This window comes from Pelodiscus sinensis, chromosome 12 (genome assembly GCF_049634645.1).
Source record: "Pelodiscus sinensis isolate JC-2024 chromosome 12, ASM4963464v1, whole genome shotgun sequence".
In the NCBI taxonomy this organism is placed as follows: Eukaryota; Metazoa; Chordata; order Testudines; family Trionychidae; genus Pelodiscus; species Pelodiscus sinensis.
In genome coordinates this window covers 19,851,053-19,995,231 of record NC_134722.1, presented here as the reverse complement: position 1 = coordinate 19,995,231, position 144,179 = coordinate 19,851,053, and the positions used below count along the sequence as shown (strand labels likewise).

The window sequence follows — 144,179 nt, the reverse complement described above, 5'->3', positions numbered from 1 at the left end:
TTCTTTCTGTCCAAGGCCCCGCCCCTTCCGGGAGCGCAGAGCTGGCTCCCCACACACACCTTGCTCAGGGGCCTGTGGAGGCTGTCAGATGCCCTGAGGGTGGGCTTATTGTATCTACAAAACCACCTCCACAATAAAGACTAAGGCAGTGCAGAAGTAAGGATGGCAATACTACACCCCCTTAAAATAACCTTGTGACCCTCTGCAAATCCCTTTTGGGTGAGAACTCCACATTTGAGAAATGCCGATCTCCCCTGTGAAATCTGCATCATATAGGGTAAAAGCACACAAGACACCCGATTTCACCAACGATGACCAGACTGTATTGTCCATGATATGTTTTTCATGTTTGTGAATTTGGTAGGACCTTATTTATGAACATTTATTTTACATCAATTCAGACAAATATCAAAGGATAAATCATGCTGAGTTAAATCAGTGTTTGTTAAAACAGAATTTGGTTTAAGGGCCAGATTTGTAAAGGTATCTAAAGATGAAGATTGACATTTAGTAGGAGTTTCCATAGTACCGTGGTACCTAACTTCCATTGAAATGAATGGGAGTTGGGCACATAAATACTTTGAAAAGCTCACTAAATACATATCTGTATATTTAGGTACCTAAATATCTTTGAAAATCTGCACTTAAGTTCTGAAGTCATTTGTTAATTCCTGGCAAATATAGGAAGAGTGAGATAGATAAAAGAATACTAATTTGACAAATAGCAAAGAAACTCCAGAGAAATCCTTGCATTCAACTAAGACACAGTTGTGCAGGTGTAAATGAGGGCAGAATTTGGTCCATTATATCTTTGTGGAGGCATAATAAACCAAATGTTGATTTTCTACTTTATCCACACTGATAATGTATTAACAAAATCCAACATTCAGTACTTCAAGAGTAGATGTCTCAGGCTATTTGCCATGATTTGAATTATTCCCAGTGTACAAAGAAAACACTCACTGCCCACAGATCCCATTTTGAATCCTAAAAAAATTCAAGTCAAAAGAATCAAAGCTTGGAAACAAGCTGACTGTAAGATTACCTGTTTCTTAGAAACTTTGACAGGCTCTTTCAGCACTATCCACGTTACACTCTCATGTAAAGGAGGTGTTGTTAGAGAACCAGGATATGTCCAATAATTTAAACTCCAGGGCAAGAGGCATTTTGGGTTGAAGCTACTGAACTGAGCTTTTGTCCCCTGGAAAGAACAGATACATTATATTTCTTTATTTAATGTGTGTTTAAGGAGATAGATATTTACTGAGAAACAGAAATATCAGATGATAGCTTAAAAGTGCACAAATAATCAGATGACCATTTAACTGTGTTTAAGCACTGCAATATCATGAGAATAGCATTTATCTAGTATCGTGGTGATATTACATGGGCTGTGGTGACCCCAGATCCAAATGCTGGCTTGGGGATTGTATGCCCCTGCTGCCCGTGTTAGCACTGAGCTAGTAAAATAAAAGGTTCCCTTGCAATTTGCGCCCTTTCCCTTGGAGGAAGTTAGGCAGAAAATATCTCCTTTGCATAGTGCCCAGCAGGAGCTGCTAACTGTGCACACTTCATTACCAGCATTTGCTTCTACAGAACTGTGGAATTCCAATGCTAGTTACCCGCCACTTTCTGTGCTTTACAATTCTGCTTGGTGTCTAGAGCAACAATCCATCCAGGCAAAGGTTGCCTCTAAAATCAACTATGCAAATCTAGAACAAAGAGCAGGTCTATCCTGGAGCTACAGGGATGCTAAGCTGGCACTGCATGCAACGCCAATAAAGGTTGCACAACTACTTTCAGGACTGCAGTGGTCCAGAACAGGACACCTGGCTCCATGCATTGTTATGGAGAAACAAACTGGGAGGAGGGGGGACCTGCTCACACCTACTCCACAATCAAGCAACCACAAAACACCAAAATATCCACAAAATTCTGTTCATCCCAGATGCCAGGAGGAGTAAGGACAAAGGCATCTCATCTTGAAGGGCTGTCTTGCCACCTTTAAAAGTAATTACAAGAAATGGCTACAGGGACAATGCTTCCTTTACAAAAGGTGTGGGGAGGAGCAAGTTGTTGTCATGTTCATCCAGCTATGGCCAAGCACATTTTCACAACATCAGAATTCAATAGGCCCTCTCAAACACAGAGGCTGTGTCGACATTGGCAAGCTTTTGCAATATCTTGCTGCCTGTCTACATTGGCCACGAGTATTTGCGTAAGAACACTGACGTTGTAATGTACAAAATCAGTGCTTCTTGTGCAAATATCCCTTAGTGGGAGTGTCAGAGTAAGTCCTCTTGCGCAAGTGTTCTTGTGCATGAGGCCAGTGTAGACAGGTAACATCAATTTCTTGCGCAAGAAAGCCCCGATGGCTAAAATGGCCATCGGAGCTTTCTTGCACAAGAGAGCATCTACACTGGCACAGATGCTATTGTGCAAAAACAAATCTTATGTGCAAAGGCACATGCCAGTATAGACGCTCTCTTGTGCAAATACTTTTAATGGAAAAACTCTTCCGTTAAAAGTATTTGCACAAAATCATGCCAGTGTAGACGCAGCCAGAGGTAAGAATAATATGTTCATTCATTCTGAACTCCTTGTTAGCATAAGGGAATTATATTGAAGTTTAGTGCATGAGAGCCTAGAATTCTATGATACAAGGCAACTAGGGCCATGTCTAGACTGCATCCCTCTGTTGACAGAGGGATGCACATTAGGCAGCTCAACATTGCAAATGAGGCAGGGATTTAAATATCCCATGCCTAATTTGCATAAAAATGGCCACCGCGTTTTGCCGACTCAGCACTTTGTCAGCAAAAAGCTGCAGTCTAGAGGGGGATCTGTCGAGAAAGAAAGCCTTTTTCGACAGATCCTGTAAACCTCCTTGCAGGAGGCATAAGGGATCTGTTGAAAAAAGCTTTCTTTCTTGACAGATCCCTGTCTAGACTGCCACTTTTTGCCGACAAAGTGCTGAGTCGGCAAAATGTAAATTAGGCATGCGCTATTTAAATCTCTGCCTCGTTTGCAATGTCACCCTGCCTAATCTGTATCCCTCTGCCAACAGAGGGATGCAGTCTAGACATACCCTATGAGTGGTAAGAGACAATATATTAGCATGAAGTGCATCTAAATGATCACTTTAACATGTTCTTGTATTACATTACCTACTAATGACGTGTGAATTTGGGGAGGGAGGTTATAGGAGACGGTATTTGCTGCTTTAATTCATTTTTCTTTCACTCAAGCTAGTGCATCAGTTTATACTGTTGAAAAGTCATTCAAGTGAGAGGAAGATAAAAAGATATAAGATCAAAAGGAAAAACAAAACTTACTTTAAATTTTACCATATATAAGGCATCAGTTAGTCTGTTCATACTGGCATGTTCTTCTCCAGTCTAAAAGTGCAATTTATAGAGTTGCATGAGAATATAGATATGATATAGTTAATAATTATGCTTTGAATATATAATAAAGATGTAAAATTTTGTTTAATTAGTTAATTAAACAGTCGATGCAATTTGCATTGACTGTTTGATTAGCTGATAAGGGCGCATCTGCCTTTGAAGTGTAGCAACAATCCCAGGGCTGTTGCTACACTTAAAAGACAAAAGCACTGGAGGAGCACGGGGCCAGCAGGGGACTCAAGCAGTCCCCCCACTGGTCTCATGCTCCATGTGGTGTTTCAAAGCGGTAGCGCCATAGGGAGCCCGGGTTAAATGGGGGAGTCCCACCTGGCCCCGGGCTGCATGCAGCATTTCAAAGCAGCAGCGCCACATGGAGCTCGGAGTCTGGCCCCAGGCTCCAGGTGGCACTGCCACTTTGATGCACTCTTTACTTCCCCCGCTCCCCCGAGCTTTCTGATAGAGGCAGTAAGGGGGGGAAGTGACTAGTCAACTAGCATGTCGACTATTCGTTCACATCTATAATATATATCAGGCCATTTTATGTTCTAGGCATGTTCCCACTAGGTTGAATTGAAATCTGCCTTGAATCACTGCTTCTAATAAAGTAATTTACTTTCATGAAACAGATCTTCTCAACTTTGTGTCTTAGATCTTAAACAGTTGACAGTTTGATTCTTCTGTACACATAAATACATAGAATTATTTTCATGACTCTTACCTCCAAGAAAATACCAACTACCGCCAAGCCATCTGGAGCTACTGCTGCTTCTCCAAATGTTGCATATTTCCTAGCATTCCAATGAACCAAGTGAAGCTATGAAGGGGAATCATAAGTCAGAAGTATGAACAAGCAATATGATGAAGGTCCTCCTGCAGGTTGTATTACACTTAGTAATCAATAATATCAATCAATTTATAACATAATAATACTTTGCTTGAAGAGCAGATTTGTCAGAAACTCTGGGACATACCAACTCAACTAGGAATTTATCAAGTTCCAAAGCAGTACTTTGAGGGGATTAGTTGAACACACCCGCATGCACCCACACTCACACACCACTCTCGGAGTCAACTAAAGCTATGTCTCTTCTTCTTTATATGTAAACTATTATTGGCTGCTAGAGCTATGACTCCAACCCCAAAATTATTTATTAGGAAAGTTGCGTAAAGGACTAGCAAGAATGCGGCCCCCTCATCTACCTACTGTATAAACACAGTAATAAACAGAGCACAAATGTACTGGTTATTTACTTAAAGTGTGTGGTAAGAACTGTCATTACTGGGCATTGATAAACCATCCTTCAGAACTATCACAATGTGTATGTCTAATTAATCAGTTATATCATAAATGCCAACCAGCTTCCAGCTACAGGCCTACAGGAAGCTCAGGTCCATATTGAAGAGTTTGGCCAACATCCAGAAGATAGATTCCAGACACATAATATTGATGGTAAAAATGATACGCCCGAACTATCCTTTCATGGCTGTAATAGATAAAAAGGTTTCAGATAAATATAAGGGCAGTATGGTGGCACATTAACCTTCCTTTTTGACAGCCTCTCTGACAGTCCCGCTCTCAGATCTATCTTCTGGTAGTTCTTCTCTAGGACTAGCTAACCCTCTCCAAACCTCACACATTCCCAGTACTGTACCATATCTGTAGTGAAAGCATATCCTACCTAGGAATGAAAAAGCCCTACCTAAGGGAATGCATAGAGGTAAGAGATGGCTTCCAGACCCCATTGTGGATAGAGAGACATGGCCAACTAGAAACTACATGTAGCCAGCACTTCTATTAGTGAATATAAATAGTAATATATTGCTTGGTTAAATGGATGGGATGGGCCAAGCTGAAAAATTCAGATTTGGATGCAAACTTCCAAATTTTGTTCCAGGTTTGTATCTTGGTTGCAAGCCCTCTCAGAGAATGACAAAGGCCTGGACCACTTTGAGTTCAGCCCAGCCCCAGCTCCAGACCCCTGATGTAACTTTTCATCCACAGTGGCATACTAAAACCAAAAGAATATATGAAAATGAACACTTGAGACATTTATTTATTAACAATTAAGTCATTTTACCAATAGCATGTATATTAAAAATATAACTTTAATTGTGAGTTTCCACTGCAAGCAAAACTCTTCATTTTAGGAATGCATTTCTGGCTTTGTTGTGTGCAAACTCATTTATAATTGAAGAAAAATCTAACGTATGGGCAACATCACTGTTAATGTTAAGCACTGCAAGCCCATTCAAATGCTCTTATCCCATTGTAGTATGATGATAGTTCTTTACTTATTTTAACATGTTGAATGTGTATTCACCTGAAGCCACTGATGCAGGGAGATTGACAAAAATATGTAATTCAATTGTGATATTAGGAAATACAGTCAACAGGCCAAGATCGAATATCTCCTGAAGCAGTTATTTTGGCTTGCAGTCTGATTTAAAGTTGGTGGAATGTATACGTTTCAGGAGGACGATCTTATCACAGAGATCTCTTGAAATTTCATTGTTGTTCCTTTTTTGAAACTGTTCAGCCGCTGAATATAGATCTTCATCACTTAGTTCTCTGAACTCCCAAAGGAATCCAAACAGGATACAAATTTGTCATTGTGACTCAAATCAACGTGCAAGACCAGATATGATGGAGTCAACAATAACAAAAAAAACCATTGACTCAATAGTGCCTTTCTGCATCAGATTGAAATGTTAGGCTGTGATTGGTGGAAAACTCAAATGAAATCTCAATACCTTGTGCTACTGATTTGGACTCAGAAAGGATCATGCCCCGTTGATTATGAATCATTTTAGTATCTTTAAGAAGTCATTTAATGGTATCCCTCTAAACGTCTAATGTAGCACTGCATGCTTCAATTGTAAGATTACTTTTGTGGATCATTTTTAGCAGCTTCATCCAAATGGATGACATTAAAATGCATTCAAATTTGGATGCATATTTATGAATTGACTTAAGCTCAGTGTGAGCCTGTATTGTGAGAGTAAGAGATTCAAGCTCACTTAAAGCCTTTCTCACAGAGTCCAAATGCTGGTCTAACACCATCAATTCATGCTGACCATCTCATTGTTGACATGAAGTGAAGGGTAACAGGCAGATGTTGCTTCAGAATTTCCCACTTTTGAGGTTTGCTACTGAAGAGGTTTTACAATTGCTGGATTGTTCCAAAGTATGTGATTGCTTCCTTGCATGATTCAGCGCAATCAACGCTGAGAAGATTTAGTGTGTAGTTGCCACAGCTGGAGAAAATACAGTTTGGATTTTGCTCAAGAAGGACTGCTTGTACTCTGTTGTACTTCCCTACCATATTGGATCCTTTGTCATCGGCTTGGCCAATTGCAGACCTGAAAATTTAATTTGAAGCCTTCAAGAATTTCTAATACACGAGTGGTGACTTCTTTTCAATTTTTTTCATGAAATTATCAAACAAAATGAATCATTCTTCAATTGAAACCTTTGAATTTCCTTCAATTTTAACATATTGAACAACCAAGATCATCTGTTCTTTATGAGAACAGTCTGGAATTGCATCAATAAATAATAATAATAGGAAAGTACTTCACGTGCCAGATGGATCAGACAGTACTGATGCATTTGAAGTATAACTGTTAAATATGAAACAGGGTACACAGTTCAGAGCCTACTTTTCTGTGCTCCAGCAGAGACAGTCTCTTGTGTAGATCTCTCCATTTGGAAGCGTTTTTGTCAGCAGACAAGTGGGAAAAGCATGATTTTCAGCATCTTTCGGTATATTACTTGGAATCTGAAAACAGCCAACTTTGAGAAACTACTGCATTTGAGCAACTTTGTTCTTATCAAGAAGTCTAAAATAAGGTTCTGATGCCACTGTTGTTACACCTGCTGTGAAGCATCTCTGAGGTCCTCATTTTCTGCCTGCACAGTCTCTAAATCAAACATAGATTCTGCATCTATTGCTATTGTTGGCATTTCTGTGTCTTGATTAATGACCTTCTCATTTTGAGGCAGTGGCATTGAAATGTCATTTGCGGGTACAAAGTTTTCATCATCAGACTGGAAGTGTCACTGTCAGTATGGTCACTGTCTAATAGCTGAGGCGTCTTTTCTACGAGAAATGTGTTATTGGCTTTAAACTCTTAACTGCTGCTTCACTCTTTTGTTTTCACCATATCTTACTTGACCACTTTACAATCTTCACTTCATTTTTGTAAAGGAGTTATTTTAAAAAACAGTAAGGGTATGTCTACACTACCACCCTAGTTCGAACTAGGTTAATGTAGTGATACGAACTTGCAAATGAAGCCCGGGATTTGAATTTCCCGGGCTTCATTTGAATGTTGCCGGGCGCCGCCATTTTTAAATGTCCGCTAGTGTGGACTCCGTGCCCGCGGCTACACGCAGCACGAACTAGATAGTTCGGACTAGGCTTCCTATTCCGAACTATCTGTATGCCTCGTTCCATGGAAGCCTAGTCCAAACTATCTAGTTCGTGCCGCGTGTAACCGCGGGCACGGAGTCCGCACGAGCGGACACTTAAAAATGGTGCGCCCGGCAACATGCAAATGAAGCCCGGGAAATTCAAATCCTGGGCTTCATTTGCAAGTTCGTATCACTACATTAACCACACTAGTTCGAACTAGGGTGGTAGTGTAGACATACCCTCACACACAATAAATTAATTTGCTAAAAGCTATTGGTTATACATAATTTTAATTGTATGTACTTGGCAATTAATATTATATAATAACAGTTTGGGGGTGTTATTTAATACAACCCTAATAGCCTTATTTCAGCGTCTTGAAATTTTGTCTGCTAACATGTTCCCATTATTAAATTCCTCTAATAACTGGTGCATTATTATGAATATGAACATAAGGCTATTCCCAGATTAGATATAAAGTGTATTAAATAACTAGAATTAAAAGTTTATTATCACAAAAAAGCCTTTAATGGTGAATCTAAAACTGGACAAAGAGGTAGCTTACAGCTGAGCACGATACATTTATTGTATAGGAAGACACACAAGAAAAAACAGGAATACGAAAATCTCCTATGGAGGAGATTAGATAAACACATAATTTAAAGGATAAACACACCTTCAGACCAAGCAAAATCACTTTATAGTAACAGAATTAAGCATGACTTTCAAAACCTCTAAACTAAGGCAAATACCATAAACAGTATTTCATCATGTAGAATCACTAATTACAGCAGTGACTCCAGTCTCCAATCACGCAGATGAAAACCCAGATGTGACCAAAAAATTGGTGAAGGCCCAAGGTCCCACAATAATTTAAATCAATTTTTTGCAGGTATATAGAGCTTCTTTTGTTGTCTCTGTTATAACTGCAAGGTGTATAATACATAGAAATGACATGGTAGAAAAATGTCAAAATTTGAGGCTCCTTTGTCTCCTGAGGCCTGGGCCAAATGGCCTTCCTGGCCTTCCCTGTGATAGGCCCTGCTTGGTTGTAATTAAGTGATTATGAAAAAAGTTCTTACCTCAGAAGGAAAAGATTTGCTGTCAACTGTATGCTCTGATCCCTGATTATGCTTCATTCCCCAATGAAAATGGAACTGCTTTAGCCTATAGGGACCTTCAAGGGGTCCACCACTGATCACTGTAAATAGAAGTGCATAAAGAGAATGTAACAGATTAATTTTTTGGTGGTTTTGTTACTGCCTGATTGTAGAAACTTCTTGGCTCAAATAGTAAAGAAACAGCATCTATCAAGAGCCAGAAAGAGGGGGGAGGGGGAAGGAAATCATAGTTTTGATATACACAGAAAAGAAGCCAAAGCCAGCATTAACAATATACAAATAAAGTATTTTGTCTCAGCTCTCAGATTACTAGAATTAATAACATATGACAAATTTATTCCTGATTGAAGTCAATAAAGTTACATTAGAGATGTTTCTGATCCATAATCCAGTTTCATCAAATCTGTTAGAAACTCACAGTATCATCTATGTAAGTAAGAATCTCACATCAGCTCCCCCTGTCCAACTTTAGGCGAAGGTGGGTAAAGGTAAAGAGTTTTTCCTCCAACTTGATATCAGGGATAGCAGAAAGATATATACTAAACAAAGAAACAAAATTTTACAGACAATTACTTATATAAAATCTTACCATATTTCTATTTGGCCTTTGAAAATGTAAATTTGAGGTAAGAAGGCTTAGTAGCTATCCATAAAGCAGCCAAACTATGAATGCTTCCTACTGAAATTCAGAAAGCTGAACTGGTTTTAGTGTTTGGTTTTTTATGTTGGAATTATAAACACTTTTTTACATGTTTTTAAATAATTCTTTGGAATTGTAGTTATTTGGGACTTTGTGGAAGACAGGGAGTAGATCTGTTGAGATAAAGTAGATACAATTTTACACAGCCATAGATCATTTTGCTACACTATGGCTATGTCTACACTACAAAGAAAAGTTGGAAAAAGATGATATGCAAATTGTGGTTTGCAATTTGCGTATCTTTTCCCACTTTGCTTTTGAAAGAGGCTTTTCCAAAAGTTGGTGTGTATACACAGCGCCAAATTTTGGAAAAACCTCCTCTTTCAACACATCCCTTCTTCCTTGTAAAACAAGGTTTACTGGGATGGCAAAAGAGTGCATCTGCTTTTCCAAAAAAATTTTCAGAAAAGCAGATGTGTTCCTTGGACGCGACATAGTTTTTCTGGGATACCACTGGTATCCCAGAAAAGAGCTGCAGTCTAGATGTAGCCTATTTCCTCTTTGGATAATCTTTTTCCTTTCAGCAGAAGTTCTCTATATTCTGTTGTCTGTTAATACCTGAACTTTGTAGGGGAAGTTAATGGTATACCTTGTACTTAACAAAGCAGATTTCATCAGAGGATTTCAAATCACTTTACAGAAGTAGGGAAGGTATACAGGGAAATATTATGAGATTTGGTTAAGGTAAATAGAACATTTTAATATTTTAAAATAATTATTGTAATAAATGAAGCCCATTAATAATAGGCAATGTGGTCTACACTTAACAAATAAAATAAATATTTTAGGGGAATTCTAGTAATTTCCTTGTGTTTGAAAGTGACAGGATACTACGCAATAGAACTGAAAACTAATAATTTAAACTATAAATTAAAAAGTATTATAAAGCACACACGCACAGTATCTGTATTTTTTAACAACATAGTTTTTATAATTTTATTTGTTTCCAAATTATTCATGTTATGGAATTATTTTACTGCTCCTCACATGGAATATTAACTTTCAAACATGCAGTCCAGAATCCCACCACAAGTTCAAATTGGACTTTGTATAGAAAACCAGCCTGTCTATATAAGCACATGCTTATGTCCCATGAAGTTAAATAAACTGAAGCCCAGTTAAACATATTCTTATATGTTTTGCTAAATTGGGGCCTAAACTGGGGATTGTAGGATAGATGAAATTCATTCTCAACCAACCCCAGCTAGTCTGAATCAGTGACCAAAGCTTCTTCATAGCCTCTATACAGACGTTTTGAGTCATTGGATCTATTCAAGTGCAGGTCTAATGGCTTTTCCTCAGGTCCAATAGCCCCCATTAGGCCAGTATACTTGATGGAAAGTCGCTTCACAGAGGCAGAAAGCCCCTTGCCCAGATGCTGCAGTGGTACTCTCACTTTGTGGAGCAATGCAGGCCCTCTAGTGCAAACCCTCTGATCTGGGTGAATTTCACTATTGAATGGAAATTTTTTATTATGTATAATTAAATTAAAATGGATAAACTTAAAAAACAACAAATGGTCTGGTAGCACTTTATAGACTAACAAAACATGTAGATGGTATCATGAGCTTTCCTGGGCACAGCCCAGTTCTTCAGATGTCCGGAGTTTCATACCATTTACATGTTTTGTTATTCTATAAAATGATACCAGACCATTTGTTGTTTTTACAGTTTATCCTGTACAGACTTACTCAGCTACCCCCTGAAGCTTCTAAATTAAAATGGTCCTTGAAGATTATTTTTCCAGATACATTTTACAAAGCCACTTTCCAAGGCAACATACTTAAAAGAATCTTTAAAGAAGCTAATTTTAGGCAAGCTCAGATCCATTGTCTTTATTTAAAACTCAGAAAATACACTGGCAAATTGGTCATTCTTTGAGCTGTTTGCTTGTCCTTTGGTTTTTTTCTTTTAAAAGTTCCAGTAGCTGTAATTTAAACCCACACCTGATAATGCTCTGCCGACCTTATGGGATTACTTCAAAGGCTATAGAGAGTACCTCAGGCCACTGCAGGACACTCATTTCCCAGCAGCCATAACATTTGGATTGGATATCTGACATATCAAATTAAATTGGCCTTAGCAAAAGCACCAAACTGGATGAATGACCATTAGTTGCTGACATCAGTTAAAGTAAAACAAATAAGCTAGCCTATCAGAGACCTCTGTACTTATCAGTTACCAATAGATTTCTGATATTCTGTGCTTCAGCATCGGTGTATAAGTGAATCAGAGCAAAATTCTCAATATTTCCTGCGAAACGAGAACAATCTAATGCAGGGGTGGCCAAAGTGTGACTTGCAAACTGCACATGGCTCTTTTACAGTTAAAATGGGGTGCATGGAGACCTCCAGAACTCCCCCATTCTCCACCTAGCAGTCTGGAGTGGGGGAGCTCAAGACCTCTGCCTTGCAGTAGTGTGGTGCAATAGGGCTTCTGCAGGACAGAAAGGAGGGTCTTGGGGCTTCAGCAGGAGCAAGGTGAACCCCCAGCCCACGCTTAATCAAGCGCCTCCAAGAAGGCTGAAGCCCTGAGCCTCAGCAGGTGCACCCCAGGTCCCAAATATCTGAATATTGTTATATGCAGCTCGAAGAGTCTGTAAGTTTGGCCACCCCAATCTAGTGTTTAACAGCGCCAAAGTTCACGCTCCCTAAAGCTGAAGTGAACGATAGAAGGGAGCTGCAGAATCTGTCTCCTAAGCAGAATTAGCCTGGGAGTCCATATACTTTCTGAAAAAGTCATTGTGTCGTGGGAAATCAACGTAGAAGAATCATGTGCTGATAGGTCTAGGTTATCAGTGGGATAAGCATGTGGTCTCTGTTCAGCAGATGTGACAATCTTTCCATCCCCGGGCAATTCAGAGAAACCACCACAAGCTGAAATGCAGTTTCCTGTCCCCAGATTGAGTTCTTTATTCATCATGTAGGGATGTGGATCTTTTAAGGACACTGCACAGAAACTGAACACCATCTCTCCACTTTTCAAATCCCTAAGACTGTTGTTAAAAAAATGGCAAGCTCAAGAAAATAGTAAAACAAAAGTGGTTCAGATCACATATTCAACCCAGTAATGCCACTGATCTCATTTCAGATTTAAATAGCTGCAAAATTGTGCACTAGCCTTTAATCTTTACTCCAAATACTGAATTTTATCATCTCCCTAGCTAGCCCGTGCAGAAACATAAGACACGAGATCTCAATTCTAAGACAGCATCAGGCTCACCTGTCTTGTCATCAGCATCTTCGAAGTCCACCATGACTGAGTGGCCATTGTTGGAAATAGTAAGAGATGTACACGATTCATATGAGATAATAAGAGGCATCAGACTAGGGTCATAAACTGCTTGTGTGGAGATTATATCGACAGGTGATTGACGATATCCTTGGGCAACAGGATATGACTTGTACCACTCAGAAGGCCCTTTGAAAAAAAGAGGTAAAAAACCACTGTTATTTCTTTTTTGCCACAGCTATAAATGGAACATTGTAGGTTTTCATGAGCCTCAGATCAAGTGCCATTTTCAGTTGCAATCACTTAAATTTGTCATCATAGGAGTTATCTGAAACACTTTTCATTGAATTGTATATGTTTACAGATACTAGCAGCACAGCCTAAATACTGGTGCACAATTAAGCTTTTATGAAAAGCATAAAGAAGGGAAAATAATACAGTCATAGGTACACCCACACATTTCTGCATATTCCCTAGCTTCCTGTAGAAATTAAATGCAATTACAAATAGATTATTCCAGAATAGACTTAGTTGAGAAATCTCTCTTTCTCTCTTTCGCTCTCTTTTGCTCTCTTTCTTTCTCTGTTCATATTTTAAACACATACAGTGTGTATTTAAGCTTTTGTGGCTAGGATAGTGGTAAATACTCAAAATTCAAATTAGATGCAGATGACTCAGAATCTCTCAGCTACTATGTGTTTATTTTTAAACCCATTTCATGACTGCAGTAAACCTTTGAGAGACAGGCATCGTTATTCCACAATGCCCACTAGGCTATTTCTCTACAGTAAGTGAGGAGTACAGGATGATTATCAACATCTGTGGACTTTCTGACCTTAAAGGGGTGGGATTAAATACCAGTTTAATCACACAGCTTGCTGCTCTAGGAGCTGGAATACACTCATGCTGTTTAAGATAACAAGATCATGTCTACATCAAAAAATTATTTATTGCTGCCTTTTACTTTTGTTCCACTTTTGTATTTTACTACAACACACACAGAAATGTAATTCTTCTACTCCTTGTTTGGGAAAAGTTATCATATTGACTTTTAAATACATTAAAAGTAACCCAAGACACTTTTAAATTGTTGCATTCTAATTTTTGAGGAAGAGTGGAAAAATGTTAATTAGTTACAGGTCTAAACTACACCACTTGCCCTAGCCTATGTTGGTAAAAAAAAATCTAATGCAAAATACAATGTCAGTCTTTAGCAGTCCTCATAAACTGCACTAACTTATAAACTATGTATTTTACTTTTCTCAATCTGGGAGCTGATTTTAAAAGAAATTTGGTTTTGAAATTCCATCAAAGCCTATACAATAGAACTGCCCTCTTATAAGCTTTTTAACAATAAAGTAGATACATACAGATACACATATACATACAAATAACATCTCCTGAGGCTATGCATCTTCCACTCTGTGTTTAAGAGTGAAACTTGTCTTGCTGCGGTCATTCATCCACACATGTTCTCTCAAATGATAGAAACATACATATTTTCTGGAGTTTGCATAGTCTCCACATAAGTTTTCTTTATACATACTTTTTGAGGAGTGGGGGGGGGGGGCACAGAAAGAGAAGATTTCTAAATTAAACGTGCTCTTAAACACCAGAAAGAACAGTATGGCTTGTTTAATAAAAAAGAAAAGCCTCCAATGTTTAAATTCTGATCTATGTAATTTCTTGGAATTCAAGGAACATATTATAGCATGAATATCTCATTTTAGTGGGATCAGAATGTCCATTACCAGTCCACTAAATCTCCTTTACATAAATGATTGTTTTTGAGGGAGAAACAAACCCCCTGTTAACTATCATCTTTTTGGGAAGCAGATGGCTAAAATATCGTCCACTCCTGTTTAAGGGAGATGCAGGTTTCTTACATACAGATTATGACAGTGCTGTTGATTATGACTGGAGAGCACCAGGTAAAGTTTGTCATTCTCAGGTATCCATCTTTCAGTGTTAATACTGATAAACTAGTTAACTGCCTGCTGCACATTTGATGTCTGCAGATGATGAAATGCAGGCATTTCTGCAGGGATTAGACAAGGCTATTAAGGAGCTGATGAGGTGGGGAGAGAGAGAGTGATTAGGTTAGGAATGGATGCATGTAACATACCGTCATCCTGTCCGTATCCCCAGCAGTGATGACCAGTCATTATGCAGGCTGCTGTGCTCTGCTTTGCTTTCTGCTCTCTGATCCAATTGCTGCTGCTTACCTGCCTTTATAATGGCTCATTTGCAGGATGGTGTCTACCTCTTAAAGACACAGAGCAGATAAAGCAATTCCTGTGGTAAGAGGGAAGAATGTTTGTTCCTGATGGTCCCAGCTATCCATTCAAATTTCTGCTGCTGCTGCTCATCCCTTTTCCGGTGTCTACTCTGCCCTGGTCAAAGGGAACCACTAGAATTCACAGTGACCCATTTACAAATGATTTCAGTTGGCTAGAAGACAAGCCATTGTCAGGTGGCTAGTGGCATGTGTCCATATCCAGGGTCAAAACTGAGACAAAGTAGTAATATTTTCTCAAGCTCCATCCGCAAACAAAGCCCAACCCACCTGACCCGTCAATGTTAAATACTGCTTACCATGAATTGCAAAAATCTTCTTACTAGCACCTTCCTCCTTTCTTGGGTGCTCTACACAGAATGACATCATCTGGTTGCCATCTTTCTTCTTTTTAATATTTGTTCAACAGTGAAATAGTTAATAATGTTTATACTGAAATTATCATTAAGATTCAGGGTCAACACATACATAAGATGAATGAAAGGAATTTTCCCTTCTCAAAGCTATTGATTTGTGCTGTTTGCAGATTCAGGAAGGCACTGCAATATTGGTTTATCCTCAGTTCACAATTTGTACCTTTTCTTTGTAATCAGGTCTTCTGTGTAAGGAGATTTACATTTTGTAAAAAATACCCAACATGATAGTTTAGTTTCTGGAACAAAAGATGGAAGACGTGAAAAAAAAACCTACCAGGTTTCCAAGTCTCCATAACTTAGTCCAATTCTGCTATACCATAAAGGGGTCAGAGGCAGCCAGTTGGGAAATCCAATTTGTTCATAAACACTGAGGGATCTTTGTGACAAGAGGGACCACTCCTCATCATGTCATGACAAAGAAAGATAGAGTCTCTGCAACAACCTAGTTTTTCCATGGTTTAAATGTATCACCTCAGATATCTCTACTATGCCAAAGAGACTGTACCAAAAGAGACACTTAAATAAAACATTCATTTATCCTTAGCTGGATACATATTCAACCAATAGCAACATATACTGTAGTTACCAATTAAAATCAATGGATCTGCACCTGATTACATCTGCATTGAATCTGTATTGGTGGCTCACATTAACTCAGAATGATTATTGGTAAAAAGCATATTTTGGGGTGGCATGTAGGCATTCTGAGTGATCATGTTTCCAAATCCATAATTTTTGCTAGATTGAGGGTGCTATTTTGTCAAGACTGCATTACACAGATGTAATCAGTGACTTTAATTACAGAAATTGCACACAATAATATAAATGCTCTTACAATGGAATCAAGAAAAAGAGACAAGAAGAAATATAGGAAAATCAATGAAATTATTGGTATGGAATACTTGCATTCTTGGAGTTATTTAGTGTGATTTGGTTTCCTTTTTCTAAACATCTCTATTTAAATAATGAGCTTCATATGAAACTTTTTTGATTGACTGATGTAAACTAATCCATGGTAAACCCACTATACATTGATACAAGCAAGTGTGTCCACATGGGACTTGTGCACTGGTTTAACTATATTCATTTTTACATTGATTTAGCTAAACTAATGTAATATCTGTATTTAAATTACTCAATAGGCTAGGGAGACAGCTCACATTTGGGACATGGGATTTGAAGAGAAATATGGAATCACTTAGTTACAAATAATCAGGAAAGCATGATCAGGGCAAAAGCAGGAAAAGGATCAGCTACTCACTCTGGAATAACTAGGAAAAGGAAGGGGTCTGACATTCAAGGGCCGTAGGGTATGTCTACACTACAGCATTATTTCTAAATATCTTATTTTGAAATAATTAATTCGAAATAAGTTATTTCAAAGTAACGCGTCTACACACAAAATGCATTTCAAAATAACGTTTTGCTATTTCGAAATAGCACATCCACACTGATTGGATGCTGAATCGCATTTAAGGCCGGCCGGAACCAGGTCCAGCAGGGCATCAGGTCAGGAGTTACTTTGTGTGGCTGCTGCCTGAGGCTATCTGAGGCCTGTGCTTAAAGGGACCCCCCCTGGTCAGCCGGTTCTCAGCTTTCCCTGCTTGCTTGCCTACCTCGATGAGGGACAGCAAAGCATTTTGTCTCTGTGTGCTCTGGTTGCCCTCACTCGGGACACCACAGCACTCTGCAACATGGAGCCAGGGCTGCCCCTGGTGCTTCTCGTGGACGTGTTGCTGCGAGTCTGGCTGCACTTTCTGCAGGCTGCCATCCGGGAGGTCCATCAGGGAGCCGTCAGTATCCAGGAGGCCCTGCAGGAAGGCTTCCACCTTGAGAAGCACTAAGAGCCTCCCTGGTCTGCCCTACTGGGGACTTGGGCCTCATTCCTCCCTCACGTCCTTCCACTTACTCCTCCCTAGCCCCCCTTCCTGACATCAAATAAAATACACGTATTTTCATGAACACAAACTCTATTTAACAAAACGGGGGGGGGGGGGGAGAAACTCTGGTGATACTGGGGAAAGGAGGTGGGAGAGGGGAGAAGAAAGGGTTGGAGAGGGGAAGGGGAAACCTGGGAGGAGGAAGCTGGAAGGGGGAAGCAAGGGGAAGACGAGGGAGGGGAGCTCAGGGCTCAGGGTTGGGGGCCTCGCTGGACCAACTTGATTTTCATGCAAACCTGCTCCTGAGTTTGCATGTGGCCTTTGGTGGCCAGGCTGGCAGCTATCCTGCCATAGACAGACGAGTTCCTCTGTCTAGTGTGGAGATCACGGATGTTGGGGGCATCCCCGCAAACCTGAATAAGGTCCATGATCTCCACCCTGGTCAAGGAAGGCACTAGCCTTCTCCAGGCCCTGGCAGGCTCCTGGGAGCTGGCAGACTGTTCCTGGGGAGCAGTGGAGGGCTGGCTGCCAGTGGCTTGCTGGCTCATGTTTTGGGGCCACTGGGTCGGGTCAGTGACTACTGGCTCTGGGCTAGCAGGCTTGGAGCTGGCACAGGCACTGTGGCCAGAGTCAACCTCTTTAAGAGGTCCGGGGAGGTGGGAGGGAGAGTAGTGTTCTTGGTTGAGGCTGGAGTGACCACCAGGATACCCTGGGAAGGCTGGAGGCCCCCTATTTCGATATAAGTGTCTACACAGCACTTATTTCTAAACAGCTATTTCGAATTTGGTGTTATTCCTTGTGGAATGAGGTTTACCAAATTCGAAATAAGTGCTCCGCTATTTTGAATTAATTTTGAAATAGCAGTTTGGCTGTGTAGATGCTAGTAAAGTTATTTCAAAATAACGGCAGTTATTTCGAAATAACTTTGCCGTGTAGACATACCCATAGAGAATAGGCTGGAAATTGTAAAAACTGAAGTCAGAGAGGTGGAACAGAGATAAATATATAGTGTAGCGCCCCCTCTCCACCTGGTTACCTTCTTTTAGAGCCAATCTCCTTTCAGGTTCGGATGGATAGGTCTGGGTTCTTCTGGATCCCACCACCTACTCAATTTTATTCTGATTAATGTACTTGGCGGTGCCTCCACCCCCCTCACCCCTTCCTAGCAGGGTTGCCAGGGCAGCTTGGGAGGAAAATTCTAGCCCAGGATAATCCCCACGTATTCGCCAGATAGTTGGAGACTCCCAGAAAATAACACAAACACATACACTATAATAAACACAATTATATTAAACAGGAGACAATTATAACAGAACAGGGTAAAACATTATTTTTAGGGTCACCGGTGCCCTGCAACTGTGAAGTTAGTGTCCCGTTGGTACGCGTACTTTGTTGGGGCCCTTGATGACTGTTGACCACACAATCCTTCTCTGCAGTGGTTTAACAGTGGGGCTGACTAGGTCCAGTACAGCCCAAAGGACTCACAAATGGGAGAAGGCAGCAAATCCCTCCACAGTTTAATAGGCTGCAGGTAATAAAATCCCCAAACAAATTCCCTGACTTACTAACTAAAAATTGGTGCACTCACACACTCCACGAATGAGCCTCAGGTTGAGAGATGACTCAGTCTCTGCAAAGGGGCTGCTCTCTTCTCACAGGGGTCCTCTTCAAGCAGGAACCAGGCTGCTTTGGTCCCAGAATTTCCCCTCACCGTGAAGGGGTGCAGGGCTCAAGATGCAGACCACACAACTGCACCAAAATTCAAAACTATAGCCTCCCAGGCCAGCCTCCAGACCCACACAGCAGGCAGCAGCCCTGAACTTGCTGCTAGAGCCCCGCTGACCATGCAGTGACTCTCTCACCCAGGGAGCTGGAGAGCCAACTCCGCCTGGCTGGGGAAGCCTCCCAGCAAACTCCACAACTGGGAATCAACAGTGGAGACATAAACCCAGCTGAGGGATCCTGCCTTCAGGTCCCTAGAGGCTAGCTCTCAGGGGGAACCCTGCATGCAGGCCTGGGGCTTACTAGCTCCCACACACTCAGTCCTCCCCTTTTCCTGGCTGGCTCCAGACTCCCCTCAACAATGGTCTGTCCTTCCCCCTGGGAGGGGCATCTCACTCCCTGTGGGTTGCCGGGCAGACTCTGGCCCTGGTAGGGAGGGGGAGCCAAGGCAAACTCAGAGTGCCTCTCCCTGAGCTGCCAGCAGACAAAGCCCCGGGAATCCAAGCAATCTCCTTGGGGGTTACAATAGTAAATCTTGAAAATTCTCCTCTTATATAGAGCACAATGCCACTGAAGTCCATTTTACATTATATGTAATGAATAGTATATATTTCCTCCATGAAAACAAACTTTCATCTCCTCCTATGTATGCATTTACATGTGTATAAGAATTTGGCCCTAAGAAGGGCACACAAGAAACTTTCTTAGAAGAGAGGAAACATGTTCCTTTCAGATGTGGGAAAAGAGATTTGATCATAATTTAAGTTTGGATAGCGGGGAGTCAAGGAAAGTGAAAATGCAGGAATGACTGTAGATGAGAGAACACTATAAAGACAGCTTGAATAGATGTTGTAGAAATAGTATCTAATGCAGCATATATAAACATCCCCAAAAGCCAGATTTGATTCTTTTAGAGACATTGTCTATTCTGATGTCAAGAAATTCTCTTTTAACAGGGAGGAAAGGAGTGTATCTGATTTTCATATTTGAATATGTCTAGTAGATTATTAAATAATTCTGATGACTCAATTTGCCCTGGATTTCAATTGATTCTACCCCAAAAACCCTTTTTTAAAATGTTAAGATGTAGGTAGAAGCCAGATTCTGATCTCACTTAATTTACAAACATATACATCAGGAATAATTGCATCGATGTCAATGAAGTTCCACTGGTTTTAGTGAGGAAAATCAGGTACTAGATATTCAAATTCTAATTTGTATGTGTTGATTTTTAGCTAAAAGAGCAGCTGCCCATCTAAGACACATATTTTCTGTAGGCATGTGGCTACATCCTCAGATCATTTTCTTATGGAATGCTAAACTACAATAAAATATGAGAAATTCATCTACTTCAGTAAAACATGACAGGTGAAAAGGGCATTCAACACAAAATTCTTAACAAATAATCTTTTTAAAATGTCACCCTTCCATTCATTCAACTGACTCCTATTCCTCCTTCAGTGTAAGAGTACATCTACACAGCAGTATTATTTTGGAATAACTGTTGTTATTCCGAAATAACAAAAAGCATGTCTACACTTCAAGACAATATTTCAAAATAATGGCGAGCTGGAGGACTTCTTACTCCAACTGCTGTAACCCTCATTTTACAAGGAGTAAGGGAAGTTAAAGGAAGAGTGATCTTCCTTCAACTTTCTGCTGCGTAGACAGCGCCAAAAGCTGAATTAAGCTATTTCGACTTAAACTCAATTGATGTAGCTCAAGCTGCATAGCTTAATTCGACTTTTGCCCTGCAGTGTAGATGTGCCCATTTGTTTATGTCCTATCTGCTGTGTAGACATGCCTTTGGAGACCATAGCAGTGTTATCCCATGAATAGATCACCATTTTGAACATCATGACACTTCCTCACCCTGCAGCTGCTGTGTGATGTTGGACAAGTCATATGTGCCCCCGTTTCCTCAACCTTAGAAGGGGAATAACCTCCTTTGTAAATTAATCTGACATATTAAAACTGCTGTATAAACACTACGTACCATTGCTAAATAACTCCAAAGGAGACTGGAACTGACTCCATAGGTGCTGAACAGGTCATGTTTTTCAGACTTTTTTTCAAACCCGAATTTTTATGAACGGGCTTCAGACTCCAGACAGATTTTGGTTCAGCTGAGAAAGAATAGCTGGTGCATGCTAATGTGCAACCATACAGAGGAGCCAATGAACACAACTTCAGGGACATAAAAGAAAAAAATATTATTCTATGTAGTGAATGGTTAAGAGGCGCATTGAGTACATACTGTTGAGGTAGATTTGAGATTTTCTTTGTAGCCTAATTTTAACAAGGGTAGTATTTATGTGATTAGGGTGTCAAGTGCCTTTTTTGTTTAATGCGTCTATAGATGTGGTTGGCACATCACTGCATGTTAAGAAAACATGGCAGAAGTACTATCAGTATGTATATAGGCTGTTAGCCATTTAAACCTTTGGCTTCATTAGGTCAAAGCAGATTAAATGTTGAAATACTCACCATTTGAGAACCAGCATGCACCTCAAGTTCCTGAAACAGTATCTGGTTTATCCTGATAGTGCAGTCTCCCCTTACACAGGAATTATTGATGCTGTGAGTTTCTAGACAGTAGTTATCTTAAGTTTATATTTGGATTTTATGTATAAATTAAAAAAAATTGTAACTAGTTGGCATACTTATTATTACAGTACAAGAACTGAACACGGAACTTTAAAATATGTAATAAATTTAAAATAGAAAGTGGTATAGCCAATATCAAGCATTCCAAAATTAAGTCAAATCACCCAAAGAGCATGAGATTGGTTTAAAATACATGAAAATGTAACAGTTGATAAATCCGGGGTCTTTTCGTTTGTCTTATGATGTCCAGTGCTTAGGATTCATATTGTCAAGTTTTTCTCAACCATAAAAGTTAGATGTTTCTTTTAAAATCATTTAAACTTGAGATTCTCATTCAATCATATGATTTCAGGAGTTGGGATATACACTTTTCCACCCAAGATACTATTTTGCACGGCCTGCACAAAGACTTAAACTGGATGTGCCATTATATTCAACATCCAAATGACATCAAAGGCTAAGTATCAAGCACTTAGAGCCTACTCTATTGGACTCATTTAGCACGGAAACTTTAATTGACAGGCTTTTTCCCTTTCTTTCTCCTCCCTCTCTCCCCTCATTTTTTGCTTTATATTTCAAACTCTGTGCCCCTTGCTCCATATTTGTCATCTGAAGAAGTGGGTTGTGCCCACAAAAGTTCATGATACTACAGGCAGTCCCCGGGTTACGTACAAGATAGGGACTGTAGGTTTGTTCTTAAGTTGAATCTGTACGTAAGTCGGAACTGGCTTCCAGATTCAGCCACTGCTGAAACTGACCAGTGGCTGACTACAGGAAGCCCGAGGCAGAGTTGCTCTGCCCCGGGCTTCCTGGAATCAGCCTCTGATCAGTTTCAACAGGCTGAATCTGGACGCCAGTTCCATACAGATTCAACTTAAGAACCCCAGGCGTCCTCAAGTCAGCTGCTGCTGAAACTGATCAGCGGCTGATTCCAGGAAGCCCGAGGCAGAGCAACTCTGCCTTGGGCTTCCTGTAGTCAGCGCTGGTCAGTTTCAGCAGCGGCTGACTTTGGGACGCCTGAGGCAGAGCAGCTGGGATGCTGCTGGGTTGCTCCAGTAGCGCCGCTCCTCGGCGCTACTGGACCAACCCAGCAGCACCCCATCTGCTCTGCCCCAGGTGTCCTGATTCAGCCACTGCTGAAACTGACCAGCAGCGGCTGAATCAGGACGCCTGGGGCAGAGCAGCTGGGGTGCTGCCGGGTTGGTCCAGTAGCGTCCAGATCGGCGCTGCGGGACCAACCGGCAGCGCCCCAGCTGCTCTACCACAGGCATCCGGAGAAAAGCCTGGACTGCTGGGGGGGGGGGGGGGTGGCGTACTAGCTGCGCCCCTCCCCCCCCAGCAGACCAGGGAGATGCGGGCGGCGGACCGAGACGCACCGCGGTCCCGCTGCCTGGGTCCTCCGCGGCTTTGCTCCGCGTCTCCCTGGTCTGCTGGAGACCAGCAGACCAGGGAGACTGGGAGCAAAGCCTCCGAGGACACCGGCAACGGGACAGCCGCGGCGCGTCTGGGCTGTCTGCTGCCCGTGTGCTCCCCGTCAGAGGCAAAGCTCCCCTCAGAGGCTTTGCTCCCCGTCTCCCTGGTCTGCTGGTCTCCAGCAGACCAGGCAGACGGGGAGCAAAGCCTGGGAGCACGCGGGCAGTGGATAGCCCAGACGCGCCGCGGCTGTCCCGCTGCCAGCGTCCTCTGAGGCTTTGCTCCCCATCTCCCTGGTCTGCTGGTCTCCAGCAGACCAGGGAGAAGCGGAGCAAACCCCGTTCGTAACTGCAGATCCGACATAACTGCCTGTATTTATATATTTTTGTTAGTCTCAAAGGTCCTACAGGACCATTGTTTTTTTTTAAAGTTTTTTAACTACAGACTAGCACAGCTACCCCTCTGAGACTTTCCATTCTATCATTCACCATCTATTTATTACAAGCTAACATCTTCCTCTCCCCAATCCCAAATATCACAAGTTGGCAACATTGTTAAAATGGCAAAACCAAACCAAATCAGATCCCTGTCCCAAAAAGCTGATAAATCTTTTGGCACAGTACAACTAATAATAAGCCATGGGCGCATACTGCTGCTGGAAGGCCTCACTGAAGATTTCGGAGGTTTAGAAGAGATTTCAAGGAGGAGAAGGGGCTTGACATATATTAACTAGATAGTCATTCTAATGACTGGGATAAAAGGAAAAGACTAAGAGTAGATGAAAGAGAGAAAGGAAGGGGAAAAGTAGCATAGAAAGAAATCGAAGCCAAGATATGAAGGTTCTATTGGAGTCATGGGACAGTATACATAAAGCAAGTAACGTGTTCAGCATAGTGGTACACTTCTGACCGAGAACTATAAATAAATTGTGTGTGCATGTGTTGAAACAAAGTGTGAAAAAGAAGCTCTTTTGGATTAGAATTTGTAATCAGTTTGGTCACTGAGGATAACAAAGGAACAGTACAAAGACACCAGATAACAAGAATGAAATAAGTCAATATTTGATGTCTGTAAACAGCATATACATGCCCAATATTGTAATAGTCACTGAAGTTTCAATAGAAGGGAAAATTTACAATGACATGGCAAACATAAAGCCTGAGAAACATGAAACTAGCAAAGGATATTGAATAAAAAAAGGAGAAGTACTGTATTTTCTCGCAATAAATTATATATCCAACATACAACTCTAAATCACAATTGCACTGTTGTATATTTTAATTCACTGGCTATTTAACAGCTCCACTGTACATAGTATCCTTGAATTAGACTAAATCTTCCACGTGATACCTTTTATGGGACAACAAATCAGCCAGAATGAACAGGATTTAAATTGCATTTTAGGTACTTTTCGCAAAGAACAGTTCATACCAGTGTAAGAAGGGGCAGTTTGGCCTGCCTATTATGATTTGTATTGGTCCCACAGAGAGACCTTTATAATATGATAGCATTAAAGTCTATGATGGTGTTAAGAGTGATCTCACACTCTATAACTTCAATGTGATAATACTAGGGTATTTTTAGTACCTTGTTTATACTGCATATATTGTACAATACATCTATTGATATAACCTCACTACACTGTCCTAAAAGTGGCTATCAGAAAAAGAACATAATTGGTGTGTCATGTTTTATAAATATGATACAGAAAACCTCGAGCCTGCAGACTTCATGTGTTTTATCAAGGCTAGCTGTTGGCGGCCACCAGATGCTTTATTTACCTAAACACCTGCAGGCACAGCTGCTCGTGGTTCCCAGTGGCTGTGGTTTGCTGTTCCCGGCCAATAGGAACTGCAGGAAACAGCATGGATCAGGCTACCACTTCCAACAGCTCCCATTGGCTGGGAACAGCGAACCATGGCCACTGGGAGCTGTGAACCAATGATCTGTGCCTGCCAACAAACAAACCGTTTGGCAGCCCGCCAGTGGCTAAACCTAGTGAAATGAGTGTGGCTAGTGTGCTGAAGGTTCCTCACCCCTTTAGTAAGGTCTGAGTAGGTGCTGGAATCCAACATGAAACCCTGAGCAGAATCAAGGCATTTGGATGTGAATATAGTGTTCAACAAAAAGAGATCCTGATGTCAGCAAATAATTTATTACATGACAAATAACTCAAAAAGTGAAGTCAACTGTACTTTTCTCATGGCAATTATCTGGGAAAATATGACACTATAAAAGACAGGGCATATGTAAACCCAAAATGCAATAAATTCTCATAATTCCCACTGTTCAAATACAGCAGGTTCATTTGTGGTTTACTAAATATAGATTTTTTTATATATATAAAGAGAATCAATGGCAGAATGGGAATGTTCTGAAAGGAACATGAGACAAAACTTTGCACAGTATATTTGAATATCTTGAATCCAGCAATTTTGGGAAACAGGCTAAGTAGAATTATGGAATTTTCCGGACCATGTGTGTTTGCCATAATTGAAGGGTAAACAAAATCCACCTTTGAGGGAGGGAAAGTGCAGGAGGAGGTGGGGATGCAGAGTCTGGGAGGGATGAAGGGTCTATGACGGGCAAAGGACTGTAGGGTTTGGGCATGGCTCCATGCCCCCCTCTGCTATGGGAGTGTGGGGGAGAGCCTTCAGACAAGAACTATGCTGCCCTGCTGTTCCCCCAGCTGGGAGAGAGGGGGAGAGACAGCACGCAAACGGCTTCCTCCTCTCCCTGCCAGATCAAAATCACATGTGTTCCCAGATCAAGGACACTCAGATTAAGGAGTTTCCAGTGTATTACTGCATTCCAGTCAAAATGAACTCTAACATTATTATTATTTGGGTGTAGAGTCGTTTATGTAGTGAGATCTCTCACTCAGTGAAGAAGAAAAGAATAGGCATCTGGAAAATGCTATGGAAGAGGGGGCATAGGTACAGATACATATAACTTGGCAAACAATCTTACATATAGGGCCTTGCAAATCTGCAGATATTTGCTTTATATCCATAGCAGCTGTGGATATCCACAGAGCATATTTGTGGACCATGGATGGATGAAGATCCAATTTTTATATCTAGATCACGCAAATCTTCGGGTATCCACTTTATATACATGGATGTGAATATTCGCAGGCCATGCTTACATATCAGATGAAAATTCATATGTTGTATTCGCACAGGGTTTTACTTATGGAATTCTCTGAAAAGCAGCTACTCGAGTGGTTGGAGAGTGGTAGAGGTATGCAGAGAGTAATAGCCAATTCTATTATGTGTCTATACAGCCTACTCCCAATTCTGCACCATCTACAGGGTATGTACTCTTAGCGTTTACTGCTGCTCAGACTCCTTTCACTTGAGCTACATTAATAAGTACATTAGGCAGCAGCAGCAGAAGGCTTTTACACAGAATGGGGTGAGTGCAAATGGGGATTACTACCCAGCTCAGGCGTGTGTGGGGCTCCTGCTTCATGTGATGACCCAGGGGAGCTGTTGGGGTACGTCTAGACTACAAGCCTCTTTCGAAAGAGATGGTCTAGACAGCCACATGACTTTCGAAAAAGCGATCTACTTTTTCGAAAGAGAGCACCCAAGCAATCTGGACACTGTCTTTTGAAAAAGCCCTGTTTGCGTTCAAGAATGCCTTTTTTCAAAAGAGCTCTTTTGAAAAAATGCATTCTTCCTCATAAAATGAGGTTTACTGCTCTCAAAAAACCTGCCGCATTCTTTTGATTTAATTTTGAAAGAACACAACAGCAGTCTAGATGCAGGTGAAGTTTTTTCAAAAAAAGCCCACTTTTTTTGTAAAAACCCTGTAGTCTAGACATACCCTTGGTAACAAGTTCTGGGACTGGAGAGGGGTACAAGTGAAACCAGGCTCAGCTCCTTTTTCCTGACTCCTGTAGATGGGTAAACATCCACCAGGGAGGATGACGGAAAACTTGTGGCTTATGCTAGGTCTAGGGGCATTCCAGGAGCAGCTCGGCACGCCCCACACCTTTTGCTGTTGCCACCACTCTCCAAAGATGAGGGAACTCCTGCTTTATGAGGGCTCCCATGGGGCTGGGGAGTGCAGGGAAAGGGCTGAAAAAGGAAGTTCAACTTTCTCCCCCACTTTTGTGTTACAGCTGCTCTGACAGCTCACAGGTGTTCTCAGTGCAATAGCTGCTGCTGCTTGGTGGTAGCCTATCACTGAAAGCTTCAGTAGTTTCGGCAGGCTGCCAAAATCTTTCTGAGTAATGGAAGGGAGAAAGGGAATAGAGATTTTTTAATACAGGCAGTCCCCGACTTACGCGGATCCGACTTATGTCGGATCCGCACTTACGAACGGGGCTTTCTCGCCCCGGAGGTCGAGGTGGCGGATTGCTACCTGCGAGCTCCTGGGCGAGAAAGCCCCATTCGTAAGCTGCTCCGGTGCCCCTGGTCTGCTGGAGACTATCTCCAGCAGACCAGGGGCACCGGGCGGGTTCCCGCGCTTCTGAGGCTTTGCCAGAGCAAAGCCTCAGAAGCGCGGGGAACCGCCGCTGCTGCCGCTTCAGTCCCGGTATCTGTGGTCTGCTGGGGACCGTCCCCAGCAGACCACAGGCACCGGGACTGAAGCCGCAGCAGCGGCGGGGTCCCGCGCCTCTGAGACTTTGCTAGAGCAAAGCCTCAGAGGCGCGGCACCCCGCTGCCGCTGTGGCTCTGCTCCTGTGTCCCTGGTCTGCTGGGGGGGGGGGCTGCAGCTAGTGTGCCCTCCCCCCCCAGCAGACCAGGCTTTTGTTTTGGACCCTGGGGCAGAGCAGCTGGGGCGCTGCCGATTGGTCCTGCAGCGCCGCTCTGGGCACTACTGGACCAACCCGGCAGCACCCCAGCTGCTCTGCCCCAGGCGTCCTGATTCAGCCGCTGCTGGTCAGTTTCAGCAGTGGCTGAATCAGGACGCCTGGGGCAGAGCAGCTGGGGTGCTGCTGGGTTGGTCCAGTAGCGCCGAGGAGCAGTGCTACTGGAGCAACCCAGCAGCACCCCAGCTGCTCTGCCCCAGGAGTCCCCAAGTCAGCCGCTGCTGAAACTGACCAGCGCTGACTACAGGAAGCTCGAGGCAGAGTTGCTCTGCCCCAGGCTTCCTGGAATCAGCCACTGATCAGTTTCAGCAGCAGCTTACTTGGGGAAGCTTGGGGTTCTTAAGTTGAATCTGTATGTAAGTCAGAACTGGCGGTCAGTTTCAGCAGCGGCTGAATCTGGACGCCAGTTCCGACTTACATACAGATTCAACTTAAGAACAAACCTACAGTCCCTATCTTGTACGTAACCCGGGGACTGCCTGTACTGCATTCAATCTCGCCAATAAATCTGAATAGAATTTCATGGGACAGAGGAAGGGCTCTTCTCTACTTGAGTGGACTTCCCCTATCAAATAGCAAAGGTCTGCTGAAAACAATGGAGGTGTGAGACTTTCTTACATAAAAGATCACAATAATGGGAAAGTGTTAGGCAAGCTAAATAAAGGAATTGCTATCAGCTCCCCAAATACTCATCTGTAATCAAGTTATTGCTCTCAGCTGTGCATGAAATATTTATTACTATCCAATTATTACCACAATTTTGATCCTTATCTAGTTTATTACATGGTGTTTATGTCTGTAGGGGTATGTCTACACTACAAAGTTAGTTCGAACTAACGGACGTTAGTTCGAACTAACTTTCCTAGGCGCTATACTAGCGCTCCGTTAGTTCGAACTTGATTCGAACTAGCGGAGCGCTTAGTTCGAACTAGGTAAACCTCATTTTACGAGGACTAACGCCTAGTTCGAACTAGCTAGTTCGAACTAAGGGCTGTGTAGCCCTTTAGTTCGAACTAGTGGGAGGCTAAGGCTTCCCAGGTTTCCCTGGTGGCCACTCTGGCCAACACCAGGGAAACTCTATTGCCCCCCTCCCGGCCCCGGAGCCCTTAAAGGGCCACGGGCTGGCTACTCACTTTGTGCCAGTTGCAAGGCTGCAAGCACCCGTGCCTGCACAGCCTGCACCTGCCACAGGATGAGCCAGCCATCCGAGGGCTCCCAGCCCTCCACTGCTCCCCAGGACCAGCCTGGAGGCTCCCGGGAGCCTGCCTGGGGGCGCAAAAGGCGGGCGCCCGCCTGGTCAAGTGCAGAGATCGTGGACCTCATTGAGGTTTGGGGGGAAGCCTCCAATGTCCACGATCTCCGCACTAGCCACCGGAACGCGGCTGTCTACGGACGCATGGCTGCCAGTCTGGCCGCCAGGGGCCACCAGCGCAGCCGGGAGCAGGTGCGCTGCAAAATTAAGGACTTGCGGCAGTCCTACTCCCGGGCTTGCCTGCCAGGGGCCGACCCGGAGGCCTGCCCCCACTGCCATGCCCTGGACCGCATCCTGGGGCCTCATGCCGTCCCTGCCCCCCGGGACGTGATTGACCCCGGGGCAGAGGGACCGCTCCTGGAGACGGAGGAGGAGGAAGAGGGCTCTGAGAGCCAGGAGCCTGCCGCCAGCCTGCCCAGGACCCGGGACCCCCGAGGCACGCCACAGAGCCGCTCGCCTGCATCGTCAGAGGCCGGGGAGGCGTCCACCTGTGAGTACCCTCGTGTTCCCCTTATGTGTACGGGGGGCTGGGGCGAGAGGGAGCCCCGGGACCGTGCGCCTGGGCCTTGCCCACCACGGAGCAGCAGCTGGGGATCCTGCAGGGGCCCTGGCCTTGCACAGGGGAGCTGGGTTTCACACACCTGGGTCCCTGGGGAAATTGACCGCTGGTCTTCTTGCACCACAGCTGCAGCACCTGGGCCTGCAGGGCGCACCACCCCGCCTGCAGCAGCCGCCCGCGCCCGGGCAAGCAGGACAGCCAGGAACCAGGAGGACTACAAGAGGCGGCACCTCCGGTTCCTGGACCGACAGCTCCGTCTCCAGGACCACTGGGTCCAGGAGGACCTCAGGCTGCGCCAGAGGAGTCTGGAGGCCCTGGAGGAGCAGGGCCGTGCCCTGCGAGGCCACCTCCAGAGCCTGCTGGACCGCTTTCCATTTCCTCCTCCCCCTGCTCCCCCTCTTGCTCCCCCTCTTGCTCCCCCTGCTCCCCCTGCTCCTCCTGCTTCCCCTGCTTCCGCTCCTGCTTCCTCCACTCCCCCTGTCTCCTCTGCCCCCCCCTCCACAACCATTCCCCACCGACGCCCCCGGACCCGCAGTGTGGCGAGACGGGAGAGGCAACCGGACTCCCACCCCTGAGCTTTCCTTTCCCTTCCTCCCTTCCCTCCCCTCCCCTTGCAGCTCCCTCATCCCAGGTTTCCCCCTCCCTTCTCCCACCTTCATTCCTCCCTCCCCCCACCCCAGTTCTGTGAAATAAACAGACATTTATGTTTGAATAACAGGTGTCTTTATTTGACAGTAGGTAGGAAGGGGAAAGGGGAAGGGGGGGGGTAGGGTGGAAGAAGGCCCCGGTGGGGCATGCAGGGAGAGGTCAGTCCTCCTCCTCCTCCACCTGGAAGCTCTCCCGCAGGGCTTCCCGGATCCGGATGGCCCCCCGCTGGGCTTCCCGGACGGCGGCGGTGCGGGGCTGACCGTAGTGTCCAGCCATGCGGTCAGCCTCAGCCATCCAGGCTGGCAGGAAAGCCTCCCCCTTCCGCTCACACAAATTGTGGAGCACACAACATGCCGCCACCACGGGAGGGATGTTGTGCTCGGCCAGGTCCAGACGGGTGAGGAGGCATCGAAAGCGGGCTTTCAGTCGCCCGAAGGCCCCCTCCACCACGATGCGGGCCCTGGTCAGCCTGTTATTGAAGGCCTGGCGGGAAGGATTGAGGTGCCCTGTGTAGGGCTTCATCAGCCACGGCTGCAGTGGGTAGGCGGCATCCCCCACCAGGCAGATGGGCATGTCCACGTCCCCGACCCTGATGTGGCGGTCGGGGAAGAAGGTCCCGGCCTGCAGCAGCTGGCACACGGAGGAGTTCCGGTACACCCGTGCGTCGTGTGCTTTGCCGGACCAGCCCACATTTATGTCCGTGAACTGTCCCCGGTGGTCACACACGGCCTGAAGGATGACGGAGAAGTACCCCTTTCTGTTGACGTACCGGAACGCCTGGTGTTCCGGGGCACAGATGGGGATGTGCGTCCCGTCGATGGCCCCCTGCAGTTGGGGAAGCCGAGGGCGCCGAATCCCCGGATGACGGCGTCCGGGTCGGCGAGGCGGACCACCCTGCGGAGCAGCACCCGGTTGATGGCCTTGACCACCTGCGGAGAGAGACACAGCAAAGCGCCAATCAGTGGGGCGCCCGGGTGGCTGGGAGCGTGCGTGTCCTGGCAGTGCCCCGCGCCCCACTCCCGGAAGCAACCCCCCTGGCGGCGTGTAGTACGGCCGGGACAGCCCGACCCCTCCGGTGTGGGGTGCTTTCGCCTCCTCCCGCCCCCCCCCCTTTGTCCCTGGGGCGACCCATCCCCTCCTCGCAGCCCCCCTCCCCCCCAGCTCGGTGGCCGACGAGCGCCGTACCTGCATGAGCACTGCTCCGACGGTGGATCTCCCCACGCCGAACTGGTTCCCGACGGATCGGTAGCTGTCCGGCGTGGAGAGCTTCCATAGGGCAATGGCCACCCGCTTCTGGAGGGGGATGGCGGGTCTCATGCGAGTGTCCCTTCTTTGCAGGGCAGGGGCGAGCCACTCGCAGAGCTCCAGGAAGGTGTCCCTCCTCATCCTAAAGTTCTGGGTCCACTGTTGGTCGTCCCAGCGCTCCAGGACGATGCGGTCCCACCAGCCAGGGCGGCCAGGCGGAGAGGCAGGGGGCTGACGTTCCCCAGGTGGTGCCAGGCAGCCTCGAGCCATTGCTGGCAGGCTTGCAGCAGCAAGTCCAGAACGTGCACCAGAAGGTGCAGGGCGAGCCGTGGCTCCATGTTGCCACCTGCGGCGGTCCCCCCCGAAGGGAAGCACCGACACAGACGGGCACAGAGACCGACGCTTTGCTGTCCCTCGGCGAGGTTGGCAAGCAAGCAGGAAAAGCTGAGAACCGGCTGTCCAGGGGGGTCCCTTTAAGCACGAGCCTCAGATAGCCTCAGACAGCAGCCACACAAAGCAACTGCTGACCTGATGCCCTGCCAGAACCGGTTTCAGCTGCCCTTAAATCCCCCCCTGCGTCCAATCAGTGTGGACGCGCTAGTTCGAACTAGCAAAACGCTAGTTCGAACTAGTTTTTAGTTCTAGATGAGTTAGTTCGAATTAGCTTAGTTCGAATTAACTAATTCGAACTATGTTAGTTCGAACTAGCGCTGTAGTGTAGACGTACCCTAGGTTACTGCCCGGAAACTGAACCAAGACATTTGATGTTAAGTTATGAACAACAAAAATATTATATACACATATCCCAATTTTTTTGTTTCTCACCATCATTCCATCTTCATTGTTGTTCTGGAAGTCAATATAGTTGCAACATATTCTGTAGTTCTCCACACAAAATACGAAATCAATATGATTTAATTAAATGATTTTAAGAGGAAAGCTATGAAAACAGAAATTGAATGAATGCATGGATGCCACTTACTTCAAAAACAAAATTAAACATTCTTTTCATTTTGTTTGTCTTAAACTGTTCCTTATATGTTGGTAATTAGACCTGTTTCCCATTATTTTTTAATGCTCTTTCAATGTGAAACATTTTTTTCAGTTTATACAACTTAAGCCTATTATTCATGCAATAAGCTAAAAATAAGTGTTTAATATCAAACCTATGACATATACCACTGTACCTATAAATGGCATAATGCCAGTCATCCTATTTACCTTCCTATCTATGCTGGCTTCATAAAAAGTAGCTAACAAAGTTATTATCTGATTTGTTAAGTGAATTATTTTTTCTTTACATACAAATTCATGGTCTTTTGTGTGGCGTTCCTTTTGTGCATATTTTTATCTTCTGAATGTTTCTGCAAACTAATTATTTTTAAGATTTATCATAGTTATACATTAAAAATAATCAAAATTTGACAGTGAATACTTTTAGGGTGAGCTCGTAGTTATGCCCAATCATCCTGTTGTTAGTTTCACATGTTTGCAGTTATACTACATGATACTGTGGTAGGCCTAGGCTCAGGAAAGTGTATAATCGTTGAATAGTTTTTATGATGCTGTCACTGATACTAACTGAATATTAACAAGCTTGTGCATAAATATTCTGTTTTTATTTGTTTTGGGGTGTTTTACATCAGGAACATACAGTTTTATTAAATCAAATTTATCAAAAATTTTACAATAAGGCTACGTCTAGACTGGCATGATTTTCCGCAAATGCTTTTAATGGAAAAGTTTTCTGTTAAAAGCATTTTCAGAAAAGAGCGTCTAGATTGGCACGGACACTCTTCCGCAAAAGCACTTTTTTCAGAAAAGCGTCTATGGCCAATCTAGACGCGCTTTTGTGCAAAAAAGCCCCAATCGCCATTTTCGCGATCGGGGCTTTTTTGCGCAAAACAAATCTCAGCTGTCTACACTGGCCCTTTTGCGCAAAAGTTTTGCGCAAAAGGGACTTTTGCCTGAATGGGAGCAGCATAGGATTTCCACAAAAAGCACTGATTTCTTACAGTAGGAAGTCAGTGCTTTTGCGGAAACTCAAGCGGCCAGTGTAGACAGCTGGCAAGTTTTTCCGGAAAAGCGTCTGATTTTCCGGAAAAACTGGCCAATCTAGACACAGCCTAAAACTTCATGTAAAGTATAAAAATAAGTATCAAATCACCTCCAATTCCCCAAGAAGCTTCTGCTATGTGTTTCCTTCAGACTCAAAGAGTCAGTTATAAAGTTTACCTTTGAATCCCTTAATACTATCCATAAATGGTAAAGATATAGTCATGTCTAATTAACAGTTTTAATTTTTTTTATTTTGCTTCTCTCACCAAAAGGGAAGTCATATGACCAGTAGACAAATTTGTGAACTACTACTGAGAAGACACATTATAGCTAGTTAAGTTGTCAAGGATGTCTTTTAAGCACCAAAAATGTGTCTGATCATTATCAGGGCTTGACAAATCAGTGAATCTACTCACCCGTGGCAAGTAGATTTCAGCCAGTTGCCCCATTCCCCTGCAGCGCGTGCATGCACAATGCAGGTCCTGCGTATATGCAGTGCAGGACTGGCAAGTAGATTTTGCCGCGGTTTGTCAAGCCCTGATCATTATGAAATATTTCTGGGGAGGAGGAAGGAAGCTCAGTACATTATTTTGCATAGAGAAGAAATGTCTTACCTAGGCACTAGGCTACAGTGTCCAGTTTAACGCCCATCCCTTCCTAGTATGGGGGACTGAAAGTGTTCTCTAATGAAGACCACAAGCCCTGTCACCCACACCTTATTTTGTAGAGACTGTTCAGACAAGACACATAAGACGACATGTTTTAGTGATTTTGCAGACCTACCCATAGCTTTTAATACTTTGTGACACTCAAACAAACACACAAAATGAAGGGCTCACCACACCCTAATGCATTAGATAACTCAACTACTGTAGATTGTTTAATAATTTTAGCCCCTCAGACCTTCCCTATCCTGGGGTTACGTCAGTCACTTGTCTAGTGGTGAATCTCTTCTCCCCCCCCCCCCCTCCCGTTACCCTATCTCCTGCACTTTTTCCTTGATTTTCCTAGGGCAGTGGTGTTCCTATGACAGTGATGTGCAATCTGCAGACTGCAGGCTGCATGAAGCCTATTGGGGTTCTAGTGTGGCCCACAAGATGTTTTGTTTACCATTGTCCACATGCAGGGTTGCCAGATTCCGCTAGTTTCCATCCATGTAATTGTTTTTTCCTACCAGTATTACTAAAATGACATGCAGGTAAAGCAAGGGCACATGAAATTAGGTGCATGTTTATTGCTCACTTTGGGTATGTCTACACTACAAAGTTAATTCGAACTAACAGACGTTAGTTCGAATTAACTTTGATAGGCGCTACACTAGCGCTCCGCTAGTTCGAACTTAATTCGAACTAGCGGAGTGCTTAATTCAAACTAGGTAAATCTCATTTTACGAGGACTAAAGCCTAGTTCGAATTAGCTAGTTCGAATTAAGGGCTGTGTAGACACTTAATTCGAACTAGTGGGAGGCTAGCCCTCCCCAGCTTTCCCTGGTGGCCACTCTGGGCACCACCAGGGAAACTCGTCTGCCCACCTCCCGGCCCCGGAGCCCTTAAAGGGGTACAGGCTGTCTACAGTGCCCGTGCCAGGTGCAAGCCTGCCAGCACCCAGCCAGCAGACCCTGCACCTGGCACGGCTCGAGCCAGCCACCCGCTGCCACCCAGTCCTCCGCCTCTTCCCGGGACCAGGCTGGCAGCTCCCGGGAGCCTGCCTGGGTCCGCAAGAGGCGGGCGTCCGCCTGGTCTAGTGCGGAGATCGTGGACCTCATCCACGACCTCCGCACTAGGCACAGGAAAGTGGCCATCTAGGGCAGGATAGCTGCCAGCCTGGCCACCCGGGAGCAGGTTGGCATGAAAATCAAGGTGGTCCACTGAGACCCCCGACCCTGAGCCCTGAGCTTAGCATGTCCGTACTGGGTCAAACCAAAGGTCCATCTAGCCCAGTAGCCTGTCTGCCGACAGTGGCCAACACTAGGGACCCTGGAGGGGATGGACTGAAACAATGACCAAGCCATTTGTCTCGTGCCATCCATCCCCAGCCTTCCACAAACAGAGGCCAGGGACATCATTTCTACCCCCTGGCTAATAGCACTCCATGGACCCAACCTTCATGACTTTATCTAACTTCTCTTTAAACTCTGTTATAGTCCTAGCCTTCACAACCTCCTGCAGCAAGGAGTTCCACAGGTTGATTATTTGCTTTGTGAAGAAGAACTTTGTTATTAGTTTGAAGCCTGCTACCCATTAATTTCATTTGGTGTCCTCTAGTCCTTCTATTATGGGAACTAATGAAGAACTTTTCTTTATGCACCCTCTCCACACCACTCATGCTTTTATAGACCTCTATCATATCCCCCCTCAGTCTCCTCTTTTCTAAGCTGAGAAGTCCCAGTCTCTTTAGCCTCTCTTCATATGGGACCTGTTCCAAACCCCTGATCATTTTAGTTGCCCTCCCCTCTCCCACCATCTCTCTTCCCCTCTCCCATCTCCTTTTCCCAGTTTCCCCGAGTTTTGTTCAATAAAGAGAGTTTCTATTTTTGAACACACATGTCCTTTACTTTGTACATCAGGAAAGGGGGTTAGGGAGGGGTAAGTAGAAGGAGGTGAGGGAGGAATGGGGTACGAGCCCCCGATGGGGAGGAGTGGGGTGGCTCTGTGGGTTTCTCGGGGTGGAAGCTCTCCTGAAGCCCCTTGATTGACCCCCCACTCCGGGTGGCAGCCTGCGGCAAGTGCAGCCGGGCTGATGGCCGAGTGCTATGATGTTCCAAGTGGGGTGGCTCTGTGGGTTTCTCTGGGTGGCAGCCTGCGGCAAGTGCAGCCGGGCTGATGGCCGAGTGCTATGATGTGCCAAGTGTGGGCACTTAGGGCACTCCAAGCCAGGACTGCTTTGCAAGTGGGGAACCCCTGAGAACTGTCTGTCCGGGGTGGGGGTCGGGTTCCATTAAGCACAACCCTCGGCTAGCCTGAGCCAGCAGCTCCACGCTCTAAGTCCTAATCTGATGCCCTGCCAGCACTGCTTCCGGCCATCCTTAACCTCAGTTCAGGGCCACTCAGTGTGGACATGCTAGTTCGAATTAGCAAAACGCTAATTCGAACTAGTTTTTAAGTCTAGATGCACTAATTCGAATTAGCTTAGTTCGAATTAACTAATTCGAACTAAATTAGTTCGAATTAGTGCTGTAGTGTAGACATACCCTTTGAGTGTAGGAGTTGTGTGCTCCCTGTGCTTCCAATCAAAGTGCTGCTTCAGTTCAGTTGCACAACCACAAGTCTAGGTACACAAAAACAGTTAATAAAACCACCCTATCGTAGGAGACCTTCTTGGATACAACAATCTTGCAGCCCACTGAGATGGAGGGTCCACTCATGTGGCCCACTCATTAACCTAGATTGCTCGTTGCTGGCTTAGGGTGACCATATTTCCCAAAAGGAAAATAGGACGTGTGGGACTGGCCTGAATCCCCCCATGCAGGAATGGCCCAAGCCACTTGTCCAAGCCCTCCTTCCTGAGGGGGGCAAAGGAAGAGGGAGGAAGGAGAGGCAGGGCTTGGGCAAGCAACGATGCACTTACTACATAAGGTGATCATATTTCCCAAAAGTTGGGACTAACATCACTGCTTGCCCAAGCCCTGCTTGCTCCCTGCGAGAACCCTGTCTCTTCCACCCCTCGTAGGATGGAGTAGGGATGTGAACGACTAGTCGACTATCCGATAAGCATACTAGTTGACTAGCCGCTCCCTCCCTTGCTGCCCCTATCAGAAAGAGGCAGCAAGGGGTGGGGGAGAGAAAAAGGGTGCTTCAAAGCAGCAGCACTGCCTGGAGCCCAGAACCAGACCCCGGGCTCCACATGGCACTGCCACTTTGAAACGCTGCAGGGATCACAGAGCCAGCAGGGGACTGCTTGAGTTTCCTGTTGGCCCCATGCTGTTGCTACACTTTAAAGGCACAGGTGCCCTTCTCGACTAATCCAATAGTCAATGCAAATTGCATCAACTATTCAATAAGTCAATTAATCTACATACTATATTCCCTAGCATGCAGCTGGCATCACCGCTCCACCCACTTGTTCCTCTGCTCCCCACTATTTTTACAAAAGTGGGCATTTGTCCCCTTTGCGCTTTGCAGCTGATCAAGTTGACTAGAGCAAATGGGACAAATTCCCATTTTTGCCCCACAGGCTGGGACAGCTGAGAGAAGCTTACAGGGGACAGCCCCAACCAGCACAAGATATGATCGGGCCATCCCCGCCCCTCAGCTCGTGTCGCCCTCTGCCCCGCCCCCGCCCACCCGTCCTCTGCATTCTGAGGGCAAAGAGAAGGGCAAAGGCAGAGCCGGGCCTTCAGCCGGCTTCACTGAGCATGCGCACGGTGGCCCGCACATGCTCAGTGACAGCCGCGCGGCCAGTGCGGAGGGAGCCGAGGAGCGGGCAGCGCGGCTCTCAGTTCGGCCGGGAGGGCCCGGCACCATGGCGCAGCAGGGCGGCCTCAGCATGAAGGAGCAGAAATACGACCGGCAGCTCAGGTAGCGGGACCGCCTCCGGCCGGCCGCGTCCCAGCCTGGACCACTGGGGGCGCAGCGCTCCTCCCTCTCCCCCGGGGGGCCGCCCTGCCGGGCAACCGGCTCAGCCCCCTGCCGGGCCCGCGCGAGCAGGCAGTGGCGCCCCGCGCGCCTTCCCCCAGCAGCCCAGGGCCAAGGCGCGGCTGGGCGGGTGGCCGTTCCCCCGGGTCCCAATACCCGGGAGCTGTTCCAAGCGCTGCCCGGGAGCAGGGACGGTCTGGCTGGGTGCGGGCAGGGCGGCTCGCCGCTCTGTGACATGACAGGGGGGTGGCGTCGCTAGGGGCTGGCCAGTCACGCGTTGGCCTCCACACGGGGAAGAAATCGTTGGTGTGACAGTGTTCACGGCTGAGAGATACGATTTTGTTGGGGGGGGGAGTCCCAGAAGAGTGAAACAAACCCTTTGGTGCTCATTTACTGGGAAATCAACATTTTCCAAGGGGCCAGGGGAGGCAGTTTGGCACCAGCTCTAAGCCGAGGTGTCGCTGATTTCTATACTCCTGAGAGTGTTTCATTAGCAAACTCTTGGAAACGATGTCCCGATGCATGGCATTATAATTGGGTTCTTTTAAAAATTCCATTTTGTGTCCATATTGAAGTGGGTATTTTACAGTCTGCAGGAATGCCGCAGCTGTCAGTATTCCAACCAAAAGATCGCGTTTATTTAAAACAAAAACCAACCACTGTGAAAGCTGCAAAATGGGGAGGGAGTTTTTACCTGTTATAAAAACAACAAATGGTCTGGTAGCACTTTATAGACTAACAAGTCTATAAAGTGCTACCAGACCATTCGTTGTTTTTTCCTGTATAGACTAACTGGGCTACCCCCTGAAGCTTCTTTACCTGTTTACCATTAAAAATACCTAAGCTACTTTACTTCTCCCCCAGTTTCATTTTTGAGTCTGACTCTTGAGTCAGTAGCAGCCTTGATGTTAAATAATCTTGTAGAGGAGTGAAAATGACATGATTCTTGAAAAAGTCATTGCTCCCTAGTTTCCAGTAGCAGTACTGAAAATTGATGAGACTGTGCCATACCTTTTTTACTCTGGATAGCATTAGAGGGGATAAAGCTGCAGGTCTGCAGGAAAACAGTATAGATTCATTTTTGGTTCAGGTTTGGAAATTATCTCTGCAACTATAAAGGAGGGTATTTGTTGTTAAAACAAAGACCCAGAACTGGTGTATAAGTGAACTAGGTGTTTAATTGGTCAAATAACCCTTTAGAAGTCACTTAAAAATCTCAACTGAGTCACCATACAGAGTGTGTTGCAGCTTGAAGACAAAAATCTTCAGAGTGAGAGAGAGAAGCATGTCCACAAACTACTGTTAAAAAACACTCTTAAGTAGTTTGTTTATTTTTAAGTCTCACAGGACAATTTGAATGGATTTAAATGTTGCTTGACAGTTTGGAATCTTGTTCTGCCTTTTCTATAGACATTTTTTCCCCTACATCTGAAGGAACTAATGGTAAAATCCTGACATTTCTGAAGTCAGTGACAAAACTCCCAGGCTGTGTCTAGACTGCAGGTTTTTTTTGAAAAAAGTAGCCTTTTTTCGAAAAAACTTCACCTGCGTCTAGACTACAGCCACGTTCTTTCAAAATTAAATTGAAAGAAAGCGGCTTTTCTTTCGATGGCGGAAAACCTCATTTCACGAGGAAGAACGCCTTTTTTCAAAAGTGCTCTTTCGAAAAAAAGGCGTTCTTGAATGTAAACAGGGCTTTCTCGAAAGAGAGCATCCAGACTGCCTGCGTGCACTCTTTCGAAAAAGCGGCTTGCTTTTTCGAAAGTACTGCTTGCAGTCTAGATGCTCTTTTTCAAAAGAAGCTTTTTCGAAAGTATCTTTCGAAAAAGCCTCTTTCGAAAGAGGCTTTCAGTCTAGACGTAACCCCAGTGTAAATCATGTTTTGAGAGTTACTGCTTAACAGTGTACAGAGAAAGGGTACATGGGCTAAACCACATGGGCTATATCCTATAATATTCCTACTGTCGTTCAAATTGTATTTGCTAACATGAGTTACTATTTCCTCTGAATGCTTCTGTATTTCTTGTTTTGTAGATTGTGGGGTGATCATGGACAAGAGGCTTTAGAAGCTGCTCACGTTTGTGTGATAAATGCATCAGCCACAGGAACTGAAATCCTCAAAAATTTAGTACTACCAGGTACGTACATTTCAATCCTAAATGTTAGTAAGATTTTCAGTTTGAATAATTAAAAGTGCATATTTCTCATTTGTGTAATTTTCAAGGTATTGGTTCATTTACGATTGTCGATGGGAATCAAGTCACTGGAGAAGATGTTGGAAACAAGTAGGTTTACCATTCATTTTCTACACAAGTTCAGCAGGTTTTATTAGCTTTACTATCTACTGTTTAAAAATAATTATCTAATTTACTGTAACTGTAGACGCTACACTCAAAACAAGCTGGTTGTTTAAGGTATTTTGTTTGGGGGTTGGTTTTTTGGATGTTGTGAAATGTACTCTGTTAATTGGGAGTTTCTTATTAATTGCCCTCTTTTTTTTAGTTGGAAAGACCATATTCTTCAAAAAATACACTTAGCAAATGTAGTGAATATCTTATTTTCTTATTGTGACATAAGGTTCCCTGCATTTTTTTTTTATATGTCTGAATATAGTTTCATGGCTTTTTAAACTGTTTTGTCATCAAGATGTATTACTTTTATAGAGAGAGACAAGGGAGGTGAGGTAATATCTTCTATTGGATGGGCTTCTGTTGGTTGAAGGTACAGGACTTGAAGCTACATTAGAGTTCTTTGAGTCTGGAGAAGTAAACCGTGTCCTTGGCTTCCAAATTCCTGAAAAATGTATGCATGTAGGGAATGCCTAGAAACTCTTGCATAAATAAAATATATGCACCTTTATATCAAAATGCAAGTTCTGTGCACTCTGTGTAGATATTCAATGGTAATAACTTAGGCCCATATCCTGAAAGGTGCAAGCAGACTATTGTGCCCATGTGAAGCTCACTTGACTTTAAAAGGGCTCTGTGAGCATAGAGTTCCTCTGCACTGGAGACTTTAGCTGGACTGAGACCTTAATTATTTAACAGGATGAAAAGTAACCTGCAATGAGTTCCTCACTGGAAGAGTGAAATTCTGCATGTGCTACAGAGTTTGCAGATTGTAGGGCCTTAGGGACTGGGATAAGGTTTCTTCAAAAATTTGACTTTACAAGATTAAAAAAGACTCTTAAAAGAAATCAAGTAGAAAAATAATACCATTAATAATTGAAAGAAATAGATATTAAGGGATTTATTTTGTCCTGCATGAAGCTATAATAAGCTTCCTTACAGTGCAGAACTGAAATGCTTTTAGTTTTGTGAAAAATACTATTAATATGGCTTTCTATTATCTTTCTTTTCTCAGTTTCTTTCTCCAAAGAAGCAATATTGGCCAGGTAAAGCAATAATAAACATAGTTTGTAAGTATATTGAGTGGTTGTGTAGAAAATGAAAATTAGAGATACATAGATTAAAAACTTCCTTACTTCTGTAGTGGTGAGTGAGAACAGAGCGCCAGGATATGAATGGGAACAAAAGCCCAGTTTTGGCCATATTGAGTTTAAATTGGTGGCTGGATGTCCAGAAGGAGATGTTGAAAAGACAGGATGTGACTTCAGCTTAATGGAGGAAAACAAGTCTAGGGTGGACAGCTAGATTTGTCATCAGTAAAAAGGACCATATCAAATACAGAAAAGAGGCAAGGACTGAGTCCTAGAAAACCCCTACCAAAAACCAGCGAAAAGGGGAAGAGGAATGAGAGCCCATTGAAAGAACAATAAGAGGTAGTAAGACAGTTAGGAGAGGATAAGGTTCCAGGAGGAGGGTATGACTGATTGTGCTAAAGGGACTCAAGATGTCTATGCAGATATACTCAGTCTGTGGCTCTCAAGTCACATGTAGCTCTTTGAGGTGCAGTCTGTAGCTCTTTTCCTTCCATCCCTGAGTACCGTGAACAGCTGATTCACAGCATTCCAGGAGGCAGCAGGTCTGGATTAACACAGAGGTTTTAATATTATTGTATAGGTGTTTGGTGGTCTGATGTGCAGGGCATACAGTAATCATGTGACTCTTTTGGTTTATGGTGGTTGCAAATGTGGCTCCTGAGTCTCATAACAGAGTACCACTGGTCTGTAGGAAAGACACTAGGCCTGAATTATGTTTAGCATAATTCAGAAACCTTAGTTAGAGCAGTTTCAGTGGAATAATGAGGGTGGAAGTCAGACTGAATAAGATGGAACTTAAGAAATGAGAGATGACAGTTGTGACAATTATTTGAGATGGGAGAAGAGAATGTGGATGATTGTTTGAAGGGGATTCAGGGACCATGGCAAATTTTTAAGATGAGGAAGACTAGGGCTGAATTGTGAGAGGAATAAACCTCTTGAAAATGAGAGGTTGAAGGGACTAGGAAGGTTAGATGGAATGGAATCCCAAGGGCAGAGGGAGGAGTTGGAGCTGGAGAGTAGGGAAGATGTCTCAATGTCGGTGAGACTGGAGAGGAAAATGTGTGCTAGACTGGGGAGAGTGATAAAGAAAGCTGTATCAGGAGCTTACAGTGCTTCCAATACAGTAATTTTTAAAATTAGAAATAAGTCAGTTATTACAGTTTACCACTTTTTTAGATTTGTATAAGTAAAGTATAGCCTGGCTTGTAAAAAATGCTTGCTACTACATAATGATTTTAAATTGAATGTGTGGTATGAAATAATTGAACTGTATCAATATTCCATAATGTACTTATTTGTAATGTATTTGAATGCTTACTATAAAACATAAAATCAACTTATAAATTACAGGTATGTTTAAACAGGCATATTTTTAATTGTTTTAAAACAGAACCGAGCCCAAAGTGCTACAGAGCTATTACAAGAATTAAATAATGATGTTTCAGGAAACTTTGTGGAAGAGGTTTGTATCCTGGAATTCCTTGCTATGTTTTGATGTTTAAATTCTTGGGGAAAGTATGACACAATAAAATAAATGTATTTATATATATATATAATTGTTAACATAAACCTTTATGGTAATATAGATCTGGAAAGAAGATCTCAAATTGTGGGTCAAGTTAGTTTATGTATACTTAAATAACTTTGTAACTAATTATAATAAAGATTCAGAAGCCACATCTAGCATTTTGAATCCAAATCTAGTGTTGAGTATACATGTTCACTTTAACTTTTGATAAATTTTCTTTTATCTTAGAAAGGGAATAAGCATATTTTCCAATGTGTGTGAATTTTTTTGTACTTTTTATTAGAGTCCAGACAAACTCCTGGACAACGATCCTTCATTTTTCTGTCGGTTTAATCTCGTGGTTGCCACTCAGTTACCAGAAAGGTAGAGTCCTGTTCATATTTTTAAATCTTTTTACAGTTATAGTTTTGTTTGCAGCCTTATTGTGGGAAAATATAATTTATGTGAAGCAACATTGCCTTTTTTGCTATCATATGCAACGTTTATAGACAAGAAAGCTTAGGGTGATAATTTTCATTATACCTTTTGTATGTTAATACACTAGTTTAAGTTCTTGTATTGATTTGTTGTTAGGCACAGTTTTAATATTCACTTAAATATTAAGCACTTTTCTCTAGTGAGGGAGTTCTTCCTGATCCACCACAGTTATGGTGGTTTAGTAATGTAATTTGAGGACTTGCGTGTAATGAGATTGGCAGTAGCTGCAAGCCTTCACGGAGGTCTCTGCCACCATTCAGTTCCTTCTTTTCCTACTGTACGTAACTGTATTGACACGCACTACTTCAGTAAAAATTCCATGTGGCTCTACCAGAATCTTTGTCAGTGCAGTGTATTAGGAGTTCTTTTTTTCAGTATATGCTTCTCACTAATCTCTTCCTTTCCAATGACAATTATTCTGTTAGCTTACATTCCTTTTTTAAAAGCTTGGAGCCACAGAAATCAATGCAGTGCTAATGGACCAATGGCTATAAATTAACTGCTAATGTCTTGTTGGTGTAGTGTTTAAAATATCTCTTATTTCATATACATTCTGGCATTCTTTTGATCATATTATATTTTTAGATTTGAATGCCTCTCTCACATGGGAAACATTTTTTTAAAATTGTATCACACCTGATTATCTCTTGTATATTCTAAAAGTCAATTTATTTTCATTTTCAGTACACTGGTGCGTTTAGCTGAAATTCTTTGGAATGCTAATATACCTCTGTTAGTCTGTAGGACTTATGGACTAGTTGGCTATATGAGAATTATTATTAAGGAACATTCAGGTAAGAGATTTCTTTAGAAATTAGATTTAGATAGTTTTAAAGGTAGAAATGAAAGCTCTTTTCAAGATGTTTTAGTTGTGATATTTATGTAGATGACACTTAAACTATTTTAGTTTTATCTTGTGGTTTAGTGTTAGTGATTTAGTGTTAGTTAATATCCTTGGCATTTGCATTGGAATTTCCCACCCCAAAAATCATTCTAGACATGGACACAGCTTACTGAAAATTGCATGCAACAAGTAATTAACTCAATGATGCGGCAAAATGGGAGACTTTTGTCCAGTACTGTACTGCATTGCATTATGGAATACGTAAACAATGAGGCATTACTTCCACTAATGTATAAATATGCTAATAGGGCTCACGTCGCAAAATATTCAAGTACTGAATATTTACTGCTATGTTTTGTAATCTACAGACAATCTATCTTGCTTATATTTCAAATGTAATTATCTTGTGTAACTCTTTGGCAGTCGTAGAATCTCATCCAGACAATGCATTAGAAGATCTGAGATTGGACGACCCATTTCCAGAGCTGAGGGAACATATTCAGTCTTATGACTTGGATCATATGGAAAAAAAGGTTGGAATGAGACTTGCATTCTGTACTCTAAAATGCATTCAAATATAGGTTCCATTATTGCAAGTAATTCCATACACCTGGGTCTCTTCTCCTGCACAGAGCCCTACTTACGCAGAAATGGTTGCGGAATTGGAATCAGTGTCATTGCTCTTTGGTGGGGCTGGGGATGAGGGAGTTCAGTATGCAGGCTTCCTCAGGGAAAGAGAGGACTACCCTGACGAGGAGAAACAGCAAGCAGTGTTCCTGTACAAATGTTGTGTGTGGGGGGGGGAGGTTGTCCCTAAAGGGCACCTGCAGGTAGGAGGCTCAGGGCTGAGGCAGTCCCAGATGGGGATGGGGGTGCCAGCCCTCCGCTTTCACCTGCCAGGTAATTCTGTCTCTTTTCTGTATATGGTTTAGGCTCCACCCCTAATGCATTGGAGTGGCGGGAGCTTCAGAGCCCACCTCCAAGCAAACTCTTCCCTTGCTTTAAGTTATTGTTTAGGACTGCTTCCTTTTATCGTAAGAGCTAGGACCACCAAATTTGGTATACAGAAAAGAGACAGAATCACCAGGCAGGTGAAAAGGGCTGGCTTCCCCCCATCCTCCCACTGCCACCCTCCATTTGGGACTGCCCAAGCTCCCAGGGAGCTGGGGAGTGCAGGGGACAGACGAAACTGGCCCTGCCCCAGTAGGGGATATGCACTCTCCTCTGGTTGAGCCCGCCAAAACTGCAGTGGTCCTGGAGATGTACTTCTCACAAGTCCCCAAACTACTGTGGTGAGAGAGGACTGGGGTTGGCCTTTTTCCCCAGGGCAACCTGCAAATTGAATCCCTCATTTCCAGTCCCACCCCATAGCAATGATTTAAATGAAAAAATAAAAATTATTTAAGTTAAGGCTCCGAGCAATGCTGAATAAATCCTCTAATTATATAATTTTATTATATCTATCTATCTAGAGAGAGAGAGAGAGAATTTTTTTACATAACTGTACTCAGAAACAAAACAATGTAACATTTTAGAGCGTACAAGTCCATTCAGTCCTACTTCTTGTTCATCTCTAAGACAAACAAATTTGTTTACGTTTATGGGAGATAATGTCACCTGAAAGTGAGAATAGGCATTTGGATGGCCTTATTGTAGTCGGCATTGAAAGGTATTCATGTGCCACATATCCTAAATATTTGTATGCTCTTTTACGGTTTGAGCACCATTCCAGAGGACCTGCTTCTATGCTGATGATGTTCATTTAAAAAATGTGTTTGGGGGAGAACTGTATGTTTCCTGCTCTGTTTCATCCACATTTTGCTATATAATTCATGTTTTAGCAGTCTGAGGATGACCTAGCACATGTTCATTTCAGAACACATTCACTGAAGGTTTAACAAAATGCAAAGAACGTACCAATATGAAATTTCTAAGGATAGCTACTGCACTCAAACTAAGGCTTAAGAATCACAAGTGCCTTAGAAAATCTTAGAGGGATGAGGTGTGGAGCATGCTTTCAGGAGTCATAAAAGAGCTACACTTGAATGTGGAAATGACAGAACCCACGCCACGAAAAAAGAAAATCGGTGTTCTACTGGTGGCATCTGATTCAGATGATAAAAAATAAACACACTTTGTTCTAGACTGCTTTGGATTGTGAACACCTGTTCTCACTTTTAGGTAATATTGTAAGCAAGAATAGGGAGCATTAATTCCTGCAAACTTATTTGTCTGAGCCGTGGTCTCAATGAGAGAGGACAAAATGGACTTGTAGAATCTAGAGTTGTACATTGTTTTGTTTTGGAATGCAGTTAATTTTTTTGTACATAATTCTACATTTTTAAGTTCAATTTTCATGAGATTGCATTATAACACTTGTAATAGGAGAATTGAAAAATACTATTTTAACTGTGCAGATATTTGTAATAAAAATAATTATAAATTGAGTACTATATACTTTGTATTCTGTGTTGTAATTGAAATCAATATATATGAAAATATTTAAATGGTATTCTGGTTTTGGTTAAAAGCATCATGAATTGTGATTTTTTTTTTAATCACTTGATACCCTAATAAAAACAACTTCAGTATTTGATATTTATAGTATATATGAGCACTGACAGAATCAAGTTGTATACATTGGTCTACATTTTCAGATGTAAATTAGGGAGGAAAATTCTAAACAGTGATTTGTGGCCAAAATCTTTCACTTGGGCATGAAGTTTGCATTTCCACCTCCCATGGGTTTAGCAGCAGGTCTTTCTTCCCAAAGGGTACATCTGCACATCAGGGCCAAACTTGGGTTAAGCTGCTCAACTTCAGCTATGTCAATTGTGTAGCTGAAGTCAAAATAGTTTAATTCAGCTTTTGGTGCTGTCTACACATCCTCCAGCTCACCATTATTTTGAAATAATGGTTTGCAGTGTAAACATGCTTTTTGTTATTTCAGAGTCAATTATTCTGAAATAATGCTGCTGTGTAGATCTATCCTATGAGAGTATAGGTGGAGTTGTAATATCAGAAAGACATTTGGCTTTGCTGCAGTATTTTAGGGCAGGGAAAAGAGAGATTATAAATATAGGGCAGCTATATCAAAGTAAGATATCTGGTCACTATCCTAATGATAATACTAGACTTTTGGATCCAAGAGGGCTTATATTTACTTAAAAGATTAAATTCACATGCAGGACAGTTATAAAAATGTGCAATTTGTAATTCTCAGACTTGTATTTTAAACTATTTAGTACATTTTTACTATCAAATTATTTAATGGATTATTTATAAAAGTTGAAAATGGAGCACATAACTTTTGTAGACAAAGCGTTTATTTGCTCCCCCTTCTTAAAGATTTTAGATGACCAATATAAGAGTGGCTATTGTTGGTCATACTATGGTTCATCTAGTTCTGTATCCTGTCTTTTGACAGTGGCCAATGACAGGTACTTCAGAGGGAATGAACCAAACAGGTAATAATAAAGCGATCCTTGCCTTGTAACCTTTTCCTAGCTTCTGGCAAACAGAGGCTAAGGATCCCATCCCATCCCAGACAAGTTTATTTCCAACTTCATGGAATTACAGAGTCTGTTTAACTGATACAGGAATTGAAGTTAAAAACTAGGAAATTTTATTAAATCAGAAATGTTAACTCTCTTATGGACTGCACTTTAAAATGTAAATACTGTGTTTCAGTATTACAAGATTTTCAAACCATGGTGATCTAACATGCACTACTGTCAGAGTTAAAGAAATAGCCTATTTCTGACTACTTTCAGAATTATTTCCATTACGGATTTTTTTTGTTTGTTGATTACAGGACCATAGTCACACTCCATGGATTGTGATTGTAGCAAAATATTTAGCAAAATGGTACAATGAGGTAAGTTGATGATGCCTTATCTTGAATCAAACACATAGCATCTAATCTTTCCAATATAGGATTGTGATGAAAGTGTACTGACTCCAAACTAGGGATGTGAACGACTAGTCGACTATATGATAAGCAAATGCTTACGGGATAGTTGACACACTAGTCAACCAGTTGCTCCTGTCCCCCGGAGCAGCTTGAGGCCAGCTGCAGCAGCTGGCGCCCCAGGCGGAACGCGCGATTGGTGCCCCCACCTGAACGGCTGTCAATGGCGTGACATAATCATCGGGCGCCCCGGCACCCTGTGACATCATCGGGTGCCCCGGGCGCCTGTTGAAGGCAGCGCCCTAGGCGACCGCCGAGTCTGCCTGTACTCACGGGCCACCCCTGCCTGTCTCCCCTCCCCCACTGCCTCTGTCAGAAAGAGGCAGTGGTGGGCAGGGAAGAGGAGCGAGTACTTTAAAGCGGCAGTGCCATGTGAGCTCAGGGCCAGACCCTGGGCTCCACATGGCACTGCTGCTTTGAAATGCTGCATGCATCCTGGGGCCAGCTGAGGAATTCCCCCGCTGGCCCAGGGCTGCCTACAGCATTTAAAAGCGGCAGCGTTGCATGGAGCCTGTGGTCTGCCAATTTGTAACGCCGTGTACAGCCTGGGGCCAGATGAGGACTTCCCCCCGCTAACCCCGGACTCCATGTGACGCTGCTGCTTTCAAATGCTGCGGGGAGCACGGGGCCATTAGGGAACTGCTTGAGTCCCCTGGTGTTCCCATGCTCCCCACAGCGCTTTCACCTTTGAAGTGTAGCAACAACCCAGGGCAACAGCCCTTATCGACTAATCAAATAGTCAATGCAAATTCCATCAACTATTCGATTAGCCAGTTAATCTAAATGTAACATTCCTACTCCAAACTAGATCACTTGTAAGTAAATTGATAGGTGATAAAAGTACCATACTGAACAGCATCCAGAGATTTATTTTTGGGCACTGAGTGAAGGCTGTGAATACTGAAAAGCGTCTGGTTTGACTTTTACCTTATGTTTCCTTTCTACTTACTGAAACGTGTATTAACTTTGACTACAAACTATCTAGAAGGTAGTCATGTGACAGGGAATTATTTTGATTGAATATATTTTTTATTTGTATTTTCAATTTAGAAAAGTGAGCAGATACCAAAGAATTATAAAGAAAAGGAAGCCTTCAGAGAACTGATTAGACAAGGTAATGTGTTTCCACTAGTATGAAAAGACATTATACAAAACACAGCTTGTCACTGTGGCTTGAAATTGAACTGTGTCAATGCAGATTTATGCTATTACATGGATGTATATAGGACGTCTCTTTCATTACACAGCTTTCTTTAATAATTGAGTTTTAGTTTGCTTAGTTTGGTGCTTGTTGGAAATAATCCAGGACACTCTGGATGCAGGTGAAAACAAGCGGAGGATTTATTATACACCAGCTGATGGAGTGACACGCAGGGGTTACCCTGGTGAACACTGGTTAATTAACACAATACAATAGCTTATATAGTCAGCAGGTGGACAGAGGAAAAATGATTCGATAGGTCTAGCAGCAAGACGAAATAAGCACATAAGCCAATAGAACTACTAAAGATTACATAATATCTCCGCCCATTGCAAAATAACTGCTCATTAATTAATATACAGATGGTTATTGTTCAAATGCCAAAATGTCAGCAAAACAGTAATAACATTTTAGTCTGCATAAATGATGATGATGCTATAGCATCATATAGTATGGCCTTGAGTTGGTGCAGCGCTTGGTTCTCAGGCTTATTATCTAGGAGTGAAGCAAGACAGTTTAAGCAAATTTTATGAATATTATCTTAAGCAAAATGTGTTATGTTACCAACTGAGACCCTGTACGAGTGTTTTAGAGCGTGCTTGCTATGGTGCCTAGGGTCTTTTACTGTCTGCAGTTCTTATCCTGACTGTGGTGTTTCCAGGCCTTAATCCTAGAATGGAGTTATGCTGTTTAGAGGCCTACTAGCACATTTAGGGCTGCCTCAGTTTACCCTACAGTGATTCTATAAAGAAACCAATTATTGGGTAGTATGAGGAAGTGTACATGTCTAATTACAATATATTCACTAATTTTTGGATAGAGGATTTCACTTCAAAGGCTATCAATATAGCAACTTTCACAAGTATTAACATTTACACAGTATTTTTGAAAGTGATATAAATAAAGCATTTAAATTGCTATAAAAACAATGGCATGTTCTTTTCAGTTGGTATGAACAGACTTGATTCCTGGTGAAAACAAATGCATTTATTTTCTCTTATTGCCTAAATCCTGTTTACATCACTAGAAGTTATTCATGAAATAAAGATTGTCTCCCTAATTGAACTGAAGTGGAGCGTTTTATGCTAACTGGATTTTGCTGCATTCTAGATTTAGTACTCTGCTTCATAGATGTATTAAAGTGAAACGGTAGTAAAATTTACTGTATAAACAATTATATTTACAGTTAGTAATGTTTCCTTATTTCCTGTTAAGATGTTCAAATGTATTTTGTGTAAAGTACAGCGAGAGCTTGAGTGTTTCATAACTTGCAGGCCTCTTTACACATACCAAAAGTATTTTGATATCTAAGACGAAGAAACAGTTGTACATGAGAGGAAGGATGGTGGTGTGTATGTCTGAATCTAGAGATTAAAGCATTAGGCCTCTGAATTTTGTTACAGACTTTGTTTTGAACTTGTGTGACCAACCATAAGCAAATTACATTCGCCATCTGTGCCTTAGTTTCTCTGTCTGTAAATCTGGTGATAGCATTTCCCATGTATCCTGCCCATTGAGGGTATGGCTAGACTACATCTTTTTTTCAGAAAAAGCTATGCAAAATGCGTTCCGTATATTGCATAGCTTTTTCAGATTGTTTTGTCGGAAGAGGCTTTTCTGACATTTGGCCCTGGTATCTCAGAAAAAGTGTGTAGTCTAGCCGTACCCTCAGGCATTTAATTTATTAAAGTTCATAACATAAACTTTGAGATCTTAGGATGGAAGGTGTCATGAATGCAAAGTATTTTTGATGCAATATCCAAGTATGTGTGCACATGGATGAGGAGTAGGTAGCCATTTAGTCTCAGTGTGGTAATGTGTATATATGTTTTGTAATGACTGAACTAGAACAGCGATATGTCTCAGATTCTCCCAGAGGAAATGTGACAAAATGTAATGTGGAAGCTAGAGTTTGTGTTATTGCTTCTGTTACTTGTTTCTTTCAAACAGGAATCTTAAAGAATGAAAATGGGATCCCAGAAGATGAAGAGAACTTTGAAGAAGCTATAAAAAATGTAAACACAGCACTAAATGTTACTAAGGTAAAAGCAGCGTATTACATTTTAAATTAGGAACATAGTGCATTTGAATAGCTAAGGAAATGGTATAATTGTTTCTCAGAAGTCTATGTACTTTTACAATAAAAATTCCCCAGTACAGTAGAGTCCCTATCATCCTGCCTAAATGGGACCGACAGATGGTTGGATTACCGAATATGTCAGATGATACCAACTCTACTGTAGAGAGCAACAGAACAACTGATGCCACTCCTGACGGGACGAAGCGTCCCTGGCAGAGCAGCATCAGCTGTTCCGTTGCTCTCTAGGAGCAGCAGCTGCTGCCATTCCTACCAGGACGCTTCCAGGCAGGAGTGGCAGCAGCTGCTCCAAGAGAGCAAGGGAACAGCTGATGCCGCTTCTGCGGGAGACGTCTCCTGCAGGAGCGGCATCAGCTGTTCCCTTGCTCTCTAAGAGAAGCTGCTGCCGCTTCTGCCAGGGCCGCTTCATCCTCGGCAGGAGCAGCAGCAGCTTTTCCTAGAGAGCGACGGGGCAGCAAGCGGGGCCGTTCTCCCAGCCCATGCTGTATCCGACCCTGAAGCTCCCGGGGACAAAGTCCCCAGGAGCAGCAGAGTTGGATAAAGCGGAGTGTCGGATTACTGGGTGTCGGTTAATCCGGACTTCACTATAGATATATTATCAAAGTTAGTTTGATAAACTCCTCTTTCTTTTTCTCTAAAACGTAAACCTAACAAACATTTTAGAACAACTTGGCAGGACTAGTAGTATGTGCTCAAAAGGGTAGTACAAACTGGGCTGTAATAATAATGGCAGATTTGTATTAGAAAACATACAAAACACCTGTCCATGCACTGCCTGATTGGAGGCACTCGTTAAACTATTTTTTCTTCACTGTCATAAATACTGAATTAACTAGTTGTTTTTTTAAAATAAAATGATCCTGATCTGTTAAGAGAAGCAAGACTTAATTTTGGACATAATCACATTACTATTTATGAAAACAGGGTATTTATATCAGAGAAAGATGCATTTCTTCTCCTAACCCCTGATGCATAACTAATGTTAAAGTCCTCATTGTCCTGGCTGAGATGTTAAATTCATTAAAAATATTAGTGAAGTCAGATTGTGTTCTGCTTGCTTCTAAAATCAGTGTTGAAAATGTTGCCATAGTATCGTGAACATGCAGTACTTTCACGAGTATCTAAAAATTAAAACAGAATTAACCACATTTTACAACTGTCTTATTATTTTTAAATTATTCATTTGCATTGAACTTCCTGATTCTTTGTTAATCTAAATCAAAAGATTCACAGAATGTTTTTAAAGAGTTATGGATTTCTTTTAACAAACTGTATATGTTTTGGAAAACATTGTTGCAGGATATTATGTGCTTGATGTGTTCAGCTTTTCTTAAAGACATGTAGAACTTGAATTTGTTAGCAAGTCTCAGGTTACTGTGAACTGATCTAGTCCCCAGTTAACATACTGTATTGACTTGTGAAGAGTTAGAGCTGTGGTGGTGAACCTCAGGCCCGGGGGCTGGACGTGGCCCCCAGCTTGCCTGGATCTGGCCCCCAAGGCTTGGGGCTCCTCCCAGTATTGGGGAGCCTGCAAAGGTGCTCTTGCCCTCCATGATGCTGGAGCACACAAAATCTACTTGTCTGTCTGGGCCTCATAAACTCTGGTGTACAAGGGGAAGGTAGGGAGTCTCCTGCTTCTCAGTCAGGGCTACATCAACGAGGATTTGGGTTTTTTTGTTTGCTTCTCACTTGTGTGAGGCACCTGATTGATTTTTCTGCATCAGTAGCTTCTGACCCAAAAAAGGTTCCCAAGCCCTGAGCTAAAGAAATATTTGATCGAATGAAAGTCCTATTTCACTAACCATATTGAGGTGGACACAACCAGAATCTATTGGTATTAACAAAACGCCATGAGCGTCATTTGTTATAGGGTGGGCAAGAGGGAGGACAAGGCAGTCATATTTCTCTTTTTCCCCTGGTCTTGGGTGCAGCTGTTATGAAAGCAGTAATTGCCTAATTTTTCTTATTTAGGTGCTATTTGGGACTATAAATAGTTTGTGTAGTGACACATTTCTTCTGTCCTTCTGCCCCCAGAGTTTTTTCTAAAATGATGCCCTTGCTAAATGTATGTAATTCCTAACATTAGGGGCGAATGTTCCCATGTCTTAAATCCTCTCCAGTTCCCACTGAAATTGCATGTTCCTAAGGACAGATTTGGTATGTAAAGTTTGGGTTATAGAAGCCTACACTTTCACAATTGACACTTTTCTCAATATGATGGTAAAGAGGTAATTTCTTTCTCCTTGGCAAATTCATTCATAGAGGTTCAGAAATGATTACTTTTGCCTGCAAAGTCTAACGTCATTTAGATATTCAATTGCCCACATAATTACTGTTGGACAATTCTTGAATAAGAAACTTGGGTAAATATATGTGATCTTTTTCTTTTTTAAAACAGATTCCAAGTTGTATTGAAGATATTTTTAATGATGATCGTTGCATCAATCTCACACAGCAGGTAATGACAGTAACTAAGGATAAGATATTTGTGTAGGAATATTATTACAAATAATACTTTTGTATGTAAGAAAAATAAATTACTGCTGTTTGTACACTTACAGACGCCATCCTTTTGGATTTTAGCTCGAGCTGTAAAGGAATTTGTAGCGCAAGAGGGGCAAGGAAATTTACCTGTACGCGGCACTATTCCTGATATGATAGCAGATTCGGGTAAATTTATTAAATTGCAAAATGTGTAAGTATTTGCATTTCTTCTTCAAAGGCAGTCAGCATTATAGTAATGGAGGGCATTTATTTAGATTCTACAGGATGGGCCAAATTCTCAGAGCCCACTTCTAAAAAAAAAAAACTGTAGATAGTGCTGTTGACTGAATGGACACCAGTCTGTGTCGATTGGATCCAACTGCTGAAGCCCGCATGCCTCTTAGCCCCCTGGTTCTGGGAAAGTAACCAATGAGGGACATTACCTATAAGGGAAGATTGAAAGATTTGGGTTTGTTTAGTCTAGAAAAGAGAAGACTAAGAAGGGGACAAAATAGCTTTCAAGTACCTACAAGATTTTTAGAGGGAGGAAGGTTAAAAAATATTCTCCTTAACCTCTGAGGATAGGACAAGAAGCAGTGGGCTTAAACTGCAGAAAGGGAGGTTTAGGATGGACATTAGGGAAAACTTTCTGTCAGGATGGTTAAGCACTGAAATAAATTGCCTAGGGAGGTTGTGGAATCTTGTTCACTGGAAATTTTTAAGAGCAAACATTTGTCGGGGATGGTGTATAGTGCTTGGTCCTGCAGTGAGTGCAGGGGACTGAACTTGATGACCTCAAGGTTCCTTCCAGTTTTATGATTCTATTATTATTCTTCCCTCTGGGTCGCTTAAGCACGCTCTGAGATGTAAACATCTCATGTCTGACATACGTTTTGGGCGGAAGAACTGCTCAGTTTGGCTGCCTTGGCCTCAGCCTTCCCAAGACCCATAGTTGCTTACGCACATTCTCCCAGAGACCTCAAGGACCATATCACAGTAAACCAAGGAAATACATGTTTAGGAAAGGACGTTCTTAACTACAAACACTCTTTAAGCAGCACTAGAGTTACAGCTCATAGGTAAACTGCAAGCACTCCTGAATACATTGTCCTTCATTTTGACTTCGCGGCCCAGGTGAGTCCAGATCTGGCTTCTAGACTTCTGGCTGTAGGTTAAAATGTAGATTAGATTTTAATATATTTGGGGGGAGTTCTGGGGGGGAAAATAGTGAGTGTTTCCTTTTGGAAAGATGAGGGAGAAAGTATGTTACTCCATGAGAGTTCTTTCCTGTAAGGAGGGAGAAAATGAACCAATTGCAAAAATGAAAGTACAGCAAAGTATTAAATGAAGTATTGGATTTGCACAGGTATGAAAGACTTTTTATTTCTCCAAATTCTCCAAGGCCTGTATAGTTTTACATACCTCATTTGTAAAATTAGAAAATTCGTTGATACATTTCAGTTTATATTTTAAAAAGTATTGGCATAATGTTTCATTCATTCCAGAAAACAATATTGAAAATATCTATTTAAGATATGAGAGAGACAAGATAGGTAAGGTCATATCTTTTATAATTAGACCATCCTCTGTAGATGAAGGGATAAGATTTGGAGCTTCCCAAAGCTCTTCTCAGGTTTGGAGAAATGTGTGCGATCTAAATACAAGGTGTGACAAGTTGTTAAGCATAAGGTTTTTCAAACATACTGTTGGAAACTGTTTGAAATGAAGTGGATTATTAAGGATTAGAAGGCAGCAAGGTGCATTGTAAATCGTAACTAGTCATAAAACCAGTGGCCCTGTTAAGTATATGATTTTAGTGTTCAGCAGTTATGAATTTCAGATTGTTGACAGTGTTCTGCAAATTTCCTTTGAGGATGGTGATTGAGAAGTCAGATATGGGTGATCATTTTATGAAAAGTGTTTTACCCATGGACTGTAGGGTCTATTTTTCTTTGTGAGCTCATTATTTGACTTCACCCTCATAGCAGGTGGGATATTTAGTGCACTGATTGAGATATACCACATGTTGTGATGGGAATGTGTTTTACCCATGGATTTTGAAAGGTGCATTGGTGGGAGGTCATTGTAGTAATGGAGATATGGCTGCAGGTTTTTCATGGTTTCTGGTAGTGTCTGGTGCCACTTTGAGGAATTGTCGTGGTCTGTGGGGAGCCTGCGGGGGAAGGCAGTGTTTGAAAGTCAGAAGAAAATTGGGGAAAAATTCTTTCAGAATGTGGTACCCAGCAAGTATAAATTGATTAAAAGCATCAGTTATTTGATATCCCATATGCATTGTAGATTGGGATAGCAAGTGACAACTAGGGTTGTGTGGTCATTGAGGGGATTTCCAGAATGAAGCAGGTTCTTTCAGGGATATTTGGTGGGGGATGTCGTTGCATAGTGAAGGTAGGTTTAAGTGTCTTTTAGGTACGTATCCCAGAATTTCTCTTTGGAGCAAATTCTGTAGTATCTGAGTGCCTGGCTGCAGACAACAGGTCTGGGTGGTTGCTGGTTCTATGGAAAGCGTAGAGGTCTAGCATTTTTGTGTATGGTTAGTTGTAAGGTTCCATTGTTGAAGCTGATCTTGGTATCTAGGAAGTTGACACTAGTCTGGCAGTAGTTTTCTAGAGAGTTTGGTGATTGAACTGTGATGGAAATCTGTGAGGAAGTCTCTCCAGAGGACAAAAATATCAGAGTATCTCCAATATGATTGGTTTCAGGGTACATTTGTACAAAAATTCTTCTTGAAGTAGCCCATGAAAAGGTTGGTATATTAGGGAGCCATCCTAGTTCCCACAACAGTTCCTGTTTGGGCAAAGTATTTATTAAAAGTGAATTTTGTGTGTGAAGGTGAAATGGGTCAGTTTAGTGTGTTTGGGTGAGATTTTCAGGCTTTGTTCATTATCTTGTAGGTGTTTGAAGCAAGCAGTATGCTGTCATGGTGAGGAATATTGGTGTATAAGGCATTGAAATCCATAATGGCAAAGACTGTGTTCTGGGAAAGGTTGTTGATTTTGTGGAATTTCTTGAGGTAGTCAGTTGTGTCTTGGAGGAAGCTGTCCCTTTGTGAGGTGCATGGTTTGAGGATGGTTTCTATGCGTCCTGATATACCTTCCGTTAAAGTGCTGTGGTTACATAGGATGGGTCTTCCTGGGTTTTCTTGTTGTATAAGGCCAGTTCTGTATTGGCAGGGAAAATCGATGTAAGATACGCAATTGCATATCTTACAAACTGGAATCAATGTACCTTACATCTGTTATTAGGCAGCCCTCCAGCAGGAGGCCAACAGGAGAAACTCTCCCGTTGACTTCCCTTACTCTTTGTGACTGCGAATACCGTGGTTGACAGGGGTGCCCTCATTGTTCCATTTACCAGGTCTTCACTAGACCTGCTAAAATCAAATCCTGGAAGACCAATTGTCAGAGTGTTGATCCCTTGGTAAGTGGAGATGAAGTGTGAGACTTCACAGAGTTCCCTGCTGCTGAAGTGATTGGGTTGCTGTCGAAAGAATTGTTATAGTTACAACTGACACATTGTTTTATATCTCCGAGGGGTAGCTGTGTTAGTCTGTAACTTTAAAAACAACGAGTAGTCCTATGGCACTTCAGGGACTAACAAAAATACATATAGTATCATGAGATTTTGTGGGCAAAAAGCCACTTCTTCAGACGAGATTGAATGGAAGAAAAAAGGGAACTGTCTTTGGTGCTGGTCCTCTCATTATTGCATGGAATTAATATATATTTTTTACACTGTAGCCTTCCACAGTAATACTCCTTTTAATGCTTACTAACAGCAAGGACATTCCAGAGCACAAAGCTGTGAAGCGGCTTTTACAGATATCTTAGAGCCATAGCAAAATAGTCATATGATTGGTATCATTGGCTCTTCTGATGCTGAAGTAGCTGATCTTTGATTTTATTAATGTTTACAACAGGGTAAGAAGGATTAGAAAAATGTTCAATGTCAGACTCTTAAAATAAAATTGTAGCTTTTAACTACCGTTTAAACTATTTCTTACCCTTTACAGATACCGTGAAAGAGCAAAGAAAGATGCTGCTGCTGTGGGCAACCATGCTGTTAACTTGTTACAGTCGATAGGCAAGGTAACCTCATTTAATTTATTCCAAAAGGACAAAAAATTTCCATATAGTCTAAAGAAAAAAGGGGAAAGGAGCAAAATAGAGACAGTAAAGAGCTAACTTAACTATCACATTCTCTTAGAGAGTCTTACTAAATTTTGGATATTTCCTTATACACACAAGATGTTATTTCTACATTGTTTGTACAGGTTGGACCTCCCAAAACCGGGACTCTTTGGTCTAGCAACATCCATGTCCCAGTAGGACCACAGATGTTCCTGGACCAGGGAGTTCTGGCTGGGAGCCCAGTGGCAAGAGGTCTGGCAGCTGGGAACCCTGCTAGGCTGGGAGCACACTGGGGCTGGGACCCGGGCCATGGCAGCATGGCACTCTGGTAAGAGAGGTGGGTCATAGCAGCCTGGTGGTGGGGGTAGCTGCGGCCAGCTGCGGGGAGGATCGGTGGGCTGAGGGCTTCCCCCTGGTCCAGCAAATTCCCTCATTCAGGACTGGTCAGGTCCCAAGGGAGCCAGACCAGAGAGGTCCAACCTGTACTTTCCTGAGTTATTTAGAATGTTAAGTGAAAAGGACATATGAACACAAAATACTTCTTTCTTGATTGTTAGATCAAGATGTGACCAATTCAGAATAATTTTGAAAATATAAATCTTTTAACCATTGGCTTGTGCAGAAACAAATGTCATCTTATTCCTTTGCAGGCACCAGAGTCAATTTCACAGACAGAATTAAAATTGCTTTGTAAGTATCTTTGCATTTTGCATTACATCGTTCTTGTTTTATGTGCACGCAAATTGTCAGGAAGTTTTCAAATCTTTCATAATGTAATATTAATCTCTAGCTCACTATTGGAATCTCTTTTGTATTACAAATGTAGTGCTTCTTCCTGCCAAGTAACAGACACAGTTATCTCCGATTTCAGTGGAAGTTTCAGGTGCTTAGCACCTGTCAGAATAAGGCACATGGAAAGTTATAAGCAGGTACCTGAGTGGTGTATGCCCACACAAATTAATTGCCAATGATTCTGACTGAAGCTGCTGATCATTTGGGCTTTTATTTTGTTTTATGCTTTTATATTAATACATATTAGAGCATATGCTAAGAAAAACAGGAGCCATCTGAAACAATTGAGTATTATTGTACAGGTTGAACCTTCCAAATCCAGGACTCTATGGTCTGGCAACATCTGTGGTCTGGCAGGGCCAGGGATGTTGCTGGACCAAAGAGCCTCAGAGCAACGCAGGGGCTGGGAAGCCACAGCTGAGCCCAGGCAGCATCTGGGAAGCCCCTAACCTGGCCTGGAACCTCCAGCATCAATGGGGCCAGGCGGCAGTCGGGGAGCCCCAGCACCAGCCAGGGAACCCCCGGTGTCAGCGGGACCAGGCAGCAGCCCCGGAGCTCCCACTCAGGCTGGGGAATCCCTGGCATTAGTGGGACCCCATGGCTGGGGAGTCTCGGCCTTAGCCAGGAATCCTAAGAAACCCCCAGTGGCAGCAGGGCTGCGATGACTGGGCATCCTCTGCTGGGGAACCCACAGCTGAAGGAAGACTGGTGGAGGCAGGTGGCCAGAATCCCCAGTTGCAACAGGGCGGCCCTAGCAACTGTGGGAGGAACCCTGGAGAACACTCTGTGACAGCAGCAGCCAAGACCCTGGGGCAGCAAGGTTGGGAGCTTTTGTGAGCCAACTTTAGCAGGGCTAGTGGCAGAACAGGGAGCCCTAGGGAGAGGAGTCTGGTAGCGGGGCACCTAGCAGCTGATGTCACCTGGTCTGGTCTCGAGGGTTCTCAGACCAGGGAGGTTCAACCTGAACTTTACGTAGTATAGTGTAGAACATGTATGTAGAGTTTTTGGTTTTGTTTTGGGGTCCCCCTCCCCTTCCCTACATTCTTCCATATTTGTCTAGTTTTTCTTCCCCTTTCTGCTATTTACCATTGCTGCAGATTCATTCTTGGTCATCCCCAGCCATTGATTTTTAGAATGCTGCTCTCTATAGACTGCCTGTTTCCAAAGAGGGTAGGCAGCACTGAAGGGAGCAGCGCTATTTAGTTAGGGAAGAGAAGGAAAGAAAATAAAACAGCTTTTGGGAGGATAGAGGAAGAAAATGTGGGGCTGATGCCTGTAGTCCAACAGATGTCTGTAAGAGGAGCAGGGTGGGACATCTTCTTTTCTAGAGTCTGATGCCATATGTACCAAAAGTTCTTGTTTCAGCTCTATAGGCAAAATGACTGGAGTTTTGAAGTGCACAAATATAAGACATTTTAATAAAATTGTTTACCTTTACAGACCTCTAAAGAAAAAACACTTATCAAATGTGAAGAAATCAAATAAAACTTAAAATGACATCATTGAGAGAGATTTATTTTGCATTCCAGTTCTGAAATATCTGACAAAATATTACACCCTGGCAATCACTGCTCTAATATTTATGTTCTGTGTTCTTTGCTTAGGCAGCAACTCAGCATTTCTTCGAGTTGTACGATGTAGATCCCTGTCTGAAGAGTATGGTCTAAATACCTTTAACAAGGATGAAATTAGTAAGGACTTTATTTTTTACTTATTGATATTTTTAACCTCTTTATTTTATCACAAAGCCATACTTATATTTATATATATTTCAAAAGTATTTCATACTTATATATATTTCAAAGCAATTTTTTTTAAATAGACAAAAGCTCAAAGATGAGCAACTGAATTAGTGTTTATGATAGCTTCCCCCTGGCAGATACTGTTTTCTCTTTAGCAGCCAAGTAAAATATTTATCCTCATCAGTGTGTATTAGTCTTTATATTTTCTCCGACTTGTTTTAAGTTATTTGTGACAGGAGCTAAAAAGATTATTGTATTTTGTGAATAAATTATATGGCAAAGTACAATTTAATAAAAATTAGGCATATACCTGCAACAGAGTTTTCAAACTTAGGTAAGTCCAAATTCCAAGGTAAATACTAAAATGGAAACAGAACTCGTTTAGAAAAACTTAAGTGTCTTTTCAATCTTGTCATAATATTTTTGCCTAAAAATTGTTTTATTTGTAACATTCACAAAATACATAAGTAAAAATTTCATTGAACTGGTTCATATTATGTAGTATAATATGGGAACTTATTTAATTTTACATTTAAAAGGCACACAAAATACATACAAGTCATAAGGAGACTTCAATTTATTATTTAATTATTGTCCTTAGTTTTTCTTCGGTAAATATGCATTATAAATAATCTAGGAAGAGTTAGATTTGTATTGGTAAACATTGATTTCACCAACAAAAAACATTAAAAATATAGTTTAATCAATTTTAAAAACAAAAATTTACAGATAAGCAGATTAAGAAAAATCTTGAGAATTAAGAGTTTAAATTTAAGGTAATTACTTCTTGTGTTTTGATGTGATGTTGACAATTTGTGTTTTAATGATAAAGCTTTATAAAGTTTTGAGTCTCGATGTCTACTGTCATTAAAATAATTGCCCGACCTCCTCCCCATAATTTCCTGAAACTGTGAATATTTAACTTAAAAATATTACAAATGTTTAAATAGACTGCTATCCATCAAAATTATAAAAATAAATTTCTGCTGCATAATTATGAAATTCAAATTCTGACTTAAATTGTGAGGTGAATATCTCATCCAAGCAATTGTTGGCATTGGTGGAATTTAAGGAGGAACATATGGATAGCTTCAAATTGTGGAGATTATACTAAAATATATGGGTACATCATATTTAGTATACTTTGTCACTAATCATTGGAGTTTCCATGTCTAAACAATCCATCACTAATGCTTGATGTATCAGTTCAGGGTGCGGATCAGGGAGATCTATCAGTTGTCTTCCATGGGGGTGCAGTGGCAAAACTGTAAAAATGTTTGACAGTCAAGCAAATGTGAAATATTTTTATCATTCCATCTATCTCCAACTCTAGTTTTAAACCAATTTAAAATGTGTATTTTGAGGGCGTGGTTTTTTTTTATCATTTTCAGTTTCCAGCATGGATAATCCAGACAATGAGATAGTGCTATACTTAATGCTACGGACTGTGGATAGATTTTATAAACAGCATGGTAGATACCCAGGTAGGTTGATACAATAACTTTTAAATATATATCAGTCACCCTAGGAAATAGAACAGTCTAATTTATGATACATATGAAACTACAAAACACAATTAAGAAATATTTCAGCTTAAAGTACATGCATTGTACAGATATTACAAAGTGACCAGATTCTTAAGATGAACAAATTAATATTGTTTGATAATTATTTTAATTGTAAAAATTATAGTAAATCATATGATTTAGCTTTCTGCTAATACTAGTGGTATTTGATTGTTAGTATTATTAGAGTTGTAATTAAATATGAATGTTACTTGAATACAAATGTTAATGACTGCAATAACAAACAGCACAATTTGTAAAAGCATTTCTGGCTCCATTAACTCTGGTATACCAAAGTGAGGAGAAATGGCTCCTATTTTATGTCCTAGGTGTGTATAACTACCAAGTGGAAGATGATATTGGAAAATTGAAATCTTGCCTCAGTGGTTTTCTTCAGGAATATGGACTGTCTGTAACAGTGAAGGATGATTATGTCCATGAATTGTAAGTATTGTAGGAAAAGATGTCACTTTCCCTAGCTTATTTTTAAACTGCTCTAAAAGTGTGTTTTTTTTTTTTTTTTCTCCCTATCTAGTTGTCGCTATGGAGCAGCTGAGCCACATACTATTGCTTCATTTTTGGGAGGTAAGAATATTGCTTTATTTTCACAGGTCAGTTAAGAACTGTCAACACAGCTGTTTTTGAAATCATTTTTGTAGTTTGAATAGAATTCCTCTTCACTATATTTGGAGCAAAGCGAATAACTATGAACTGTAGATAAAGACTGCATTAGTACTGTAACATTTTAACATTGAAAGTCTGCCATCATGCTGTATGGAAAAAGTTGGCTGAGAAAGTGATCAGATTGAAATGAAAGAAACCATGATCTGATTAGGCCAGTTATATACTACTTGGTTTCATTAGTCTAATTTAAAATAAGATTTAAAACATGGATATATGACTAGTGAAAGTAAAAGTCTGAAGCATTGACAAACAATAGCACAATATGACTAATTTTAATATAGTACTAATTTAAGTGTAAACATTGCTAACTTTTGCAAACTGTAAATCCATACCTAACTAACACTTATCAATGTGGCTTGCAATTTTTGCCTTATTTCACCCTGCAATAAATGTTATACCCAAGATGTAAATCATTTAAAAAAGTATATATTGAAATCTTAATTGTTTTTGCTGCTTGTATTCTTACTTACAGTATCAGATAATAAAGTATTCATATTATATAAACAAACTACATTTTTTAAAGGTTAAAGGAAATTATATTGCCATCGGTGTACTTTAGAAAAATGTATGAAGACAAGATCTAGGTTCCTAAGAGTTTATAATTGCAAAGAAAATGGGAACACAGTCATTTTATAGAGGTATAAAAAGTTAATAAAATTTAAGAGCTCGTTCAACAATTACAGAAATAAAAATTGTAGAAAGCAAATTACTAGTTAAATTTTCCATCACTTGAGTTTTGCGATACTCATATCTGGACTGATTCAGGCACTGGTCTTAAAAAAAAAAAAAAATTACCCACCAACATAAATCTTTTCCCTCCCCTTTAGGTGCTGCTGCCCAGGAGATTGTCAAAATAATTACAGGACAATTTGTAATTTTTAATAACACCTATATTTACAGTGGAATGTCACAGACTTCAGCAACTTTCCAGTTGTAGAATAACTGCCGCATACATGTTGGCAATAGTAATTGCCAACCGATTTTGCTCCATTGTGTAAAATATCATTCGTGTGGTGTTTACCACTAACTAAACTCCTCTGCATTTTCTTCAATATTAAAATCTTATTGCAACTAAAGGAAGCTCTTATTATTTTATTCCAAGGACGACACAAGTACATCACATCATAAAATGGAAGATACTTGTTTACATGTATGTGGAATTTGCTGATCATTATCTCTTCAAGTGTTTTCAAAGAATGCAACATCTGTTCTGGGGTTTCAGGAGTTAACAACATGTGACTACATTTGTCAATCCAGAGATTTATTGAATCAAGTTGCTTGTTCCCTGATTAGTCTCTATATAAAAGCTTCTATGCATAACCCTTGTACCTTAACCCTGCTCATGTAAGGAAGTACTAGAATAGTATTTTAATTGAGAGTATAATCAGCTATTGGAAAATATTACTCTCAAACCTGGAACCCAGGGCACAAGAGGGACAATGGGTACCACTGCACTGTGGATCTTGACCGTACTGAAAAAATGCTGACGCCTGTGTTAGCATGACAAACGTTCTGGCTGGAAAGAGATGAGAGATCTTGGGAGGAGGGGACAGGTGCATCCTTATTCCCTTTTCCCAGAAGAAGCCCACCACGCCACGCAGCCACTGCTTGGTGCCTGGTAGAAGATTCGCAGAGAGCGCACCTGCCCCTCCCAGCATGGGGCGCGCTCGCGGGGGGAGGGGAGGATAGCCTGGGGCCGAACCCATTGGTAGGGCGCTGCCCGCGCTGCGCTCGAGCGCTGCTGAGGCGTCGCGCTGCCTGACCCCCACTCGGCTACAGCTAGGCGGCCCTGAGGCGCGGGAGAAGTGCCCCCTCCCCGCCCGACAGCAGGAGCGGGGCTGAGGCGCCCCGCCGGCGCGAGCGTTCCCGCACGGGCAGGGCTGGCTGCGTCTGACTGAAAAGCGGCTCCTTCCGCAGAGGTGACTGAAGCCCCCCAGCACACCCCGGAGGGAGGGGCCGGCCGGGCCCTTGGCACCTCCCGGCGGCAGGCGCGTGGGCTCTGAAGCGCCTCGTGCGAGCGAGTCCGTAAGCGGCTTCGCCTCGCCGCGCCCGGCCCCTTGTCCACACCGGCCGCTGCCCGCGGCTGGGCGGGAAAGCCCGGCAACAGCCCGTGGGCACGGCGGGGCCGACCTGCTCACCCGCCTCGGTGTCTGTTCGCCTCCTGGTGCCGCTTGGGCTCGAGTAGCCTGCGAGGTGGGAGCGCGCGGCCAAGTCTGTACCGTAGGGACCCCCCCCCCCCCCCGCGGCCCAAAGCACCTGAGCCTGGGACAGCTGAGAAGCGCCACCCATGGGAGTCCAACTGCGGGGCCCCCACCCTTGTAGCTGCGAGCCAGGCAAGGCCCCTACCAGGCAGGAGGAATGTTGGGAAGGGGCAAAGGGGTCGTTCTGCCCTTGAGAGGTGGGGCTAGCGCGCCTGGCGCTAGGGCCTGCTGCCCAGAGTGATTCTCCTCCCTCCACATGTTGCCCTAACGTCCCCATTGCCTGCATAGATGCAGCAGCATAGGTGTGCGGAGGACATTTCATTAGGGTGTGCACCCAAAGAATTTTTTTAAAATGTACTTTGACCCCACTAGCCACCCCCTGACCCTGTTAACCATGCCCCTGACCCCCATTGGCCACACCTCTGGAGGTAATACTCTCCTGGCAAGATGGACACATGACCAGAAGTCAAAGGTGTCATGTGACCCCCCCCCAAAGACTTTTCCCAGCATCCTCTTACCAATAGGGATTAGTTTGCCCCCCCCCAAAAAAAACTCCCCTCCTGCAACTATCCTGCAGTTTCATTACCCCAATGTGTGTGACATTAACTCGGGGGTGGAGGGGGGCAGAGAGGCTGGGGGAAGTGTTCCCTCTAAGAGTTTCCTCCCATGAGCAGAATGAATTTTGTGTTGTGCACCAGTACTGAGTTCACGTGGCTTGTTTGCATATGCCACTGTGGCACCCAAGTTATTAATAAATATCTCATAAACCTCTACCTTTTCCCTCTGCTGCCATGTCTCCTCCCCTTGTTCCATCAGCTCCCCTGGTGCCTGCTGCCCCCCAACCCCTCACCCTCCTCTGCTGTCCTGATTCCTGCCCTTCTCACTGCCCTCAGCCTTTTTGCGACCTGCCCCCCTCCACCAGCCCTTCACTCCCCCATACCCACTCCTCCAGTAGCCCCACTCTGATCTTGTGAGCTACCCCTCATCCCCTCCCCTAACACCTCCCTCTACACACCTGCCCTGCCTCTCTCCTCTGGTGCTGGTCCCTCCCCTGAAGGTGTCTGCCCTTCTGCTTCACCCCAGCATCCCCTGGCACCTGCACCTTCCCTTACCCCTGCACCCTCCTGGTGCCTCCCCCTTCCCTCACTGCCCTTGCCCCCTTTTTCCCTGATGCCCACCCCCTCACCACCCTCTGCCCCCATTCCACTCATGCCCCTGTGCCCTCACACACGCCTTGCTCCATCCCCACCTTTCTCTTGCCCACCCCTCCTTTCAAGTCTCCCAGCACCTCCCTCTTCCCCTCTCTAACCACCAATGCCCTTACTCTCCTCTCCCAGCATTACTCTGTCCCCCCTCCCACTGACACCTCCCCTCCTGCCCTTTTCCTCATTGTCTCCACTTGGCCCCCTGGCATTTGCCTCTCCTCTACCCTGTCCCTTGGTGCTTTCCCCTTGTCATGGCTCCTTCCCCACTCTGGCATGATAAATGCAGAAGTGGGGGCCAGCAAGTGTACCCCAAAGCCTTATCTACCTGGCTTTGGTATAAAACTTCCCCCAAGATCTTAAAAACCTAGATCTTGGGAATAAAACTTCCGCTGCCACCACCCAAATGTTGCTAAAGAAACCAGGGGAAAGATCATTTGGGAAATCTTCCCCCTAAAACAAAAATCAGGGCACACCATTAACCACTGCCAGGTTAATAAAAGAAAAGAAAGAACTTTTATTATTACAACAATATTCTGGTTGCAAGTATAATGACTAGAGAGGAAGGTAACAAAATATACTCATGGAGAAACTCCATGGGCCTAGAACTTAGTTACAAAGAAAAGCTAAAACATCTTTTAAGCAGTGCCAGATCTCAGATCCCATACCCAATCCATAACACAATAAAACCTAACGAAACTACCTAAACTTTACCCTACTTACAGAAAATGAAGAATGATGTCTTGGAGAGAGAGAGAGAGACGCTTGTCCCTCTCTGTAGCTGCAGAGAACTCTCTCCGAGAGACAAAAGGGAGAAAAGAAAAAAACCCAAATTCCTTTGTCCCAGTTTGAAAAATCCCACCTACATTCCTATTGGTCACTCCACCTGGCTAGGTGTAGTTAACCCCTTAATCCCCAGGCTGCTGGCTAACCCTCATAATCATGACACCCCTTTCTTCTCCTGACTTGCCTCCCTCCCCTCAGCACAAGCCCCTTTCTCTCCCATCCCTTCCTCTTATTTTCCCCCCTTTCTCTTCCCCTTCCCTCCTTTACCTTCGGCTTCTGATTCCTGGGTTGGAGTCAGAGCTGGCCCAAGCTCTAGGCCAGCCAGACCCTAACTGGGCGCCCCCGGGGCGCGGTGCGGTGCTGCTGGGCTGGGTGGGGGCGTCCCTGGGGTTCCTCGGGGGGGCCACACGGTGCTGCCGGGCTGGGCAGGGGCGTCTCTGGGGCACCGCGCAATGCTGCCAGGCCGAGGTGCTTCGGGGGCAGTGCGGTGCTGCTGGGCTGGGCGGGGGTGCCCCCGGGTGCACAAAGGGTGGTGCTGCCGGGCCCGGGGTGCAAAAATGGCTCGGGCCGGCCAGCGTTTGTAGTCAGGCCCCAGCTCTTTTTGGAGCTGGGCTGTGTGGTTTGAACGTCCGGGGCCATGACGTCGCGCTACGCCCGGGCATCTCACCTCTTGTGCGGCGTTTGAGCACGCCACGCATGCGCTCTCTGCCCCACAGTGCCCTGTTGATGGCCGCACGGAATTTAAAGTGAAGGCCTGCGGTGCCCTGTCACAAATCCCTCTCTTCTTCCAGCAGCCGCTAGCCGTCCCGAGACATTATGGTGTGCCTGGGCACACCCCGTGCGCACGCCTACATGCAGCAGCAATAGACTAGCGTGGGCGGCTGCTCAAGTTTTCCAGGATATGGTAGTTTTGCTACCTGTGCTTGTATAACTAGAATTTGCAGTTGTGCTGATAGAACTGTAACAGAGCTTTGCTTTCATGCTCAGGTAGCACACAGCTTTCACAAACCATGTGGTGTGCAGTCAGCAGGCACCTCATTTCGTTTCTGGGTTACTTTAGTAATATTGACAGGAAAAAAACCTACATGGATGGAAACCAGCGGAAACTGCCAAACATGCATGTGGGCAGCAGAAAGCAAAATGTCAAGTGGGCCACACAGACTCCCAATGGACTGCCTACAGCCTATGGGCTGCAGGTTGCCCAACACTGAAATACCGCGAAGGGCAATAAAAATTATTAGGGGTATAAAGAGAGATTAGTAAAACTGGGTGGGGGGAAGAGAGGACTAAGGAGCCTATGATATCCATAAAATCTAGATGTTGCGAAAATAGATAATGAAGTGTTATCAGACAAAGTAAATAACACAGGAACTAGATGTCCAAATTACATTAATGAACAGCAGATATGAAACTAACAAAAGGGAAGTATTTCTTCACACAGCACATGGTTAATCTGTGGAACTCTTTGTCAGAGGATGTTGTGAAATCCAAAACACTAACAGGGTTCAAAAAAGAACAAGATACGTTCATGGAGGAGAGGTCCATTAGTGGCTCTGAAGAGGGGAAGGGATGCAAAACCAAGCTCACTCTGAAGTGCCCTTATTCTCTGTTTGCTAGAAGCTAGTAATGAGTGACTGGGAATGGACTATTTTATGATTACGTGTTCTGTTCATTTCTTTTGATGCACCTGCCATTAACCACTGTCAGAAAAAAAGATACTGGGCTAGATGCAATATTGTTTCGACCCAGTATGGCCATTCTTATGTTCATGTCTGCAGGCCTTCTGATTATTCAGAAGACAGGAGTGCCCTGAAAGCTCAAACAGTCTGAGTGAGTATCATGTCCCAGTAGCGTGGGTGGGAAAGCATTTGAGTTGCAGCTTGATCTCTGTCTAGTATAGGACTCTAAAAGTCTTGCCTTTGGGGTGCTGTAGAGTGGACCAATAGTTTGTGTTTTCAGTGCCCGATCCTGAATGAATTGTTGCATGTGCTCCCACTAAAATCATTAACATACATGAGCCCGTGGGAAGGGCATGTGGAGATGGAGTGAAGACAAGTGACAGACTTGGGGATCAGAAATGCTAACCATTCTCAGAGTTGTATGTATTCACCGTTGTAATCATTGAATGATAACATTCTACTATATTTGAAACTAGAAGACATACCCGGCCTTGCTCGGGTCTCTCACTCAGTTTTTGTTTTTTGGAAAATAAAATGAAAATGTAGATGCTTCATTTAACTCATTGCTCTGGGGTGGGGCTGAGCGTGAGTGGTTCAATGTACAGGCTTCCCCAGGGAGAGATTACTATCCCAGCCCTCTCTTAACACAGCAGCTTGGGGCCAGGTGAGAAGCCCCTCTCCATGGCCACTGCTACTCTAGAGGGCATAGTTGGGGGAGGAGTGCATATTCCAGGTTCCTCTGCCCCTCCTCTCGCCTCCACTCCCCAGCCAGAGTGAGGAATGCACACTCTAACGAAGGAACAGCAAGCAATTTTCCCACACGAATGTGGGGATGCTTTAGACTCCCTCCTCTATAAAGGACACCTGGAGGGTGGGAGGCTTGGGCAGTCCCAGAAGGGTTTCACTTTGCTTTAAGTTATAAGAGGAAGCTGCATACCAAATTTCATGGTTCTGGTGTGGTCCTGCAGATTTTCTGGTTCAGCACTGCTCAGGTCCCAAGAGTGCTGGACTAGACAAGTTGAACCTGGACAATGAAGTAGCTCTATTGAGAAATAACAATAGGAAGATTATAAAATGGTATTTTATGTACAGTCCCTCCTAAACAGTCCATATAAAAAGTATTAAAATAGAATATGATCTCTAAAGTTTTCAAAACTTGAATGTTAGCAATGCACATTATCAAAAACTCATGTTTGTAATAATGAATATTTTTTTGAAAAATTACTTCAGCTGAACTGAAAAGGGTACATGCAGCTTCAAGATGATAAAGGTCAGTCCTTTGTAAAATAAACAAACAATATGGGAAGCTGATCTGGTATTCTATCAGCCTCACACTATAGCCTCTAGAAAGCAGGACACTGGGATGCTACAGAGTGTTCTGTCATCAGCAGAAGATCAGGAGAGAAAGAGAGAGCGTGTGTGTATTTAACAATAAAAATAGGATGAGAATCGAAGTAGCACCTGCTTAAAAAAACTCAACCTCTCTCTTTCAAGTCATTGGTGTGGTCGATAGAACTGAGGGGACCCGGAATATCCTTTACATGAGCCATTCTGTGACCTGAGTCAGTGAATAAAGGAGATCAAGAATTCTTGCAACCAGAAAACTGACTAAGCCAACTCCCTTAATTTTAGGGATGTAACAATGTAACTAAACTGTTAAGCAATAACCATGATCTTATTTGTTACCATAATGGTTACACATCAGCTCCTGGCCCCACTTCTGGGTTCCCAGGTGCTACTCCGTGCTACAGACTTTGTATCACAGTCTTCGGTACAGGGTGACAGCCAGCTCCCCAGAGGGTCCCTTATCCCACTTTCCTAATCCGGAAGCCAGAAGGACAGAACTGGTGTGCACAATAAGCCAGCTTTAAAAAAACCTGGCTTATGACACACCGGCTGCTGCCATGTGCTGTTGCCCTCTGATACATCAAGCTCTGCAGTATAAAGCAAAATTAAGGAAAAAATAGTTGGTGCCTATGACGGCATCTTTAAGCCTCTTAAAGATTTACCAGCTCAGTATGGGAATTTCAGTAGGGTTGGTTAAGTCACTTTTATGGTTATTTAGAGGTACTTGGCTCCTCCTTTTGCCCCCTTCTCTCCATGCCTCTTGTGTACCAGCCACCCCATGCTTACCAATTTCTCCCTGTTCCTCCCAGAATTTCAGGGAGTACCATGATCATCTAATTAACAGTGTTCAAGTTTGGCAAGGGAGGAGGAGGAGTGGGGATGGGATGCCTTCAGGGGAAGAGGTGGGGTCGGGCTGGAGCTGGGGCAGGAAATGGGGGTGAGCCCTGGAACCAATGGGAGGAGTGAACACTCCTTCACAAGATGAGAAGTCAATGTCTATGGATACCATAGTGTCTTAAGGCCTGCCTTTGACCTTTGGCACATTTGGAATGTCCAGGGAAAAGGAAATACAGTTGGGTCATGTCTGTACACCAGGAATACTTATTTGTTGGATCAGTCTCCTGGGAGCTATGAACAGTCAATATAATTTATAGCACCCCTCAGGCTGCTTTAAATTTGCTTGCAGAGATCTGGACTGATGTAGACTGTCCCAAGCATTTGGGAACTGGAGCTATGGCTTTAAGCTACTTTTGTGCTCCCCACTCCTTTGAGTTTCACTCTCTCAGACCAAAGGATTTGGATTCTTACGTGTGTTTTTAGAATTGAAATTGTGGATTTTTCTGATTGTATGTAAAATATGTTAATTTTGCTAATCAATTAAATATTAAAATCTTGATTAAATGGACTAGAATTATCAATTGTCTCTGCAGTCCATGTTGTATCAAGTGTGTTTTTAATCCATACTGGTTATTAAACAGTCATAATTGCATGCAGTACAAGGTTTGGTTACTTCTCATTTGTGGTGTTCGTGCTAGAAGGTTGTTGATTTTCTTTGAAAACTTGAAATACTAGTTTTTAAATTGGCAAATCATTCAGTATAATCAGAAAGCAATTTAAGTTGGCAGCTAGACATAGGAGAACAAAGTGGGGAAGATTTTTGAGATAAATAACATAATCAAGATTAAAAATGTGTGAAGCTGGGAGTTTTAATCTTTACATGCATTAAAATGGGACAACCAAATTACTTTGTCTACAAAATGACATTGGATAAAAACCCTTGTAATAGCAGTAGCATATTACCTTATAATGATACCTTTTCAAAGGGAAGCTTTTTCATTCTTACTGACATTGATTTGGTGTATGTCATATTGCCTTAGTTTAGTTTAAAAATCAAATAACTAGAAGAGGAGGGAGAATGCTTTATAGGGCTGGTCCACAACATTTTGGCACCTGAGGCGGGGAGCTCAAATGTCGCCCCCATGCCACCTTTTCTCCTGCTTGCCTGTTGTGTCTCTTGTGCCCTCCTTCCTCCAGCACAGCACTCCACCATTTCTGTGCATCTAGAGCAGAGAGAATACATATGCACCAACAGCAGACACAATTTTCTATACTTTGGGTCCTAGTGGCGCCCCCTTCCCCCACACAGTCTGGCACCTGAGGCGGCCGCCTCAGTTTGCCTCATGGTAAGGCCAGCCCTGATGCTTTAAGAAAGTTGGTGTGGTGGTCTTATATTGTGTGTACACTTTTTGTGAACATTTGTGATCTAAATTTTGAGAGACTGCCTTTTCTTACAGTTGCAGGGTAAGATCAGGAATACAGTTGAAAATGGAAAATCCAGAAGAACAGAACACACAGTGTGGTAAGATCTCAAGAATCACCTCTCATATCTGAATCTGTTTTTTACTGTTTTACTAGGCTCTCATGATAGCTGGGCTACTGTGAGGATGGGTGATTGTTAGATGAATATGCTCATGACTTGTTACTATATTAATGTATTTGGATTATATCGGGGTTGGCAAGATACGGTCCGTGGGCCAGATCTGGCCCGCCAAGCCATTTAATCTGGATGGTGGCCTCCCTGCAGCCCCCAAGCCAATTGAGACCTGGAGATAGGGGAATACACAAAGTCATCTGCTATTCAAAGTAGCTGGCGTCTCCCTTCCCCAGCTAGGAAGGAGCCTAGAAAAAACCACCAGCTGTTTTGAACAACAAATGACTTTGCACACTCCTCTGCCCCCAGCCCAACTGGCCTGGGGGTAGGGAAGTGCACAAAGTCTGCTCCCTTTGCCCGAGGTGTGCAGCACCTAGAGGGAACTGCCAGCTGTTCAAAATGGCTGGTGGTTCCCTCTATGCACTGTATGCCTCTGATAAGGGAGGGGAAGGGAGAGACTTTGCATGCTCCCTGGGACTTGATTGGCCTGAGGGCAGGGGGAGCAAGAAAAGTCTCTTTTCCCTGACGGGGCAGGCTGGGCCTAGAGGGAACAGCTCCCTTCTGCCTGAGGCTGCACCCCTTCCAAGAAGGAAGCCCACAACCATTGCCAAAATATGTGAAGTGGCCCCTCTGCAAAATTATTGCCCATCCCTGGATTATATGTTATGAAGAAGATATATAACAAAGCGAATTAAAATTGTTTTGATAATTTTTGTTTCTATATTTCTCTGTTTGATTTCACAATTTACATTCCTGTGAAGTCACCAATGTATAGTGAGTTTTAAGAATAAACTATGCTATGAACAGAAGTGGTAAAATAATTAATGAAGTCTCCTTGATAGCACTCTAAAGGCCATATTTTCAAAGGTATTTAGGCATCTAAAGACGCAGATATATGCCTAATGGAATTTTTAAAAATACCTAAGCATTTAACACGTATGGGAGTTAGATGCATAGGCACTTTGAAAACAACACTGTGCACCTATATGCACTTTAGGTCCTATTAGCAGTGGCACAGTATACTGCTCGCTCAACAGGGAAGCCTGTCACAGTACTCTGAGCACTCAGGGTATGTCTACACTGCATTCATTTTTCGAGCGAGGAATGCAAATGCAGATGAACGAAATTGCAAGTGAAGCGCGGATTTGAATTTCCCACACTTCATTTACATAATTGTGTCTGGATGCTATTCCGAAATACCCTATTTCGAAAAAAGAAATGCTGTTTAGACGCGGTTATTTCGAAAGAAAACCCTTCTTTTGAAATTACCCTTACTCCTTAAAAGGGCTACGTCTAGACTGCAAGCCTCTTTCGAAAGAGGCTTTTTCAAAAGATACAAATCTGCGCTTCATTTGCAATAAAAAAGCCTCTTTTGAAAAAGAGTGTCTAGACTACAATCAGTACTTTTGAAAAAGCAAGTCGCTCTTTCAAAAGAGAGCACCCAGGCAGTCTGGATGCTCTCTTTCGAAAAAGCACAGTTTGCATTACATAGCGCCTTTTTTTTTTAAAGAAAACAGTTTGGAAAAAAGGCGTTATTCCTCATAAAACTAGGTTTTACTTTCGATTTACTTTGGAAAGAACGCGGCAGCAGTCTAGACGCAGCCGAAGTTTTTTTCAAAAAAAGGTTTAAGGGTAATTTCGAGAGAAGGGTTTTCTTTTGAAATAACTGCGTCTAGACAGCGTTTCTTTTTTCGAAATAGGGTATTTCGAAATAGCGCGTGGATACGATTATGCAAATGAAGCATGGGAAATACAAATCCGCGCTTCATTTGCAATTTCGCTCAGCTGCATTTGTATTCCTCTCTCAAAAGAGGAATGCAGTGTACCCATACCCTTAGAGAATAATTCCCCACCCTGGGCTACTTCCTACCCATGCCTGGTAGATGTTTCTCTATATGCTCACTCTCAATCTGCAGCCTCTTTGATAGCCACTCTCAACCCGGCTGCTGCTCCTTGGTCTGGCTTCACTTCCTCCTCTGGTACTCCCTCAAAACCTCCTTCCTCTTCAGCAGTCAGCCCTGACTGAGCTGTTCCAGAGGCTTTTATAGTCAGTCTCCAGTTGGCGCATGCCCAGCTGGGCTGTCAGGGTGGGGCTCACTCTCCTGGCTGGGCCAGTATAACTCCATCAGCAAAGGGAGCAACTGCCCCAGGGCCTGGCTGCTGCCACCACTACTAAGGCCACTGGCAGGGCTGGAGCCCTGGGTCCTTTAAATTGTGGCTGAAGCCATGGGCAGCACTGAAAAGCTGGCAGAGGGCAGCTAGCCCCTACCTATGCTCCTTCTGCCAGAGGCTCTGCCACTCTCAGGTGCACAGAGCTTCCTTTCCGTCCCACCTGGCTCAGGGTTCCAGCAGTTCTGTCGGCTCCCCTGCCTAGGAAGAAGTACTGTGGAAAAGGCTATACAAGTCATAGTGGACCACAAGTTAAATACTAGTGAACAATATAACACTGTTGCACAAAACCCAAATATCGTTCCTGGAACATATTAGCAGGAATGTTGTAAGCAGGGCATGAGAAGTAATTTTTTTGTTGTACTCTGCATTGGTTAGGCCTCAACTGGGGTATTGTGTCCAGTTCTGGGTGCCAAATTTCAGAAAAGATGTGAACAAATTGGAGAAGGTCCTGAGAAAAGCAACAAAAATGATTAAAAGTCTAGAAAACATGATCTATGAGAGAAGATTGAAAAAGTTGAGTTTGTTTAGTCTGGAAAAGAGAAGACTGATAGGAGACATGGTAACTTTCAAGTGCCTACAAGGTTGTTACAAGGAAGAGGGAGAAAAATTATTCTCTTTAACCTCTGATAATAAGACAAGAAACAATGGCAAATGGGCAGCAAGGGAGGTTTAAAGTTTGACATTAGGAAAACTTCCTGTCAGGATGGTAAGCACTGGAATAAATGGTCTAGTGACATTGTGGAATCTGCATCATTGGAGATTTTTAAGAGCAGGTTAGACAAACACCTGTTTAGGATGGTCTAGATGGTGCTTGGTCCTGCCAGAAGTGTTGGGGGACTTTTTCCAATTGATGATCTCTCAAGCTTCCTTCCAGTTCTGTGATTCCGATTTATAGTGTACATTGTCATGATCTAGATTTTAGACTGAGCAATTGATATGATTTAATATTATAATCCAATAGTCTTCTAAATTCTGATCTTTGAAATGGGTATGTAGTGGCAGGGACAGGCAGACAATTCTGGTAAGATTCTCTGGCAATGTTCCCTTTAAGCTGTGCACTTACATGGCCGCTCAGGAGAGATTTCAGTGCTGTCCATCTGATTAGCAGAGCACTCACAGTCCAGTTTGCGTTTCTCTTGGGGGTGCACATTTGCATATGACTCAGTGTATAATAAAATTTCATCTACAAATGGATGGAAAAGTCCACCCATGAATAGAAAAGATTAGAGGAAACATTGGTCCTTAGTCACAAACTTTATGTAGGCTGAGTGAGAGTACGTCTAGACTACAGGCTTTTTTCGACAGAGGCTTTGTCAACAGATACTGTTGACAAAGCCTCTGTTGAAATAGAGCGTCTAGACTACAACCAGTACTGTCGACAAAGCAAGCCACTTTTTTGACAGAGTCTAGACACTCTCTTTTGAAAAAGCACAGTTTGCATGCAGTAGCCCCTTTTTTCAACAGAGTACTATCGAAAAAAGGCGTTATTCCTTGTAGAATGAGGTTTACCACCGTCAACAAAACTGCCACATTCTGTTGACGTACTATCGACAGAACGCGGCGGTAGTGTAGATGCAGGTATAGCTTTGTCGACAAACCCTGTAGTCTAGACACACCCTGAGTGTGGTGGAGTTTTGTCTGTAGCCTTCTTTAAGAATAGTGCTGCACTCCCCAATCCAGAAGAGGAGGAGGAACAGGTCCTTAAAAATCATTAACTCCATTATCAACTTCCTAGTGTGTTGCAACTATCTGGACATCTAGTTGTGTGGTTAAAAGCAGTATCATGCAATAACTACTGAACACTGGGTCAAAGAATGTCCACAATCTTTCTTATGCTGCTGGTGGGCTTGAAAGGCACACTGCATTCATTCGAAAAGAATTTGTCAAATATAAAAATAATGTTTCACTCAATGCAGCTACATGTCTCCAAAGTAAGTCCAATCTTAAAAGCCTATGCAAATGAAATGTGGATTAGCATATTGCCATGCTTCATTTGCATAATTAATTAGGAGCCATTTTTGTGCGAGGGCATTTTTGCACAAAAAGGCGCTGTGTAGATGATGCCTTTTTGTGCAAAAACAGCTCCTAATTAATTATGCAAATGAAGCATGGCAATATGCTAATCTATGCTTAATTTGCATAGGCTTTTGCAGAAGCTGAAAGCTGTGTAGACGTGGCCCTTGACTGTGTGCTGATTTGCAGTAGGAAAAAAGATTCGGCTTTACATTATTTTTTTCTTGTCAAAATAGAAGATAGTGTCATGATTTCATGACAGTCTTAATATAAAAATTAATCATCAATTAAAAGGTGAATTTCAAAGAAAACATAAGTATTTCATGTGAAATTCTTATAAAATGATTTTTTCCTCAGAAATGAAGACAGATCTGAACTTACTGCTTGAATGTCTTAAATACCAAATGGACAACCCTGCTTCTCAGAAAGAAGCCTTGGTCACTATTTATTCAATCTGCCAACACAACAGTAAGAATTATTCTATCATATTTCAACAGGGGCATTTGTTGTTTCCTTTCTGTGTTATTTAAATATGGCAATAGTAGAATCATTTTTCATCCTACATACCAAATATTGTCAATTTTTAATATAATGTCTAGGAGTCATAAGACTCTGTAGAGGTATAACATGTTGCAAACATTATGTATTCCAGACTGCTCTGATTTATTTTTGGATTCCCAAATTAGTATCTATAATAAATTTCCCTTTTTTTTCATTTTTTCTACATATTCAACAGGTGATGCAAGTGATTATTTCCGGGAGATTGGTGGTTTGATATTTGTAAATGACCTTGCAAAGTCAAGTGTTCACTGCATAGTAAAGGAAGCAGCCTTATTTACATTAGCAGTTGTAATGGAGAGTAGTGGTAATGTATAATTTTATTTATTTTTCCATTTTCTAGATGACTGTACTTTATTGTTCCTGAAAACTGAATATTTCCTCTTCTTGCTGTACTTGATACATCGGCCAGTGATTTAATGTATCTTTAGTTATATTTGTTTACCAGGTTACAGTGGAGACCATCCTGACTAATGGGATCAAATTTTTGGCTCTCTTGTTCCATATCTATTCCATTCTGGAAGCTCAAAGTGGCCATAAAACCATCTTAAATGGCTATCTGAGAAGTCCTCTGATTTGGGGAAATAGGCACTATGTCACCAGCCTCCTCTTATAGGCCTTGATATAGAGGTCATGGGTGGGCAAAAGTAGAGTGATGCACTTCTTCAATTCCCCACTAGCATGATGATCTGAGATTGCTCTGTATCATATCTTTGCCCAGAATGTCCCAGAACTGGATCAGGAAGCAGCAAATAGGTTTTTTGCAGCTCAATTTCCTTATCTGTGCCTAGATACACTGGACACAACTGATGATCTAGCCAAAGTCCTGCATGTTACATTATCGAGTTACATTGAAAGTTACTGATAAGTGGATTTCAGTATTAACTCTTCACAGTGAGGCTAGAAACTGCACTCCACCAGTAACTGTTAAACTTTTGCTACATAAGATAGGAATTAGAAACTCATGTCTTGAAACAGATTATCCCAAAACATGTAAATTAGTGCCATGTTATGAGTAGAGAAATTGGAATGGGAATTTTCAAGTAGACCTGATACTTTGTTCCATAAAATGATCCAATTATGGTTAGTTTGTGTAACAGATTGTTGATTGGTGGAAAGGTTGTTGTCAGTTACATCTCTGGACAAGTAAAAAGGCTTTTCAGCCTAGTTCTCAGATATGTTGATTGGGAGGAGGGAGGAGAGGTAGTATGTCTTACAAATAAGTAATGTTATGACATACTTACATTTTAGTATCTGATTCAGTCGTGAAAATTGTTTTTCTCTCAACAGAAGTTCAGTATAGGTCAGCGTTTATTTTAGGCCAGATCTTTTTATAAGACTGTAATTTCTATATTTTATTACCTAAATAAACGACGGTCGCAAAAGACTTACTAGAAATTAATATAATTCATTTTCTGGTTTCAGTTTACTGTCAGCAAACTTTGTGTACATCTGAATTGTTTGAAGACCTCATTTTCTTCTTAACTAATAAGGATTCTAGTGTGAATTTGAAAAGAATGTCTATTTATGTTATATTAGTACTTGTTTCAAATAACAGTAAGTATTTTGCATTCACATGTAAAAATACCAAAAATTATTAATGCCATGTAACTTGTTTTATAACGTGCTGCTGTTTGTCAGCCCTTGCTATTTATTATCACTTCAATGTTTCATTGTGACATGTAATTGAATTTGAGGTCACCTAAAAGCAATCCAAGTAGATTAAACATTAGAAGATTTTTTTTAAATAGCTGAAAGTACTTTATCTTATTTGTGTAAGAAACGTACATGTAGTTTTTAACAAAATATAATGCAAAATGATGGTTTTTCACATTTGGTAGAGCTATTGAGACATATAAATTGGTCATTATTAAGTATTATTTGTATTACAGTAGCACCCAAAGTGTCCCATATGTCTAGGCTCTGTCCAAACTTATGGTTTAAAACACAAAGTAATAATTAACGTAGAAATTATTTGTAGTTTATAAAAAATAGATGATCATTGTTAGTAAATTTTATTGCTGTACAGTTGAGGATATAAGTACACAACACATTGTTTATTTGTACATGGTATGCTATAGGAGCTGAAGTAAAACAACTAAGTTACATTTAAAGTATTAATACTTTATTTAAAATTATGTATTATCTCTCGCAATACTGGCATATGGTCATTTATAGAAAGTGGGCAAACTCACATCAGAGAAACAGGCTGCATTGGCATTCTTCTACAGTTGTTCAGGTAAATAAACAGAGTTTCTGTTAAGATATAAAGTACCCAGACTATTTAGGTTCTAAGTCATCTTTGCCATAATGTTTGCCTTTTTCTTAACAGAACAACTCTTTCAATATCTGAGATTAATCTGTCAGATGAAAATATTAATCACAATTTTCAGCTGTGGTCTTCAGTCTGCAGTACTCTGTGTGCATGTGTTAATAATCCTCAAAATGGTAACTATTATTAAATAATTGTATAACATATGAAAGTGAATATAAAAAGAACACTTTTAAAAAGTAACATTGTGCTTTCATTTTCTAGTGTGTATATAAATGTAATTATTTATTACATTTAGACTTTTGTTGTTATTGGTTTCACATCTTTACAGAAGACAATCAAAACACTTGCTCTTCAGTTTTTCCACATGCTAAAGACTGGCTCCAAAGTTGCATAAAACCTGAGATAGTTCGTCCTATTTGTTCATTTGTTGGACTCACGGTTGCTAATAATTGTAAGTATATGTCATCCTCTCAACAATTTAGATTTCATGGAACTAAATTTCATTGGAAACTATAATTAAATTTTAAATTTCCTTACCTCCCCGGATTCATTCGTTGATCTTCCACCTTCTTTGTAGAAGGAAGGGATCAGCTGTGTCTGTGTCATTGTCTCTTCTCCTCCAGACCTCAGTGAGGACACTTGCAGGTCCTCGGTCTACACTGGGTGAAGAGATAGGGGGAGCAAGGGGCAGGAGAAAACATTGACATCATGCCCCTATTGGTCTCATGGAGATGCCTAGGAAAAAATAATACAGGTTCTGGTAGATCAGCTCTATTGGAGCCATTCTGCTGGTATAGGAGTGTAGAATGCAGGCGGACAGCTAGTCATGAATCATTTTGCTTAGTGTTGTCTGATTTACAAAAATGTCTCTGTGTGTATATCTCTCTTATGAAACCTCTCTGGAATTTTCAGTAAGATGGTTAATGTCAGTAGTAATCTTAGAAATACCAACTGTAATTAAAAACTTTGCATGCAAGGAATTATTGCTGTAGACTCTGTTTAGTCATTTTTCTAATAAGTGTGCGGACTGTGTAGAAATGCTGCCAGATCGGTGTGGTCACTTTGTATTGGGTAAGTGACTAAGCAAGGTGCAGAGCAACAGTGAATCAGGCTCTTTGTTTTAAACTAAACTTCAGTTTAAGCATGATGAGAAATTTGTTTTCTCTTTCCTGTGATAAGTGGATGCAGTTCTCTTAGAAAAGCAGCTTTGCCTTGAGAGCGCTTTTTTGAAATTATTCTGTCGTTTCTTTGTCTATTGCCGCTACTTGGTTATACCACAAGAGAACATGGCATCAGAACAATCATCATAGATACTGTTAAGGTGCCCAGTCCCTTATGATATTTTTTCATGTACATTTCCAAAATGCTTTTCTATGATCTAATCAGTTATTTTATTGTTAAATAGAAGTTAGTTAATATAGGTAAAGAGAGTTTATTTTAAATTGTATAAGGTGTATACAAACTGATGGTATACCAGCTGTATCCACTAGGGCTATGTCAACATTCGCGGCTTCTGGCGTGAGTAATATGCAAATGAGGCTAAGCGTGGAATATCGCTGAGCCTCATTTGCATACCTAATTTTTTTTCAGAAGAGCTGTTGCGCAAGAAGGAGCGGCTACACTGCTCCTTCTTGTGCAAGAAAAACTCTCTTGTGCAATGTCGTTACACCTATTATTTTTCAGGAAGAACAGCATTGCGCAAGAGGGTTTTTCTTGCGCAAGAAGGGGCAGTGTAGACACTCCTTCTTGCGCAAGAGCCTCTTCTGAAAAAAATGGTGGCTCATTAGGTATGCAAATGAGGCGTTGCAATATTCCACACTTAGCCTCATTTGCATATTACTCACGCAAGAAGCTGCGAGTGTAAACATAGCCTAGCAGTTTTGTGTCACTATCCTTTTCTGTTTCAGTGCATTCCTTTAGCCTCTGTCCAGCAGACCATAAGTGTTCTACTTTGGAACAAAGTCTTTCAGCACTAATTTATTAATCTTCCATTTTTTGCATCGGTATCTATTGCTTCTTTGGCCACATTTTATTTGTTTGATACAATTAAGCAATACATGGCATACCATTCACTGTGTTGTGAGCTTCAAATATTTCCTTCTTTTTTTCCTACTTCCAATAATTTATGTACATATATCACCTAAGAATATAAATTATTAGTTTTCTATTGATATATTACATACCATCTTCTGGGTTAATATGACTACAGTGCCACCTGGCATTAGAGTGCTCTTTGGGATACATTGCCTCATCAATTAAGGCAATTGGTTTGCAGCGTTCGATTTGAAGGATATCTAGTTTTAATTAGCTTCAGGGGGTAGCCAAGTTAGCCTGTACAGGATAAACTTAAAAAACAACAAATAGTCTGGTAGCACTTTATAGACTAACAAAACGTAGATGGTATCATGAGCTTTCGTTGGCATGGCTCATTTCTTCAGTCATCCACCTGGCTTTCAGGAAATTTCTGCCCTTTATGGTGGGCGTCCCTACAACATTAGAGCTGGTTCCCAAGTTGCGAATGGTCGACTTACAACCGTTTGCAGTTATGACCAAAGCTGTTGTAAATGGCAGACTCCGAGTTACAAACGCGATCCATTCTTACGAACAGCATGGTCACGTGTAACTCTATGGGGTCTGACTTACGAACAAACCGAGTTATGACCAATTGTTTGGTCCGTAACCAGTTTGTAAGTTGGGAAGAGGCTGTACTTGTATAGAGTCCTTCCTTTTGAATTCTTTGCCTGCACTGAGGATATTCTCAAAGGTGCTTGCCATAGTAGTAGCAGTTTGGGGGGTGGGTATGGGCAAGGAGGCTGATCAGTGGAACTGGAGTGCTCCCCCTGCCGGGATTCAGTTGGAGTGGTCCCCACCTAGCTGCTCCAGGTCCCCACAGGGAGACTGTTGATTTCACCACAGCTCCCAGTCTTTATGTGTGCTGGGAGCCAACAGCCCTGCATGGGGGCCTGTCGGGGCTGGAGCAGCCCTCTGCCCAAGGCTGGGCTGTGGGCAGGGGGCTGCTTCTGGCTACTGGTCAAACATTACCCAGTAAGCATCACCCTTTAAGCGTGATGCTTACTGGTTAACTGTTTAACTGGTTACCCATTAATATCAATAGTAATTTCATCATTATTACAATACAGAAAATAATATTTATAACTAAATGAAATCAAGCAGAACACAAGTACATTGTTTACTGTTTGCACATTGTTTTATGCATGTATATTTTTTCTGTGATTCTTGTTGAAAAAAAAATTCTGAATCTCTCAGAAATATATTTCCAATTTTGATTATGTAGTATTGATGGAATTGGAATTGCATTAGATAGCAAGAAATTAGCATACACACAAAAATCATTACCATCTTACTTTATTAATATTGTTTTAGTTAATACAGTTATAAATGTTGCAATTCAGTTTTTTTTCTTAAGCACGTGTACAGGCATACTTTATTTCTGTTGGTGGATTAGACATATTAGCTGAAGTGCTTATCAAGCTGGTCCGTGATTCAACTGGAAGTTACTCAAGCGCAAAACTTGCAGTAGTAGTAACAAAGACTCTGGATGCTTGCATTGCTGATAACTGTAAGTGAATGGACCCCAAACACACACACAGATGGTATTTCAGGAAGAAATTAGTCTCAGAAGGGTAGCCGTGTTAGTCCATAACTTAAAAGTTTTTTTAAAAAAAGAGTAGTCCTGTGGCATTTTAGGGTACGTCTACACAGCAGGGCCAAACTTGAGTAAATCTGTGCCACTTAAGCTACGTCAGTTGCGTAGCTTATGTTGAAATAGCTTAATTCAGTTTTTGGCTCTATCTACACAGCAGGAAGTCAAAGGAAGAGCACTCTTCCTTCGACTTCCCTTACGCCTCGTGAAATGAGGGTTACCATCAGTTGAAGTAAGAAGTCCTCCAGCTTGACATTATTTTGAAATAAAGGCTTGTAGTGTGGATGAGCAGTATGTTATTTCAGAATACCATCAATTCTTCTTCAAGTGATGTCCCTGTAGGTGCTCCACACTAGGTGCTGGGCTTACCCCGGTGCCACAGGATGGAGAAGTTCAAAGCTGTAGTCAGTTGGACCGCACATGTGTGGGGAGGAGGTGCCTCGCGGTATTCGCGCTCTGCCGCGCTGCGCGATCCGGTCTAATCCAGTTCCTCTCAATTGCCTCAGGCTGCAGATGGAGCAAATTGTCTCTCCTTCTTTCTCAACCCTTGTTTAACCTTTGTGAGATAAAACAAATTATTTTTCCTCAGTTTTTCTACTCTTTATATTTCTTATACTCATTCACGTTCCTTTTACAAAAAAAAAATGTCCTGTTATCATAGACTGTTTAGTTCTCGTTCCTCCCCCCCTCCCTTGTTGAACTTTAGAATCTTGTACATAGTTTTAAAAAAAAAGGAGGGGGTGGGGAGGGAAGAGAACAACATTGAAATAGAAAATGCCAGGCTCTCCCAGATTTAAGAAATGCTCCTCTGATGGCCACGCATCCACTGCCTTGGCGAGAGTGCGTACATTGCTCAAAACTTACAGCCAGAGCCTGCCATGACCGCAAGATGAGGCTCCGTATGATACTCTTTGATAAGGTGCTCCAACCACTGGCTCAGCCTCTCCACCTCGGGCCGCTCAACAGCCTCAAAAACGGAGCACTTCTTCCCCCTCTAGAGCTCCTCATAAGAGGCCCAGGCCCTCCCCAAGTAGATCGCTGCCTTTGACTCCTCACGGCAGAACTACCTCTGGGTCTAAGTCTGGCACTTCTTTTTTAACCACCTGTTCACTCTCTAATCTATCTCAGACTCTGCCTGGTGTTTTGCGCTACGTGGACACAAGTTCTCTGATGGCGGAACCGGCGCTCTTGGCACCGAAGTCATCAGCGCCGTCTCTATCGACGGAACTGCAGGCACAGTCGGCACTGTTACAGGCACGATAGCTCGGTACCGACCGAATCCAGGACTCGACCACTGTCACCATCACGTGAGCCCTCGGTATCGGTCCATGACCGCTTGGCACCGGCCTCACCAAGGGTACGCTCGGCATCACCATCGGCATGCACCCACCATGACTCTGGTGCAGTACATCATCACTCAGTGCCAACCTCGGTGGTACCTGTTTTTTCTCCAGCTCCATCACTATCTCCACCTCCACCATCAAGCAGGAGGTCACCATGGCTCTCCAGGAGTTACTCCTGTCCTGATAGACTCCCATCTCCCTTCCTGACACCTCCTAGGGATACCCGAGTCTACTCTCACCATTTCTCTGCCTCCCCATCTCCATCCAGGACAAGATCCTACTCTCCTTCCCCATCCCTCCGATCTAGAAGATCATCCTCGCGGCACAAGTATACTGGACACCACTGTTATGGACACTCTCCTTCACGCTCATCCTACTATAACCGCAATCGATATGATTATTCCCGTTACCATAGGGAATACTCACCACATTGCCGGCATTATCACTATTCACCCAGATCCCCGCCTCATTCAATGACGATCTACTTCTCTTCCAGACACTGCCCACTTTCCATCCCTCCACCCATTGGTCAAGGCTCATCGCCTCATCATTCACCTCCTACGGTTCAAGAACAATAACCTCTGACCACTACTGAGTCACATAATCCTAAAGTCTCCCCTATAGATCAGTCCTCCTCCCCAGATGAAGCAGTCACCCCTGGAGATGTCTCCCCATCAGATGACTTGAAACAGTTCCAAGATTTGTTTAAGAGAGTGGCAGTGTCTCAGGAAATCCAGCTGACTGAAATTAAAGACAAGCAATCTCATCTCCTAAAAAATTTACAGACCAACTGTCACAGGTTCACTTTGTACAACAATGCTTGTGACGTCAGCCACACGACTATCGCCCTCCAAGGGCGGGGTGGGGGTCTGGACCCCCCCTCACTCCGGACCCCGGCCCAGGGCCCTAACACCGGGAGCTCTGCTCCCGATGGTAGCAAGCGGGGGGATTCCCCTAAACGCACTTGCTCCCGGGCTCCGTGACCCTTCCCTGGGCCGTGACCACCCCGCTGTTGGGCTCTTACCCTTCGCCCATAGCCCTCAGTGTGGGTCGGGCAGCTAGCCCTCCCCCGCCGTCTCTTCCTTCCTTGCGCTCTCCCTCCCTTTCGGCCCCGATCACCTTTCCTGCTTCCCCGTTGCTTCCACCCTCGGGCGCCCTTATATGCTCCACGCCGGGCGGCGCTCCTTCCTCCGCTTCCGGGTGCCCCGCCCGACACCTACCCGTCACGCTGGTGACCTTCCCGGTTTCCCCAGGCGCGTCTTGATGACACATTGCCGCCCCGTCTCCCGCACCCGGCAGCGTAACTGGGGCTAATTCCGGCAGCTCTCCGCCGGCACCCGCGGCATTGGCTGCTTGCGAGTGATGGGGTTGTTTCACCCCGTCACACCAACCATACCACAAAACTGGCTATACCTTTAGACGAGGCTATCCTGAAAGTGACTAATGAGCTCTGGCAGACTCCCACCTCCGCTCTTCCCACGAACAAGCGGGCTGATAAGAAATATTTTGTACCCCCAAAGGGGTCAGAATTTCTTTTTTCCCACCCTAAACCCAATTCCCTCGTAGTCAATGCAGCTCAGCAGAGAGCCAAGGCTCCACACTATAAATCAAATGCATCAGACAAGGAATCAAGGAGGCTCAACTTATTTGGCAGGAAGGTGTATACCTCCTCAGCTTTGCTTCTGAGGATTGCTAATTACCTTGCCAATTTGTCAAATCATAATTTTGACAGTTATTCAAAGCTTACACCTTTGATGGAGACCCTTCCGGAATCTTAGAGGCCTCTTCTTAAATCTGTGGTTCAGGAGGGCTATGCTGCCACTCGAACCAACCTCCAGATCGCTATGGATGTGGTAGACACCACAGCCCACACTGCTGCCACAGCGATAGTTATGCGTAGTGCCTCATTCCTCCAGGCAGCAGCAGTTCCAAAGTAGCTGCAATCTAAAGTGGAGGATTTGCCTTTTGAGAAAGACGTTCTATTTGTTGAAAAGACTGATTCAGTCTTGCATTCTAGCAAGGATACTAGGACAACATTGAGGTTACTTGGGATGTACACTCCACCATATAGGAGGAAACGTTATATGCCATTCCAAAGACGTTACGATTATTTCCACCCCAGACAACACTGGCAACCACAACATCGACAGCTCGACCAGCCATGTCAGAATCAATGCCAGAGACCAATCATAGAATCATAGAATCATAGAATAATAGGACTGGAAGGGACCTCGAGAGGTCATCGAGTCCAGCCCCCCGCCCTCAAGGCAGGATCAAGCTCCGTCTACACCATCCCTGACAGATGTCTATCTAACCTGTTCTTAAATATCTCCAGAGAGGGAGATTCCACCACCTCCCTTGGCAATTTATTCCAATATTTGACCACCCTGACAGTTAGGAATTTTTTCCTAATGTCCAATCTAAACCTCCCCTGCTGCACTTTAAGCCCATTACTCCTTGTCCTGTCCTCAGAAACCAAGAGGAACAAATTTTCTCCTTCCTCCTTGTGACACCCTTTTAGATATTTGAAAACCGCTATCATGTCCCCCCTTAATCTTCTTTTTTCCAAACTAAACAAGCCCAGTTCATGAAGCCTGGCTTCATAGGTCATGTTCTCTAAACCTTTAATCATTCTTGTCGCTCTTCTCTGTACCCTTTCCAATTTCTCCACATCTTTCTTGAAATGTGGCGCCCAGAACTGGACACAGTACTCCAGCTGAGGCCTAACTAGTGCAGAATAGAGCGGCAGAATGACTTCACGAGTTTTGCTTACAACACACCTGTTGATACAACCTAGAATCATATTTGCTTTTTTGGCAACAGCATCACACTGTTGACTCATATTCAACTTGTGGTCCACTATGACCCCTAGATCCCTTTCCGTCATGCTCCTTCCTAGACAGTCGCTTCCCATCTTGTATGTATGGAACTGATTGTTCCTTCCTAAGTGGAGCACTTTGCATTTCTCTTTATTAAACCTCATCCTGTTTACCTCTGACCATTTCTCTAACTTGCTAAGGTCATTTTGAATTATGTCCCTATCCTCCAAAGAAGTCGCAACCCCACCCAGTTTGGTATCATCTGCAAACTTAATAAGAGTACTCTCTATCCCAATATCTACATCATTGATGAAGATATTGAATAGTACGGGTCCCAAAACAGACCCTTGAGGAACTCCACTTGTTATCCCTTTCCAGCAGGATTTAGAACCGTTAACAACAACTCTCTGACTACGGTTATCCAGCCAATTATGCACCCACCTTATCGTGGCCCTATCTAAGTTATATTTTCCTAGTTTATCAATAAGAATATCATGCGAGACCGTATCAAATGCCTTACTAAAGTCTAGGTATATGACATCCACCGCTTCTCCCTTATCCACAAGGCTCGTTATCTTTTCAAAGAAAGCTATCAGATTAGTTTGGCATGACTTGTTCTTCACAAACCCATGCTGGCTATTCCCTATCACTTTATTACTTTCCAAGTGTTTGCATACGATTTCCTTAATTACCTGCTCCATTATCTTCCCTGGGACAGACGTTAAACTGACCGGTCTATAATTTCCTGGGTTGTTCTTATTCCCCTTTTTATAGATGGGCACAATATTTGCCTTTTTCCAGTCTTCTGGAATCTCCCCTGTCTGCCATGATTTTTCAAAGATCATAGCTAAAGGCTCAGATACCTCCTCTATCAGCTCCTTGAGTATCCTGGGATGCATTTCATCAGGACCTGGTGACTTGCTGACATCTAACTTTCCTAAGTGATTTTTAACTTGTTCTTTGTGTATCCTATCTTCTAAACTTACCCTCTCTCTGCTTGTATTCACTACGTTAGGCACACCTCCAGACTTCTCGGTGAAGACCGAAACAAAGAAGTCATTGAGCATCTCCGCCATTTCCAAGTTCCCTGTTACTGCTTCTCCCTCCTCGCTAAGCAGTGGGCCTACCCTGTCCTTGGTCTTCCTCTTGCTTTTAATGTATTTATAAAAGGTCTTCTTCTTTCCCTTTATGCCTGTAGCTAGTTTGATCTCATTTTGTGCCTTTGCCTTTCTAATCTTGCCCCTGCATTCCCGTGTTGCTTGCCTATATTCATCCTTTGTTAGTTGTCCTAGTTTCCATTTTTTATATGACTCCTTTTTTATTTTGAGATCATGCAAGATCTCCTTGTTAAGCCAAGCTGGTCTTTTGCCATATTTTCTATCTTTCCTACACAACGGAATTGTTTGCTTTTGGGCCCTTAACAACGTCCCTTTGAAATACTTCCAACTCTCCTCAGCTGTTTTTCCCTTCAGTCTTGCTTCCCATGGGACCTTACCTACAAGTTCTCTGAGCTTATCAAAATCTGCCTTCCTGAAATCCATAACCTCAATTGTGGTGGTCTCCCTTCTACCTTTCCTTATGATCATGAACTCTATTATTTCGTGATCACTGTCCCCTATACTGTCTTCCACTTTCAAGTTCTCAACTAGTTCCTCCCTATTTGTTAAAACCAAATCCAGAACAGCTTCTCCTCTGGTAGCTTTTTCAACCTTCTGAAACAGAAAGTTGTCTCCAATGCAGTCCAGAAACTTATTGGATAGCCTGTGCCTCGCTGTGTTAGTTTCCCAACATATGTCTGGATAGTTGAAGTCCCCCATCACCACCAAATCTTGGGCTTTGGATAGTTTTGTTAATTGTTTAAAAAAGGCCTCATCCACCTCTTCCACCTGGCTAGGTGGCCTGTAGTAGACTCCTAGCATGATATCACCCTCGTTTTTTACCCCTTTTAGCTTAACCCAGTCAATGCGACGTTGAAATCAAAATAACCTCACCCAAACGCAACCCGGCAGCAAGCAGCATGTTTGATGTGTTGGTCGAGAGCGAGCAGCCTCTCCAAGCCCCCTTCACATCTTTCACTATCGCTTGAGGCCCTTCTACAACCAATGGGCAGACGTCACTTCCGACAAATGGATTCTAGAAATAATCCGTTCGGGTTATGTCATTCCATTCCATTCCCGCCCACCCACAACCCCACAATTCCCGTCCCTTTTCAGGGACCCCTCGCACGAAGACCTATTGCGAATCGAGATTTCCCATCTCCTCCACATAAGAGTAATAGAAAATGTACCACCTCAATTTCAGGGGAAAGGATTTTACTCCCGCTATTTCCTGGTGCAGAAAAAAAAGGCGGATGGAGAGCCATATTGGATCTTTGACATTTAAACAAGTATATTCAAAAACAACGCTTCAAGATGGTGACATTCACCTCCATTCTACCAGCTCTGGAGCAGGGCGACTGGTTTGCTGCTCTTGACCGAAAAGATGCCTATTTCCACCAGACATTTCATCCCGCTCACAGAAAATTTCTATGCTTCATAATTGGCACAGACCATTTTCAGTATCGAGTGCTGCCATTCAGCCTCGCAACAGCACTGAGAATCTTTACAAAGACATTCACGGTCATAGCTGCTTACCTTCGACACAATAGCATTGTCATATATCCCTACTTGGACGATTGTCTAATAAAAGAGTGTTCGTCGATAGAAACTGCAGACATGGTGCTGAGTACGATCAAAACTTTCCGTGTCCTAGGATGACTCCTCAACGAGGAGAAATCCACCTTGATCCCTACTCGGAATCTAGAATTTATAGGCATGCACCTCAATTCAGTTACAGCAAGGGCATATCTTTCCATGACCAGATTTCAAGCAATCCAAAACCTGTTGGAAGAACTCCTGTACAAACGAGCAGTACAGGTTATTACAGTACTCAAGCTAATGTGTCATATGGCCTCCCCGACATATGTCGTTCCCCACACCAGATTACACTTCCGGCCACTGCAGCACTGGTTGATCTCAATATACGATCCCATCAAGCACAATGCATACAAGTGGGTAACGGTTCCATTCAACGTCAGGTCCTCCCTCCACTGGTGGATGGTAGACGACAATTTACTTTCAGGCACTCAGTTTCATCACCCGCTCCCTCGTTGTCACATGACCACGGATGCCTCCCTCATTGGCTGAGGTGCCTACATGGGGAACCTATCCGTCCAAGGCCGTTGGTCTTCACAGGAGTCTCTGCTGCACATAAATCTCCTGGAATTGAGGGCTGTTGCCAACGCTTGCAAACATTTGCGCACACCTCCACAACTCTACAGTCAACGTCTTTACGGACAACATAGTGACAATGTATTATATAAATCACCAAGGCGGTGCACGATCCCGATCGCTACGTACGGACGCAACCCGACTATGGAATTGGTGCATTGCCAACGGCACTACTCTTGAGGCATCCTACTTACCTGGCATCAGCAATACGATGGCGGATTCCCTCAGCAGGAATTTCCCAGTAGACCATGAATAGGAAATTGAATGGGATGTCCTCCATTTGATCTTCCATCATTGGGTCAAACCACGAATAGACCTATTCGCTACTGCCAGCAACAGGAAATGTCACCGTTTCTGTTCCAGAATGGGCCTAGGTCGCCACTCCTTGGTAGATGCCTTCCTCCTCAATTGGAAAGGTCCCCTCATGTACGCTTTTCCGCCTATCCCTCTTATCTTCAGAGTCCTACAGAAGATCAAGCTCGACAGAGCCGCGGTAATTCTGATAGCATCAGAACAGCCTCACCAGCACTGGTATCCACTCCTCTTGCGACTCACACAACTTCAACCATATCATCTTCTGTTAATCCAGAATCTTCTAACTCAAAAGTGAGGCTCTCTCCTTCACTCGCAATTGCGCACTCTTCATCTTTCATCCTGGTACCTAGTTGGCTGAACACCTCCGAAGCCCTATGTCAAAGACGTTCTCATACATAGTAGGAAACAGAATACACGCGTTACTTACCTTTCCAAATGGCGACGCTTTACTTCCTGGTGCTCCGAACGTCATAAGGACCCTCAATTGGTTCCAATCTCCACGATTCTTGACTACATAATGCACCTACAACAGAGCGGACTAGCCTTATCCTCTCTAAGGGTATGTCTACGCTACAAAGTTAGTTCGAACTAACGGACGTTAGTTCGAACTAACTTTCATAGGCGCTACACTAGCGCTCCGTTAGTTCGAACTTAATTCGAACTAACGGAACGCTTAGTTCGAACTAGGTAAACCTCATTTTACGAGGATTAAGCCTAGTTCGAACTAGCTAGTTTGAATTAAGGGCTGTGTAGACCCTTAATTCGAACTAGTGGGAGGCTAGTCCTTCCCAGCTTGCCCTGGTGGCCACTCTGGCCAACACCAAGCAAACTCTATTGCCCCCCTCCCGGCCTCGGAGCCCTTAAAGGGCCACGGGCTGGCTACCCCATTTGTGCCAGTTGCAAGCCTGCCAGCACCCAGCCAGCAGACCCTGCACCTGCCACAAAATGAGCCAGCCACCCGATGACACCCAGCCCTCCACTGCTCCCCAGGACCAGCCTGGCGGCTCCCAGGAGCCTGCCCAGGGACGCAAGAGGCGGGCACCCGCTTGGTCAAGTGCAGAGATCGTGGACCTCATCGAGGTTTGGGGGGAAGCCTCCAGTGTCCATGATCTCCGCACTAGCCACAGGAACGCGGCTGTCTACAGCCGCATAGCTGCCAGCCTGGCCGCCAGGGGCCACCAGCGCAGCCGGGAGCAGGTGCGCTGCAAGATCAAGGACCTGTGGCAGTCCTACTCCCGGGCCTGCCTGCCAGGGGCCGACCCGGAGGCCTGCCCCTACTTTCACGCCCTGGACTGCCTCCTGGGGGCTCATGCCGTCCCTGCCCCCCGTGACGTGATAGACCCCGGGGCAGAGGGACCGCTCCAGGAGACGGTGGAGGAGGAGGGCTCCGAGAGCCAGGAGCCTGTCGGCAGCCTGCCCAGGACCTGGGACCCCTGAGGCACCCCATAGAGCCGCTCGCCTGTGTCATCCGAGGCCGGGGAGGCGTCCACCTGTGAGTACCATCATGCTCCCCTTATGTGTATGGGGGGCTGGGGCGAGAGGAAGCCCCGGGACCGTGCGCCTGGGCCTTTCCCACCACGGAGCAGCAGCTGGGGATCCTGCAGGGGCCCTGGCCTTGCAGAGGGGAGCTGGGTTTCACACACCTGGGCTCCTGGGGTAATTGACCGCTGTTCTTGTTGCACCACAGCCGCAGCACCTGGGCCTGCAGGGCGCACCACCCCACCTGCAGCAGCCGCCCGCGCCTGGGCCAGCAGGAGAGCCAGGAACCAGGAGGACTACCAGAGGCGGCACCTCCAGTTCCTGGAGCAACAGCTCCGTCTCCAGGACCACTGGGTCCAGGAGGACCTGAGGCTGCGTCGGAGGAGTTTGGAGGCCCTGGAGGAGCAGGGCCGTGCCCTGCGAGGCCACCTCCAGAGCCTGCTCGACCGCTTCCCAATTCCTCCTGCTCCCCCTGCTGCTCCCCCAGCTCCCCCTCCTGCTCCCGCTTCCTCCACACCCCCCGTCCCTCCTGCCCCACCCTCCACAACCATTCCCCACCGACACCCCCGGACCCGCAGTGTGGCGAGACAGGAGAGGCAGCTGGACTCCCACCCCTGAGCTTTCCTTTCCCTTCCTCCCTTCCCTCCCCTCCCCTTGCAGCTCCCTCATCCCAGGTTTCCCCCTCCCCTCTCCCACCCTCATTCCTCCCTCCCCCCACCCCAGTTATGTGAAATAAACAGACGTTTTTGTTTAAAAAACAGGTGTCTTTATTTTACAATAGGTAGGGAGGGGAAAGGGGAAGGGGGGTAGGGTGGAAGAAGGCCCCGGTGGGGCATGCAAGGGAGAGGTCAGTCCTCCTCCTCCACCTGGAAGCTCTCCCGCAGGGCTTCCCGGATCCGGACGGCCCCCTGCTGGGCTTCCCGGATGGCGGCAGTGCGGGGCTGACCATAGTGTCCAGCCATGCGGTCAGCCTCAGCCATCCAGGCTGGCACGAAAGCCTCCCCCTTTCGCTCACACAAATTGTGGAGCACACAACATGCTGCCACCATGGGAGGGATGTTGTGCTCGGCCAGGTCCAGACGGGTGAGGAGGCATCGAAAGCGGGCTTTCAGTCGCCCGAAGGCCCCCTCCACCACGATGCGGGCCCTGGTCAGCCTGGCATTGAAGGCCTGGCGGGAGGGATTGAGGTGCCCTGTGTAGGGCTTCATCAGCCATGGCTGCAGTGGGTAGGCGGCATCCCCCACCAGGCACACGGGCATGTCCACGTCACCGACCCTGATGTGGCGGTCGGGGAAGAAGGTCCCATCCTGCAGCGCTGGCACACAGAGGAGTTGCGGTACACCCAGGCGTCGTGTGCTTTGTCGGACCAGCCCACATTAATGTCTGTGAACTGTCCCCGGTGGTCACACACGGCCTGCAGGAGGATGGAGAAGTACCCCTTGCGGTTCACGTAACGGGACGCCTGGTGTTCCGGGGCACGGATGGGGATGTGCGTCCCATCGATGGCACCCCCGCAGTTGGGGAAGCCGAGGGCGCCGAATCCCCGGATGACGGCGTCCGGGTCAGCGAGGCGGACCACCCTGCGGAGCAGCACCCAGTTGATGGCCTTGACCACCTGCGGAGAGAGACACAGCAAAGCGCCAATCAGTGGGGCACCCGGGTGGCTGGGAGCGTTCGTGCCCTGGCAGTGCCCCGCACCCCACTCCCGGAAGCAACCCCCCGGCGACGTGTAGTACGGCCGGGACAGACCGACCCCTCCGGTGCGGGGCGCGTTCGCCTCTTCCCGCCCCCCCTTTGTCCCTGGGGAGGCCCATTCCCTCCTCGCAGCCCCCCTCCCCCCCGGCGCAGTGGCCGACGAGTGCCATACCTGCATGAGCACCGCTCCGACGGTGGATCTCCCCACGCCGAACCGGTTCCCGACGGATCGGTAGCTGTCCGGCGTGGAGAGCTTCCAGAGGGCGATGGCCACCCGCTTCTGGAGGGGGATGGCGGGCCTCATGCGAGTGTCCCTTCTGCGCAGGGCAGGGGTGAGCCACTCGCAGAGCTCCAGGAAGATGTCCCTCCTCATCCTGAAGTTCTGAGTCCACTGTCGGTCCTCCCAGCGCTCCAGGACGATGCGGTCCCACCAGTCGGTGCTGGTGTCCAGACGCCAGATGCGGCGGGGCACACCGGTGCCGGGGCGCTGCCGCGGCTCCTTCATGGCCCCCAGGGCGGCCAGGTGGAGAGGCTGGGGGCTGACGTGCACCAGGAGGTGCCAGGCAGCCTCGAGCCATTGGTGGCAGGCTTGCAGCAGCAAGTCCAGAAAGTGCACCAGAAGGTGTAGGGCGAGCTCTGGCTCCATGTTGCCACCTGCGGCGGCCCCCCCAAAGGGAAGCACCAACACAGACGGGCACAGAGACCAACGCTTTGCTGTCCCTCGGCGAGGTTGGCAAGGAAGCAGGAAAAGCTGAGAACCGGCTTTCCGGGGGGGTCCCTTTAAGCACGAGCCTCAGATAGCCTCAGACAGCAGCCACACAAAGCAACTACTGACCTGATGCCCTGCCAGAACCGGTTTCAGCTGCCCTTAAATGCCCCCCTGCGTCCAATCAGTGTGGACGCGCTAGTTCGAATTAGCAAAACGCTAATTCGAACTAGTTTTTAGTTCTAGACGCGTTAGTTCGAATTTGTTTAGTTCGAATTAACTAATTCGAACTAAGTTAGTTCGAATTAGCGCTGTAGTGTAGACATACCCTAAGAGTCCATATCGCTGCACTGACTGTGTTTTGGCAGCCAATAGAAGGGTTTTCGCTATTCGCCCACCCTCTCACCAAGAGATTTCTCAAGGGCCTGTTGAACCTTAATTCTCCCTTGCGCGCTCCTACCCCCTTCTGGAATCTGGACTTGGTGCTTTCAACTATAACAACTCACCTTTCGAGCCTCTGGGCACCATATCTCTTCAGACCCTTACCATGAAGCTGGTCTTACTTATCGCCATCACATCAGCGCGCAGAGCGAGTGAGATCGCGGCGTTAATGGCATCGCCTCCCTACACTGTCTTTAATAAGGGTAGTGTTGTTTTAAGGCACCATCCAGCCTTTACTCCTAAGGTTTGCTCGGAATTTCACCTTAACAAGCCAATAGTATTACCAGCCTTTTACCAAAGGCTCATACTTCACCTCGTGAGGCAACACTTCATTCACTAGATATATGTAGAGCCTTAGCCTTTTACTTGGAGCATCCTAAACCATTTAGGAAAACTGATACGTTATTAGTTTCTCTCGCTGAACACTCCAAGGGACAACCCTTATCTTCACAGAGAATCTCCAACTTGATTGTGTCCTGTATAACCCATTGTTATGCAATACGAAATGTGCCCCTCCCACAGTGCTCTAGGGCCCATTCTACTAGAGCAGTAGCTACCTCTACTGCTTTCCTGAAAGGGGTTTCTCTTTCTGACATATGTAGGGCTGCCACCTGGTGGTCTTATGAAACATTCACCAAGCACTACGTTATCCAATCAAGATGGCTTTCGGATACTTCCGTAGCATCTGCAGTGCTTTCTTCCTTACATGCATAGTGAAGTCCGAATCCCACCTCCTTCATTTGGGTGGGTACTGCTACACAGTCCCCTAGTGTGGAGCACCCACGGGGACATCACTCGAAGAAGGCGAAGTTACTCACCTTGGTGCAGTAACTGTCGTTCTTCGAGATGTGTGTCCCCATGAGTGCTCCACTACCCACCCACCTCCCCACTTCGGAGTCTGTTTCATTTTTTTACAGATCCTGAAGCGGGTTCGAGGGACTGGATTAGACCAGATTGTGCAGCACGGGAGAGCAAAAACGCCCCAAGGCCCCGCCCCCCACGCATGCACAGTCTAACTGACTACGGCTTTGAACATCTCCCTCCTGCGGCACTGGGGCAAGCCCAGCACCTAGTATGAAGCACCCACGGGGGGACACATCTCAAAGAACGACAGTTGCTGCACCGAGGTGAGTAACTTTGCTTTATTCCAAAGTTATGCTGCTGTATAGATGTATTCTTAGAGATTAACAAAAATATATGTATAGAATCATGAGCTTTTGTGGACAAAACCTACTGCGTGTCTGAAAAGTGGGTTTTGCTTACGATTCTATAGATATAATTTTGTTAGTCTCTAAGGTGCCACAGGACTACTCATTTTTTTTAAAAGTTGTTTTTAGAAATAAATTATTATTGCTAAGTTTTAGAAAAAATATATGTAGGTAAACATGAAATGGCAAGTAAGTGTATATCTATTGCACATATGCAAAATACAGTTTTATATGTCAGAATCCCCTAAACAATCACTAGCTGATGAGAAAGAGTGAAGAAAATGCACTTGCACATATTGGGGTTTGCAGAGATTTGTGGGGTATGACAAACAGCTTGATTATCAAACGGATACAAACAATTTTAGATGTCTCTAAGTCTTGGGAGAAGTTTGACCTCTTTATAAGAGGGAGGATCTTACAGCTGATAAACCTAAGAGCTATATCCTTTCATGTTCTCTCCAATTGAAATGAGTTCTCCATGTGCTGAATCTGGTAAAAGATTTGGGAAACGCCTAGTGTGCTGGAGAGCAGGGCTTCTCTGCAGCAGGATTTGGAAAATGGGACAATATTGGGGCTGGGAAAGAGCATGTGTGGGACTGATCCACTGTAAGGAGAGGATACTGATTTCAGATGTTGGGGTGAGGGAGTGAAAGCAGGAGAAAGTGGGTGCAATCTCAAGGCTTTTTCAGCTATATGGAGGACACCCATGCAATGTGTTTTGTACTTATTGTTGATAATTTAATTTTTGTCTTTTTAATCTATTTTCTACTAATAGTTACTGTTGGTGATGTCTTGGGAAAGTATCACATTGTATCTAACCTACTGAAGTTGCTGACTTACAACACTCTGGATTTAGGAGAAAAAATTAGTATTATTCTTACAATTGGGCATTGCACAGAAAGCTGTGGTAAGAGTCTGATTTCTTTTATGAGTTTTGGTTTGTAGCATAAACTACTTCAATGTCACACTCCTCAGCAGTTTTCATTAAAATGTTGATGCTTTAAAGTTCTACCAAATAAAGTAATTTGGTATTAAAATGCAAAGAAAATGTTTAGTTTTCTGCAGTGTTTTATCTTTTTGGTTTTGAAGAGCTGTAAATACAACACATAGTATCTTCAAAAGTTAAAAAAAAAAGTAGAGTCTCATGAGTACAGAGTACCAAATCCAGTTCACCTTATTTACATACGGTGAAATTCACCCTGTTCAGAGTGCCAGAACAAGATCTGTGCATCACTTAAGTTCTATGTAAGTTCTATTATAACTGCTTCAGTAGTGCTTGGTGTATGGATGTTGTGTTGACCCTTTGCACAGAGATTATTTTCACATACATATAATCTTAACAGAATTTAATATTCTTCTTCGAGTGATTGCTCATGTGCATTCCAGTATAGGGTGTGTGTGCGTAGCATGCACATGCCGTCAGAAGTTTTTCCCTCGGCAGTACCCTTAAGGCCAGCAGGGAGCCCCTTGGTGTAATGCCAGTATACCGGTCCATATATACCTCTGCTGGCCCCCTCACACACTCAGCTCCTTCTTACCACAGTGACCATCGTTGGAACATCCCTCAGCTCTTCAGTGTGATCGTTGTCTTCATTGTTCTTCTTCAATCTTTAGTTAATCTTCTGCTAAGTGTCTGCAATTTAAGTTAAAGACTTTTTTGTTGTTTCTGTTGATTGCTCCCCACCGCAGTGCACCGTGTGCCCACGGCAGGGCATGCCCAGCCTGCAAGGCTTTAAGCCCTGCAAAAAGTGCAATAGGCCTACGCCGCGCAGTGACCCACACTCATTGTGCTTACAGTATCTGGGAGAAGCACACCTTACAGACGCCTTCAAGCCCAGGATGAAACGTGAGAGGGAGTCGTGCCTTAAGATCCTCCTCATGGAAGCGACTCTCCGACTGGTACTGGCACCGGATTCGGCACTGGCCTCCCGGAGCGCACCGGCCTCGGTGCGTGATGGTTCCACGCACCATGCCTCTCCGGCACCGCTCTCAATCCTCAGAAGAAGAGGCGGCCTAACGGATTGATCCCCACCTAAGCATGTACCCTCCATGCGCCTTCCAGTGGGGCACGCGGCATTGATGAGCCCGGGCCTTGTAGGTCGGGCAGGCCTGCCTCCCAGTGAGAGGACATCAGCTCTCTGGAGGACTTCCCAGAGCCATCCGCACCGGAGGTCTTGGAGGTAGCGAGGGTTCTAATTGAGTCCTCCCTTTTCCTTCCTCCTCCGACTCCGGCACCCTCTAAGTGTCACGGGGATGCTCAGCACTGATTGCCTTCTGGGGCGACCGAAGACATGGTGCATGAGGGCAGACATCGCCCGGCCCCGATGGCACCACATGCGGCACCAGCCGTCGAGGCACTGACACCCCTGGTACCGTCCAAAGACACGGCACTGGACTTAGTGCGGCAACATCGCCCAGCTCTGTCACCTCCCCGGGATCCATCGGCCTACCTCCGTGCGGGACCCCATGCGGTCATGCCTCCTCCACCACCTTGACACTGTAGCAAGCTGGAGTCCATGTCTTGGCACACCGCAACTCCTTCAGCATCTGCGTCAGCACTGCCCTGGTCCTCCTAGGAGTATTCGTCCGACTCCGAGGCGGAATCCGTCCAGTCCTTGAGGGCCTCCAGGTCTCGCTCACAGTGCTGCTCCCGCTTTCAGCACCATAGTCCTCTGCTCCCGTACCAGCAACAGTGGGCTCAGCACCCATGGTGAAAATGTGGCCCCCTCAGCCTCCGGGGCAATGGCCCTTCTGGACTCCCTGGGCTTATCACCGGAGCCAGGGCGTGGACCCTCCCAGACTGGCTTCTGTCTCTTCGAGGCCACGAGTTCCTCCGTCGGCGACACCTCTGGTCAGGTCCCCCACCTCGGGATGTTCTCTACCTCTGGGCCAGTCGTCCCCAGGATCAGGGAGGAGTACAGCTCCTGTGAGCCAACCTCCCCCCTCTTCGTCCATGGACACGTTGGATGATGCAGGTCGCGAGGATGCCCTGTGGGTGAGGTCCTAAAGGGGTCATCGTCCTCCTCCCCGGAAGAGGTGTTAGCCGACTTCACCCCGTCCATGCCCTCCATGGATGCTAGAGCCCATCAGGAGCTTCTCCTCCGCCTGGCCCAAAGTTTGGGGGTTCAAGTGGAGAAGGTTTTCAATGACTCGGATCCTACTGTTGTCATTCTGCATGCCGACACCCCCACTAGAGTGGCTCTACCGGTCAACAAAACAGTGGCCAAAATCTCCAAAGCCTTGTGGCAACCCCCCGCCTCCATTCCTCCAACAGATAAGTGGGCAGAAAGGATGTACTTTGTCCCCTAAGAGGGTAACAAACACCTCTTCTCTCACCCTCCCCCAGGCTCATTAGTGGTGCAAGCCGTTAATCAAGGGAGAAACAAGGGCAGCCTGCTGCCACCCATAAGAACAGGGAGGCCAAAAAGTCTTGGGACGGAAAGTCTACGCATCTGGGGGCATCCAATATTGCATTGCCAACCAGCAAGTCCTCTTGTCCCATTACACATATAACACTTGGGCATCCATGGACAAGTTTACAGACTTGCTCCTTAGGGACTCCTGCTCGGAGTACAAGGCTCTTCACAAAAAGGGGAGAGCAGTCTCCAGAGTGGCTCTTCAACATGGCAGACACCGAGTGATGGCCACCGGGTGGTTCTGCACCGTAGTTCATGGGTTTTGGGGTGCCACTAGAGCTCCAAAACACCATTCAGGACCTTCTGTTCAAGGGCCCCTCACTCTTTTCGGAGCAGACTTGAACAGAGGCTTCATGATCTCAAGGATACCAGGGCTACGTTAAAGTCCTTGGGCCTGCACACTCCTGCTACTCAGAGGCATATCTACTCAAATTGGAATGTTCCTAGAGTGCCTCCCTAGGGCCCACACCCCTCCTTCGCCCACCGTAGGAGCAGGAGTGGCAACGGCAGGAACAACAGGCACTGGCTGCGCCCAGCCCCCAACAATAACTAGGGGCCCCCTAACAAGCCCCCGGGACCCCGTTAGTGGTTTTGACGGGACCCTCGAGGGCATCTTACTCCCCTCTGCTTTTCTGGGACTGTTTATCCCATTTCCTTCAGGCCTGGCAGTCTGTTATGTCTGACTGATGGGTGCTGGAGATAGTGGAAAGGGGTTATGTAATCTCTTTCCATGCGCCCCCTCCTTCTCAACTCCCTACTCTGTCCCTTTTCAGGGACCCCTCTCACGAGCCTCTGCTACAGGAGGAAGTAAATCATCTCCTCACGGTAGGGGCGGTGGAACGCTTTCCCCCCAAGTTTCAGAACAGGGGATTCTATTCCCATTACTTTATGGTTCCAAAGGCAAAAGGGGGCCTTTGTCCCATTCTGGACCTCAGAGCTCTAAATTCCTTCATTGTCAAGACAAAATTCAAAATAGTGACTCTGGCATCCATGATTCCTTCCTTAGTCCCCAGAGACTGGTACGCTGCCCTCGACTTAAAAGACGCTTACTTTCACATTTCAATTACCTCTCTCTATCGAAGGTTCCTACGGTTTACCGTGGGCCCGGACCGTTACCAATTTATGGCCCTCCCCTTTGGTATTTCTACGGCCCCTTGGGTCTTCATCAAATGCCTGGCAGTGGTGGCAGCTGAGCTCAGGAAAAGGGGTGTCCAGGTGTTCCCCTACCTAGACGATTGGCTCCTGAGGTGGGAGTCAGAGACTCAGGTGACAGCCCACATCATCACAGCCCGCAAACTCTTCGAAGACTTAGGTCTTCTGTTGAATCTGGACAAATCGACCCTGACTCCTACCCAGATAATAGAGTTTGTGGGCACCACCCTAGATTCCCTGGCACAGAGAGCCTCTCTGCCCAGCTCCTGGTTTCTCACAATACAGACGGCAGTCAGGGCACTCCAGAACTTTCCGGTGACCACTGCCCAGACTTGCATGTGTCTACTGGGCCTCATGGCCGCCTGCACTTATGTAGTGCAACACGCCAGACTGCGCATGCACCTGCTACAGATGTGGCTATTGTGAGTCCACAACCTGATCGTCCACTCTTGGGACAGGGTGCTGACAGTCCCTGCCCCCGTCCTCCTTGCATTGGAATGGTGGACCCACTAGGTGGAGGTTTGTGCAGGGGTTTCATTCTCCAGACCAGTGCTGTCCATCCGACTGGTCACGGACGCATCGGACACAGGCTGGGGAGCTCACCTAGGAGACCTCCACATGCAAGATATGTGGTCTGCGGACGAAACCTCCCTGAATATCAATGTCAGGGAGCTCCGGGCAGTCCGATTGGCTTGTGCGGTTTTCCTTCCCCACCTGAGGGCTAAGTCCATCCTCGTTCTGTTGGACAACACAACAGCGGTGGTGTACATAAACAAGCAGTGCAGGGCCCGTTCCCCTCGCCTGTGCTTGGAGGCGATCCACCTGTGGGACCTCTGCGTCAGGGCGGACATTCACCTCGATGGCCTCCTATCTCCCAGGCTGCCAGAACGTCCTGGTGGACAGGCTGAGCAGATCATTTGTGGGTCACGAGTGGTCCCTGTGCTGGGATGTAGCCCATTCCATGTTTTGCACGTTGGGGGTCTCCCCATCTGGATCTGCTCGCCACGGGGCAGAACAAGAAGTGCCTGCGTTTCTGCTCCCTCATGGATCTGGGGCAGGGTTCCTTAGGGGATGCTCTCCTCCTCCCCTGGCCATGCAGCCTGTTGTACGCCTTCCTGCCTTTTCCGCTAGTTCACAAGGTCCTCCTGAAAGTGCGGGAATTCAGGGCGTCCCTGATTCTAATTGCCAGGGCTTGACAAACCGCGGCGAAATCTACTCGCCAGCCCCGCACTGCGCATGTGCCAAACCCGCATTGCGCATGCGCGCGCCGCCAGTGAATGTGGCAACCGGCTGAAATATACTCGCCATGGGCGAGTAGATTCAGTGATTTGTCGAGCCCTGCTAATCGCCCCAGTATGGCCAAGGCAACATTGGTTCTTGACCCTCCTCAGCCTCTCCTGTGAGAGGCCCGTATCCCTCCCACTGGTCGCGGACCTGATATCCCAGGACTCTGCCACCTGGACCTGCAATCGCTGCACCTGACAGTGCACACACCCTATATTGGTATAGACATGAGCAACACATCTCGAAGAATCAGTTACGAGGTAAGTAACCGTTCTTTACTCTTGGAAGCGAGAAAAGGATGTAGTCTGAAATGATTTTGCCTGACATCTTATTGTTTGTCCAAAGTAAATTTGCCTAACTCGGACTGTCAGTTGGCACCCTCTGGCAATGAAAGCAGACTGCATTGAATAGTTGCAAGATTCTAATCATTGTTAATATTGTTCACTATTCTCTCGAGCGCTTTGGAATCTGTCAAACAGAGAATATCTTCTAAGGCCCTAAACCTGCTTCATTTGAAGCCAGTGGAAGTTTGATCGTTTCAACAGGAGCTGGATTGGGCTGTAAAAGAACTAAATTAATCAAATGATGGCTTTATTCCATAGGAAATATATTGTAAATATTCATTTGATTCTGTAGAATATAAGAGAATTTTTATTTTAATTTGTTGTTGTTTGCAGTGTTAAGGATTTTTTGAAAGAAAAGCTGTATATTGTATCTTTTATTAAAATCCTGTCTGCACTATAAAAATGTTTTTGGAAAGTTACCATTTTTACAAGGATATATGCAAATGTTAGCATGGTTTTGGAAAATATGGTTTTAGACAATTACATAAATTATGTTTGTGGTAACTGTTCTTTTCTTGCCCTGGAAAGAACTGATCAAATATGCTCTGTCTACGATGCCATTTTTTGTACTAGTGTAACTAAATTTTGAACTGGAGTAAACCAGACAATTGTAAATCATTGTACAGGCAGTCCCCGACTTACACGGATCCGACTTATGTCGGATCCGCACTTACGAACGGAGCTTTCTCGCCCCGGAGGTCGAGGTGGCGGATTGCTGCCTGCGAGCTCCGGGGCGAGAAAGCCCCGTTCGTAAGCTGCTCCCGGTGCCCCTGGTCTGCTGGAGACCGTCTCCAGCAGACCAGGGGCACCGGGACTGAAGCCGCAGCCGCGGCGGAGTCCCTCGCCTCTGAGACTTTGCCAGAGCGAAGCCTCAGAGGCGCGGCACCCCGCTGCGGCTCTGCTCCCCGTGTCCCTGGTCTGCTGGGGGGGGGGGGGCGCAGCTAGTGTGCCCCCCCCTCAGCAGACCAGGCTTTTGTTGTGGACCCTGGGGCAGAGCAGCTGGGGTGCTGCCGATTGGTCCTGCAGCGCCGCTCTGGGCACTACTGGACCAACCCGGCAGCACCCCAGCTGCTCTGCCCCAGGAGTCCTGATTCAGCCTCTGCTGATCAGTTTCAGCAGTGGCTGAATCAGGACGCCTGGGGCAGAGCAGCTGGGGTGCTGCTGGGTTGGTCCAGTAGCGCCAAGGAGCGAGGAGCGGTGCTACTGCAGCAACCCAGCAGCACTCCAGCTGCTCTGTCCCAGGCGTCCCCAAGTCAGCCGCTGCTGAAACTGACCAGCGCTGACTACAGGAAGCCCGAGGCAGAGTTGCTCTGCCCCAGGCTTCCTGGAATCAGCCGCTGATCAGTTTCAGCAGCAGCTGACTTGGGGACGCTTGGGGTTCTTAAGTTGAATCTGTATGTAAGTCAGAACTGGCGGTCAGTTCCGACTTACATACAGATTCAACTTAAGAACAAACCTACGGTCCCTATCTTGTACGTAACCCAGGGACTGCCTGTATACACTATACACATGTGAGATTTGCACTAGTACAGCTATCTTAGTGCAAAAAATTCCCCAAAATAAAAATACCTCCCCACAACTCTAATGAAAACTATGACTGTAGTCAACAACTGAAATTCACTTGGATCCTTTTTAATAAACATATGGGTTTTTTCTAACTTAAACTCTAGATTTTTAATGCAGAGTTTTAATTATGGATAGCTATGTATTTTTCATTTGAATTAGCAGTATTTATTTTTTAGGTGACATAGTCCTTATTGGATTTGCTTATACCTCTATTCACATTTTAGAAATGACTATTTCATACAGCAAGTTAAAAGTTATGAATCATCCCTTAATTACTTCCTAAACCTGACAAATATATATCAAGTAATTCATGCATTTTATGGAAATTACCCAGATACAATTTAATTAATTTGGCTCATGATTAAAAAAAGACATTTTGCTGATTTTAAAAAAAAGTTGCTTATATTATCTTCTAAAGGTAATATAACAGAATTTGTTAACCATGGTATAAGTTAGAAATTGATTTATTTTCCTGTAATGTTCTGTTCTTTAGAAGAAAATCAGTATGATCTGCTTAAGAACAATGGCCTTCCACTCATGATTCAGTTATTAACAGAGTCTCATGATGAAGAAGTTAACAAAGCTGCTACTTTTGTGCTGCAAAATTGCAAGCAAATCAGTAAGCTTATTGTTATTTTTAAAAATGAAATACATTGTTCTCTGTATTTAAGGTTTGTAAATCTTCAGAATAATTGTAATCATAGCAAGTTGGTGTTGCAGTGCACTCTAGTAATGATTGTTTTCATTGGAACAGTTCTATATTTACCGCTGTAGAATGGGTCTAGCATTTAGGAGGTGAAATAAAAGTTGCAGATGTTCAGGTGAATGCAGAAAAGTACAGGCATAATCTGCACACAAAAGGCTGCTTCCCTTTAAATTATCTCTGCAAGGGTAGCCTGGGCCTTACTCACACTGTCTTTAGAGATAGCACTGGTTTTTATCAGTAAGTGGAGTCTTCTGTGGGTGGATTAATTTGTAGTCATAATTCCCCTCCCCCCCGCCTGTTCAGGTGCTGATTCTTTCTACTGCTTATATTAGGTAAAAATAGTAAAATTGACATATTGACATTTATGGCAAGATACTATGTTCTTTTCCGTGTGCTTTGAAGTGAAGTTTATTCGTTGTTGTTTTTTAAACAAGCTGTGGTGAAGCATTTTTTTAGTGCTCTGACCTGAATGCAAAAGGTTTTTTAGAAATCTCTATTTTCAAAGAAGAGATTTTTCAGAAGCAAAGGTTTACTATAGCTGCAACCCACTTCAGCAAAGCACAGAAGCCCATGCCTACTTTTAAGAACACCAGCAGTTCCAATTAGGGGTGTTAAATTTAGTTTAATCAACTAGTCAATAGATTTTCTATCGACTAGTCAATTAGTCAATAAGCGGGGAGAGCCACAGCAGGGAGCTAACCCTGCTATGGCTCTGCTTTTTAAATGTATTAATAGCCTATTCGATCTTAATACATTTAAAAATCAGAAGCGCAGTGGTGGGGACCCACTGCAAGCCAGGACAGCTGATTACCAGCTTGTGCAGGGTCCCCCCGAAGAGCCTGTCCAGCTCGAGGGACTAGCTGACTATCCAATAAGCTTTTGCTTACTGGATAGCCAACTAGTTGCTTACATTCCTAGTTCCTGTGGCTTCAGTCAGACTATTAACATGCTTCAGTATCTTGCTGTATTTGAACTAAAAGCTGTAATTGCCGTTTGCATTTTTTGAAATACACTGAAGCTATATGGAACTTTCATTTTACTTTATTTTATTCAAATTTACTATAAACAGGTTATAATATTTAGGTTATAGTGGATTTAGGATTTTTATTAATTTTTTAAGCCATTAAAATATAAATGTGAAATATTTTTCAATATACTATTTATTATAAAAAGACCACATTTTTATTTTATTTTTTGCTTTACAAAGCTGAGAAATTGACTCTGAAAACAAATGAATATTCATTAAATCTGAATGATGCAGAACAGTTGAAAATGGATCTACAGATCAAAGAGAAGAATCTAGAGGACTATTGGAAGAAAGCAAAAGAAATTTTACATAGAATAGAACTTCTTGAAAAAGAGCATGATGAGGTTGGGAAATGTATTCAAATTATGGTAAACCTAAGCAAGTCTCTCTCTCTCAAAAAAAAAAAACCCCTTTCTGCTCAAGAGTTTAGGGAGAAGTGGATAGAAAGATATTAGGTAATCTCAGTGTGAACTATAAAAAGGAAAATAATTGAAATAGTGAGAAATTATGCCCTACAGCTCTTCACGTGGCATTACTGTATAATATAACAAGATAGAGATGAAGGGAGGCTTTTAGAGAATGGACTGAATACAAATTTGAGAAACTGCTTTAGAGTATCTCAAGAATCTGTACAAAATCTACTATATATTTGAGAGAGTCTGTCCATCCATATGTTTGTCTGTTTGTTCAAGAACTCCTCCTAAAGGATAAGAGATAGGACCACTAGATCTGGCATACAGCTTCCTCTTACCATAACTTGAAGAAGGTAAGGGTTTGGTTGTGCTAGGAAAATAGAACGTTCCTGGAATTGGATTGCTTTTCATAAAACAATACAGAAAAGAGAGACAGTCTGCAGGCAGATGAAAGGAACTGGGTGGGGCTGTGCCCCTTACCCCCCAGTCCTGGACTGCGCCAGTGCTGAGCCTCCCACCCCCTAAATTCTCTTTAGGGAGGACGGGGGGGATTAGGGGTGGTGGTGAGTTTAGCCTTCCCCCACCCCAATTCATATGGGGACATTGCTAGCTGTTCCCCTTCATCAGAGAGTATGAGGAACTTGTACAGTTTACTGTATTCCTCACTTTGGTTGGGGAGCAGATGACCTGCCCTGGCTGGTGGATATACATCCCTCCCTGGAGGTACCTGCTGGAGCTGCAGCAACGATGAAGAAGTGCTTTTCACTTGGCTCCAAGCTGTTATGGTGAGAGTTGGCTTGGGTAGTCCTCTCTCCCCAGAGCAGCCTGCATACTGAACCCTTCATCTCCAGTACCACCCCAGAGCAATGATTTAAATGAGGAATGTACATTTTCATTTTTTTCCAAAAAACAAAAATGAATTCAATTAAGGACTCTGGCAATGCCAGGTAAATCTTCTAGTATAGTAGTTCCCAACCTATTTTATACCGCGGACTGGCAGATTTGTTCACAAACTCTTGGCTGAGCAGCAACATTTTATTGCATGTTCATGCAAATAATGAATATGCAAAAAACATGTCACCGGTCCTCCAAAAGCCCCAGGCCACAGAGCCGCTATGAACAGTTGGCCTCAGCTCTGGCAGTCACCATGTGGCGGGTGGCTGCTGCAGCTGAAGCTAGCTGTTCGTAGCGGCTGTGTAGCTCTTGCACCCAATCCCCCCCCCCCCCCCCCCGAGCTCACCCAGTGCCAGCCCTGCTCTCATAGCCCCCCACTACTAGCCCTGCGCCCAGAACCCCCCAGTGCCAGCTCCCCACCCTGGACACCCCAGTGCCTTCCAATGTCAGCCCCCCCCACACCCCTTAGAGCTTCCCAGTGCTAGCCCCGCCCTCAGTGCCCCCCAGTATTAGCTTTGCCCCCAGTGCCAGCCTCCTGCCTCTTAGAGCCCCCCCATTCCCAGAGGCCCTAGTACTAGCCCTTCCCCCAGACTCCCCAGTGCCTGCCCCATCCCTCTTACCTAGTCCTGGCTGCTTTAAGGCTGCCATAGTGGGCTCCACACGACCTTATCACCTTGCAGCAAACAGCTCCTCCATTTCCAGGAGGAGACCCCACCCCTGCCCAGTGTTGGGTGGCTGAAAGATGGGGCAGGATGTGCCTCTCCCAACAGCCACAGCGGGGAGGGGAGGTGTTGGTCAGTGTTCCTCAGCCCCCAGAGCCTCAGTGGACCAGCAGCCAGCAGTTCGTGGACTGGCACCCATCTGTGGACTGGCAGTTGGGAACCGCTGTTCTAGTATATTATATTGTAGATAATCTAGTTCTGTAGAATTTAGTATGCAATTAATGCAGGTTGAGGGAGAAAACCATTACCCACCTTTTTTAAATGTCCACATGTATTTTGAACTTACTATTTCCATATTTGTTTGTGAAATGCCCATGCAGTCATAACTTCATGCGCATAAATGTTTACTCAACTGTCCAAATATCTAGCTCTAAAATCTGTATTCTTAAGCCTTCTTACTCTAGGACTCTGTTTATATCTTGTTTGAAGTAATAGACCCAGGTAACTTTCATGGTTTATTTGAAAATTAATATTCTACTTCTATGTTGAATTAATTAAAATGTTTCTTATATATTAAAAATCTAGGGGACTGTGTCCCCTGCTCACTATACTCACTAGCCCTCCCTCGCGGGGGAATAAGCAACCCCACTTCTTCTCCCAGCCACCAGAGAGGGCCGAGCTCCTGCACCACCCAAGATTCCTTCTCCCTCTCCCGGCCGCATCAGTTCAGGCCCATTCCCCTCACCCCTCTCTCCCCCCACCACACCAGCCCAGGCCCTTTTTCTCCCCTGGCTGCATCAACCTGGGCCTTTTCTCTCACACCAACCCCAGCTGTGACCTGACCCTAATTCCTCCTCTCTCCCCCAAGGTGGACTCAACTCTCTCCCCCAGCCACCGGGGGAAGGGCACTCCAAGGCCTCACAGGACCTGCACTTTCCACCTAACCACCAGGGGAGGCTGCTCCTATGCTTTGTAGGCCCTGCATGGCAGCCAAGCACTGGAGAAAGGGGAGGGGTGACGGAGGGAGGAGGCAGGCAGGACAGGAGATTTTTTTGTATATATAGAGAGATATATGCAGCAAGTTTCAAGCTGTGGAAATGGTACATAACATCAAGAGCATTATCCAGCTAAAAAAGCTATATACTGTCTGCAACATGAGGGAACAAATCAGATAAGAATAAACCCTGTAAATAACCCTTTGAGGGGTATAGAGGTAAAAAACCCAAATTATGCCAAGTGACAAAGCTAGAAAACAGTTTTATAAAATGACCTAGAATCATTCAAGAAAAGCTATAGGGTTATTGATCTGAATGCAACAGGAAAAGATGCTGAATATTCTGAGAGAGCTCATTAATGTAGAAAACTTATTGTCATATAGTACTGTATCTATCTTGTTCAGCATGCAATTTAGTCTTTCCTTGATGATTTTCTGTGTCTGCCATTATTATTTGGTTGCTTAGGTTAGGGGTGAGGAACCTCCGGCCCATTGGGCGCATCCCACCCATGGCGAGGCTTGGGGGTTCCATATGCAGCAGGGCGAGCCGACACTCATTCTCCAGTCACGTGGCAAGTCTTTGAGCCTCAGCACCCCACTGAGCCAGGTCTGTGAGGGTTGTTGCTTTTGAGGGAGGGGGGGTTGCTTCTCACTTGTATGTGGCCCCCAACTGATTTTTTTTGTCGGTGACCCCGACAGAGAAAAAAGTGAAAACCCCTGTTTTAGGTAGTTAGTACCCAACTGCTAAATGACTTAATTACATGAGTCTCAGGCCTCTAGAACTGCTGTCTAATCAGACCCAATTTATTACTTTAGATCCAAATTCTCACTAGGTTTACTGTTCCTTTAAATTCTCATAGTTTTGTTGGTTTCCTTGTTAATGTAATGTCTAACGAGCCAGGCACCCCGCACCTTTATAGTTAACAGCGTCTAACCTCAAATTTGCATTGGTCTGTCTTCTAACCCTACAGTAGGATTTATTAATGCTTTACATAATCATTAATTGGTATTTTTGCAATATAGGAAACAGTAAGGAGACAAATGTTTATTGATATACCTCAGGAAGCAGTTACGCAAAGGACATCAAATTACCATAAAATTAATGCCAGTGACCAAAAAACAAATGCCAAAAGAACACATACTAAAATGCAGTATTCACAACTAAATTGTAAGTCTGATGATTTGGTTGATACTATATTTGCAAATAATCAGTCATCTGAAAATGGAATATTAAGGACTTTGAATTCAGTAGATGCTTCTGCCAGAGAGAATGAGCAAAATGTTGCTCTACATTCAACTGACAATCTACAAACAGATGATGTTCAAAAAGTTCAGACTACACATGAACAAACCACTTGTGAGAAAACACGGTGTGTTCCTCTAGCAAGGTACTGTATTTCAGATGTCTCAATGCTAAGTAAAAATGTTAAGTTTCTGTTCACTTAATGAAAATTTCCAAATCAAATGTCATGTTATTTATTTTTTTTACTAGCCAGCTCTTTATTTAGAGAAAAATCAGACATCTTTTTGGTCACTATAACTTTTCTTGGGTATAGTGTGTGACTTATTAGATCAAAGAAAATAGAATCTCAGTGCAATAAAGAAAAAGGAAAACATTATGGCTACGTCTAGACTGGCATGATTTTCCGCAAATGCTTTTAACGTTTTCCGATAAAAGCATTTGCGGAAAGAGCATCTAGATTGGCACGGACGCTTTTCGGTAAAAGCACTTTTTGCGGAAAAGCATCAATGCCAATCTAGACGTGCTTTTCCGCAAAAAAAGCCCTGATTGCCATTTTCGCGATCCAGTCTTTTTTGCGCAAAACAAATCTGAGCTGTCTACACTGGCCCTTTTGTGCAAAAGCTTTGCGCGAAAGGACTTTTGCCCGAATGGGAGCAGTGTAGTATTTCCGCAAGAAGCGCTGATTTCAGACAGTAGGAAGTCAGTGTTCTTGCGGAAAGTCAAGGGGCCAGTGTAGACAGCTGGCAAGTTTTTCCACAAAAGTAGCTGCTTTTGCGGAAAAACTTGCCAGTCTAGACGCAGCCTATGCCTTTGCACTTTAGATGAAGAAATGGCAGCTATCTCAAATGCCTTTATAGGTACTATTTTAAAAATCTGATGCAGAATTAAATACTTAAAACTATAAAATCCATAATATTCCTCCCAGGTTTTCTCTGACATTTGTTTTATATTGCAGTATTCTGACACAATATTCTTCTTACTCTGTCTCAGATTATATTTCCTTCACTGTGTCATAACATACTATCCTATCATATACCTGTTGTACTATATTACAGACGCTTTCATTGCTTACTATTTCATCTTCCTTTCCTTTAACTATTTTACAGTTATCCTTCACACCCATAAATAGTAGTCCAATAAAGGTGAACTGCAAGGATAAAATACCAAATTCCAGTAACTTTAGTAATATGTGTTGAATCTTCTCCCAAAGTCGTCCAAAAATCATTCAGTATATTACTTATAAAAATACTAGAAGATTTACCCAGTGTTGCTTGGGTCCTTAATTCAAATAATATTTTATTTCTCTTCATTTAAATCATTGCCCCAGTGAAAAAGGACAACCTACCCCTCTTTCACTGAACCCCCCAGCCCTCTCTCACTGCAGCAGCTTGGGCCCAGATGAGAAGCACCTCTCCATGCCTGCTTCAGCTCCAGCAAGCCCATCCTGGGGAAGGGTGCATGTCCCCTGGCTGTGGGACAGACACACAAACAGATAAACTCTTTCAAATACATAATATATGGCTGTCCTTTTCTTCATCCCTGCCCTCTGCTGCCCCAATGGAGTAATAGCTGTCCTGCTTCCCATCTCTGGCCCCTTACTGCCTTCCTGTGTTCATTATTCAGTATCACTGTCCCTTCTAGCAGAGCCTTCTCTTTCCATTTTATGAGAAACAGTTGCATTCCAGACACATCCCATTGTCCTGGCACAACCAAACCCTTACTTGCTTTTAAGTTATGATAAGAGGAAGCTGCATACCAAATTTGGTGATCCTAGCTCTTATCTTTTAGGAAGAATTCTTGAGCTGACAGACAGACACATTCACAGACAGACACATTCTCTCAAATATATAGTAGATTTATTTTCCTTCTTTCAGGCCCTACATGGTGCATTTTTTATGGTGCTCTCTGTCTCTTGCTCCTATGTGTTGCCCCAGCATGCACTATACTGTAACTTAACAGCTACCACAGAAATTCTCTGGCGTGTATCCTATGGTCAAGTAAGTTCTGTTTTGTCTCTAAAACCGTTTAGCATAGTTTTGCAAAGTTTCTTATTATTACCACTCTTCAGATTAAAACACAGAGACTTTGGAAAAACCTGTGTTTTCTCTGGGAGTCCATATGCATATGAAATCTGGAATGACATGACTCCATCAGTGTTCTGTGGTAGTTGTGATGGCACATAATAATAGGATCTTGCTGATTGTATCAAAGTTGAACACAGCAGAATCAGAGAAAGGAAAATGAATGTACTTTTAAAAGCAGTTGTCACATCTTATGAAGATCATGGCCTCCTATGGAATATGTGACTGTAAAAATATTGTAAAATTACATATATGATCCAAAATGGATTTTGAAAGTTAATGTTACTGGAAAACTTTATTGCTTTCTAAACACACTGATATCCAGAAGAGTATTTTCATCTAGGAAAGGTACTCACATATCTTCTCTAATCAGCCTTTTAATATACTGTAATGATATGCTGAATACGTGTCAAGGACTGGCCATTTGGGAAAAATTAGCACATATTGTTGATGTTTCTAGAATTTGGTATTTTAGTGGGAGATTATTTTAAAATTGTAGTTAAACATAAATGCAAGGAGAAGGGGGAACAAACTGGAGAAAATGGAAGAGTGAAAACAAGAGTAAATTACAGTAATATCCAATATTCAAAAGACTTGGAACTAATAGAGGACTTCAACTAGAGAACAGACATCTATTCGAAAAGTCATACGACCAAACACAAAAAATATCCAATAGTTGTTGAAATATATTTTGGGACAACTTTTTTGTTTCAGAAGATGGAGGAGGTAAACAGAAAGACAGCCATTGCAAACTTGGGGTATGTCTACACTACCAAGTTTTGTCAAGGAAACTGTCGTCAACATGCAGAAGTTGTTAAAAAAAAAAAAGTAGCCAGTGAGTGTTTGCACTTTCTCCCTTTATCGACAAATTGTGTCCGCATCTTTAGCTTCCCATTGACAGTGGGAGCAGTGCATTATGGGTATGTATCCCACAATGCCTGGTGATGCCATCTGTGGCTAGGTGTTCTGGAAGCATAGGGCATCTCTGGACTGTGCAGAACTTTCCATCAGGCACCACTTTGTTCAGGGGCTTCTGGCATTCTTTTGCACCTTTTTTCCAACTGCCATTTTCTGCTGTGCAATACAGCATCTTCAGCTAGAAAGAATGGATTCGGCACTTTTTTTTCATGCTCTGTTAACTGCTGTGAGGATCTTGTACATGGTAGCTGAGATCTTCTTGAAATTACTGACCAAAAAGGAAAATTTGGAGGAGCCTCACGAGTGTGTATGATATGGAAAATGATAACCTGTCATTGCATTTGACAGTCACAGAGCAGCTGTACAGGGTAGATGAGCAGTTTTGGACTAGGGAAACCAGCGCTGATTGGTGAGACCATATCATAATGCTGGTATGGGATGAAGACCAGTGTCTACAGAACCTTAAGAATGTGTAAAGCAACCTTCCTGTAGCTATGTGCTGACCTGGCCCATGACTTGCGGCGCAAGGACACCAAAAGAAGAGCTGCTCTCTTGGTTCAGAAGTGTGTGGCAATTGCTGTGTGGAAGCTGGCGACTCCCAGTTGCTACCAATCAGTTGCAAATCAGTTTGGAGTGGGGAAGTCTACCTTTGTTGCAGTACTGCTGCAAGAATGCAGGGAAATACATTGCATTCTGCTACTGAGGACAGTGACTCTGGGAAATGTGGATGACATAAGTGGCTGGCTTTGTGGACATGGGATTTTCCAACTGTGGGGAGGAGATAGATGACACACGTATTGATTATAGTACATGCCCATCTTGACACTGAGTACATCAACAGGGAGGGATATTTCTCGTGGTGCTGCAGGCGCTTGTGCATCACTGTGGGCATTTCACAGACATCAGTGTGGGGTGGTTTAGAAACGTACATAGTGTGCACATCCTCGGGAACCTGTACAGAAAGCTGCAGGTGGGAACTTTCTTTCCAGACCACTAGATTGCAATGGGGATGTGAAAATGCCCATTGTGATCCTGGGAAACCCAGCTTATCCCGTGGGCTATGTCTAGACTGCAGAGCTTTTTCAGGACACCAGAGGTATCCCGGAAAAGCTCTGCCGCATCCAAGGAACGCGTCTGCTTTTTTGGAACAGTTTCCAAAAAAAGTGGACATGTTTTTTCTGCATCCCTGTATTCCTCTCAGTGAGAGGAATACAGGGATGTTCGGAAAGAGGAGTTTTTTCTGAAATTTGGCCTGGTGAGAAGGGCCAAATTTCAGAAAAGCCTCTTTTGGGGGAAAAAAGTGGAAAAAGATAGGCAAAGTGCGGTTCACAGTTTGCATGTCTTTTTCTGACTTTTCTCAGCAGTCTAGACATAGCCTTACAGCCCGAGTTCATGAAACTGTGCACAGGGCACCTGTACAGCAGTAAGGAGAGTTTTAACAACAGTCTGAGCAGGTGCCACATGGTGGTTGAATGCACCTTTGGCAGGCTAGACTTCACTGAAAGTTAGTTATTCCCATGGTTATTGTGGCTTGTTGCACTTTGCATAATTTGTATGAAAGTAAGGGGAAATTGTTTGCTCAGAGTGGAGCACTGAGGTAAAGTGTTTGGCTGCAGAGTTTGAAAAGCCAGACTCTAGAGTTTATTAGATGAGCTCAAAGAATTGCTGTTGTTATCAGGGATGCTTTGAGGGTGCACTTTAAAAATGAAGGGTTTTAGTAAAGAACAGGCTGCCCAGAGGCAGATGTGGTAAAAGGGCACCTTTTATTGCTGATACTCATTCCATCTCTGATCCTGCCTACCTCAAGTACCTAACTCAAGTATACCTTTTTATCTTAGAGTAGGTCTACACAGCAAAGTTATTTCGAAATAACAGCCATTATTTCAAAATAACTTTCCTAGCATCTACACAGCCAATCCACTATTTAGAAATATAGCGGAGCGCTTATTTCGAATTTGGTAAACCTCATTCTGTGAGGAATAATGCCAAACTCGAAATAGCTAATTCGAAATAAGTGCTGTGTTGATGTTTATTTCGAAATAGGGGGCCTCCAGCCCTTCCCAGGGTGCCGTGGTGGCCACTCTGGGCACAACCAGGAAAACTTCCTCTCCTCTCCTCCAGCCCTGGAGCCCTTAAAGGGGTAGACTCTGGCCACAGTGCCTGTGGCAGCTCCAGACCTGCCAGCACAGAGCCAGCAGTCGCTGCCCCTGACCCAGTGGCCCCACTATGAGCCAGGCAGCCAGTGCCAGCCAGCCCTCCACTGCTCCCAGGAGCCTGCCAGGACCCGGAGAAGGCGGGTGCCTTCCTGGTCCAGTGCAGAGATCATGGACCTGATTGAGGTGTGGGGGGATGCCTCCAACGTCCATGATCTCTGCACTAGGCGGAGGAATGTGGCTGTCTATAGATGGATGGCTGACAGCCTGGCCACCAAAGGCCACGTGCAGCCAGGAGCAGGTGCGCATGAAAATTAAGGAGCTGTGGTAGGCCTATGCCAGGGCCACAGGGGGCAGCTCCCAAACAGAGGCAGACACCTGCCCCTATTTTGACACCCTGAACTGCATCCTGGGGGGCGAGAAGGTCTGTGCCACCCTGGGGGTCATCAATCCTGGAGCAGAGGGACCTGACCAAGGCACGGAGGAGGAGCGCCAGGAGCTGCAGGAGCCAGAGGGAGCGTGCCACGCAGCCAGGCCCCCAAGCTGTCCCAGCAGACCCGTCACTAGTGTCATCCGGGGAGACAACAATATGTGAGTGCCATCATTGTCCCCTTATTGCGGGGTGGGGAGGGAGAACAGGGACCATGCGCATGGGCCTTGCTTACCACAGCTCACGCAGCAACCTGTGCACGTGCGAGCATGTGCCATGCCACCCCTGGACACATGCTTGCTGCTACACAGGGGCCTTGGGCTGTTAGCCACACACGTATGTGAAGAGACATGACATGCTCTTGACCCCAGGGTGGGACACAGCAGGACGCCCTCCCTCCAAAAGGCCATTCTACACAGAGGCTGGGGACATCTCCCCCTACCTCACCCACACTATGGACAGCACGGGCATGGGTGTGGTCTCTGGGCAGCTCCCACTCCCAGGGATAGCAAGACATTTCGAACATGCAAGCACATCGGCTCTGATGGTGCAGGGAACGATCATCCTCACCTTGCAGAGGGGGGTTGGGCTTCAGCCACTGCGTCCCCAGGGTTAACCGACCACTTCTCTTGTTTCTTCACAGCCACACCAGCTGCATGTTCAGGGCACACCATCCCACCCGGGACATGCTCCCGCACCCAAGGGAAAGTGCACTCTGCAGGACCACCCGTACAGTGGAGGGGTACCGACAGCAGCACCTGGGGGCACTGCGAGCCCTGCACTGCACCCTCCAGAACTGGGTGCAAGAAGATCTGGAGCTCCGGCAGGAGCAGGTTGCCCAGAGCCGTGCCATTTGCCAACACCTGCAAACCCTGGTGCAGAGCGTGCTGTCTCCTGCCGCTCCAGCACCTGCTGCCTCCCCAGCTACCGCTCCTCCTCTCACTTCTTCTTCTCCTCCTGCTTCTCCCTCCACACCCTCCGTCCCTTCTATGTGCTGGGAGACAGTTGGCCCAGCAAGACCCCCCACCCCTGAGCCCTGAGCTTCCTCTCCCCCTTCTTCCCCTGGCTTCCCCCTTCCAGCTCTCCTCCCAGGTTTCCCCCTCCCCTCTCCCACCCTTTCTGCTCCCTTCTCCCGCCTCCTTTCCCCAGTCTCACCAGAGTTTCATTCCCCCCTCACTCCCAGTTTTGTTAAATAAAGACAGTTTGAGTTTATGGAAAAATGTGTATTTTATTTTATATCAGGAAGGGGGGTTGGGGAGGATACGTGGGAGGACATGAGGGAGGAATGAGGCACAAGCCCCCAGTGGGGCAGACCAGGGAGACTGTTAGTGCTCCTCAAGGTGGAAGCTCTTCCACAGGGCCTACTGGATACTGACAGCCCCCTGATGGACCTCCCAGATGGCAGCCTGCAGAAAGTGCAGCCAGACTCGCAGCAACATGTCCAAGAGAAGCAACAGAGTGCCCAGGGGTAGCTCTGGCTCCATGTTGCAGAGTTCAGGGCAAGCAGAGCACGCAGAGACAAAATGCTTTGCTGACCTTCATCGAGGTAGGCAAGTAAGCAAGGAAACCTGAAAACCGGAGGGTGGGGGGTGTCCCTTTAAGCACAAGCCTCAGGTAGCCTCAGGCAGTAGCCACACAAAGACACTCCTGACCTGATGCCCTGCTGGACCTGGTTCTGGCCGGCCTTAAATGCGATTCAGCGACCACTCAGTGTGGACGTGCTATTTCAAAATAGCAAAACGCAATTTTGAAATGCATTTTGTGTGTAGACACATTATTTCGAAATAACTTGTTTCGAATTAACTATTTTGAAATAAGATATTTCAAAATAAAGCTGTAGTGTAGACGTACCCTTAGATAGCATATAAATAAATGTATCAATTATATCACTCTTTAGGCCGGAGTAGAGAACCTTTTTTGGGTTGGGAGCCGCTGACCCATAGAAAAATCAGTCGGGGGCCGCACACAAGTGAGAAGTAAAAAAATAAAAATAAAACAAAGCCTCACTGAAATGCCCCCTGACTGAGAAGGAGAAAGATACTCCCCACATTCCCCTCATACACCAGCGCCTAGGGGAGCCCAGGCTAGTAGATTTTGTGTGCTCCAGCCCCAGGGTGAGGCAGCAGCGGGGGTCGAGTGCCAGCACAGGCTCCCCAATGATGAGGGGAGCCCTGAGCCTTGGGGGCAGAAGCACCAGGTATTTTACCCCTTAGTCACCGGGTGCTGGTCAGCACTCCTCCTGTCCACCATCACTCTATGTTTTAAGAACAGGTTAGACAGACACCTGTCAGGCATAGTTTAGTTGTACTTGGTTTTGCCTTATCACAAAGGGCTGACTTGATGACCTCTCAAGGTCCCTTCAAACCTTACATTTCTGTTATTTTTAATTTGAAATTTGGTTCATCGGCAAGAGGTGTCCCTGAGGGTGCTCCACATAGGTGTTGAGCGCCCCAGCACTTCTGAACATATTTTTCTCAGCAGTCTATCAGGGACCATGCATGTGCAGCGCGCAGGAGCCTCCCTCAGTACTATCGCGCTTGCACAGCCACCCCTCCCTTCAGTTCCTTTCTACTGGCCCCGGCTTCAGATTGAACTCTTCTGCTCGCAAAGACTTCTCCTCACACATTACTTTCTTCAAATAGTTGATTAGAATTAACTTTCCTCCACAGTTCTTGTTAATAGTTATTTCACTTGTTTAGAGTTAGTTTAAACCCCCCCCCTGCAGTCTTGAACTGTGATCTCCAGCCACCCGGCTTTAAAGCTGCAGGCTCTGCAAGAACTTAATGCCTGTCTTCCACTGTGCTAACCTGAAAACATGCAAAGGCAGAGAGCTGCGACTTAAAATGTCCTTCACTGATAAGGACAAAACGCCATACCTCTGACCCGGGCTTGGGTCTGAGCAACACACCCAAGAGGCAAACGTCCCCTAAGCCATTAAAGGCAGGGGTGAGCTCTGTTAATCAGCAGCCCAGAAAGTGGCTTGCTGAAGGGAGAAAGTCACACTGCTTAGGCAATAACTGCTTGAATATGTTTGACTACCCAGGGACTTCGAGGGAGTACAAAAAGGGCAATAAAAATGTAAAAAAGTGCCCTTACTGAGGCAACAGGTCTTCCTGTGCCTGCCTCACACTCGGCGCTGTCTGACACATCAGTGCAGTGCATGCCCTTTCACTGGCCATAGGAGCTCTTCCCTCTCCTATCACAGCACCGAGAAATTCCCTCACAGACCAACCCCCAGCTTCTGGGGCAACACCTCAGAGGAGCGCTGCCTCAGCAGTGCTGGCAATTTACAGTCAGCAGAGCTATCCACGCTACATACTCCCCTCATTAGCCACAAGGACCACAAAGACCTGGCAATTTCTTCCACTTTACATTTGCCTAACTTGACTGATAACATACATCCTCAATCTCCATTCTCTGATTACTCTGACTTCACCTCCCCCCTCTCTGAGGACGAGGTAGAGTGTTTACCTGGTTTTTCACCTCAGCCATATATGGAGGGCTCTATATGGTCTGCTTATCAGCAACAACCAGATTTTCTTAGTGCACAAATGGCTCCCTGGGCTCCTTATTTTTGGAGCCTATGCTTTGTCCCTCCCCCCTCCTGTGGCAAATGTTCAATTAATCACCTCGACAATATAAAAAAAAGACCATGTAAGACCAAGCATATGGCAAAACCCTGCTCTCCTTTAAACTGGTCACCCCACATCTCTATGAGGGGAACTGACAGCGAAAGCCATTGTTCTCCAGTGTCAGCTTCTACATCTCTACTACATTCAAACGCAGCCTCAGCCATAGAGCAGGCAATGTTACCACCTACTACTCATACCACCAATGAGCTCTCCTCTTACCAAGATTTATTTAAAAGAGTTGCTATTGATTTCAATACACCTATGAAAGAAGTTCAGGTTGCTCAACATGAACTCACTAACATCCTCCAGCCCAGTACAGCAACAAAAATGGCACTTCCTATTAATCCAGCCATCTTGGAGCCTGCTAAAACTCTATGGCAAACACCTGCATCCATCCCACCAACATGCAGGAAAGCCGATTGAAAATACTATGTTCCCCCCAAGGATTCTCAATTTCTGTTTTCACATCCCTGACCCAACTCCCTCATAGTAGATGCTGCACAGCAGAGGAACAAACAACAAAATCATTCCATGCCATCTGAAAAGGACAATAAACATCTAGACATGTTTAGAAAAATGGTTTATGCCTCTGCCACTCTTCAGATGAGAGTGGCGAACTATGTTGCTTTATTAAGTAAATACAACTTCAATAATTATACAAAATTCAATACTTTTATTGAAGATATCCTTGACAGCAAAAAGGCACAGTTTCAGGCTCTCATCTCGGAAGGTCAGATAATATCGCGAATAGCCCTGCAAGCCACACTTGACACAGTGGACACAGCTACAAGGACTATAGAAACAGCAGTCATGATGAGATGAGCCTCATGGTTCAACTCCTCTGCCTTTCCCCTCCAATTGCAACCATCAGTAAATGACTTTCCAGTCGATGGAGAAAAGCTGTTTTCTGCAAACACCAATGAGCTGCTCCAATCGATGAAAGATTCCAGAGCCATATTGCGGTCACTCAGTATCCAAACACCTATGACAAGACAGTACAGGTACCAACCATATCAGAGACATAGGTACCCAACAGTTCACTTACCAGTACCAGAGACAAGACCATGCCCTATACCACCAGAGGGGGCGCAACAAGCAGCACAGACTTTGCCCTCAGACTAATAACCCCAACCGCTCATCCCAACCAATTTGAAATAACAGTCAAAACTACACCATATGCACCAGAGCTTGAGATTGGTTCCAAACCTTTTCTATTTTGTTTATTACCTTTCCTTTCAAATTGGGTATCTATTACCACTAATAAGTGGGTAACTCAAACCATTTCCCAAGGTTATACCATCCCCTTTCTCTCTCCCCCCCCCCAACCATTCACCCCATCCCTCTTCAGGGACCCCTCTCATGAAATCATACTACAACAAGAAGTGGACCACCTTCTCAAATTAGGAACCATAAAACCAGTACCCCAAGAGTTCCACGGAACCGGTTTCTACTCGCATTATTTTCTTGTAGAAAAGAAAACAGGCGGTTGGAGATCGATCCTTGATCTTTGGTTACTAAATGAATACATAAGGAAACAAAATTCAAAATGATCACCCTAAATACTATTATCGAAGCTCTGTGGTCTGGTGATTGGTTTTCCTCTCTTGACTTGCAGGATGCATATTTTCATGTATCCATTTGCCCCTCTCATAGACGTTTTCTCCGTTTCACTTTAGGTCTCTAACACTACCAGTACACGGTACTGCCCTTTGGTTTCTGCACTACTCCAAGGGTATTCACGAAGATGATAGCAGCTGTTGCTGCTCACCTCAGAAAACAAGGAATCACAATTTACCCGTACTTAGATGACTGCCTTATCAAAGCGAGGATCAGTCAAGACTGTTATCAAGATACCATTACTGTGATAACCTGCCTTCACTCATTAGCCTTCCTAAAAAATTATGGCAAATCAACACTCATGCCAACCCAAACAATCCAGTCCATCGGAGCTCAGCCAGAGCCTCTTTACCGACAGACAGATTCACTCGCATCAGTCACCTTGCAAAATCGCTTCAAGAGATGCCAGTAGTAAGGGTTTTCAACTGCCTTCAACTGTTAGGTCACATGGCATCATGCAATCCTGTGGTCCCAAATGCATGTCTCTTTATGAGATGCCTCCAAGGATGGCTTTGATGTAAGTACAAGCCGCATGTCCATCATATGAACAAAATGCTCACACTTCCACAACCAGTAAAAGCATCCCTACACTGGTGGACAAAATCATCCAACCTGTGCATAGGCATCGCCTTTCGAACCCTGGACCCCTCTAGCTGTCACTACAGACGCATCCCTTATGGGTCAGGGTGCCCATACAGAAGGCCGCATAGCACACGGCCTATTGTCTCTGGCAGACCGCATGCTCCACATCAATGCCCTTGAACTCAGGGCAGTTCTCCTGGCATTCCAAGAACTGTTTCCCAATGTCATGGGAATGCACATAAAAATATATACAGACAACACCGCATGCATGTTCTATATACACAGGCAAGGTGGTGCCCGTTGGTGTCTAGCCACCTTTCTGGGGTCCTCAATTCAATGAGAGATGCCCTCAGCAGAGCCCTGCCACAAGAGTACAAATAGGAACTCGACTATGCTTTCCTCAGCAACATATTCAATTGATGGGGTCTCCCAGATATAGATTTATTTGCCACCTCAATCAACAAAAAATGCCCAAGTTATTGCTCCAGGGCAGGCATGGGCAAAGGGTCCTCTGGGGATGCTCTTATAACCTGAAATGCACTCCTACATTACACTTTTCCCCCATTGTCTCTCCTCAACAGAGTCCTTGTAAAGATTCTGAACGACAAAGCAAAAGTTATCTTCATTGCACCCGGTTGGCCCTGACAGCCGTGGTTTCCCCTTCTACACAGGCTAGCAATACATCAACCAATCACGCTTCCAAACAATCCCAACATTCTCTGTCAACCAGGGATCATGTATCCTCACCCACGGTTTCGCACTCTCCATCTCAAGGCGTGGTACCTAGATGGTTCACGGGCATAGAACTGCAGTGCTCTCAACAAGTCCGTGATGTCCTCTTACAAAGGAGCACCTGTAACAAGAAAAACATACCTGAGCAAATGGACTCAATTTGTTCACTGGGCAACATCTCGTAACATACGACCGCAAGACGCTCCATTTCCTGATGTATTGGAATACCTGTTACACCTCAGACAATCACATCTCTCTCTCAGCTCAATCAGGGTCCACCTAGCAGCCATTGCAACCTTCCATGCAACAGTGGAAGACACCACAGTCTTCGCACACCCAGTAACCAAGCAATTTTTGAAAGGTCTGCAGGCTCTATACCCAGAGGTGGCACTCCCTCAAGAGTCTTGGGAATTACACTTGGTACTAACAACCCTCACAAAACCGCCATTTGAACCCATGGCAACATGTTCCCTATACCATCTATCCTTAAAGACGGCATTCTTGGTAGCAATAATATCAGCCCGCAGAGTGAGTGAGATGGCTGCCCTGATGGCAGAACCACCTTTCACGATCTTTTTTAAGAACAAGGTCACGATGCGACCACACCCAAAATTCCTGGGGATGGATTTCTGTGGCTGGAGGCCAGGAGGTTGGGGGCCGGGAGGCAGGGGGCTGGCGATGGAGTTCTGGAGCTAGTGGCTGGGGATGGAGTTCTGTGGCTGTGGGCCAGGGAGCTGGGGCTGGAGTTCTGGGGCTGGGGCTGGAGTTTGGGGGCTAGAGAGAGGGAACAGGGTGCCAGTCGGGGGGGGGGGGGAGAGTCCCCTGCACCCACCTCCTCCCAAGATCCCCCCCCCCCACAGAGAGAAGCAGGCATGCGCCTCTCCCGGGGCGACCCCCCCCCTCCCGTGGTGCAAGCCAGCGCCTGCCTCCCCTGGGGCTGACCCGCCCCCCCCCCCCGCGGGGCAGAGGAAACCCCTGCATTTCTCCTCCCCCAGGGCCAACGACCCCCCTCCTCCTGCGGCACAGGGGAACCCCCCCCTCCCGCCCGGGCGCTGCCTTTCCCAGGACTTCCCCCCCCCCCCCCCGGCTGCAGGGAAGTTGTACTCCAGGTAAGGCACTGGAAAGGGAAGGGGAAATGGAAGGGGCAGGGTTTGGAATTTGACACTCCACGTAACTTGGTGCCCTAGGCAGCTGCCTAGTTTGCCTATAGGCACAGGCCACCCCTGGTACTGAGGGAGGCTTTTGCGTGCCGCGCATGCGCGGCCCCCGATACACTGCTGAGAAAAATCCATCAAGAAGCACTAGGGCGCTCAACACCTGATGTGGAGCACCTCCAGGGACACTCATCTCAAAGAACGTCAGTTAAAGGAAGGTGAGTAACCTCCTTTTTTAACCTTGTTAATGTGGGTTTTTTTTTTCAGTGAATACGTGTTTAAAAAGCCAACACTGACTGTTAAAAATCTGAAACAGGCACACATACCAGGTACACGTAAGTGAAGTATATTTTTTTCCCAGATAATGTTGTTTGTTTTGGATTGTTATTGGAAATAAAATACGATCCATATTGCTTACTTTTAAAGTTATATTTTATCATACAGCATGTATCATACTGTATGTACACTTCCATTTCATTATGTGTAGCATTATAAAATTGTAAATATTTGCATAGATTTTGAATTGTATATTACATAACTATTAAAACTATTCTTTTGTTTAAATTTTATCTTCTAAAATGTTTTACTTCAATTTTTTGTAAAATAATTTCTAACATTACACAAGATGAGTTTAGACAAATGTTTTCTGCTGTATCTGAAAATTTATTTGGATTGAGCAATGCAATCATTCATAGTACAGGAGACATTTGCAGAATAGCTATTTGTGGTTCTGTGAAGTCACAGGTGTCTCTGAAGGGGCTAGCAGGGGCTGGCCCTTCTAGTGAGTTCACTGCAGCTTCTAGCCTCTGCAGTGAGTTTCCTACTGCTCCCAGCCCCTGCAGTTAGTTCAGGAACTGCTGGGAGCTCCCTGTGGGGTCCAGGAGCCATGGCTTCCAGTCGGGGGCGGCCCTCGACTAGCTGCCAGAAACTGGCACCCTAGGCGAACCATGCAAAGAGTGCCCCTTCCTTCCCCCCCCCCCCCAGCAGCACAGGGGAAGGCGGCCGACATTTGGCTTCTACAGAGCCAGATGACCCCCCCCCCTTCCTGTGGCAAGGGAAGCCAGCCGGCGTCTGGCTTCACCTGTCTGACCCCCCTGCAGGAGGGAGAGTTGGCGCCGGAGGAGACAAGCACTGGCCGGCTTCCCCTGCCGCGGAGGGAAGAGGGGATCAGCTGGCTCTCTAGAGAAGGCACACAGCCGGCTTCCCCTGCTGTGGCTGATCCCCTCCCTCTCCCCCCGCCCCCCGGAAGCCGGCAGGCATTTGGCTTCTCTGACGCCAACTCCCCCTCAGCGGCACAAGAAGCCGGCACCTGGCTTCTCCGGGGCAACCACCGCTCCTGCAGCAGGGGAAGCCAGCGCCCGCCCCCCCAGGTGCAGGGAAACCCCTCCCCCGCACGCCCTTCTCTCAGGACTGACTGTGACCCCCCTGTAGCGCAGCAGGGAATGCATGCTCTTGGTCATGGTGCTCCTCACAGCCAGGTAAGTCATTTCTGGAAGGGGAGGGGGAAATGAAAGCAGGCGCAGCAGATTCCAGGAACTTGGCGCCCCATCAACTTGGTGCCCTAGGCGGCTGCCTAGTTCGCCAATAGGCATGGGCCACCCCTGCACCAGTATTTGCAGATTTTGCCATTCACAGTGGTGCCAGAAATGCATCCACTGTGAATGACGAGGGTTTCCTGTACAAAAACTTGTTTTGATCTCTGCTCTGAATATTAGATAGATGAAGGAAGCAATCTTGGGAAGTAGCATTTAAGCATGTGTATTGGAGAAATTACCACCAGAAAGACAGTTTCCTTTTTCCATCCTAGTTGAAATTCTCTTTTTTTTTTTTTGCATTTAGAACAAGTTACAGTTTGTTTGGATTCAACAAACAAGGAAATAAGTATTCCAATTAATTCTGCATCTCCTAAAATGACAGATTTAAGGTGCTCAGGTAAATTACATTTATTGTAGACTTTTTATTATTGATATCATAACAATATTTTATGTCCCAACAGAAATACATTAAATTACTTGATATTACATCTGATTTGACACATTTACAATACAGGCAGTCCCCGGGTTACGTACGAGATAGGGACTGTAGGTTTGTTCTTAAGTTGAATTTGTATGTAAGTCGGAACTGGTACATATTGTAGGGGAAACTCTAGCCAAACATTTCTCCAGAGCTCAGTTTTATTCTCCCACACCTCACTTCCCTCAGTCCTTTATTCTCAAGCTGAGGTGTCTGCTGAGAAAAGCCGCTCCGCGTCTCCCTGGTCTGCTGGGGGGAAGCAGCTAGTGCGGGGTTGCCTCACCCCGTTTTTAAGTAGGGATCCGATGTAAGTTACAGGGACTGCCTGTACTAATAAATGCCTTTAATCTATTTTTCTCCCCAGTAATAAATTCTAATTGTCTCTTTATGCCACTGGACAGATTCACCAGCCAGAGTAATCTAAATCTAGCCCACACACTCAAGTTTAGGTCCACATCCCGTTACCATATAGAAACTATAAAAGCTCAAAATAATACACCTCACTGATATTTTTATGCTTTCTGTAAACAGAGAGGGGAGAAAATATACTCTTTCTCTGCTAAATAGGTCTCCTGACTACTAGGGATGTTAAATTTCAATTAATTAACTAATTGAGTAGTTGATGGAATTTCCATCAATCACTTGATTAGTCGATAAAGGTGGGCACTCGCTATCCCATTGCACCTCTGCCTTTGAAATGTACAAGACCCACCTGCGGCTCATGTACATTTCAAAGGCAGAGGCATGGAGGGAACCCACACAAGTGGGAACTGAAGCCATCCGTGCTCATGCAGGGTTCCAGCTGCTGCACCTCTCCCCTTGAAATGTGGCTCTTGTACATTTCGGCTTGCACCATTTCCCCGCTGCACCTCTGCCTCCCCTGCCCCTCCATGGAAACGGTGCTGGGTAGAACCGGCTTTTAAGCTGGAACTCCCCCAGTACAGACTCCTGCTCCCACTCTTGCTGCCTCTCTCTCTGATAGAGGCAGCAGGGGCTAGAGGGAAGCAACTAGTTGAGTCACTGTTTGACGAGGCAATCGACTAGCTGCTTACATCCCTATTGATTATTAAATCCCCAGCCTGCTCCATTGCTAACTCTGAGTCTCCCACAACTAGACATAGTCTCTCTCAGCAATTGCTGTTTGCAACCTTCAGTCACATGGCTGATGTGCTTTCTGAACTCAGTCCTCTCAGTATTAAAGGGCCAAGCCAACAAACTGATGTGTGTGTATGTGCCATAGGACCAACAACCTGTCACAGACTCACATTCTTTTTTTAAATTTATGAAAATATCTAACCTGTTTGGATATTTAGCTTATGGCTAAATTCTAGCATGAAGTCACAGCCATTTAATGGGAGCAATGCAAAATGTGCATTGGCTGTGCCACTGTTTAAAAGGTTGTACCATTCAATGCCTTTCATCTTTTGGATGGTGTTAGAAAAATGCTATCATCCTTCTCTGGCCACTTCATACAGTTTAGTATTAGTAGTGTCTCTGGTCCCTGGTCACAAGGACTTTTTGTACTTGGCTCCTGTGCATGGAAAGCACATAATGGACGCTGGAAGAGACTAAACCTCCACAAACCTTGCATACTACCACAGTGATGGATTGAGACGCCCTGAAAAATCTCCTGCCAGAGGGCACAGAGCTTGTTTAGTCTTGGGGATGCAAAGGGCAGGAGGAGAGAAGTGAGTGGAGGGTGGGGTTTTGGGGTAAAGGGGAAGAGTGGGGGTAGAAAAGGGGCATGGCCAAAGGAAAAGGGAAGAAAGGTCAGGTGCTTTGGGCTCAGAGTTCCAGCTAAGTCTAAGAGCTTGTTTGTCATCCCAGCTGAAGCTGAGAGCTCAACCCCATTTGGGGCCAAGCTCTCAGCTCCCCTATCCTGGCCAGGACCATGGGGGAAAGGCTGAGTTCTCAGCCCCCTCACCTTCTGGCGAGGGCCACAGTGGGCTGAGAGAAGCAAGCAGGGATGGGGTTTTGGCCAGAAGAGGCAAGGGGCTATCCCCCCCAAAAGAGAGGCTTCACCTACCACCCATGCCCCTGTTAGAGGTTGCTAAGTGAGCTGGCTCCTTGGGCTCTGTCTTGTGCCCTCTATGCATTTTTACATAAGGTCCATGCATAATCTGGGCCTTTGTGGATATAATTCATTTTCCATGGCCTTAATAAAAACTAATGTAAAAACATAAATTTCAGGGCCAATCTTTCTTGAGACGTGTACATGGAAATTTAAGAACAAATTGAACTCTTTGTGGGCAAAACAACAAATCTGCCAAATTTAGTGATAGCTCATAGAAATGCATGCTGGAACTTCAGAACAGGTGTTTGCTGGCTGTGACAAGGTTGAACATTGCAGAACCTGAAAGAAGAAAATTAAAATAAATATCACAATTTGGCAAGATCGTGGCATAAGCTCTACAATCCATTCTGAATATATTTTTAACAAATAAATGTGCTACATCAACATTTTATAAATGCTATTTCTACAACATAGGTTTTTTTTTCCAGGATGTATAACATCAGGACTGTCTTTCAACAGCAGAAATTTTAGCAAGATCTTGCATACTTGTCCACATCAGTGTGATCGTCACAAAATAATTCTTGAAGCTGAAGAGAGATATAAAAGGGGACTAAGAAAATCGATTATCTATAATAACAGTAGTTCTGAGGCTTTTAAGAGTAAATATAAGAAATTTATTATAATAGATAAAAGTATAGTTTAAAGGTATTTGTAATTAGTAATTTGTTTTGGCTGATTCTGATCTAATAATCTCACATTGGTGTAACTCCATTAATGTTACTGGAGTTAGTCATAATTTATACTGGCATATACCTGTATAATTACACCTCTAATCTTTGGGAGTAAAAACTACAGCGTACATCTACCTCTCTTGTATGTTCCTTGGCAATTGTCTATATCCTCAGCATGGACTTGAATGAGGTTGTATGTCCTCTTAGCCAGAATTAGTAAGTCTCTGCCTTCTGCCATTAGGAAAGAGGAGATTGTAAAAAAGATGAAATAATGAAGAGTGAATGAGTGCATGACAGCACAACAAGCCATTTCTCATACCAGTATCACTTTCTCAAGGATGTCAGAGGCTTATAACTCTTGATCAAAATGGAGGGTGAGGGAAAGTACATCCTCAAATACATGTAGCTTTCTACTGAAAAAAAGAAAAGAAACTGGATTTTTAGAATGAAACAATTTTTAATTGCCAGCATTTATGCTGATGATAAAATGTTTTGTCCTGTGCTTTCCAGAAATACTGTTGACCCCAGTTAAGAAAGGAAGACTGAATACAGAGTTGTCAACCTTCAAGAGCAGAAAAAGTCCTCAAGAAAATGTCCAAAGTAAGTGCCCAAGTGAGGCTCATGCAAAAACTCCTTATTGAATGAGTACTTCCATTACACACATACACAAGGGCATTTCTACATAAGCCTCCTACCCCAGATTCAGACTTGTATCCGGGCTTGTATTAATATGGGAAAACAGTACGTAGATGTTGTTGGTTTTTATGTCCTGGCTTGGGCTAGAGCTCTGGCTCTGACTTTCAAGCTGTTCCACCTTAAGAGCCTCTGCTCCAGCCTGAGCCACAGCATAAAAGCACCATCTACACCAGGGGTGGGCAATAATTTTTGAGAGGGGGGCCACACGCTTCCATGGTGTTGATGGAGATTGGGTGCAGAAGTGAGCTTGGGGTAAGGGATTGGGGTGCAGGAGGGAGAATGGAGTCTGGGAGGGAGTTTGGGTAAAGGAAGCAGTTGTGACCTAGGCCAGCAAACTGGGCTGCAGGGTTTTGGGATGTGTGACCTAGGGTAGGATGGGATTGTGATCTTGGGCAGGAGATTGGGATGCCAAATCTGGGAGGGAGTATGGTGCATGTGTAGTAGAAGGGCAGGAGTGGGGGGCAGAGGGTTGGGCAAGGGAGGGGCTCAGGTGTCAGAGGCAAGTTCTGGCCAGGATACTTACCATCCAGCAGCCAAACCTGCCTGCCTGCCTGCAGAGCTACAGGCTTGCAGAGTTTAAAATGTTTCTGCCTGCTCAGCCATGTACTTGAGTGAGTGACTGAGCAGAAAGATTGTGATTCGTCACTGCCTGTTATTCAGACAGGCAGCTCCCATTGGTGAGTTTCTGTCCAGAAACTAACCACTGGGATTGTACTTGGGGTGGGAGCAGCATCTGAATCTTCCCTCCTCCCCACTGGACTCACAAAGAGAAAGCACCCACAGATTGAGCAGTGTGTGGGGCAAGCAGGGGAGCCTGCCTGGGGCTTGCCACTGCCTTCACAGGCCAGATCCAGCCCACGGGCCATATTTTGCCCAAGCCTGATCTACAGAGCTATTTTTTAGCATACTAGTATGAGCACCACTAACACAAGTCTGTGGATCTTGACTTGGATGCTGCTCTCAGGTGCTGTGTAGACATACTATGCAAAACTTCATTGTGAGATCCTTTTTATGGAGAATTATATCCTCTTCTAGGTACTCTACAATAAATTATATCCTCTTCTGTGTATTCTATAATATTAAATAATACTATGACACTCCAATAATATAAATAAGACAATATCTCATTTCTGTGGAGCAAAAAACAGAGAAATAGTCATTATAGGCATTTTTGCTTTTATCAGAAGACAAATTTGTCTAATCAGTCTCTTGAATACTTGCTCTGGGGATCTAAAGGTTTGAGAGGGATATTAGTTAAGTCCAGTCCTGTACATTTTTTAATTTTTTTGACATCTGTATCCCATACTTTTGTACCTTTTTAAAAATCCTACAAACCCACATAGCCCTCTTCGTGTCTGCCATCTCTGAAAGAAACATGGAGCCTGTATAGCTCTGCACTACTGTCATAAGTATTGCAAGCACAGGATGCACAACCTTCCAATGTTTGCTGTGTCATAAGAACAACCAAATTACCAGAAAACATAGTGATTTCTTGGAGGACAGATTGTTCTGGAACTAGCAAGAACCAATTGAAGGTTGGTGTTCACAGATGGTGGAGCACTGCTTCTGGGCCTAACCAACTAGCAGAATGCCCTCATAATGCAGGCTTGCGATGAAGCGTATTAACTGCAGAACTTCTGAATGCACAGGTCCCCTTTGTTGGATCTGTGTGCCAAGCTCACAGCAGTCTTTCAGTGCAGGGACAGCAGAATGAGAGCTGCATTGAAAATGGGGAAACAAGTGCCAATCACATTGTGGAAACTTGCAATGCCAGATTGCTATCGATCAATGTGAAATCATTTTGAAGTTAGAAAATTCAATGTGGGGACTGTCATCATGGAAGCATGCAGGGCCATTAATCATCTACTATGCAGGACTGTGACTCTCAGCTCTGTGCAGGAGATAGTGGATGGATTTGCAGCAACGAGGTTACCAAAATGTGGTGGAGAGAGAATAACAGAGGGCATACATCTCCCTAATTAGCCACAGAGTACATCTGCACAAAGGACTACTTTTCTATAGTGATAGAAATGTAGCCGTGTTAGTCTGGGGTAGCTGAAGCAAAATGCAGGACAATGTAGCACTTTAAAGACTAACAAGATGGTTTATTAGATGATGAGCTTTCGTGGGCCAGACCCACTTCCTCAGATCAAATAGTGGAAGAAAATAGTCACAACCATATATACCAAAGGATACAATTTAAAAAAATGAACACATATGAAAAGGACAAATCACATTTCAGAACAGGAGGGGGTTGCGGGGGGGGGGGGGGGGGAGGAAGGAAGGTAAGTGTCTGTGAATTGACGATATTAGAGGTGGGGAGAGTGGGATGTTTGTGAGTTAATGGTATTAGAGGTGATAATTGGGAAAGCTATCTTGATAATGTGTAAGATAGTTCAAGTGTTTGTTCAATCCTCTTTGGAGAGTGTCGAATTTTAACATGAATGACAGTTCAGAGGATTCCCTTTCAAGTGCAGATGTAAAAGGTCTTTGTAGCTGAATGCAGGTGGTTAAGTCATTGAGAGAGTGTCCTTTCTGGTTAAAATGGCAAGAAACTGTTTTTTCTTTGTGATCTTGTCTGATATCTGTTTTGTGGGCATTAATCCTTTGGCGAAGTGTCTGAGATGTTTGTCCAATGTACATAGCAGACGGACACTTTCGGCACATGATAGCATAGATTATATTTCTGGATGCGCAGGAATATGTGTTCTTGATCTTATAACTCACTTGGTTAGGTCCAATAATGGTATCAGCAGAATGAATATGTGGACAAAGCTGGCAACGGGGTTTGTTGCAAGGGAAGGTACCAGGGTTGGTATTAGTGTGGTATGTCCTGTGGTTGTTGGTAAGAATCATCTTGAGGTTAGGTGGTTGTCTATAGGAGACTATGGGTCTGTCTCCCAGAGCCTCTTGGAGTATGGTATCCTGTTCCAGTATAGGCTGTAGTTTATTGATAATGTGTTGGACAGGTTTAAGTTGTCTACATAGCGCCAAATTTCGAAATAACCCACTATTCCGAAACATCCCTTGCTCCTCGTGGAATCAGGCTTATAGGGACATCAGAATAGCGAGCCCAAAATAACGGGCTTGCTATTAAGATGCGGGATAGCTATTTCGGGATTCTCCAGTATCCTGAAATAGCGTTACAGTGTAGACATAGCCTTATGGTTGACATAAGTAACGCAGTGTCTACCCTTGCATTGGGTCAACCTCAGTACATTTGCCGGGGCTCCATGGTACTTGGGGAGGTGATGTTAGTACATCACTGTAACGGGACACTTTTATTCATGGGAGACGAATTTAAGTGTCAATACAGGCATAGCCAAATCAACTATAAGGCTGCTTACATCAAAGTAATGAGTGCAGGCCAAGCTATTGACTTCAGTGGGTTTCCTCCTGATTTTCCACTGATGTAAAAGGAGAATCATGCCAGTTTTGTTGAAATGCACATAGACAGGTTAACAAAGTTACAAGAATATCAGTGTATGCCTGAAGACTGTCTACATATTCACAATTGCAAATTAAGTAAGGAATGTAAGGGTAAGTACAAAGTCAGAATATAGGAATATAATGAAAAGTACAAAGTCAGGTTTTTTACAGTATTTTCAAAGCACTTTTCTTGAAGTAAAGACCATTGTATTATAAATATTAAATGCAGAAAAGCAAGGAAATCTAGTGACCTCAATAAAGAAAAGTTTCAGCTTGATAACCTAGAAGACTGAAATCTTCTACCCATTCACAGAACAAGCACAGTGCAGGACAGTTGTAGCTATTCTGAAACTGCCTTCCAATAGTGTGCATAAACCTGACATATAGCAACAATTCTGAGAATGAGAAGAGAGGTCAGTATACATGGCTTATCCATTCTTTGGCCTCTTTGCCTTTACTTCCAGTGGTAGTTACTGCTGCCATTTGTGAGAAGAGGAATTTTTTGTGATGTATACATCTGCACTAAGAATTGGATTAAAACTCCCAGCTCATATCATAGCCTCTAAATTCAGTTCTATAATCTCTGTAATAAATGTCAGTCTGCTGGCTGTAGATATCCCATAAAATTTGAAAACTCTCATATTTCTGTTATTAAGATAATTCATGAAGGATTCTCATTTGTAGTTAAGTGATTGTGGTATCTTGGACACAGCATCAACCACATTCATACAGTGCTAAATTCAGCAGCTAGTGACTGACAGTGTTTTGTATTATTGTGACCATGGTTTAAAAAGAGTCTGAAGTTCTGCTCCAAAATCCCTGTTTAGGCTCCTAGATAAGTGCACTTGATTTTCAAACTTACTGAGCATACAGCTCTACCGACTAAAGTTAATGAGTCATCAGTGCTATTGAAAATCAGCCCACTTACTTAGGAACCCGGGCTCTTACTTTTGAAAATCTTGGGCTTACATTAGTGTCAAAACTAACAAATCACTCATACCTATTTACTAGCTAATTGGGTCATTTCCTCTCCAGATTCCAAAGTTTATTATTTTGTCCCAGAGAGATTGGCCTGCCAGTTAAATCTTTTCTAAATGACTGTCTATTTTGAATTCATTAGCCCCTTTAGATTGATATGACATGGATCTGGAAAGCAGAGGTTTCCTACCAGGCACATTCTTGCAGTTTAGCACAGATAAATTAATAATACAGATGGGAAAATGGTCTTTTCATTAATTTTAGTTTCTCAATCATTGGCTTGTTTGTTATGTTTTAAAAGGTATTCGTTTGACTCCTATGAAGAAAACCCAAAATAGTATTTCGAGTATAAATGGCAACCTCAACACTAATATTAATTTGCAAGAAAAATACAACTTAATACCTACATGCACAAAAGGTGAGTATTACCATAAAATTAATCACAGAATTCAGGAAGTTGTCAAATCAGTTTTACTCTGTCTCTAGTTGAGGGCACTGCAATTTGGTTGTGGTTCACATATCTATGCTTGTCACTGAAGAACAAGATAGGAGAATTTAAAATGATACATACTTCCAGTTTTAATAACTTCTGATGTTGACTTGTGAGCATAGTCATCTTTCATCTGTTTAATTGCTTCTACTGCACCTAAGATACAACCCTTTGTATAGTTAATGCATCAATGATAGTGTAGCCTTCATTCTGGGGAAAAGATATTTTTATCTTATTTGAGATATTTTTATCTTATTTGAGTATTAGAATTTATAAAATAAGTAGCATTCACATTTTTGTTAGAACTACGCTTTACAATTACCACATTCAGTTCTTGCTTAGATTTAATTTAATTTAAATTAACAAACAGATGGCCTTGTTCACAACTCCACAGCTCTCCAAACAGAACAAGATACACACTTGAAGAAACAAATCATCAAAGAGACATATAACATAAAATATCAAAGCTTGAATGAGAAAAATAAGTATTCATTTGATAAAGACGAGGTAAGTTGTATGAGGCTAGAGTACCCTCACATATTTGCATAAAATCCAAATAAAAGCAATAGCTATGTGGTTTTTAAAAATGTCTTTATTGTTATAAGAGTTGTCACTTGTAACAGGAACCAGCACCAACATGAATGGCCAAGTTGAATCCTAGTGTAAATAGGAGCATCTCTACTGATTGACAGTGCAGTTCACCCACTTATACAAGGGTTGTATTTAGGACTAATGTTTTTCAGCCCTTCACCCTCCTTTATGCACCCTGGGTCCCTGGTCCCTATGGCCATAGAGTGGGGTAGAGTGCTGGGACTGTCAGGTGTTTGAGTCAGGATATGGCAGCTGGAGATTGGCTGCTTGCCCTGGTTAGGGCAGGGGGCACACCAGTGGAGTCTGTGAGTGAGAGCAGAAAGGATGGGACAGAGTAGCAACAGCTGCTTTATACAGGCTCTTCTGAAATTGCCTTCCTACCATAGTTACTGCCTCTTTCCTCTGATTTCATTAATGGACCATGAGCAACAGAACCTAAGTATATGAGGTCTCTCCGAGAGACGCTGCTTCCCCATCTCCTCATGCAGCAGGGCAGACAGATTCACCACCCATCCCTCCAGATCCTTAACCTCTGGGCATGGTTTCCAAGTGATTCTCCTCAATAGAAACTGCATTCAATGATCAAACTAAGCATAATTTTACTGAACAGCTGTAGATTAACAACTAGAAAATCTTACCTGTATAAGTGGTGTAGATTCTCGCTCTGGGCTGAACAAAGGTCTGCAAACCCATCCACAGCACCACTCTCAGATGTTTTGGAATATCTTTTAAACCTAAAACACTCAGGTCTTTCAGTTAATTCATTAAAGGTTCACCTTGCAGCCATAACAGCTTTTTCATCAGCCCATTGAAAACAAATCAATCTTCACCCATCCAACAACAAAGGACTTAAGGACATTCAGAATACTTCTCCACCTGCCAAACTTCTAGTCCCAGCCGGGGTCCTCAGTTTAGTACTTTGTGCCCTCATCCATACACCATTCGAACCCATGGCTACATGCTCCACCTTTCAGTGAAGGTGGCCCTATTGATAGCTGTCACATCAGCCAAGAGGGTAAGTGAAATTGGTGCACTAATGGCTGATCCACCCTTCATGGTATTTTATAAAGATGAAGTGATTCTGTGACCACACCCCAAGTTCTTGCCAAAGGCATCCACCTCTTTTCATTGCAATGAACCCATGATATTACCCATCTTCTTCCCAAAGCCTCATGTCAATGCTAAAGAGGCTATGTGGAACATTCTCAATATGTGCAGAGTGATTGCCTTTTATTTGGACAGGACAAGGAGTCCTAGACTCTTCATATTCACTACAGAGAGATTCCTGGGTATGCGAGCTTCCACCCAGAAGTTATGCAGATGGATAGTGGACTGCATCTGGTTAGCCTACTCCATATTCAACCAAGAACCTCCACTACAACTATGTGCACGTTCCACGAGAGTTATGGTAGCGTCTACAGCCTACCTCTACAGTATTCCTCTTATGGACATTTGCAGAGCTGTGATGTGGTTTTCTGCTCTCACATTTGCCAGACATAACACCCTTGATACTTACCTATCCCAGGGTACCAGGTTCAGGCATGCTGTTCTGACTGCAGTCCAGGATACTAACTAGCTGAAGCACCTGCTTCCAATTGGGAATTGCTCTCTAGTCACCTACGGTGGCGCACCCACAGGGATATTCCTCAAAGAAGAGAGGGTTACCCACCTTGTGCAGGAACAGAGGTTCAAGATGGTTGTTGCTGTCGGTGCTCCACCACCTTCCTTCTTCCCGTCTGCTTCAGACATAGTTAATTTCTTCTGAGGCAGAGAAGGGATGGAGGGGACAGTTGGCTGCACATGCGTAGTAGCAGCACCGCACCGTCTGCTTTACATGCGCAACCTACTGGAGGGCACTGCTACCATAAATCTCTGCAGCACCCCAAATACTTAAGATGGAACACCCACAGGGACAATCATCTCAAAGAACCTCTGTTACTGCATAAGTTGAGTAACCCTCTCTTCTGTTATTCTGAAGACCTCTATAATATCAGACCTAACATTTAAAATGTGAAAAGGCATTCCTAATGACGTATCATTTTCACTTCAATGCTGTGTACTTTTGCATAATTTTAAATAAGTCAAAATACTTACAGAGCACTGAAAGTCTTTCATTGGACACATATGCAAGAGCTTTAAAAAGGAGTAAACGAAGAGTCCGAAAAGATTTTACAACAGAAGAAGTAAACTATCTTTTGAGTGGCGTCAGGAAAATGGGCCATCACTGGAATTCAATTTTGTGGTCCTACCCATTTCAGAAAGGACGGACAAATGTTGATCTTGCCAAAAAATACCACAAGTTACAGACTCAGGTAAGGGAAATTTAATTTTGTACGAGGCTCTATGCTAATGCAGGGGTGGGGAACCTTTTTTGGGACAGGAACCACTGACCCACAGAAAAATCATTCAGGGGCCACACACAAGTGAGAAGCCAAAAAAAACCCCTCATTGATGTGGCCCCTGACTGAGAAGGAGAAAGACTTCTCCCACATTCCCTTCTCACACCAGAGTCTAGGGGGGTTCAGCCTAGTTGATTTTGTGTGCTACAGCTCTGCAATGCCACAGCAGGGGAACTGGAGTGCCAGCACAGGCTCCCCAGTGCTTGGGGGGCCCGTGAGCCATGGGGGCTGGATCCAGGCAAGCCAGGGGCCACACAGAACATGCAGCCCAAGGAAGGGAAGGGCTAAGGTGCTTGTAAGCCACTTTGTGCCTTTCCAATTCTGGCTGCTCCCTTTTGTAATTACAATAGGTGTAGTAAGCTTCCTAACCTGTTGCTTACTGTGACTGTCTTCTCCAAGCTCTGTGCTGGGAGAGAACCACATCTAGTACTTTTAAAATATCTTAGCACCATTCTAGCCCCATTATTCAGAATACAAGGGCTAGAATGAGTGAGAATTTCACCCAGAATTCCTAGGATAGTCCAACTTGTTGACTAGGGTCTCTCAAGTCAGGAATTCCTGAATTCTAATTTCTGCTCTGACAGTGACAAACTTGGCTTGGGCCAAGTTTCTCTATGTGTAGATCAGTTATCTCTATTTGTAAAATGAAGATATTTATTTACTCTTTACACAGGGGTATGAAGAATTATTATGATTAGATAATACTTGTAGCATTTTTTATCAACTCTCAGGTATTCTTCCTCTTAAACATGTTTTAGAATGTTTACTAGAGCTTATATCATAATATAGTGTTGAAAAAACCAGTTTGTCTTGACATTTTCTTTTTTTTCTTTTTTACATTTTACAGAGGAGTGAAAATAAAGAAGATCTGTAATATCTTTCTAAAGTATTTTGTATTCTGTTTAAATAATTTGGAAGTTTAAATGACAGAATTATAGTATAAATGAATTAGATACAGTTAGTATACGCTCGAAAGACTTTATTTGGTATTTCTTTTATTGTGATTTATATAAAGCTAGGCTCTTATGTTCAGTGCCAGTATTCATGTACAGAAATAGTTTTGTTCTGTAGACTTAAATTTATTTTGATAGATATTTTCAGACTGCTAATGTGCTTTCCTTAAAATGTATACCAGTAAAAGGAAAATGCTTTAACTTTACAACAGAGGCATCCCCCCCCGCAAAAAACAAACAAAACTATCTGAATACAATATTCAACATGACATTCCAAGTGTTTAATTGTAATATTTGTACTTGGTTTAAATATCTCACTTGCTAAAACTATAGTGCAGACTATTTTGTCCTCTTTCATTTTTGTACAAAAGTTTAACATTGCTAAATTGATATTTTATGCCAGATACTGATACATTTTAAAATATTTTGTTGGCTCTGTTTTTATATTCTTGTTCTTTTCCATTCCACCCTTCCTTCCTGAGATGGAATAAGAGCAGATCATTATCTTTAAGATCTAGACCTTTGTACCTTCTTTTCTATTATATGTCACACTTGAAGATGATGTTTCACTGAGTTTATTACCTGACATAAGTTTATTTAAAATGCTCACAAGTTACTCATACTCTCTGTGTATAGAACTGATAGTGAAAGCTGATGAAGTTAAAAGAGCCCAATTATCATATACACAAACCGAGGTTAGTGACTGGGCTGCATGAGTGGCCCTCCCTCATCTTAGTGGGCTCAAGATTTTTATTTTAAGAACATTATTTATGTGCAATCCTTTGTAAAGCTCAATTATGGGCCCTGTATTTATGAGCTTACAATCAAACTAATTCTGTTTTGGATGTTCATTTAATTCCGTGTGTGTGTGAGAGAGAGAGAGAGTGTGAGAGAGAGCGTGTGTGCGTGTGAGAGAGAGAGACAGTGTGAGAGAGTGTGTGTATATTTATGTATGTGAGAGAGAAGCCATTGTTTCTTTACTCTGAAAAGCAGCAGGTGTTTTAAGCTAGTGTTCTTGTATTCAGATACCCCGTAGACATGGTAGTAATTGTGTTGGGAATGCCAGAAGGAGCCCTGATCAGAGGGCCTGAGCACTGGGAGATTGGACTAATTTAGCTGAACTCCCAGAAATAAGCAAACTAGAGATCAAAGTTATCTTAGGTTTCCTGCAAATGTGGAGCAGAAATACAAATGGTTGAAGGACCTTTGCAGGACAGAAGGACTGGTACTAGTCCTCATTTCTGTTAATTTAGTTTTTTTTCCTTTTGTCACTCTAGAGCAGATCCCTGCCCATAGTGCAACCCCCTTTTCTCCCCAGAGAAGAAGGCAGGCTGACATAGAAAGCAGTCCACAGAAGGACCAAGACATCTGATAAAACAAACAACCCCTTGTAACAGGCTCCCTGAGGGAGAGACTGGTTTCCTGTACAGCCTCTCCCAGGAGACTTCCATGAAGACCCCAGACGGATGACTGAGCTTGGATCTGGGCCAGTAACTTGATGTAGAGTTGTGGCAGTACTGTTGAGTTGAACTCTGGTTCTTCCTGAAAGAGATACATCTAAACATGACCTGGCCAGAGTGCTAAGTTACAGGATATGGGAGGACTAGCAGCAGACCTGAATGGCCAGCCAGTGGGGATGTATAAAGTAAAAACTTTAAAAAACAACAAATAGTCTAGTAGCACCTTAAAGATTAAAAAAACATGTAGATGGTATTATGAGCTTTTGTGGGCACAACCCACTTCTTCAGATGACCGGAGTGTTGGAAGTCCAGATCCAAGAAATGATGTTTTCTTAGCAGAGGCGTGGCGAAGGGGAGACAGGGAGGTGCAGTTGCTTCTGGGCGCCATGCTAGGGGGGCGCCAGCCTGGGATGGGAGCAGAGCGTACGCTGCGCCGGCCCACCTGACAACTAGATCAGTGAGCCGACAGCTGAGCCATGTGCTGCCGCCCAGAACACACTGTGAGCCGAGGCAGCTGACAGGAGCGGCCTCTTTTAAAAGTAAGATGAACTTACCTGACCGGTTCCTCCGGTGCTTGGTTCTGCCGGAGGGAGATTTGGTTAGGGAGAGCAGGGGGAGCGCTGGCTGGGGCATCAGCTGGTAGAAAACCTGCCAGTCTCCAGCGGCAGCCCATGGTCGGGCAGGCTAGGACCAGGGGGCACAGAGCAGGGGGTGGAGGGCCAGAGGTGTGTAAGGGCAGGCAGTGGCAGGGGGAGAGTGCAAGTGGGGGGTGGGTCTTGGGAGGAAGAGGTAGCTCAGGAGCATTTTTGGGGGGAGGGACAGTGTGTGTGTGGGGCCTTGGGGCAAGAACAGGAGGGTGGAGGATCACAGGTCTGGGTGCTTTTGCCCCCCAACCCCAATTTTTGGGCACTTCTGTAATTCTGGGCTAGGAGAGCTGGGCCCACCCCGGAGCAGTGGCTAGCCAAGGCAAGGGACAGTACATGTTCAGGATCCACAGTAAAGTGATGGCTTGGCTGGCGGAGAAGTGAAAAGAGCTTTGTAATTTGTGAACTCCGCCAGCAAGTGCTGGGAGCTGAGGCGTGGGGAGCCCCCTTCCCTGTATGCTGAATTTGCCAGTGACCCATTGCCTGACATTTGGTTCCCTGCCCACTGACTCAGCCACTCACCAGCTTGTCACTGGACCACCTCACTTGATTTCATAGGGTATGTCTACACTACCACCCTAGTTTGAACTAGGGTAGTTAATGTAGTAATACAAACTTGCAAATGAAGCCCGGGATTTGAATTTCCCGGGCTTCGTTTGCATGTTGCCGGGCGCCGCCATTTTTAAATGTCTGCTAGTGCGGACTCCGTGCCCACGGCTACACGCGGCACGTACTAGATAGTTCGGATTAGGCTTCCTGAACGAGGCGTACAGATAGTTCGGAACAGGAAGCCTAATCCGAACTATCTAGTTCGTGCCGCGTGTAGCCGTGGGCACGGAGTCCGCACTAGCGGACATTTAAAAATGGCGGCGCCTGGCAACATGCAAATGAAGCCCGGGAAATTCAAATCCCGGGCTTCATTTGCAAGTTCGTATGACTGCATTAACCACCGTAGTTCGAACTAGGGTGGTAGTGTAGACATACCCATATAGACACAAAGCGTTGCCATCTGCCCGCTGGAACGGTACCAAGCCCACGTGACCAAGGCAAGGCTAATCCTTGGCAGCCCTTGCTCTGCCCATTGGTAGCGCTCAGAGGGCTTTCCCAAGGAGGCCAGCATTGTTCCCATTTTACAGCTGGGAAAACTGAGGCACAGAGGGGGCTGTGACATGCCTGAGGTCACACACCAGGCCAAACTAGAAGCTCAGTTTCCTGTGGTTCAGGGGCTGTTTACATGGGTAGCGAAAATGTTACTGCACCACAGGCTGGCATAACCCGGCTCGCTGTAATCTGGTTAATGTGGGGAACAACTGTAGGGTGGGCAGTGGGCTTCAGCAATCACACCCTGGCTATCTCATGCTGCAATCAAGCCGCCCCTGCTCAAAGTAGACAGTCCTGGAAGCTGCCCACCAGCCCACAGTGCAGCCCAAGTAACAGCAGTGAGGGGCAGCCACCCCTTGCCCCCATTTCTCCCATTCGCTCAGCCCCATCCCAAGCTTGCTGAGCCCTGTGGGGGGAATGCTTCGGACCTAGCCAATTCACTCCCCTTGTGCTGCGACACCTGCCTAGAGGCACCATAGGGCCCAGCCCCTGGGACCCTACATTGTGTGAGAGAACAGGGCCTGACCTGACCCCTAGTTCAAGGGATCCACTTGAGGGAGGTGTCTGGCACCAAAATCCCACTGGTGCACAGAAGGTTACAGGGCCTCTGTAGGGGGCACTAGCTCCTGTTCAGTCCAAGAGCAGGGGGTACAGACTGGCTCACAGAGGTATGGATGGGCTCTGGGGACCCGTCCCTTCCAGGGGGTACCAGCCCCTATCTAACCCCATGCGGGAGTATAGAATCACGGAACACTAGAACTGGAAGGGGCCTTGAGAGGTTATAGAGTCCAATCCCCTGCCCTCACAGCAGGACCAAGCACCCAGGATTACTCGACACATGGCCCGTGGGCTGCATGCTGCCCATGGCCAGTTTGTGGCTCACGGTGCCGTTTGAGTTTATGTGGGGATCAACACACGGCTGGCGGGTGGGAGCCAAAACAAGAAGTAACATAGTCGATGTAATGGTCTTCTGTTGAGATGTGTAGTTAAATTCTTGGACTGTCATTGCTTGTGAAAAGTGCTGTCATATGGGTGGAAATTGGGTAAATGTTGCATATTAATATCAGCATAACTGACTTAAATGGGGCCTGTGTGTTATGTAGTCTTGTCTTAATCTTTGTATTCATGCCTGTCAGTGTGAAAGAAAGTATTTCCATATATATTTGCCTATATATGCAGCCACACTTAAGCTGAGGCCCTCAGCATGTTCTGTGAGTATCAGTGAGCCCCCCCCCCCCCCAGGGCTTCCAAAGTTGAGTTGCCCTAGCTCAATGGTCACCAAGCAGTAGATCAGGATCTACTGGTAGTTCCTGGAGCCTCTGACAGGTGATCCTGACTAGTTTGGCCAAGAGGCTATCAAGCACAGCACTTCAGCTGCCTCTCCCCACACTGCTGCGCAGCTCCTTCCCTCTGCCCAGGAGCTGTCCCCTCAGGAGCCTGCTTGCTGGGCAGGGAAGGGAGAGGAGGGTGCCAATCTCAGGGTGCCCCCCCACACACTCTGTATTCCATCTCCACAGACCAGAGAGGGCACACAACAGGACTTGGGATGGAGTTTGCTGGCTGCTTTTGGGAGTGGTGCAGGGCCAGGGTCGGGATGAGTATGCAATTGCACCACCACACAGGAGCCATCTGAGGTCAGCAGGGCCCAGTTGGAGCCCACATCCTGAAACCCTACCCCAGTCACGGACCTCTTCCTGTACCCCAATCCCCTGCCCTAGTCCCAAGCACCTCTGCATCCAAACACCCTCCTAGAACCTGCTCCTAGAACCCTGTCCAACACCCCAACTGCCTGTCCCAAGCTCAGCTCAGAGCCTCTTTCATATTCTAGATTCCTTAATCCAAGACCAGAGTCCCCAACCCTCAGCCCCAGCCTTGTGAAAGTGAGGGAGGATGGGGGAGGAAGGATGGAGTGCATAGGTACAGGGGACCTCAGAGAAGGGGCCCAAAGAAGGCAGGGCAAGTATATTTGGGTATGAGATAGATCTTTGATAGCATTTAAATTCAAAAAGTGACCTTGTGCTTAAAAAGGTTGGAGACCACTGCCCTAGCTCATCCCTGAGAGGTGTCTGTCGAACCTGCTCTTAAATATCTCCAGTGATGGAGATCCCACAACCTCCCTAGGCAATTTATTCCAGTGTTTAACCACCCTCACAGGTAGGAAGTTCTTCCTAACGTCCAACCTAAACCACCCTTGCTGCAATTTAAGCCCCTTGCTTCTCGTCCTATCCTCTACAGAGGCCAAGTAGAACCATTTTTCTTCCTTCTCCTCATGACACTCTTTTAGATACTTGAAAATGGCTCTCATGTCCTTTTTCAGTCTTCTCTTTTCCAAGCTAAACAAGGCCAATTCCTTCAGCCTTGCCTCATAGCTCATGTTCTCTAGACCTTTAATCATTTGTCTTGTTCTTCTCTGGACTTTCTCCAGTTTCTCCACATCTTTCCTGAAATGTGGTGCCTAGAACTGGACAGCTGGGACCTAATGTGGATGGTTCATTCCCTGCCTAGGGGAAGTGAGACTGGGTGGGTTAATTTCCAGTCCTGTTTATTCTTTTCTTAGCTAGGAGGGCACAACTATTCTGATGGGAGCTCTGCAGGAAGGCAGCCCACACTGCCCCCTCCCTGAAATCCCTTGTGCAGGTGTTAAATAGCTGTCCAGCCCACCCTAGAGGTGACTACATTTCAGCGTGCCTGAAGCAACACAGCACCAGCAATGGACCAGGGAATTGCCCCCGG

The 144,179-nt window shown here is 44.5% G+C and overlaps 3 protein-coding genes across 10 annotated transcripts in view; 2 read left to right on the top strand and 1 right to left on the bottom strand.

Annotated features, from left to right (window-relative positions):
• Window positions 1-15,039, bottom strand: part of CA7 (carbonic anhydrase 7) — an 18,012-nt gene extending 2,973 nt beyond the window's left edge. Inside the window, exons 1-6 of the mRNA XM_075940704.1 lie at window positions 15,000-15,039; window positions 12,866-13,063; window positions 8,905-9,023; window positions 4,126-4,221; window positions 3,336-3,398; window positions 1,046-1,201 (exon numbers count right to left, since the gene is read on the bottom strand). Coding sequence (XP_075796819.1) covers window positions 1,046-1,201; window positions 3,336-3,398; window positions 4,126-4,221; window positions 8,905-9,023; window positions 12,866-13,063; window positions 15,000-15,039 — 672 coding nt within the window. The remainder of the gene's footprint in view (window positions 1-1,045; window positions 1,202-3,335; window positions 3,399-4,125; window positions 4,222-8,904; window positions 9,024-12,865; window positions 13,064-14,999) is intronic.
• Window positions 15,040-38,138: 23,099 nt separating this feature from the next.
• On the top strand, window positions 38,139-64,420 carry NAE1 (NEDD8 activating enzyme E1 subunit 1). Its single transcript, XM_075940056.1, has 20 exons — window positions 38,139-38,309; window positions 40,401-40,504; window positions 40,591-40,651; window positions 41,730-41,760; window positions 43,202-43,273; window positions 43,623-43,702; window positions 44,501-44,610; window positions 45,084-45,193; window positions 48,475-48,537; window positions 49,681-49,744; window positions 51,782-51,873; window positions 54,328-54,387; window positions 54,491-54,624; window positions 58,444-58,519; window positions 59,212-59,251; window positions 60,958-61,044; window positions 62,487-62,579; window positions 62,990-63,104; window positions 63,196-63,245; window positions 64,172-64,420. Exons 1-20 carry the CDS (start codon window positions 38,167-38,169, stop codon window positions 64,279-64,281), a joined length of 1,695 nt encoding a protein of 564 aa, XP_075796171.1. The 5' UTR covers window positions 38,139-38,166; the 3' UTR covers window positions 64,282-64,420.
• A 147-nt stretch (window positions 64,421-64,567) lies between these two features.
• On the top strand, window positions 64,568-138,665 carry TERB1 (telomere repeat binding bouquet formation protein 1). Of its 8 annotated transcripts, none has more exons than XM_075940053.1 (23): window positions 64,568-65,263; window positions 72,854-72,918; window positions 77,533-77,643; window positions 77,912-78,040; window positions 79,159-79,290; window positions 79,912-79,972; window positions 80,066-80,181; window positions 80,337-80,459; window positions 83,436-83,588; window positions 97,723-97,854; window positions 105,203-105,328; window positions 106,623-106,786; window positions 109,872-110,012; window positions 110,429-110,573; window positions 110,658-110,793; window positions 124,215-124,282; window positions 125,787-125,879; window positions 128,463-128,633; window positions 129,216-129,305; window positions 134,110-134,226; window positions 134,669-134,805; window positions 136,986-137,201; window positions 138,136-138,665. In XM_075940053.1, exons 2-23 carry the CDS (start codon window positions 72,885-72,887, stop codon window positions 138,160-138,162), a joined length of 2,622 nt encoding a protein of 873 aa, XP_075796168.1. In that variant the 5' UTR covers window positions 64,568-65,263; window positions 72,854-72,884; the 3' UTR covers window positions 138,163-138,665. The 8 variants fall into 8 exon arrangements, with proteins under 8 accessions (XP_075796168.1, XP_075796167.1, XP_075796165.1 ...); XM_075940049.1 differs by lacking the exon at window positions 64,568-65,263 and adding exons at window positions 68,068-69,363; window positions 70,443-70,482 and having other exon boundaries at window positions 110,429-110,793; XM_075940052.1 differs by having other exon boundaries at window positions 110,429-110,793; window positions 124,215-124,276; window positions 134,693-134,805.
• The last annotated feature ends 5,514 nt before the right edge of the window (window positions 138,666-144,179 follow it).

Excerpts from the sequence above, each read along its gene's own strand:
- NAE1 (XM_075940056.1), top strand. The coding sequence starts at position 38,167 with ATGCTCAGTGACAGCCGCGCGGCCAGTGCGGAGGGAGCCGAGGAGCGG. Across the intron at positions 48,538-49,680 it reads TAGCAAAATGGTACAATGAG|AAAAGTGAGCAGATACCAAA; the intron begins GTAAGTTGATGA and ends TTTTCAATTTAG. Across the intron at positions 58,520-59,211 it reads TGTTACAGTCGATAGGCAAG|GCACCAGAGTCAATTTCACA; the intron begins GTAACCTCATTT and ends ATTCCTTTGCAG.
- TERB1 (XM_075940047.1), top strand. The coding sequence starts at position 72,885 with ATGGAAAATCCAGAAGAACAGAACACACAGTGTG. Across the intron at positions 83,589-97,722 it reads TGCTTGCATTGCTGATAACT|TTACTGTTGGTGATGTCTTG; the intron begins GTAAGTGAATGG and ends TTCTACTAATAG. Across the intron at positions 105,329-106,622 it reads GCAAAATTGCAAGCAAATCA|CTGAGAAATTGACTCTGAAA; the intron begins GTAAGCTTATTG and ends TGCTTTACAAAG.